General features: G+C 44.1%; 2 protein-coding genes across 2 annotated transcripts; both read right to left on the bottom strand.

The window, feature by feature from the left end:
• Nucleotides 1-1,884: 1,884 nt before the first annotated feature.
• Nucleotides 1,885-20,697, bottom strand: SLC22A7 (solute carrier family 22 (organic anion transporter), member 7). Its single transcript, XM_009894862.1, has 10 exons — nucleotides 20,239-20,697; nucleotides 18,245-18,348; nucleotides 13,497-13,651; nucleotides 11,898-12,066; nucleotides 8,761-8,878; nucleotides 4,527-4,636; nucleotides 4,224-4,438; nucleotides 3,613-3,721; nucleotides 2,056-2,262; nucleotides 1,885-1,948 (listed from the first exon to the last, which is right to left on the bottom strand). The coding sequence occupies exons 1-10, from the start codon at nucleotides 20,614-20,616 to the stop codon at nucleotides 1,885-1,887; spliced, it is 1,629 nt and encodes a 542-aa protein (XP_009893164.1). The 5' UTR covers nucleotides 20,617-20,697.
• A 17,095-nt stretch (nucleotides 20,698-37,792) lies between these two features.
• Nucleotides 37,793-128,092, bottom strand: TTBK1 (tau tubulin kinase 1). Its single transcript, XM_009894837.1, has 16 exons — nucleotides 128,049-128,092; nucleotides 127,755-127,913; nucleotides 118,844-118,991; nucleotides 104,390-104,463; nucleotides 100,766-100,906; nucleotides 99,397-99,501; nucleotides 84,109-84,174; nucleotides 82,483-82,575; nucleotides 81,641-81,766; nucleotides 74,252-74,406; nucleotides 72,843-73,062; nucleotides 68,969-69,144; nucleotides 65,664-66,222; nucleotides 57,344-57,367; nucleotides 39,359-40,944; nucleotides 37,793-38,219 (listed from the first exon to the last, which is right to left on the bottom strand). Exons 1-16 carry the CDS (start codon nucleotides 128,076-128,078, stop codon nucleotides 37,793-37,795), a joined length of 4,089 nt encoding a protein of 1,362 aa, XP_009893139.1. The 5' UTR covers nucleotides 128,079-128,092.
• Between the last annotated feature and the right edge of the window lie 16,087 nt (nucleotides 128,093-144,179).

Here is a 144,179-nt window from a genome sequence, read left to right as displayed (position 1 = left end):
CGCTCCTGCGTGGGCAGAGTGGGAATGAGAACTGTCGGACCCCAACATCATTAATTTGGGACCCCATCTGTTGTCCTTTTGATAAGACTAAAGAGGCGGGGAAGAAATCAGGACATTAAATCTCACCTTTCTCCTGCTCTGGAGCGAAACTTTACCTTCTTTATTGACAGTTTTCCTGGACTGGCACTTGCCAGGTTGCGACAAAGTGAATTTCACAGCTTGTCTTGCCTCCTGTCCTGGATGGCTCAGAAGAAGCTGCTGCAGCGTTGGCCTGCTCAGACTCCTAGCAGGGTAGCCAAAATAAGGTGAAGCTGTACTGCTCCCAGGTCAGAAACTGATGACAGGATTACAAATATAGTTTATTCTACTTGCAGGCATATAGAGATGATGTGAAAACTCCTGCAGTTACTAAATGTCAACTAATGAAACATACCAGGCTTGTCCAAACCCAGAAATTTCTATTAATTTCTACTCCTTGGGGCAGTTTGCGTGCTGCCTCGTGGCACGAGCACCTTGGGGTGTCTCCACTACGTATTTGCTGTAGGTAGGGGAATGCCCTGGGCAGGTGCCCAAACAAGTGTGCTGCACATGGCACTTTTGAAGGTGTATTGTGCTCTATTATTAATGTTGGCATGCTGGGGCTAGCTGATGATCAGCATCATTCTGCCGCTGATGAACCCAAAGCAGAGCACAGGCAGATGCTCTTTTCCCAGGGATTTTGGCAGATTATTTGACCCAAAGAAATAACACGCAAAATTATCTCAGCCTTAGGGCGGTTCTGAGGAGTTTGCTTTCCTTTTGTTGCCTTAAAGCGAAAAAGGTGATGTATAAAATTTTGCCAGGCGGCATATTTCTACTAGGAGGCGCTCTTGGACCTGGGATTGGATGTGCCTCTCCACCTGCGTTCAGATGCATCCTCAGTTTGGGTTGTCCTCACAGGGCTGTGCCTGGCTTAACTTAAAACACCCCACAGCCCCGGGAATCACGGCGCCTGGGGCTCAGATGCTGAGGTTGTTCCCTCTTCCCAATTTAGGAAAGCTGCTGTTTGTCAGGGTTCCAAAATTTGTAGATAATTGGGTGGCTCATCCCTGTTGTTTGCAGAAGTAAGAGCAAGATGCAAAGGCACTCCCTAAATTTCAGATCAATGTGTTACACCAATAAGCAGAATGAAATCAAATAATGAATTACTCAATATTCCATGGAAAAGTTCCTGTAGCGAGGTGGTGGCTTTTTGTTAAAAATAATGTGTAATAATCTGCAAAATTAAATAAAACAATAATTTGCAATGATCTGCAAAAGCTTTTTTTCTTCTTTGTGTGTGGGACAAATGCTTGCAGTTGTCCCACTCTCAGTGGGATTCCTGCTGGCTTTGAGCTTTGCTGTGAAAAATGCCCAGACCATTTCCAAATCCAAGAAATATTTGTAGCTACACTTTGTGGCTTATCCACCATCCAGCGGGATTTATTTGAGATTAATAACAGGTTTCGCAAAATTCGCACTTAGTTATTTTTTATTGCTCCGTTGTGCTTTTTATGGTGTGTAAGCCAATGGATTGTAGTTTCTGGAAGGCTCTGCAGTGATCTGAAAGGTGCCGCTTGTCCAACAAGGCCAAAGACTGGAAGAGCTTAGCGTGGGGTTTTATTTCCTTTATTTATTTCCTTAATTTCCAGACCCTGTTAGACCTCTGTGTTCTTGCTCCTGGCCACGCTACAGAGTGGGGTTAGCTCCTTCCAGCTGGTTTCGTGATCTGCCTCCTTCCTCCAATGTCCTCAGCCCCACTTCCCTGCAGAGAGAGACTAGGTGGACAGTAAAGGCTCTTTTATTGACAGGTCAGAGCACGGCTCAGTTTTGCAGTCCTACATAGTGGCTGTCCCACGGAGTCCCTCACTTCGGCAGAGACTGTAGCGGCGTGCCCTCGGGAGCGCTGATTTGTGGTGGCCCTTTCGCTCTGGAAGAAAAGAAGGCACATTTGGGCTGATGGTCAGAGGAGCAGGAAGCCTGACAGCCCCGATCCCAAGCAGACTCCGTGTGCAGGGCAGGATGGAGCTGACTCACTCTGCCTTCTCGATGTCCTCGATGCCCTCGGGCAGGCGCACGTTGAGCGTCTCCGGGAGCAGGAAGGCCACCGAGCCGCAGCACACTGCTACCCCACAGTAGGTCACCTCGGGCAGAGACCTCCACACCTCGTCCAGCAGAAACACAAGTGGGGCCAAAGCCCCTCCAAGGCGTGCCACGAAGGAGGTGTACCCCATCCCATTCTGCCTGGAAAGGTAGGGCACCGTGGTGATGCAGACCACCACGAGAAGGAGATAGATACTTCTTTCATGTCAGACCTTGGCAAAAAGCGCAGATTCTTTGCCCCTTCCCCCTATTTTTCTGTAAGTTCTGAGGCTTTCCTCCCTCCAGGTTTTTCCTCTGCCGGGCTTTTTCTAACTTGTTTTTTTCTTTCTTCGTATCTTCCTACAATGATAATATTTCCCAGAGAGCAACTGTAGCTGCTGTGATAAATAGATTTCTGTCTGAGAAGGAAGCTCCCCACTAAAAATACCTGCTCTAAAGTGGTTTCTGCTTTAAATGTCTAAAACCCTGAGTGCATTTTCTACCCATCCTCCTAGTAAGTCCTCTGATCTGCTGAGAGCAAACCTGTGAGCACCTTTGGTTGTGCTGTAGCTATAAGCCCAGGAGAGCTTGGAGAGGAGGCCAAAAATAAGACCTGGGACCTGTTCCACTTACTAATTTTCAGGGGATGGGTGACATTTCACATTGACGACAGGCGTGCCCGGACCTACTCGTGCATATGCAGAATAACCACTGCAGAAGGAACCAAGGCTTTTGTCTTTACCTGTCAATGTCTTTAAGCATGTAAAAATACAAACCAGCCTGAGAAGAAAAGTAGCAGATCAGTGCGCTCGCTCCAGTTTAAATACGCATCGTTCCCCACACATGACAGACCAGTGAAAGTTAAAGGACTGTATGGCAGAGAAGGGTACTCTGGGTGGGGAGGGACGGGGGTGACATAATCCACAAGCCCTGCTGTAATCATGAGGGTTTTTTCAGACTTTCACAAAGAAACTGGTGAGGCGATTCCCTCCACCAGTCTCAGGTGTATCCCAAACTATGCTGATGCTAAATCTGGTTTTATGTCACCATTACCCAGGTATTTCAAATAAGCTCTCTTTTTCCTCCTGAAAGGCTAGTTAATCCCTGCTTTAATATCATCTGATGTCCAGAAGACTGTCAAACGTGGTAGTATGTCTCCCTTATAAAACTTGATAGTTCAAATGACTATTTTCAGGGTCTTATAACAGTTATTGGCAGATTATCAGAGGGAACTAAGACTTTACTAAGCACAGATGCCTTATGGAGCTCAAAAATCTTCCCACACAGAATACTCCTCACCTTTCGCCACATCCTTCTATCAACATAACCTAACGACACATAACCCAGGTGAAAAAAAAGGGTGGCTTTCTGCCCCTCTCTCGTGAGTACGTGTAATCCCTAGAACCTGCTACTTCTAGAGGCAAGGTGCTGATGTGGTGCTGATGTGGAAGACCTGAGGGCGACATCTTGCCGAGGCTCTGGTGGTACACTCAGGCAAGTGGCATCTCTTACCTTAGTACGGTGGGGTAGAGCTCAGAGGTGTACAAGAAGACAGTAGTGAATGCAGCTTCTGAGAAACCTTTGCCTGTAATGGCTACTACAGAGCGCAAGGAGGTGAAGGCTAGGAGGAAAGAAAAGACATTTATGACAATGGTCAAAGCGCAGCCTCTAGGAAGAAGCTTCTTTTGTGGCTTCAGGTACAAGAAGGAAGGGGGTTCAATGCTCCGGCAGACAAAACAGGGGGCTTCATAGCCCTGGAGCTGCTGCCTCCAAATTCTGGTTCAGTAAGTTTGGTAACTATTAGCCCCAGTGGGAGCTGAACTGATGAAAGGATGGGTCCTGACATTTCCCATTGGACAATGTCTGTAGTGATGATAGGCACTTCACCTTGCCATCACTGGACACTTACTAACCACTTCACAGTGACTGGAGAACATCTGTTGCTGTCAGATGTTGGGGTTAGCCCACATTAGCAACCTTGTCCCACAGTTGCTGTTCTAGGAGGACGACATCTCCATACAGAGTTGCCTGTGGGCAAAATCTGCCATTCCTCTTCTATAGCACTGCATGGAATTGAAACCTCCCCTTTAGCCAGTACTGCATATAGCAGAAGAGTGTCTCACGCTTGGGAATGATGATGTTGGCTCCTATGCATAGTCCGGTCAGGATGAGTGCCCACGCCTGACTCTGCCGTCGTCCAACCCGATTCACCACCACATACATGATTATCTTGGCTGGAATCTCAATGATGCCAAAGACAAACTGGGAGAGGTACATGTTGAGCCCAAAGCCAGTTAGGTTCATGCTCATGCCGTAATAGGAGAAGGCAACACCAAACCTGTGAGGAGTGCGTGGAAGATGGGGATTAGGGAAATCCAACCGGGGAACGGCAGGCCAAATTTCCTGTGCAAAGTGACACTGCTTACCACACAGCGCCAGAACACAGAGAGATCTTCCGCAAGACTGGTGTCCTGAATAAGCTGATGTAGGAGTAGCTCTCTCCTGGCTTTTTGTCTGTTGCCATCCTTCTGAGGGCCTGGGAGAGGTGGAAAGAAGAAAATAGCTCAGCTGCTGTACATTTAAGATCGAGACGTGAAACTTTAGATGGGCTGGAGCCTGTGCCCTTCCCAGTGCCAGCTCCACCTTGCGTTTTCCGTACGTTCCCATTGCAGAACAGTTCTCTGGGCATACATTATCAGAGACATGTCTTCCTACAACTTTATAGATTGCTTACCATTTTAGAGCTTTTTTTCTTCCCATGGCTCCTTCTCCCCTCTTACCTACATACCCCAGGTGGCAGAAAGGATTGCAGAAAAATGGCAAATCATGGTGGTAGCGAAGTCAGCATTGGCCAGTTCCACCCTCTTCCCCACAGGGTTGCCTGAAGTTGTGTCAGGTCTCAGGCAGAAGCTAACAGCGAGCTGCATGCTTTATTCTCATGAGCACATTTATATAAAGTGTGATTATTTATACATCTGTTTGTATAAATACAGAATATATAAAAAAGTCAGGCACTGAGAAGTGAGCCCTGCCCATAAGGAAGAAGAGAGTGCTTATTCACAAAGTCTTTTAACAATTGGATGAGGGGTAAGTACCAGGAAAGTTGGTAAGTTCTACTCGCTGGCTGAGATGCAAGAGATTCACACAATTCTGCAATGCAGGCAGCTATACCTAAGCTAGTTGCCGTGGGCTCCCTGTGCAGTTAATGGAGATCTCCAGTAGAATTGGTGGAGTCATTTTATCCTGCAGCAAACAACTGCGTTTGGTCAGAAGAACCACGTGCTAACCTCCATCGGCTATTCATTAGATCGCAGACTGTAAAGGAGACTGCAGACAGTGAAGATGTTGGGAGAGATGAATTCCTCACAGGACAGCCTTGCTTCACCATGTCCAAAAATCATCGGGGTAGGACAGTTACAACTGATTCGGCTATGAATCACAGGAAACCTTGAGGAGAGAGTCTGCTTAACTCATTACATGTGTTCTGAAACTAATATCCTCTTCAGAGAAAGCAAAGCCTTTGCCAAAGCTTTTGCACAAATACTTAATACCAGGCACAGAGCCGCACAGGGAACCTACAACTTAGACAGATGAAGAGGGCCTGCTGCATCTTGGACCAGAGGATCATCTTCTCCAGTGCCTTGTCTCCAACAGCATCCTGCAGTGGAGCCTACAGAAGAGCTGGGCAAGCACGTAGAGATATTCCCCTAGAAATGTCACCGCCTCCAGCCGTTCAGGGGCTTTCTGAACCAGACAGGGTGTCTGTCTGTTTAGCACCTTGATGATCCTTTCCCATGTTATCTAGGGGTTTGCTGAGCCCATGTTTTTCTTTTATTTTTGTACACCCATCTCTGGATCTGGTAACTTTTGTTAATACTGCATGTATGGCAAGTTAGTTATTTTTTTAAACTTTTACCTTTTTTTTTTTTTTTACCTTTTTCACAGACAAATAGTAAGTCTTTTCATCCAAATGCGTAGGATGAATCATAGCACTGATAACACACTACTTCTGCAGTGCTGAGAATTTCAGTATTAGATTCAAGTTACCCTGTTGGCATTCTGTCCTCTCTTTAAGTTGCATTATTTGCTATTAAAATGGGTAATATAAGACATTAACATGGAAAACATCTTCCAGTATGTATTGTTAGCCAGATTTCTTGGCATGTGGAAGGAGAGAGAGAGAGAGACAGAATGGCGAGAGGCTGAGGAAACTTAAAATGCACATAATTCAGTGATGGCTGGGGAGGGAAGAGGGTGAGGGAATCTACTAGTCTACAGCATCACCTACAATTAAGATGGTGCTGAACAGTTATGGGGGCTGGGGACTTGCTGAAATATCTAATAAAAAAGAAATCCCAGCCCAAGGAGCTCTCTGGTTAAAAGAACTGAACAAATGAAAGAAAGCATTAGGAAAGGGAAGAGGATAGCTATAAGTAAGAGTATGTTTCACTAGGGAAGAGCTAAGATTTTATTTCTAATTGTGTACTATTCTTTGTAGATTTTGGATGAGTGACAAAGCTCTTCATACTGAAAAAAGAATTTCACACTGGGAAATCCCTTAATCAGTTCTGTAAGTCAATGCTATTAAACCTGAGAGTACGTCAGTAATGTGCTGTGCAATTATCCAGAGATTATACGTGTTTCAAAGTTCAGTCTTCTGAAATGAGGAAAATCAGTTGTTACCTTAATAAGCCATCAAAACACACCAATGCACGGTCAAGTCAATTAAGCAAACTAGAATCGGGCGGTTCTGTGTTGCCTGTGTGTGTGGATATGGACAAGAAAAAACAAGTATGTGCCTATAAATGTCATGAATCCAGGAAGGTGTCACAACTGCAAGCCTTCCTTGATTGTGGCCCAGTGGTCACAGCATGGTGTGACTCGGTGCAAGGCTGTGACAGTGGGGAAGCCCCAGGTGCATTTCCTAACCCTCAGAATGGTGTGAGGGTGCAAGCCCATGCCCTTCCTGGTGAAAAACTGCACTCTGAAATACAGTCATCAGTCAAGGCTAAATGAAAGAGGTTATAATCAGTTATTTTTACATATTTGGTCAGAGCTACTGGCTTGATTAAAGGCAACGGAGAGTCACACTCAACTGCTGTCTGCCACAACCAGTAAATTCGTAATTTCTCATATGATTAAACAACATGTTTCTGTTGTAAATCGGAAGGGCTGAACACCTCTTCAGCAGATATTAAGAAGCTGCTTTAAAAAATGGCATGCTGGGCAGGATAAGACAGTGGTGTGGATGCAGAAGCACCGGCTGCACACAGAGATGCAGCTGGACCATGACAGCAGAGCACAAGGCTCCTGTGCTGGTGCCAGGGGTTTCCCATCTTCCTCTTTTGGTAAGAGGAAAACCAATGGACATGAAAGGAAAGATTGATGTTTAATGAACCACAGACTTCCGTACCTGCTGGATTTCACAGCTGAGCTTTGTTGCTCTTGAGAAAGCCGAGACAAATCACGTGGACCAAATTAGTCAGAAGTGACAGGCGTGCAGCCATACAAGCCTGGCTGTGAAGGGCTGTTGTGAGCACTGACTATGCGCTGGTGTCTCTCCAAAGGGAGAGACCAGCTTCTCCCTGGCCCTTGAGTCCTCCCTAGAGCTGGGATATTACTTGAGCTTATCACCATCCCCTGGAGCCACCAGCGTGTCCTTAAGTAAGCATCATGGACCAAGGTCTCAACATTTGTGAGTCTGAATGCAGAAATATGTTTTAAGATAGAACTCAGCACAAGACGAAGATCTCCAGATCAGCTTCATACTTTGAGCTTTGTAGTTGAAAATAGGCAGCTATTTTTTAGCGTTTTCCTTCCCCTTTATTTGTTCAGTCACTTAGCTGAGCAACTTTGCTCCATCCTTTACAACTCTAGGGTCAAGCAAAAATGGATTCAAACCAGTGGGTAGGTGCCTACTTTGCCCAACGCCTCACCCTTGCTACATTCCTTTAAAATTGCTGGCGGAGCCATGACTGACTTGAGAGCAGAGCTTTAGCCAGGGGAAAAAGTTGATTATGCCAAATGTTCTTTACACCCATGTTTCCCCCTGGGGCACTATGGCTGACAGTCTTCCAGTTTCGCACGTACGCTAAAGGCAGCCTGAGGTGGACTAGCCTTTACATTCTTGGATAACACTACATGTAGTATCTCAAGTGCAGTATGAGAGAAAAAAATATGGTAACTACGTGCTAGTCGTATGTGTCTGCTTTCTGCTAGCGCTGTACCAACACTTGGCAAACACTACGGGCAACCAAGGAGGCAAACACTGAGCTGCGCAAATTGCTTATGCACCTGCACACTCTTCTCTCTGTTATGGGAGCGATGCCTCTGCCTTATTTTTTCAGGCTGTGCTTCTCTCTCGCTGCGTATTTAGTGCCGTGTCCTCCAGGGCATTGGGGCTTCTTGTCGTGGCAATAATGGATGGAAACACACTCCACCTATTGAAGGGGATTTCTGGCCTTATGGGAGCTGAGCTGCTGCTTTACCTTTAGGAGTGGATGTGGCTACTTCCTAGAGTAAAATGGTCCACCCTGTGGACCACAGTGCCCCACAGACCACACTGCAGGCTGAACATCGTTTCAGGTATCGAATAGAAGTAAAATATAGAGAGAGAAAATGGGAGAGGAAGAACGAGTGTCTGGATCTTCAGTTTCTCACCTCTGGTGAGACAGCGAAGTCCTTCCTTCCGTTCATTCTTGCACATCTAAGCAGATGCCTGTGAGCTTGTTTCACTTGGCCATTGGCTATGAGCCACCGGGCAGACTCTGGGACCCACCTGGTGTGAGGAGAGAAGACAGTGTTCCTGTTGGCGCTCCATGTTTTCCACCACACACACATGGCCCTGGCCAAAGAGAGGGGGTCTTCTCCATGGGACTTCAACCTCAGCTAAAAATAGCAACTGCAGTGCGTAAGAATAAGAGTCATGGGACACCCTTGTTACGCATACATGCTGTTCCACCCTTAAAGGAGTACAGTCTGCTAACTGAAGTATGTCAAGCCAAAATTTTTATCATGTGATCTTTGATCAAATCTTGAATTTTTTGAGCTGGAGTTTCAAACTCCTATCAATTAAAACTGGCCCAGAGAGTTTATATTTACAGATTCATGCTTTTTGAGACTCTTTAAACTTTGAAATTGTAGGATATAAAAAATAACAATATAGAAAAGAGTTAGCAGGCTCTACACTTACTCTGTTAATTACTAAAATAGTGTGTTTTTCACAATAATCAAAGCCTTCTGCACAAGAGTGTCAACTGTGGTCTAAATCATTGCGGCTACAGCCCCCAGTTAAGTATCCATGCTAGACGAGTGACAAGGGATGCTCTACTGCTGTAGGGCTAATTAGCAACTCTGAGAGGTCTGCTTAGCAGACCTGTGTAGGGTGGGAGTCCTGTGACTCTTATTTTTCTGTCTGTTCCAGAAAAAGATCCAGCACTTGTCATAAACTAGCATCCACGACTCCCTCTTCTTGGGCTTCTCTCTGATCTTGCATCTTGTTGCAGTGCATGGTTACGTGGCCCTGTTCGGCCCAGAGCTTCCCAGACCACAGTGCAGCCCATCTGGCATGGAGGGTACATGGTGTTTTGTGGGTCTGCATAGCGGTCAGGGTCCAGAAGACATTGGAAATACCCCACAGTGGCTACACTCTGCTAGACGAGCTAACACCTTCCTCCTGCTACCCAAATCTGTCCCCTGAGAGAAGCAGAAAACAGAATGTGCTGTTCTCACGGAGGCTTTCAGCTGAGCATCCTGTGCAGTCAGTGGGAAGACTTACAACCTTGAAGAAGTACGTGGGTATGAAGTCTACTGAGGTCACGCAGTTGTCAAAAATCTCTCACCGGAGTCTCCCACTGGAGCGGACCGAGACCAGTTCCCTGTAAGCTGTTGGTGATTAATGTGCCCTAAACCAGGTTACAAAAAAACTAATGAACGACTGCTGTCACTATTCAAGCGGTAGCCAAAAAGGTTGTGTAGAGCAAAAACCTTTGCAGAACTAGTCTTCTGGAGGGTTTTCAATTCCTTCCCATAAGCTTATAACCCAATGCACCTTAAGAAATACAGGGTGAAAGATGGCATTTTGCACTCATTGCCACCATTTCCAGAGTATAATATTACGCCTTTTGATTGTCTAATGTCTCAACTGAGTTCTGACATTGTGGCAACACTATCTACAGAGTGTGCTAAATTAGATTTTGATTCTGTACTTCAAGGGCTTTTGATTATCCAACAATCACTGACCGCTTGGGTGCTTGAATTTTGATCAGACTGCAGTATATTTTGTTGGAGAACTAATCCCCATAAAAGGCACTAACATACAAGAAAAAAAAAATCAGCTATCATGGAAAGGGTGAGTCCAAATATATCTGTAAATTTCAGCACTTCCCAGGACTCATTTTTTTATGGCTGGTTGTCCTAGAGAAAGAGCAAACCAACTCAAACTAAAAAAGCTAGCAGAACACATATTTCAGTTGTGTTGGACTTGATCGGCCAAATATCAGCTGTTACTCTTTGCCAGAAAACCCTCATGGGCAGCGAAACAATACTTCTTTTTTGAGCCATTGATTAACAACAGCATGAGTTTATATCCCATTTTTCATAAGTATTATTTGAGATTTTTCTGCTAGGTCTGTGCAGCTATTTAATTGACAACTTCATGCTGATGGACAGATATAGCAAGCAAGAAAACCGTAATCTCTAGAAGCCTCTTTGATGGCAGCTGAAAGGCAGTTTCAGCATTTGGATATCACTCCTCCTCCTCAGCGATTATGCTTATAATTTTGGGGTGCAAGTGTCTAACAATCAGAGCTTATTCTGCACGGTTTCCAGCTAGGGCTCCCCATTGCCCTGAGAGACATGTCTGCGATTTCTGCAGTGTGGTCCAGCCCCGCACCGATGTCCAAGGAGAAACAAACAACCACCCTAAGGTGGAGGAGACCCAGACCCCCATTTCTGAATGTTGTCAGTGGGGCAGTTGTGGGAATACCTGCTTGCTTATTTCAACACGGGACTTTTGTCCAGCCAGGAAATGGAGCTGCTTATTCAAAGGACTGTTTTGGATCATCAAATAAGTTGAACTGATACACTTCACATTACAGTCACAGTATCGGGGAATCATGTAGACTGTGTTACTACATGAAAAAAAGAAGAAGGAAAATGACTTACTTTAATTAAATGGACTGTCTCCCATTTTAAGGCTTAAGGGATGTCAGGTATTTCTTAAATAAGGCTACAGGAGGGAAATAGCCCACAGAAAGCGGATGTATTTGACCCATCAGGATGGTTACACAGCTGAGAAAGGCTGTGGGAAGTTGTCGTGGTTTATAATATAAATGCAGCTGACCTAGCCTGCAGATGCCATTGGGTATACGGAAAAAATGGTACCAGAGGTATCCTCCCCAGTGAGGTGGGGACAGAGGATGGATAAATTATTTATCCTGAATCTACCAGGGATGCGTCCTGGCCCTGCCTCCCTTTTGCTTGCTCTGATCACCACTGACAGTGCTTGGAGCACCAAATCCTGCTCCTTCGCGCTGCAACCGGTCCCCCAAATGCCTGTCCTCAGCCCCAGTCTGGCCTTGTTGGAGGTGAGGAGAGCTGAAACCCAGTTTTCAAGAGCTGCCGAGCCTGGGCGATCCGAGTGCAGGACACAGGTGGGTCCTGCTCCTCTTTGGGTTGCTGGAGCCAATCTCCTAGGATCAGCGTTGCGACGTTTGCCAGGCTCGCAGAGCGGAGGAGGCAGATCACAGCCCGCTCCCATCCCCACCCACCGTCCGGCTGCAGGTGGCTGCACTCACCACAGGCAGACAATGCTCAGAAGACAAGGTCCTGTTACGGCTACCAACAGCCAGTGCCATTCCCGCACCAAGTACGCTACCATGGCCAGCAGCATGTTCCCGATGCTCCAGAAGATGCTAGTCAGGATCCCGGAGAAGGTGCGGTGCTGGATGTCCACCCACTCCATGCCTGCAAGGAAGTAACGTTCAGCTGGGACACACAGGACTTCTCCAGGAAGGGGTCTGCAAGGCTTTTTAACAAGGGCAAAGTGGGGTAATGTCCCTGATCTTCTCCTCCAGGAGAGTGCCGCTGTTTGGCCAACATCTGGCACATTTAAAATGTTCATCCACAGTGCTTAATCTCTTGCAAATCTGCAAGCAACTAAACCACAACACCTTAAAAGAAGAAATACTGGACATACAGTAAGAAACAGTGCTAAAAACAGCTTAGGTGATACTTTTTTTTTATCCCTTTCAATAGCATTCTGATGGTTGTCTTCATCAAATAGATAATTTTTTTTTTCCCTAACCATCTTGCCTGCACAGTTTCCCATTTCTCTGCCCACTCATTATTCCAGATGAAAGTGATATATTAAGATGAATTGTCGTTTATGTGGAATCTACCCGAAGTACATCCTAATGCACATGTAAAGCCAGAACAGATGGTGGTCTCCTTGTTTGTGTGTGAACTAAAAGCCAATTTTCCTCCAAAGATCTGGACATCTTGCAACAACCTCTAACAATTAGAAATGTCTCTCCCAAGCTCTACTTTGCCTTGCAGGCATCAACCTTTATAACAATAAAAATACGTAGCAGGTCTTGGGATTTGTCAGGTCTTGTGTGGACTTTTTCAGTATTGAAGCCTTTTTAGCTTGATTTTGGCTGTATCTGCAAATATCAGGAAATTTTTGCTGCACCTGTAACTTGTTCTTAGGTACAATGAATCTTGCCTAGTATGTCCCAACTGTATCTACAAAATCATCCAGTGCGCTGTTGGGTTCCCTGAAGTTTGGCGCTTGTTTTTATTATGTAATTACCTAAATTCTTCAGCTTCAGTTTTGCCTAGCTCTGTATGATTATTTTTTTCCTGTGGTTCTTTTCCCCTACCTCTTTCTAAAAATACAGGCTGGGAACTTATGAAGACTGTGAGCAAACTCAAGTCTGGGGAGGTAGAAACACCCCGCGAATGACACACTGTCCTCCTCCTGCTGAGAACACGGCAACGCGGATGAATTGTGTGTTTGAAGGGTGAGAACTCAGCATCAGAGGAAAGGGGCAGATACTTTGGTTTATGGTGTTATTGTACTACTGATGATCCCTAACAGGAATTGGGTAGCACGGATTGCAAGTGTTAATGTTGCAACAGAAGTGCTAATAGGTGGTTGTTGTGTTTTGAGTAGACTGTTAAAGCATTAATTAGACTAACAGAAAATTGTAATTACTGGATCCTCCAAGAGGGATGTTCTTTTGGCTGCCTGTAGTGAAACTGCACACATGACGATTTCCAAATCCCTGTTCCTACTACCTCTGCTCTCTCCGGTAGACAAGTCCCTACCTACCTGCTGCCTGCCAGAAGCCCCCCGTACAACCGGCCACCCACAAACCCCCACAGACACTTACCCAAAGGCAACACGATAAGGGAGACACCGCTCAGGGCCACCCCGGTGAGGGTCCGCGTGATGGACAGCATGGTGTAGGAGACGGAGGCGGCGCTCAGCATCCCAAATATGAGAGAGCACACAAGCGACAGCAGGAGCATGGCTTTCCGTCCGAACCTGCCACAAGCACAGGCTGGGTTACCGTGGCTGGAAACCTGTCCCAGGAGTAGGGTTTGAAATGGGGCAAGCCAGAGACTCAAGAAGGAAAATGAAAATGTTGCCCGCTCTGCAAAAAGCCCAAGATGCGACGCCCCAGGGAGGAGGAAACAGCTCTGGATGTAGCCGGTGCCACAGTGGTGCAATCATCCCATGCAAAGGACCAGCCTGATCCATGAGCATCAGAAAGAAGGGTCTCCAATAGAAAGAGCAGCCCTGATCAAAACAATATATGGGGCTCCCCTGTTCGACACCATCATCAAAAGCAGTGAGCGATGTCAGCTTGAAATCCCGTGCTGCTGGGACACCCTGCTCCCTCCAACGGCTGTCCCCATGCCTGGCTCAGCATGTTCTCCTCCCCTGGCTCACTCAGGACCAGCTACTGCCACCACTCTCGAGGATGAGAGAGACCTGTGATGCTTTTACCCTGATCCTTGGAAAGAAAACAAAGAATCCAAAAGAAAATAAAATTAATCCAATTGTCATCCCACATGTGCAAATAGACCTGATGTCCTAAGGGGTCTGTGGGGAATCTTCTAGGAGATTGTTCTCTAAGGGTTTTGGAAGTTGTAGGACCATCTTATCCCTGGTGCAGAGCACTGTGTGGAGAAATACAGAATATCAAATACACGCAAATGCACATGTATACATATAGAGAGAGGGACAGCGAAATATCTCTGTATGTATGTCTACACAACCTATGAAAATCTAAAAATCAAAATGGAGCACAAGGCATCAGTCTTCTGGTGAACACCAGCACTGCATATGATGAAAGCTTAGGTTCAAACTGGAGTAGTAAATCAACCCTGTCAACAGGTGATGTTAGTCTATAGGCACTGAAATCCTGGTCTGATTTTGCCTTTAGGGCTCTCTTAGTGGCCTGAGAAGGATGATGGCAAGAATAATTGCACCAGGGGAAAAAGTGATGTGCCAGGACATAGTGCCACAATAACATTCCTAAAAATGATCATAAATGCAGCAGCTAGTTAGTGAATCTACTGGAGAAAAAAACCAGCTCCTGGCTTGGGCTTAGGCAGTTTGCTGGATCTGCTTTGAAATTTAGGCAGAGCCAGTTTGCAAAAGTCATTGCAATGCCCCTGGCTCGGAGCAGCAAACACCCAGAAACACACCAGAGCTCGATCCAGTTTCCAATAGGGTGACTGCCTACGAAAGAAGATACATTCTTTAAATGAGTATTTTTTCTTGAAAATATAGTAGGAAGGATATAAAGCCCTAAGATTCCCTGCAGTGCGCAAGGCAGCTATTTATGGACCCATTACTAGATTCTCTCAGCAAATGCATGCCACCTGCTAGGGAACCAGAGGCGAGCTGGCAGGATTGAACTGCAGGCTACAGGGAGGCTGCTAGAAATAATGCTTTTAAAATTGTCTTCAAAGGGAGAGGTAGGAAAGCACAATCTCTGAAGGATTAAACGCAGAAAATACAACAAAAGGAGCAAACTGCACAAGCATAAGAATTAATAAAAAAGCCATTTTCATGAATATCCCAATCTGGAAGTCGGCCAAAACATCATACAGCTAATTCAGTACAAGGACAAGGTATAAAAGGAGTGTTTGGAAAAGAGCAGACAATAACAGAAATTATATATATATATGTATATGTATTTGCGTGTAACCGTTCACAGTGAAGGTTGTTGGAGGGTTTACCAGGGTAAAATTTGTCAGTAGAGATGTTCTCAACTCCAAATGTCTGTAGAGGCTTAAAACAAAACCAACCCGAACTGTAGCAAAATGCCAGGACCAGATGGTTTTCACCCTGGAGCACTAGAGATGAAATCTCTGCATTACGCTTACCACAAAGAAGTGGGACCGCTTCTCTGCTAGAGAAAAGGAAGGTTGCTAATGGGGTTGCTTTTAAGGGGTATTAGGGGAGATGGGGAGGGCAAGACACCTGAGGTTTAATAAATTTACTGCAGATTTACTGGATGCGCTGCCCCCACTGCGATTACAGGGGCTGCAAGCCTTTCCTGACGTGACCTGTGGGCCCTGTGGCCAGGTAGCTCAGGTGGGCAGTGCACGGTCAGCTTGAGGGCACAGCTGGCTGTCAAACCCTCGTTAGCCACCACTTTAGCAGACTGAAGGGTCCCGCTCTGGCTAATTGGAAGTCAAGCCATAACTTGGTCTTTTTTTGTTAGTTGCTCTGAGTTTTCTCTACTTCTTTCTGTATCCTTTGGAGGTGGGGAAGGAGGGTGAAGGGAAATCAAAACTGCACACAGTATTCAAGATGTGGGGCCACCATGCATTTACATGTTCCTGCATAGTGATATTCTCTTTAATTTTTTATTCCTTTCCTAACGATTCTTAATTTTCCATTTGCTTTCCCAGGCACTACTTATTGCTGAGTGGATATTTGCCTAGAGCTGTCTGTCATAACCCCAAAGTCTTGATCCTGAGCAGCTACGGTCAGCTCAGGAGTCTCAATTTTAAGTGAGAAGTTAGAGTTGTTTCTCTCCCTATTGTAGGTTAATCTACCCTGAAATTTTGTGTTCTGATGTTCCTGTCCAGTCACAGAGCTCTTTAAGCTCCTTCTGCAGTTCTCCACACTCAGATCTTGCCTCTGGTCACTCAGCATCAGCTCCCCACTCGCTCCTTTTCCAGACAATTTACAAATGTGCTGAAAAGCACACAAATCCAAGCTCACGTCCCCACAGGTCTCCCTCCATTGTCACGACTGATCAGTTACATCTCCCCTCTCCTTCCTGGCGTTTAATCAATTATTTAGTCATGCAGAGACCTTCCTTCTTATGCTAGGGCAGCTCAGTTTCTTTAGGAGCCTTTTGTGAGGAAACTTCTTGAAATCCGTGGAGATGGTATCTCCCCTGTTCACATGCCTGCGAGCACATTCAAAGAAATCCAGTATGTTTGTAAGGCATGAATCTTTTGCAAAAACCCTGCTGATTCTTCACTAGTACGTCATATCTACCCATGTGGCCTCCGACTCAATCTTTCAGAATAGTTCCTACTCATTTGGCCGGTACAGATAGACGTCAGGCTACCTGGCATGTGGTTCCTGAGGTCTTTTTTGGACACCAGTTTACAACCGATTTGATACATGATACCTTCCCAGCTCCCTGCTGGGGAGGGGGGGTCACACAATGCCAACAGAGTTCCAGCTTTTTCATCCCGAAGGTCCTGTAGGGCTCCAGGATGGGCACTCCCTGCTCCTGGCAGTTTACTGGCACTCGCCTGGTGTATTTCTCCATGCCTTCTTCTATCATCTTATTTCAAAGCTCCAGCCCCAACACCTGCCCCTACACGTTCTCCCTCTGAGCACAAACTCATTTATGTCTCACACTACATCCTTTTTATTTCCAGATGCTGCTTTTACTCCTTGTTCTTCTTCTGACTCTTCCCCCTCACAATCCATTTGAAAAACAAATTATTCTTCATTTTGCTCTAGCAGAGACTTTCTCTTCTGCCTTATTTTGCCCTGCTCCTTTTCGTGATTCTGAATTTCTTTCCCTCCAACTGCGCTATAACACCATTTTAGATACAAAGCCAAGACACACAGTTTGAAGAGCAGCCAGGTGTCTTGGGTCCTTGTAAAAGTATACTGATACACTCCTGTGCAAAGGTAGGGATGTAAAAATGCCCATCCTCAGCACTAAGGCTCTGGGCGCTTCATACTGTGCAGCTGGTTCCCCTCTGCCGTGCAGTGATTTCGTAGCCTGCTGTACGCTAATGCTCGTTTGCTCCCAGAGGACGGAAGTCGGGAAGCGGTTTCCTGCGCAGGAAACTCGGACATTAAATAATGAATAGCGTACAGTGGATAGCACATCCTCATCGCATGCCTGTACTACGTGTTCTCTGGCAGGTTTCCTGGTTCTGCTGTTCACAAAAATATTTAATTTCTTAATTGATGCCCTTTCGAGGTTATTACTCAGACTTTTTTCAGGTTTACATTATCACATTCCAACATTTAGCCAGAGATTTGTTCCTGTTTTCCTCATTGCCTCAGCCCTTGCTTGCGGAATGCCTCCCTGCTTCTAAGAACCTCCTTGACCCTGCCTTTCAGTAATGACAGTCAGTTTTTGCTTTCTGGAGATTCTTTTTTTTTTTTTTTCAGATATGGAATGCGTTTGGTCTGAGCCCCTCACTTGGGTGTCCTTAACCAATTTCCATATTACTTGAAAGGAGTTAACCCTTTTAGACTCTTGTTTTGGCTTTCTCTTTTTTTTAGACTGTTGTCTTTTCTGAAATTGGTCTCACAGACAGGGGATTTTTTCAGTTTTTACTGTTCCTGTAGCAGTGCTGACCACAGCATTGTGGTCACCGTTGCAGTGCATCTACCTCCTAAACCAAGGCCAGAGCTACTTCTCTGGTGGGCTGTTAACTGCCTGTTCCATTAATTTAGGCAATGCATTGCTTCCCAGTATGACTTTAACCCACTTATCCTGTGAGAGGCTGGATTCTCCCTTTAGGATTGCGTTTTCTCCATTTTCTGCCCCTCTGATTCCCTTTTGCAGGTCACAGGTTTGTGAAGTTCTCGTCATGAAACTGCAGCCCTGGAGGAACAGCCTGAAAGGGGTCAAACCTGTCTGAGAGGTATCCAAATACCACGGCCCCCATCGTAACGCCGATGAAGAAGAAGGTTGCAGTCGCCTGGTTCAGTCCGCGCTGCTCGCACACCAGGTCCCACTGAAACACAAGGCCAAAATGACACTTAGTGCCCAGTTCAGTCTCTGTTGCCTTTTCACACCCCCTTCCCTCCAGCGGTCAGCTGTCGTGTCTTGTAATTTATATTGGCCAAATCTGATGGAGGGGTAGAATCCTGCACTACACTGCACATAGGGCAGTGCCGGAGTCCTGAAAAATGTAAAGTTGCATCTCACAAATCTCAAAGGCCTCCTGGTTATCTATCCCCACTGTGACAGCCTCTCTGTGGACACTTGTTGGGCATCAGAAAGCTTTCCTGGGTACAACTCATGATGGAGAGACCCCCTTTTTCCTCTGCTATGATAGCTGCTCTCAACCTGCCCGGGTGGACGTCTCCCCTGGCTCCCTCTGTCATGCTCCTGGGACTGCCCTGGTGAGATTTGCAGGGTGCCACACTGCGGTGAGCTCTAAGACGTGTCTCAGCCTTCGTTAGGGAATGTGGCGTTGATATCCAGTTGCTGTTGCCCTGACCAGTTTCCTTTGAAGTTCTCTGCGGAGGGAGGAAGGAGGGCAGAGGGGGAGTCAGGCCAAATACTTGCTCCTAATGCTAACTTACCGATTTCTTACTGAGAAGTTGGTCTAGACATTCTTCCTAATTAAGTTAATGAGCATCATTTTACTTTCTCGGAGGTGCAAATGTCGCTTAATCATTACAGAGTGCTGTGGCCAATCTGCAGAGTTAATTTTCTGTATGTGCAAACTTGGCAAAACTTAATTTAATCATCAACCCAGCCTTGCAGCCCCTCTGACGAGGCCAGCCAGACCTTGAGCAACCTTTCTTGCTGCAGGTGCAAAAGACTCCAGAGAAAGCCCTGGCCCCTTGAATGTGTCCCGAGGCCTCTGCACCATGGGTGCAGCACCACGAAGGTCCATGCTCAGTATCCGTGCTGCAGAACACCTCCCCTGCCTTCTCCCCCCGGGGTGATTTACACCTTTCTCCCTGAAACAGTGCAGAAATCAGGTACAGCCCTGGTGCGCATCAGATCCTCACCTCCATGCCTGCCAAAAGAAAGGGTGGTTGGGAGGAGGCACCAGCTCTAGGCTAAGACTTGGCCCTGCTCTCACTGAGACAGTCAGCTGCTGTCATATCCAGCCCAGCCATGTCCCTTTCATCTGACCAAATTGTCCCGTTCCCTAAGACCTCTTGTGATTTGGGCTGTTTTTCAAGGAAGGTAAAGCATTAACACCCAGAGGTATCACTGTCAGCCCTAGCAAAGTGTTTCAGGAGGTGAGTGGTTAATGTTTGATGGGCAGGGACCTTGGGCAGGCTCAAGGTTATGGCTGACCATCATGCTGTATCTCAGCAGGAGGCCCTTGGAGAACACATTTGGCTTGACAGCAAGAGGCACTGGTGGTAAGAGGAGAGAGGCAGCACGATCCTGGGGTACCCTGAGGAGGGGTAGCCAAAGGAATAGAAGTTGCAAAGTGTTTGGAAAATTAAGAAAGCAAGTCATGGGCTCATATGAAGTCCTGGCAGGGTGTAATCCTGTGCAAATGCCATGTGGCCCAAGCAGAGAAAATCCTGTATGTGTGTCTTCACCCCCTACCCCCAATCTCTCAATCACCTGGAGAAATGAAGATGCTTATAAGGAGAAATGTTGGCTTCTAACTATCAATCTAAGCAAGATGCCCGTAATAACAATAACAATAAATGTTGGCTTCTAACTCTGAGCTTCAGAGAGCTTCCCCATTCCCATTAGAAATTAGGAATTCCCCATTCCCCATTAGGAAATCTTCTCTAAACAAGTAATTTCCCCTGGTTAAAATGCAAAGATTCCCCTCTGATTCTGTACACCCAGTGACTACCTCTCCATCTACTCCTCAAAACACTGAGCTGATTTAATTTTCGGCTAGATCACAGCCAGGCATTACCTGGGTGGAGATGGTGGAGGTGAACTGCGAGTGGTCATAGACCCATCCGTGCTGGCAGTGCTGGATGATGGAGCTGTTTTCTGGTTGCAGAGAAGAATTGAGCAGCAGGTGAAACTGGGGCTGCGAGAACATCTCACAGGACCTGAAAGTGCCGTCAGGCTCCCGGGGGATGCTGATGAGCAGAACTTCCTCCATGGTGAGGTTCACAAATGCCTCTTGGTGTGGAATTGCACAGTGATGAGGGGGGGTAGCAGCAAGAAAATTGTGCAGCAGAAAATGCATGGGAAGGTTGATTCTTGGGAGGCAGAGGATAAACAAAATCAAAATCTGGAATCTGCCAAAGCCTCCAATTTCCAGCAAGAGATCCTCAAACTTCATCTTTTCTGTGGAGTTTGCTCATTCAGAGCAGCTATGTACCAAGGAGCAGCAACATGAGCTTGAAAAGTGGTCTCTGTCCTTGGAGCTCAACTTCCCATGGCTTTTCATACAGCCACATTGTTGGACTTTGAGACCTTGCTGAAAGTTTGTCAAAAGTCACAGTGAAACTCTCCATTTGGGGTAGAGCCAAAGAAACGATCCTGTGTGCGCACAACATATCCATTTCAAGTGGACCCAGCACAAGGTGCTTTTCCTCCTGTTGGAGGAAAGAACAAGAGTCCTTCCCTCCTGTTGTAGTTTTTGATAGGGAGATCCACATTGGGAAAGGGGGCTGTGGGAAGCGTGCTGTGAAAGTACTCTCATTTCTGGTGTGGGGGTACCATGCAGCATCTCGGGTGCTGCAACACACTCTGTCTAGTGTGAGCTGATCACCAACCAGTCCAGTTGGACCATAAAACAGGCCCCCAGGAGAGCAATGGTGAGCCACTTTGTAGGGATGCCCATGAACACCAAATCCCGGCTGCTGTGCATCAGCTAAGTGTTTTTCAGTATGGCTTGGGCCAAGTCGTGACCTGGGAGCAGGGAGTATGGAGAGGGGGAGAAGGTGCCCAGAAGAGAAGAGAGATGAGTCTCTGGATGGATGCAAACAGGGAGGTGAGCACTCTAGGGAGAAAGGGTGGGCTGTGGGCGAGGGCCACCTGCTCACCACTGTCCTCCAAAGGCTGGAAAAAGTGAAAATGTTTCCCCACAAAGTCCCTTTTCTCCACCTGCGAAAGTGCTTTCCCAGAACATGTGCAAGGAAGCAGTGAGAGCTGCTGTGCTGGCACGCAGAGAGGCTGTGCCTGCCATTTGAGGGACCATGATATACTCCTGCAAGGTCACAGCCTTGTGCTGGTGTGCTCTGAGGACCAATGTGACAGCCATACGAGTGAGTGTGCAGCCCCTGCCAGGGCCACTGGTGCCACCACAGCATGGGCCTTCCACCATGGTTCTTCCATTGCCTGCTTCAGGGAATGGTTTCCTGGAAGAGGTGGGTCTTTAATGTGGCTTTCCACTCTTCTTATGCTCTTAACCAAGAAAATGAGCTCTTTACCCAGCTCTTACCCCACTGCAGAAGAACAACAACTAAACGGTGCATCTGAGAGGCTGAAAGGTGGCTGGTCATCAAAGGTGCGCAATACACAGTTGTGTATCACGCAGCTGCTGGGCAAAAGCTTTGACCCCAGGGTGGCAGGGAGCAGAAAACTTGCTGAATTTTTGTAACAGTTATAGAAACAACGCCTGGAAAATGCAGGAACTGGGGAGGTGTGGCATCAGAGCTGGCACAGTTTGGTTCACACAACCAACATGGTTAGAAGAAAAGCCCCTAGTCCATGAGCCAGGAACAAAAAAAATCCAGCAGCAGTGGCAGCTCCAGGTACCCCAGGCCTGCTAAAAATTACCTGAAGGTGTACAACCTCTTCCACGGCTAGCAGAGACCTGGCCGAAGGATGGCTGCCACTTCAAGACAAAATAGACACAACTCCCTGCAAGCTTAAGAAAAAGGATGAGATTAGGGTAGTTAAACTGGGAGAAGTGGGAGAAAGGGCTCTACCGTGACTCTGGAGAGTCTGTAGGAGTCTCTCTGTCTGGAGACCCGGCAGGACCCTTTCTTGCAAGTCCCTTAACGTGCTTGCCACATCTGGGTACAAGACGTGGGCATGCTTCCCTTGTAGGGAGTGCTCTGGACAGGCTGGACCCGTGGGGCAGCCCCTGGAGATAACGCATCCTGTGCGGTCGCATCCCAACAGGTTCAGGGAGTAGTGAGTGCATCATCCATCAAGCAGGGGCAGCACCCCCTTTGCCCGTTCAAAGGCTACAACCCCTTTGTGGGGTGCACGTGGGGTGGCACAATTCCTGACAGCTTGTCATAGGTTATCTCCTGCTGCATCTTCATACTCTGTACCTCTCTCCTCACAGCCTTCATCCCCCCTCCTCCCCCAACCCTGCCGCATTGAGCGTTTTTTGAATGCTGATGCGTCACCCTGAACCTTTCTCCAAGCTATTGCCCTGGGCCACGGACGGGACATTTTAAGGTGTTCTTTAAAGCAGCTCTGGTTTGGCCATTCACCTCGAAAGTGGTGATGTTTGGTGTTGGGATGCGGGCATGTCAAGGGGCCAGGCACAGATAAAATGCAAGTGCTGCTGCAAGGCGCTGCCCAGAGCTGCCTGTCCGCACAGCCTTGGCCGGTCCCTGCTGCAGAGGGAGAGCATGGAAGGGCTGTAGAGCAGCAGGTAGAGCTTTCTGTAGGGCCTCCTGCAGCGGCTGAATGCCCGGGCTGAGCATCACCCAGGTATTAAACGCTGCAAGGGCATGAAGCACACCGAGCGGGATAACACCATGGGCTCACACTTACAACGCAAAGGGTGCCATGCTGTGACCTTAGGAGATCTTTGCTCTTTTCAGCAGCATTCCTGGCTGTCCTTGTTTAACTGATGCGCTGCCCCAGTCATCGCGACGAACGATTTCGGTGCTCATCCTGGGATGAACGTGAAGAAAGCATGCAGAGTGAAGCAGGGACATCTGACGATGCTGTGCCTCCAGAGTTACAGTTTAAGCTGAAGTTGAACTACAGGACAAGTTGTTTTTCTTCACCACTGGTCTTCTAAGAGCAAGGAACAGAAACTCTCATTGACATGCTGTTGCATATTTAAACTGCAAAGCAGCTCCAGTTTCCCCATCAGAAGAGAGGTTATGGGTCATTGCTCTGCAACTCCAGGCTCAGCTGTTCACACTGCAGCTGCTTAAAAGGCACATCAGTTGATTGCTGCATTTCTCTAACCCAAATGTGTTCATTTAACCAGTCACCAGATTAGTTAATGACCACCATGTGTGCAAACGCTGTGACTGACTATACCCTACCACTTGGTTAATTAGACTCAGGACCTGACTCAAACAGCTTGGGCTTGCCCGGCAGCGCTGAGTGGGTGGACTCCTCTGCTGCTGCTTTCACGTATAAAGCTGGAAAGAAGACTTTACCTTTTACTTCACATGTGTACAATTTTCTTCTGCAATCTTTCTTCCTTCTCCCTGTCGGGATGCCAAATACTCATGGAGAGGGAAGATTAGTAAACGACTTAGTCACTAATGTGCTGGCTTTTCTGTTTCCAGCAGTAATTTCATAACATCTGTGGAGCTGTAGTAGGCTGGGTGGTGAAAGCAGTGAGGGAGCTGATTTGCTCGTGTAGCAATTAGAGCCACCCCATGGGTATCTCAACCGCTGCAGAGCAGCTGGAGATCTGATCGGTTGGTGCTTAAATGGTGTTTTTCTCCTATGGGAAAGCTGCAGATCTTGAAATCCTCCCTTCTCTCCGAGTTATGCCTGACTGCCATGAAAATACGTGTCCATCAGAGCCAATGAGCTAAACTAGATGTGCTCTCAGAGGTGTCCCCCATCTAACTGCAGCTCGTCGCAGGCTGGGATGCCTGCAGGAGGGAGATGTGCCACAGGCAGGGAGTCTCCATTTTTTCTAGCATTTGAAGAGGCTGTTTGGACAGTGTGGTCCTGCAAAGTTGGCCAAAGTCAGCTGAGGATGCCCACAGTATCAATCTAAGGTTCACCCTACTGCAGCGGTGTGTCCAAACGCTCTCAACTGCACATGTGCACACCAGATTTTGTAGCTCAGTTGGAGACAGCTGAGGAGTGGCCAACAAAGAGGTCCTGGGGCTCCTGAAAAATCTTTTTTTGGTGTGAAAAGAAAGTGGCTTTGTGCCATTCTGACTTGGTGCCACATGAACAAGACTAAACTTTCCATTACTTGCAGCTGTGTTGTGTGCTGACGTTTTACTCAGTTACACAAACAAATAACAACTATTTTGTAAATAAACTGGTTCTGGCCAAAGCCTCTTTTCTTGCCTGTCAGAAATGTATGAACATTGATCCTGGTTTAATGTGAAACCACATGAGCCACTTTCACATCTTCTGCCACGTGTGATCATGGGTCCACAGTCCCTGCTCACCTCCTGTCTGCTCCATAGCCAGACCACACAGACCTGTCTCATGTCCCTTCCTACGGTCATCTTATGGAACTATTTTCCTTACATTTTCATCTCACCAGCATTGTTAGGAAACTGTGGCAGGGCAGAGATTCGGCCCAAATTATTAGGCTGGGTTTTACTGAGGAAAGGGCAAACCCAAACTACTCCTTCAGCCGGGGAAAGAAAGACACAGGGTGAGATACCATCTGATTAAATCACTGCCACTTGCAGAGGATAATCCTGTGTAAAGTGAAACGTTGGCAGGGAGCTCAAGACGTGGAGCCACTGGTTCAGGGAGCAGCGCCAGGAGGGGCTGAGCCAGGAGCCAAGGGGGTCTCAGCCCTGGCCATGCCCTCACCAACAGGGCACAGTCCCATGGGGGTCTCAGCGTAGCTGGGACAGGGTCCATCAACAGCCCCAGGCACAGCAAGGGGATGAACCGGGACCAGGGTCCCTCCAGGGAGCCGGGTGTGGAGCAGGAGATGGGGTAGGAGACAAGGCTACAAGGCAGGTCCAAAGTCCATGCAGCAGCCAGGGCTGGAGATAGGGACACATCTAACACAGCTCATACAGGGACAGGGGACCAAGGCCTGAGCTTAAATGAGGTCCTGGGCCATAAGCAGAAGGTGCATGGGTGGCAGGTGCAGGGCAGTTAACACTCGTTAGTGCCCTCCGGGCCCCGACATGCTGCATCTTAAACGAAGTGCCAGGGTTTTACATCAGGAAGTACCACAATGCTGCCTGGGGAGCTTGGAACAGGCTTTAGCACTGGCTGGAGCGCTATTTTTGGAAAGCCTGTGCAGACAGTAAAGGTGTGGGAGTGAAAGTACGCACAGTCACACACTTTCTTTCACGGAAAGAGGAGATGGGGCGACTGGATGCCGAGAGTGATTTGTAGATAATTACTGAGTGGGCGAAGCGAGGTCTAACACTCTGCCGTACCTGCCGGTGTTTCTCTGCCCACGTGGCTGTGTGCTCATCATGTCCCGGCAGCTCCGCTGCTCCGCCCTGCCCTCCCTCCTCCTCCCAGGCCATTCCCAACAGGTACCTCCCCAAAAGGAGTAAAGAAAAGCGGCAGAGTGTCCAGGGGACCTGCCCTCACCATACAGCACCAGACCTCCAGCGGGGTGAGCTGCTCCGCCTTCCTGCACTGATCACGTCCTCCGCTAATTTCCTTCCTTCCACCAGCTTTCCCATTAAGGCTTCAGTTTTCATTTTTCTGCCCTGTGTTTGAGAAGGGATCCTCTGCACTTCTCAGTTTCAGCAATACGGGAACTGACTCAGGCTTCGACCCCTCGAATCAATGCAAAACTCTCCCAATAGTCCACCTCCAACACTAGCAAGAAGCCTAGGAGAGAGTGTAGAAACAGGGCAATTATCTAGTATTTCTTTCCAGATGGTCTTCTTGCCTCCAGCCTATTCCTTGTTTGAGGATGCAGTTTTTGTGGACTCCTCCTATTAGATGTGTTGTCCCAAACTGGACGCTTATTGACAGCTTTCAATTTACATCTATGCTTTGGGTTAAAATTCCAACATGATTCTATTTTTAGTCAATTTTATGTGCCTGCAGACAGGTTGTATTGTCATGTATGTAATTGCTCAGGGTAATGTCAGGTATGTAATTACTGACATGCAGTTCATGTCTTTATATCGGTTCATCCCAGCACACAAGCTTCCAAAGTTCCTTAATTCATCTCTTTTTGCTCTGTGTCTTCTGAGCCATGCACAAAAACTTTGCACCCCCTGTCAATCCGCCTGTCCGTCTGTCCTGCATGTGGCATTGAGAGTATGTCCGAGAATGTGGCTGTAGGGAGCAATTCGGTAGCAAGCCACCCTGTGGCCCTTCCTTGGCAACGTTGGCTGTTTCAAAATGTTCTTCCTGCCCTCACCAGCTCGGTGTCCCCCTGTTCACAAGGTGTCCCCTTAACCAGTCATGGGGGTTGCAGAGGTGGTGGCTGAGCAGGGAAGGTTATGAGCTGCCTGCACCGTGCTCAGCCCATCCGTCGCAGACGTGCTCACCATCGGCAGCTCTTGCTGGACTTCTTCCCATCATCAGCCTGACCCGAGCAGCGAGATGTTGCTCTGGTCTGCACATCATGCAGCTGAGCTCTTTTTTTGGTCATTTGTTGCTGCAATTAGAGCTTGGTGGCCTCTTGACACCACAGACAAGCTTCCCTGGGCCTCATCGGTCCATGCATTTATGGGACTCGTGGTGATGCCAAGTCTGGTCTGCAGTGATGGCTCCATTTCAGCCAGCGTCCCCCACGGGCAGCTGTGGGACGGGACCTAGGAGGGTGGTTTGGTTGGTTTGCTTTGAGTGTAGGATGAACTCCTCAGCTGCTGTCGTGCTCTGCACCTCCAGCCCAGCCTCCAGGGCTGGGGCTTACGGGCGCAGCCTCCCCTCAGTCTACTGGGCAACCTGGTGGGACCCCGGCACTGACCCTGCTCTGAGCAGGGGGTTGGACTGAGACCTCCCGGTATCTCTCCCAGCCTGAATTATCCTGTGAGCCTATGAACACTATACTGCAAGGTTTGGGACTGGTTTAGCCTGTTATTTTAAATCTGAGGCTTTACTTCGTGTTTTAAATATGAATTAGTGAATTTAAACAACTGGACTCAATTGTGTTCTTTTCATTAATTGTCTTTGAGCTTTGTCGTAAGTAATGAAATCTGTGTAGCTGCTTTAAGTTTTTGTCTCCAGGTGCTCTCTGCAACCGGACACATGGGCCTGAAGGGCCCGTTCTCACGTCAGTGGTCCTTGGGTATAGCTGACTGCAGAACCCCACTTTTTGAGCCCATCATAGCCACCCCCTGACATCAGAGGGTAGATGAAAGCAAAGCCAGGAATAACAAGCGGGAGCTGTGTTTCCTTGCAGTGCAGGCTTCCCCTGCAGCGGTGGGGCACTTCTGTGGCTGGCCTTGACCGTGCTGGGGCTCTTCTTGCCTTGAAAAATCTCAAGGTGGCTACGTCAGCTTGGCAGAAGAAATACCTCTGTGCCCAAAAGCCTCTTTGGTTTTTCCAGCTATGTCAGCTGGTCCCAGAAAAGATACCTCCTCCTCCTCCAAACCTGTCTTTTCATATTTCCTGAAACTGTTCCAGTGAGATCAGCCAGTTTTAGTTTCTTTCTCCACTTGCCTTCTCGCCTGACAAAGGCAGAGTGCCTCAGCCAACGCTGTACCCGGCACCTTGCATCTGACAAACATGTCTTCCAGAGGACACCTCATTTCACCATTTAGGGGTGGGTGATGAAGCCCCTCCAGCAACCCCTCCTGCTGGCAGCCGGTCCACGCGGTTCTGAAATATTTCTGAATTTCCCAGTTGATGCTGCTCAGCTTTAATTTTTGTCTGCCTGTTCCTGACATGGACTTTAAGGAGCTTCTTCGATCCCAGTGTTTCTTTCTATGGATTTAGATTCTGCTCTAGAGTCAACTGTGTTTTGGCTATAGCAGAAAGAATAAAATCTGTCATCACAGGAACATCTTTCCAAGGGAGCACTTATTTTTTAGTCTTTTCTTCACTCTCACCGATTTTTCACAGCTCTTCAAAGCTGAGAGGAGCTGACAGTGTTCTGTCAGAGTACGCGGTGTACCCAAAGGAGACTAAGCTTTCTGCTGCTCCTCATTGCTCCTTAAGTGGATTGCCATGGGCTACTTTCTCCCATCTTGGCTTAGTTTTGTGCTGGGGCTCGGGGGGGGGTTGGCAGCTCTCACCTGTGCGCTATGCAGCGCAGTGTATAAATGTGGGATTAGATTACTGTGTTTTGGGGTGTTTAGTCAAATGCTGTATATGATTAGCCGTGCAATGTAAAAAAAAGAAGTCACCATATTTGCCTATCAAAGCCAACTTCCAGAAAATCACATTGACTGCTACTAATGCTGTTCTTACCCTGTAGGTTTTTTACCATCAAAAATCTTAGACAAAGCACTTAATTGGTGTGTTAGATCATGACGATGATAGTTGAGGTATTTTACCATACACTCAAATGTTTCAAATAGGTATTCCAGTCATAACCAGTCATGAAACGAGGACAAAGTGAATTTGTATTTCATGTCCTCCCCATCTGCTGCTGCTGCCTGGGAGCATTAATGCCTCCTAAACACTATTTTAGCCGGTGATTTGAGCCACATTAGATTATTTTTGATACCTAATCATCTTCACTGGCTAGTGGCCACACTTATTCCTGCCTTCTTATGAATGTTTAGCCAAGTAACATGTTTGAGCCCTGTACTACCTGCGTCAGGCTACAAAGGATGGCTGTCTGCTTGTAAGCTGTGTCTAACCCCGCCTGCAGTCTCCTGTGCTCAGCAAAGGTGCTCAAGTCAGGGTGGTGAAGGGGTACGAACTTACCAATTGATGAAAATGATCCTTCATAGCTGCCGTGTTCCCTCTTACACCACTCCTTCCCAAACCTAGGTAAGAAACTCTACTTACACGTACCTGGATGTGGTCTGCACACGATAGCCAGTAGGCAACTTGCACGTGGTGAAATGATGGCCGCAGGAGCTCTCCTCAGCTTAAATGTCAGAGAGTATTAAAAGTCAAACCGTGCCAAGTTACCGGTTTGCTTCCGCTCCGCTTTCCAGCACATCAATGTGCGGGTCCAACTGCAGCCCCAGCTGGCTGGTCTCAGCGCAGAGTACAGACGGGGCCAGGGAAATGCTGTCATGCTCCCAGTGGTGCTCAAATTGGGAAGACCATATAAAGCAGAAGAGCAAGAGTCCAGTTGTGCAAAACACTGGCTCTGGCCAGCTCTGGAGTTCAGTGGAGATCCTCCAGGCAGGTCCCAGATGAACTGCATGGATCAGCCAGGCATGGGTCCCACAAACTGCACAGTTACTTAGCTGTGGCGTCTAGGCTTCTACCCTAAAAGCATCTATTTTTTTTGTTAAAAAAACAGGCTTTGCTCTCTGACAGATGCTGTTTTGGATGTGGCTAGCTGAGCCTGCTGCCTGCAGCGTGGTTGTGAACAAGATTCACCATGAAGGAACATGCCTGTGGTGCAGAAACACTTGCATGAATACCAACAGCCCTGCTCTGGTGCGTTCTTCCAAGCCGTTCCTCTGACCTCGCCTGCTTACCAGATCACTGGCCACCAGAGAAGAAAGAGCCCACATTACCACTGTGGCACAGGAAAAGGCTACCAGCAAACTGGACAGCTCTGGGCTTTTGCATACCTGTTTACACGCACGAGGCAGGAGCCGCATCATTGATGCTCGTATTAAAACAAAGGGATGCTCCTGGTCCCTGCCAGCATGTGTTTTGGGGTTGGCCACAGCCAACCGAGTTGTCATAATGTAGGAAAATGTAATGTACCTTGTGGGGAGTTTTTATGGCAATCGGGGGCACTGCTCTGCAGCAGGTGCCAGAGGAGGAATGGGGGCCACAGCTGCCACACAGCTGGAATGAAACCCAGGCACAATCATAGCCACGGTCCCTTGACAACAATTCAGGTGGTATTTCTGCTTCACATGGCAACACCAATAAATGGGAGAAGACACCAATGAAAAGGTAGACAGGCTTTTAATGGCATGATCAAGAATCCCCTGTTAATAACAAATCTAATGACAACTGTGTCTGGTATGAACAAGAAATGGCATCATCATTTATTTATTTGTTTTTTTAAAGACGTGTTCTGAAGTTATGAGAAATGCCAGGTGGATCTGTACACAGACAGGGCCTCTGTGATGCATGCCAGATTTTATGGCCAAGAAATTTGCCATGCAGTTGAACCGGATTGTGGTTCGTCGGTCGGAGTCGTACATTCTGTTTGCAGTGTGTAAACATTCTCCAGCTGCTTTCCTAAAGAATGCAAAGAAGATATGTAGAGAGATTTAGCCTTGGGACCCAGTCGCATTTCCAGGCAGGCAGTACCAAGGAGCAGAAGTCCTGTCTCCAGGCCAAAAGACTTTGTCAGACTGTGCCAGAGGCGAAGGAAAACAATGTCGGTGTGCCAGATACAATATCTGAGTGTAGAGTCACATGCTATCATCGTGTTAAAAGGAGATATACAAAATTATCTGTGTTTCCAGTTCCAATTCCTGTCCGGAGAAGAAGCAGCCCAAATCCCATAGCACAGCAGTGTCGCGGACACCGGTTGTCACACACAGTGTTACGCCTGGACTCCTTGCCTAAACCCCCGTGTCCTGCAGAGCTCGTCTTGCAGGTGACGGTTCAAGAGCCTCTGCCTCGCACCCTGGCAGCCATTTACCCAAGTGCTGAGCAAAGGTCAGCCCCTGCCTCCTCCAGCCACCCCGCGTCCGACCTCCTTGCGCTCAGGGCAGGGGCCATACGAGGCAAGCCAGAGGCAGAGCAGCTACTGGCAAAGCCCCACGCAGATACCAGCCCAGCAGTACCCTCGCCAAAGCAGACCTCTCACCCCGGCAGCACACTCTGGTTTCGGAGCCAAGAGCAGGAGTTCTCACCTACCTGGAACCCACCTCTGGATTTGCTGCGGTAGCTCCCTTCCTCCTTTTAGCACAGAGGGCATCAATGCATACTTTAAACCTGCTTTCCAGACGTTTGCAGCTCCAGAAATAAAAGGGATAATGTTCTTCCTCATAACCCAGAGCACCAGCCTGCATGGTGCAGGGCCTGCTGCATAGGTTGATGGCCAAATCTGCCTCAAGCTTTGCAGAAATCCAGGAGGGCTTCAAGCCCCCAGCCAGAGAGGGACTGAGCTGCAGGGAGTACACGGTGACTTTGAAGACAAGATTTGCTAGAGGAGGTAAATTAAGAACGAGGGGACAGGAGAGTTATGGTATACAAATCACTGTCATCTCATGGGATCCTGGCTGCACTCGGGATTGCGGCTCACCACAGCCTGCAACCGGGGCTGTCCTCTGGCCTCACAAAGATACCAACCCCAACGCTCATGGAGATGCTGTCAACCTGTCTTAACATCAGCTGGCTCTGCTGTTACCATCAGCATGGTCCCAGACCCTTGGAGCACAGCAACAGCCTGAGGAAGAGCCAAACAACCGTTCACGGTTCTGCAGGGGACCTCAGGAGCCCATGGGCACCCAGCCAGGACCAGTGGTACAGGCACACACCACAAGAGGAAAGGGCCCAAACAGGAGCCCAGGCTCTCTCCCTTGCATGCAGCTGTTGGAGTAACTGTCAAACAGATGGAATCAACGGTGGTTGCAAAACTCCCAAGTGGTCCCCGTGTGCTTTGTGAAACCAGCCTAGCGATGCTGGAGCACGGGCACGTTTCAGTAAAGCCAGAAGAAACTCGTTTGAAACCAAACTCATGATGTCCACAACAGGACCTTTACTGTGTTCACAAGATTAATTTAACTGCAGTTGATTGCAAGGCCTTAGGTGGGCATTGGTGTCTGTGCACATGGAATAGTGGTGGGATCATGCCATGGGTCAGTAAACTATACAGAGTAAAGAAAGAAGTGTGCTAAGGGACCATTGAGCTGCTACTGGAGCTGGTCACGCTATCAATAGATACTTAGCCATCTTCTTACAGAGGATCTACACTGTGAAAATACCTCTATGTTGGAAAGGAGAAACATCAAAGATTTTCTTGCCCCAACACAACTTGCTTTGGATTCAAGCGTTTCACCAGCAAACAAACCATGCTTGTGTTAGTCACGGGCAGCCATGTGAGCGGTGACTCTCCACACCATGATCCACACCGCACAAAGATATGTGGCAGTCCACCAGTTATTACAGCTCTGATGGCAAGCACGATGGCCGCCCACCATCCAAGCTGGGGTGTTCTACCCCTGGGTTCATGCTCTGGCAAGTGGAGCCTCACAGCTCACAGGTGCCTTGGTTGAGTGGTACCCTGGTCCTCCATCCACATCCACTGCACACAGCAGTCAGTCCTGCACACATCAGAAGTCACATACCATCAGGGCACGTCTTTGAACATAGCAGGATCCTTTTCAACCTTTAGCCACTATATATAATGGGCACTACTTATATTATATTGTTATAATAATATATATTATAATATTCTTTACTTAGAAAGGGCAAGCAAAGTCTCCTGCCTCTCACAGATTCCAAGCACAACTGACTCAGAGGTGTCTGCTACTGAAACACCTTTTGTACCAAGACAAACAGAAGCTTTCGTGCTGCCAACCAGACGAATCAGTTAAGCAGCTCCATCCATGTGTTCAAGCCCTTCCATGGCATTAGTCTGACTGGTGCCATTGGTCCTTTTGCCTCCTCTGCTCACACAACCTGTCATCACACTGGCTTGGTGCTGAGAACCGCCTTTCAGATTTGCTACTTGGCACGTCTTCCCCTGTATCCCTGTTTCTTTGCAAACATCTTCTGCCAGACAGCAGCCATCGACCCATTTTTACCAACCAACATGCCATCTTCTCAGCTGGCAGATAAGAAAGCAGGTGAGACCTTCGCAGACCCCAGCAAAGCGAAGACTCTCAGCAGAGCATTTACTGTATCTCATGATACCAGGCGGTCCCAAAGACACTTATGCTCCCAACACACACAGGACCCCACAATGGTCCTCTGAACAAATCCTATACATTCCTACCACCCATGCACATGAACACACAGATGCAGGCAGGGTGGCAGCCTGTCCCAGGAGTCCCCTCAAAACACACATGGGCACAACCATCTGCAGCTGGCCAGGACAGACCCTGCAGCAAACATACTGGTGGGGAACCAGGCAGTGTCAGGCTGTTCCCAGAAATTCCTCCAAACATGGAAAAGTGCTGAGAAGACTGCTTCTCCTCCCCTGCCCCCAAACAGTTTTCTTTATTTTTCCTGGCCATTTCCTCTGCTCTAGTCAGCTCAATCTTCTCTTCGATCTTCTCTTCTTTGCAGTGAAGCAAGGACGCAGCTGCAGACCAACAGCAGTGTTTGAGCAGCCCTGTGTGTCCTCAAGGCTTGACAGAGCTTGCACACCATGTTTCATTGCAAAGAAGAGCAGGGTCTTGCGTCTTCTGCCTTTCTGGGATGTGACAACCCACCATGTCCTGTGATGCTGGACTGGATCATCTTGCATCCCTCAACCACCTAACTTCTCCCTAACATCACAGACCTCATCCCCTTCTGCCTCCAGACATGATCTCATGTGTTTGCTCCAACTATGGCAGGTGCCCTTCCAGCCTCCCTGAGGTGTGGAGGAAGAAGAGAGGGTGAGACGACCCAGAGGAGTTGTTGACAATTTTTCAGGGCTGTCTTCACAGTGACACTAGCAGAGAGCATCACTGCTGGTCCGCCTGCCTGCCAGAAAATCCCTCCAGAGAGACACACAAGAGGAATGGGAACTTCTGCAAGCAGGGTGTGCTGAGCACCCCGGTGATGGGAGTACTCTGGGGTCACACTCACCACTGAGCAACTGAAGGGCAGAACCTTGAAAATCAGAGCCAGAGAGGAGATCCAGAGCAGCACCCACATAGCAGGGGCTTTCTCAAGTCCCTCTGCTGACACCTGAAAGAGGCATCAAGCCATCACTTCCTGAGGCACGCAGGCTGCTAACGGGGCTTACGAGCATGCCTGGGCCAGGCAGCGCCCTGCGACCGGCTCTGCCAGCTAAACACAGCTCTGTGGACCGCTTCTTGTTAGCAAATTCTTGATATCCACTTAACCGGAAAAGCCCAGCACCAAAGCTTCTGTAAAAATAACGTCAGTGAAGGAATGAAAGAGGCAATGTGACATCCAGCCAGGATCACAGCATCTCTTGCCGCTAGGAAGAGGAGCAGGTCTGGAGACCCAAACCTGAGGGATAGATGGGGACAGTCAGGCCTCGCAGGAATGATCACCTTTCAGTGACACTGCCCGGCAGCTCCTGCTCAGGCTCTCTGGGGAGAAACCATTGCTGCAGTCAGCCATCTCTCACTGCTGTCACACCTGATGGCACAGCCCTCTCTCATCCAAAACGACCAGGTGTGCACCACGGTGTTGAGGCGTGCTCCTGCTCCCTTCCATACCAAGGAGAGCCAGGAAGCAGGGCTGCGCTGGGGCAGGGAGGCTGGTAGCACAACCACAAGGAGAGATGACTCATGCCAGCCCCAGATCTCTGTGGACTCAGCTGCACCCTCAGCCCAGCCCTGTCAAACAACATGGGGAACGGCTGTCATTTTCTGTGCTGGAAGTCTTCCACTGGCTTTCTCAAAGTGGCGGGACCTGTCTGGTGGCTCTCCAACATGTGACAGCTTTGGGATGTGTCCAGCAGGACCACCAACCTACTGCACCACAAAGAGAGATGATACCTTGGTGTCACCAGCATCCTGCCTGCTACCTGTGGTTGGGTCATGGTAGGAAGACCTCTTAGAAGACAGTAGGTTTCTGAGGAAACCTTTTAATAAGAAAAACTCCCCACATTCCTGTGAAAGATTTCACTGGACAGTCACTTCACAACTAAAAGCCTGCCCGATTTCTTCATCCGCCATTCCTGGCTACTCCGTCTTCCCTGCTTTCATGTGCCAGATGGAAGATCTCTGCCCTGGAGCTTTCTTCCTGACGTGGGTATAGCTGGGGCACGGAAAACTCTCCTTTAAACTTTCTCTTGAACAAGTACGTTGATTGTGCTTTATTGGCCTCCCACGATAAGGCAGGTTTTCTAACCCTGTTAATAGCCCTGTAGCCCTCTTTCCAAGTTCTTTTTATGTCATTTTTGGCAGGTGTATCTAAGACCTGGATGGAGCATCTGGTAAAGGCTTCACAACAAAGTCTTACCATCTGAGCACTCTAAAATGAACAGACCCCAAACAAATTAATAGGAGTGCCATTACAGTTTATATTTCTGGAAAGAATCTGTGTTTGGGTTTATTCTGTTTTCTAGTTTCTAAACATGCAGGGCATATTTATGTTGTAGTTTGACCCATACTTCAAACTCAAATGAAATTACAGTGCCACCAGAAGAACTGGTCACACTCTCTGTCCTCTTCTTCCCCTACTTCTGTTGTGTGACCAAATGATGAACTGAACCAGATGAAAACCAACCCAGCAAACCAGTGCGTTTGGTGTCATGCTGGATCAGTATTTCCAGCCACTTCACCAAATAGCTTCCCCAGTGTAGGGGGGTGGTACAGTGCAATGAAGCAACTGGAACCTGGAAGGGCCATTGTTGTCGGTGGCAACACCAGCTCAGTCCATCAAACCACAACCTGACCTTGAAGTTCCCAACACTTCTCTGCAGAGATGAGGGCATGTTTTTAGATTAGAAGCTGTGCTTCTTACTTTACCGGGGTGAACATCAATGATGTTCAACATCACTGAAAATGTTCATCATTTCACGATGAAAATGTTTCACCGTGAAATGATGAAAGAGCAAACACTTTGAGATAGATGAAATAAGTTCTTAGCATTGGCAACACTGAGACTGTCATATAAAGAGGTAATTCCTGTCACCTACTTCTAGACATTTCCCTGTTCAGATGTCAAAGGAGTACCCTGTTCTCCCTGCCACCCCATCACAGCTCTCATGCTCCTTTCCAGAACAGTTCCTGTAGATGTGAACAACTTCAGGATTCCTCAGACTCGATGGCCATCAGTGTGACTGTATCTATGTTCAAACGAATCAAGGTTATTACTGCCCAGATTCCTCTATCAAGCTTCATTGTCTGCAAATAGTAAATATTTGCAGCTAGTTGCAGCTGTGGGAATGGGTGTACAGAGCAGCCGCATTTTTGTTCTGCCTCAAGCAAAACCTCTTTTAGGCATAACGACGGTGTGGAGCCCAAAGTATTTGGGTCTGGAGTGTTTTCCCCTGTGAGGTGTGGGGAAAATTTTGTGACTACTTCAAGATCTCACCAAGCTCAGATCGGTATCAGTCCTCCTGGCTTTCATTTTCAAACCTCCCTAATTAGTCTGGGGGCTAAAAAGCTGGTTGATTTAGTACTAGCTGAGCGCTAAGCTTCTGCTCTGATAATATTACTTGAAGAGCACAGCCCTTGCTTTTACATTCACCTTGTTAGTTCTCACACAACGTGTGGAAGAGCTGAGCACCGAGAAAGAGAAAGACATAAACTCGACCTCTGCAACTCAACCTGCTGTGCTCTCGGATAGAAACGCACAAGGTACCCACAGTGTGCCAGCAAACCTCTCCTCGCAAAGCAGCAGCTTTTGAGTATACTACAGGATAATAATTTCCCACCCTGCTGTGTAGGGGAACTTTCAACCACAGTGCCAAAATTCACAAACACCAAGAGCGTGACAATAAAGCACAAGGAATTTAGGTGCAAGGGGCACCCAAGCTAAAGGCATCCAGTGACTATTCACATCTTCAGGGTGGAGCTGTGTTTGGTGGACTATGGGTCTGTGGCACCAACCCCACTCAGGTCGAGAGGAACCACCCACGCTGGGAGATGTGGTCTCCACAGATCACAGTTTGGTATTTGAGACAGAAGCGGCTGCAGTGTGCTCCCTTCTACATCAATTAGCAAGCGCTCTTGATTTCCTAGCAAGCTACCAATACACCCCTACTTCCATCTAAATACCCACCACTGCTGAAACAGCAGCAGTGTCGCTGAGCAGCAATGCCGGACGGCCTCCTCTGTGGGACATACTGGAGCAGGTAGGAGCATCCAGCGAGACCTGCCTGTCTCCCATTCCCACCTGCAGAGGCATCTCTGGAAAGGAGAGAAGAGCCCTCTCCACTCTGCCCCTGCTCTTATCTCAGCACACAAGGATGCATCCATCCCTCTTGGCTACGCTGGTGACAACCCCTTGCTAACACAGGTGGCAGGAGGCGAGCCAACACTCAGGTAGATGGTGGTGGCCAAGGCTGGCTTTTTCCCAGCAAGGAGAGAAGAGGGAGCTGCCTGCAGGACAGGAGCCTTCCTCTCCAGCAGGCCTCACTCTCGTCACCTCTGCTCCTCTTTCCAAAGCCAGGATCAGCGTTGGCGACTGGTATTGCTAACAGAGAGAGGGGAATGCCCGGGGAGGGAGGAGGGTCAGGCACTAGGCAGGCTGCCTGGGTCGCTGCTTGGTGCTGTGCGTTAGCAAGCGTGAGCTGCGGGCTGGATGTCTCCCTTGAAGAAGGCTCCGTGGCTCAGAGGGTCTCAGGCCCGTGGGAGCTGATCGCGACGGTGTGGGGTGAGAGTGAGTGAAGCATTGAAGTACAGCTACTGCTATACACTCGTGGGTCCAGCATGGAAGGCTGTGCTGCAGCATCTCAAGTGTATACTATATGCAGAAGTTACCCAGTCTGTTGGGCTGGCAGAAGAAGATCATTATCTGGCAGCTGCCTTACTTTCCAGGGACACCTGCTTTCCTTTGGTTGCTGGACTCTGAGTCTGGGTTTTTCCTCTTTGTCGTTTTTTGGCCACACCAGGAGAGGGCAAGGAATCTCCTGTCGGCCCCAGGGCCTGAGCTGGGGGCTGAGGTCGGGGGGAAGAAGGAACTCGCTGAAGAGCAGTCCCTGGCTTATGCTGTCGGCAGGGAGAAGGACTTTCCCTCCGAGGCGGCAGCTGGCTTCTGGGGGAAGCACTGGGGTTTCTTGAAGGAAGGACAGGGCTCCGAGGGGATGCACAGCTGGATCTCCGTGAGCTGCTCCGTGGAGGAAGAGAAGTGGAGCTCGGCGAAGGAGGAAGCCGACTTTGTATCTGTGTTGTCCGGCACTCATTTGGGACACTTCCAGCTGGTCTCTGTGCCTGAAGCCTGCAAGGGATAAGAAGAGAGAGGATTAAGAGAAATTTCTGCAAGGGGCTCGGGGCTTCTGGCAGGTTTGGCACGAATGTTGCTGGGCAATTACAAAGAGTCTCCAGCATCAGGACGACAGGAGCTATGCTGCGAACAAGATGGGGCACTGGTTTGAACACCATCTTGTAACTCTCAATGCTGTTAACTAGTAAGTCTTTGCCCTGATCCTCCAGCACCCTCTGGGACACCACGCAGGCATGGTTTGGCCAATAGCACAAATCTGGGACTCCTCTTAACATGCCGCATGGATGCAGAACCTCTTTCAAGGCAAGAGATACAATCTGGGAACATGGGCATGAGCTGGATTGCACCAGTTGGCCTCTGATGGTAACTGTGCTGGAAGATAAACCAACCCACAGGGATCCCCTCCTTTCACCCCACGTCTCTGAAAGGGCAGAATTTGCTGGACCTGTAGCAGAGCCACCTCAGCAGCTCTGCTCCTCGGCTGGACTTCCCGCCCTGAGACCAGGCAGAAAAGCCAAACACTGGTGAATTCAGAAGGTCCACCTCTACTTACATCTCCTGCTTGTTTGATAGAGAGCCAGGCACCTCCAAAAAAACCAAGTCACAGGGTCGTGGAGGGAATTCAGACCACGTGGAGGTGGCCCGTGCTGTTCCAGGTCACTGCAAAAGCCCATGCGTGTGCACCTCCCTCTCTCCAGCTCTTTGCGTGCTGGCCATCTTCTGAGGCGATCACAACTGGCAACCTCACAGCCCTTGCAGCTTTAATCGCAACAGCCAGGCCAGGTCTCCCTGCAGAGTCATGGCTGTGCCGAGTATGCTGCAAAACTGAGAGCTCAACACCAGAAGGATCTGCTATTAGCAGGATCAGACCAAATGAAAGCTCGTGGAAGGGAAGAAGGCCTCCAAGCCAGGGCAAGTGAAGAAGGGCTTGGCCCTTTGGCCAGTCTGACCCAAAGAAGACAGAGAGGTAGGAATTTCACACACCAGTGAGCTGAAATGACTGTAGGAAACAGTGATGGACTGTTCCACATTGAAGCCAAGTGGAAAGGTAAAGCAGTGGGAGTGGAGCGAAGCCCTGGCTACGCCTCCTTAACAAGTCCAACATTTTGCATCGCTCACCGTTTTGGTCTTACCTATGGGCAACAGCTGCATCCTGGGGGGAGCTACATAACACTGCCATCGCAACAGCCGTGGAGCTCTCAGACTTGGCCATCTCTAGCGGCGTTTTCACTGGTGTGATGGGCCTAGGAATTCTGCTCTTTGTGCTTATGGGTCTCTCTTCTTTCCCCAGGAGGGCAGCCTTCTCCTTCCCTGCCTTCCTTGGGATGGAGTCATCAGAGTCATGAGTGTCCTCCTCAGAACCAGTGGCTGACAGGGTTTCTGAGGCCCGTCGCCTCTCATCGCTGGAGGATGCTGAGGAGGAGGCCCCTGAGGCCAGCCGAAGGAGGCGGTTTTGCCTCTTCTCCATCACTAGGCGAGCCAAGTCAGGTTGCTTTGCCCTCTTATAAAGCCTCTCTTTGGCCGAGAGTGAAGTTGAAAGGTCTGAGCCGGTGTCCTCCTCAGAGAACAAAATGGGTATCCGACTTCTATACCTGGAGCCCAGAGGTCTCCTGGGGCCTTGTGATGTGTCGAGGAGGGTCTCTGCTCGCTTCAGGTGTTCTGTCACCGATGCTGACTTCGCAAGGTCAGGCTCCCTCATAGCCATCTTGCCAGGCTCTTCCAAATCCAGTGAGAGCACCACTTTGTTGGCGAGCTCTGGCTTGTCCTCAGGAGGCTTTGCTACGCCATTGGGAAGTGCCAGCTGCTCCCCCACTGCCTCTGAGGTGGTTTCAATGTGATTAGCTGAAAGTGCACAGCTCTCCGTCTCTGCCCCTTCCAGTCCCGAATGTATGCTTCCATTCTCTACCAGCACCAGGTTGTCCTCCAGCTCTTCTTCAATAATGACCTCCTCAAACTGCCCCGGAGGGCAGTATTCCTCATGCCTCATCAGCTGGCCGCTGGAAGACATGACATTTAAGTGGGTCTTTTCAGCAATATGAACAAATGTGCGCTCAACTTTGGTAAAGGGGGAGGAAGCTGTAGCCACTGCCACGGGAGGCTTTGGTTCAGATTTAAGGACTGAGGACAGGGTCCCTGGCTCAGATACATCCAGTTGGCTACCCATAGGCTGTGGCCGCTCACTCTGAGGTGTCAGTGCAGCAAGAGTGCCCAGATCAACTTCTGGAGCCAAGTCTGTGGTCACCGGAGACTTTTTCAGATCACCTGGTGAAAACAGCACTAGTGTTTTTGAGCCTTCCTCCAGCTCCAGGTCCCCGTCAGCAGTGGACGCTCGACCTTTGGATCCCTTCTGGTCATCAGCCAGGAGCGTGGATGGTGCGCACTCCTGGCTGCGCTCTGTGCTTTTTTGACTCAGGTCGCTGCTGGAACCACTGTGCATGTCAATTTCATCCCCTTCCTCCTCCACCTCTTCCTCCTCCTCCTCCTCGTCTTCCTCCTCCTCATCTTCTTCCTGGTCTTCTTCCTCCTCCTCTTTTCCATTCATTTCCAGATAATGTTCCAGAGGTTTGCAAGGAGCAGTCAAGACAACATTTGAGAAATCAACTTTCTTTATACGCTGGGATACCTTAGGCCTTTCCCAGTAGTCTGACACATCTTTTCTGAAGTCTTGATAAGGCAAACTTAAAGGCACCGCCTTGGGCAGACCATTCATTTCAAATGACTTCAGCATATATGCCTGCAAGAAGACAGATGTGACAAAAAAAAAGGGTTAGTATTCAGACATAGCATTGGCACAGAAGACATCAGGATGAACAGCAGTGGGAAGCATCGGTGGAAAGCATCTAGTCCATCATGATTCCAAAACACATGCCTGAGCAGTGATCACTTGATCATTCAATCTGTACAAACCTTAGAAAGAAGAGATTCACAGTTACTTATCAATGAAGGCAAAATAAATGTGCCAAAGGACTTCCTTTGTTAGCAGTCTTTAACCCGGACCTAAAAGAGCTGTTTGCAAGCAATTCCTCAGGATTTTTTTCACCTTTGTTTGAGGGCAATAACCCTTGTAGTGCTCCTTGTGCTCCCCTGCTGGGTTATTTGTCCCTCCCTTCTGCTCCCGCATCCCTTCAGCAACTCCTAATTCTTTCTTCTACAGGCTTCTGCAAGTAAGTCATGAACGCTGACAAATAAAGTATCATTATTAGACTCTGGGGTGTCCAACTATTAAAAGCAACAGGAGGACAGGACAGTTGGTGGAGGCAGTGTTTCTCGAGCAGCAGTCTCTGGTGGGGAGACAGCCTGTAAAGTGCCAGGAGTAGGCTGTGAAATGATTGCAAATAACACTAACAGAAAAGCAGCAGCTCACACACACATGCATGCACTTGACCAAACAAGCAAAAAAGGGCAAAATAAATAGGAAATGCCCATCGATGTTTGGCCTAATTAGCAATTGGTTATAAATTAAAAACCACAGCAGCACCACTCTGCAAAATGGATTTAAAAAAAACCAAACCAACACATTTAGGTCACCCTTCTATTAAGAGGGCTGGAAAACAAAAGCCTCTCCATAAAGTCAACCAGTCAATAACACATCACATGTTACCCTTGAAAAGTCCTAATCGTGAACAGAAGGACTGCAAACATCTGCGTTTTCAAGCAGCATTTGACAGCGTCAGAGGATATTTAGGCTACGTGACCAAACAAGCACCCATTTAACTATGTGGGGGTACAGAGCTGCCAACAGCTAGCACCTTCCCCTGGCTAGGGGAACAGATCTTCTTGTCTCGGGCCGGGGGGCAGAAAGCCCTCAATAGCTTTTCACTCCAATGACACCATTTCAAATTGTGCTGAAAATCTGCCTGTTGTTCTGTGCAGAGCAACTGCCCTATTGGTACGCCTGAAAAATGTAAGATCTCTATGTTCATGTACAACAGGGACATTTCAAACAGATTGGTGGGCAGCATCAAGCTGTTATGCATGGTGATAAGTTGCTATCCATTTAATATTTATTTTTATATCTTATAATTAAAACACAGGCTGGGTTTGGCAATGCCTCTGGAGTCCAAAGCTGCTTCTCTTCTTTCATTAAAGCTGAAGCCTGGTCCTGAAGGTGGGCCAGTATTAGCCTGATTTAGGCTTTCACTGACCCACTCTACCTTTTGTATCATGATGGCAGACATGGAACTTGGACTTAAGAGGGACTTACCACCCTCTGCAAAGGGAATTACCCACTTGGTTTCCTCCCTCAGACATTTCTTGGAAATGAATCCATTCAGCAGCCAAAGACTGGATGCTGCCTGTTGGCTGGATTTGGTTTTCCCAAGAAATACACCCACAGTGCTATCCCTGGAGTTCTGATCAAACAGACGCGCTTCCCCAGTGAGACTGGGACCTGATAAAGAAGCCCTGACCAACACCTTGCCTTGGGCTGAGCCTCCCACTGGAAAGAGTACCCCATCCCCAACAACCTGTTCACCTGCTGCTCTACTTCACCCCATTTTCTAGATGCTGTTGTTGATGGTACGGTTGGAGGATCGCTGGTTTCTCTCTGCATATGTAAACCTTCAAATCTCCTCTCAGCTCTTAGGCACTTGTGGCATCTCATCTGCTTTTTGATCAAGGAGAACAGAATCCAGCCCTGCAGTGCACATCCTATACAGGCCAGAGATACGGTTTCAGTGCCCTGCAGTCTGTACCACCAGCAGCCCTGTCTCCAGCAACCCCTCTTTCCTCAACAGCTCTTCCCATTGCAAGACATCAGAAGTTTTTCTGAGATGAGATCGCACTAAGCGATAAGGTATGACATGGAGCTGGACCCTCCGTCATTGCTGTAATAAAAACAATGGTTCTTTCCTTCTTCTGCTCTGGTTCTCCTTTGCTGTCATTGAGTTGTGCTGTAGATGGTTTTCTAACCTCCACGTACTTCTACCTCTGGCTGTTCAAATTCCTTGCTGTATTTAGCAAACAGACTGCCTTCCTGCCTGTCATTTCATTTTCCCTGTGTGTTTTATATTTCCCTGCATGGACATTGCACCCTAAGCACGACAGTCATTGCTTGACTTCCACCTACCTTTGGGAGACGGGGACTCCTTAACCTGTTGCATATGGGCAGCAGTGAAGTTCCTACATCCCAGTGATGCTGCAAATACTGCAAAAATCAACAAAGATGCAGTCTCCACTTTGCTACAGCCAGTTTATAACCATGCATTAGAAGTTCCCAGGTCTCCTTGTAACCAGGAACATAGCCAGACAAGATCTTGTCAGACAGCAGCATGGAGCAGACTCATGCTGGTGGGTTCAGGAGCAGTACCGGCATCCAGCTGGTTAATGTGCTCATCTGTGTCCTGCCCCATGCTAAGTCATGCACACTCTGCTCAGGTCCCTACAGCAATGGAGAGTGACGACAGACCTGCTCTGCCTGTATGGCTTTCTGGCGATGTCACGACTCATGAGGACATAGAGAAGACCTACAGCTGGCCTGTGCCTATGGCCTCGCAAAAGAGCAGTTTGCGGCACGGCACAGAGCAGGCGCAGGGTCTACCAGAAAAGCTCTTCTCTTGAGCAGCTCTGCACTGACGTGGCAAAAAGGGAACAGTTCCCCGTGTGAGCCTAATCACTTAAACTGTAGGATTTATTTGGGTTTTTTTTTTGTTTTTTTTTTTTTTAAATCTCCCATCTCTTGGGTTTTAAACAGTTCAAATGCATTAATTTGTACAAAACCCCAAAACAGTTACAGCGAAAAAAAATGGCAATATTTGCCTAACTCATAAACCCAGAAAATGCCGCATCTCTTCTATCTACCGTTCTGTTTCAGACCGTGCTCTAAACCATGTCTCAGATAGACCACTATGGCATCGCTGCGTCCTTCTGCAGCGTTTGACGGACGTACACGCCTGCCACATACCAACAGCCTTACAAAGGCAAACCAACACAGACTTTGAGGCGTTCAGCATGGAGCAGGCAGGCTTCGGACCCTGCTAGATGCAGACTCAGCAGAAGCCTGACCCTCCAGTACAATTCCCAGGAGGGAAAAAGGACTCGCACGTTGTACAACCCCGTGAGTCAGAGACCACAGCCTAACCCTAGCTCTTCCTCCCAGACCGTCACCTGCCTGTACAAACTGCTGTCTGCCTTTCAGGAGTTGGGGTCCTGTGCTTCTCGGGCAGGGGGGGGAAAGTTTCCACCACCCCTTCCACAGGTACCACAGCCTTTGCATGCACCTCCTGCCTGCAGCCTCGCTCCCCAGCAACTTTCAGGAAAACATTGAATTAGTAACTGTGCACTTCACACCAAAGCAGACAGGGTCTATCGGCGTGTTTCCTCTTCCGACCTGATCCCAGACAGACCGACAGCAATTGAGGTTGAACCTCATGCCGCTCTACAGCAGAGACTGCTTTCAAATAGGAGTCACGATGAAAGGCAGAGCACGGTCGGATCCATTGAGCGGCCCAGGCAGGAGTATGTTACTTGCAGGACAGCTACAGTTTTGCATCCATCTCCCTGGGGTTTGGGGGAGTGGAGGGGCTGGAAGTTTACCAGATGTTCTTAAAGACCTTGTCAAATGTCTAATGGGAGAGAGCCATCCACCCACCCTATGCACACCGCGCTGCCAGCCAGGGGAAGATGCCCAGTGTGAGAAACCAAGAGAAATGGGATAAACTGTTTCTCCTGTGTTCACAGATGTTGAATTGTACTAGCTTAAGTTTAGACAGTTTGGATGCTGGTAACCATCAAGTCAGAGCTCTAAAAACTTAGATAAGTTGGGGCTAGTTGTAACCCACTGCTGTGATATGACTGGATTCAAGTCAGTGAAATTGGTACTAGCCTAAATTTACCTAAATTGAATTCACAGCGTGGCCTTCCCAAAGTGCATCAAACTTGTCTCCAACAGTCACGGAACTTTGTTTCTATTCCCAGATCTGTCTTAACTGCAAGTTTTCAGTGATCACATTGGTAAACGATAATTAAATGCTCCCTGTTCTACCAGAACTCCTTCATCTCCCTGCCCAATGCTCCCATGTACCCAAGGATGAGCAAAGGACACCTTCCCAGAGCTGGAAAGCAAAGGGAGTAGAAAAACAAAGCAAGAAAGCAAACAAAAAACCCAGCCATCACCAAGGTGCTGCCTTCGATTCTTTAATAAGGTTTTGGTAGTATACAAGCTTTTTTTTTTTTTTCTTTTTTTTCCCGATTGTCTGGATTAACATACATGGATTTAAAAAAGGCACAAAATCCATTGCACAGCTTCTGTTTTGTTTGTTTTTGATGACATTGCCTGTTCATTGTGGTTTCAAGTGTAGGATTTTACAGTACTCTGCAGCATTTACAGCATGGTCTACATACAGGTAATCAATGCATGCTTTTATACAGGAGACAGAATTCAAATTCTCTCTCAGTATTTCTATATACACAATAATACAGTGTTTTTCTTCTGAAAAAAGCTTTAAATTGGTCTTGCATGCTCGGTGTGCCAGAAGAATTAGTGCAAGCATATATTACAGTGTTATTGCAGTACAAAAAGGGGTTGACCTTAGGCTCTAAAGGGATTAGATACAGGAAGAATAAAAAGACTCAAGGAAAACAAGCTTTGGATCCCTTTAGTCAACTACGTCCTTCCAAACGGATCCCTACTCAGTACCGCCTTTAAAGCTACAGCGGGCTGCTTCCCCTCTGTCTCCCTGCTGCCCTCCCCCTGAGACGAACTTCCACAGCTTCTTCAAACCTTCTGTCCCTAGCCATCGATAAGGACTTCTGGCAATTCCAGGAAGCCCTTCTGCTGTGCCTCCTAATGATGGAGATCTGCTTGAAGGGGACTTTCCTGAGATCCACTGCTTCAAGCAAACTCAAGTCCTAGCAGATGAAGTTTATCGAGCAAACCAGGAAGTACAACAGGTCACCTACAGCTATTGTCTCCTCTCAGTGGAACTGACTGCAGAAACCCACATTCACCTCCTACTTGAATAGCAGTTGGTTAAATAAGGTTTGGACTCTCTCCTACTTAGCAGCAACAGAAGTCTAACAGGTGACACAAGGTAATGCAAAGGAAGGATATGCTGGTCCCTGAGATTCTTCATGGGAGCTGGAAAGTCCAAGAAGCAGAAATCAAGTTTCCAACATGACGTTAATTGCTCCATTGGGAATGGGAAGAGGCCTTAGTCCTGAGAGATGCAGATGGCACACAGACAGCAAGAGCCGTAGTCCAGTCTTCCCTGTAACAGCTTTTATTTGGATACTATCAGGACCTTAGCATATCCTGGAAGTGACATTATCCTCTGCCAACATAGACTAAAGCTTGTTTGGGACTGGGAGATCTGGCAGGATTGACAACAGCGAGTGGAAAAAACCCTAGAATCTGAGTTTCTGAAGTAGCTCTTTCTTCAAACCGGCATCAGATGAGGTAAAAGTAGCAGGGGTTTCAGAGCTGCCAGGCTTCCTTGCAGGATCTCCGTGTTCCAAGAATCAGCACCATAAATGTCAGAGAGATGTTCTTCTTTCCAGCATCTTACCATCAAATGCTCCACACTCTTTTTTTCTTTTTTTTTTTTTTTTTTACCGAGGTGAATAGGACAGTCCAGTCCTATGCTGGATAAGTGCTCTGCTCCTCCCTATTTGTGCTTTCATGTGTTGTTAGGTTTGTGCCAGTTTTCCTAGCGTCTTGGACGGAAGCAATAGCTCTGTAAAGGTGGTACGCCTGCCACTTAGCTTCCCACCTCTGCACCCACCAGTGTCTCCAGCAAGAGTCAACGCAGAACTCCCTGTCTGAGCAGACACGGGGACCACCTCATTTTTATCACTCATAAGAGACTTGGGAAATGGCGAGCAAAGTGGAAGGAAATGATAATTCAAAAATTGTTCTAGTCCCTAATTGTAAAGGCAACTTAATAGCAGCAAGAAAGAAGAAGAAGAAGGAGATTCTGAAAGCTAAACATCTTCCTTAGTCATAAAAATAACCAGAAGTCAGTAGTGCTGAATAAGAACCAGATCTGGCTTTTTTTTTTCAGGAAGGACCAAGCTGAAGGGGCGAGTCCCACGGAAATCCTCCTTATCTGACTTGTTCAGAGGAAATTTGTCATTACTGTGTTTCACATTGCCAGATCAATTAATTGCACTCATAATTAAACTGAAAAACTTGTTGGAGTTGTTGGAGGAAGCCCTGGGGATTCTTATGAGGCAAGTGCACTAGATGAGGTAACCAACTCGAAACACTTTGCATATGAAAAAATAAAACCTCCAAACATAAAGCAATTTTCTTTTCAAACACTAAAAGACATGCAAGTGAATGTAAAATGGGGATCGCTTCCAATCCCCAGGTTACACGTTAGCAGCTTGTTTAAAATGTACATTCATTGTAACATCATTTTTTCAATGGCAGGTGTAATACAAAGGAGTTGCAATACATCAAATAATACTTAGAAACATTTCCCAGAAAGTAATCTTTGCGCTTTCTCACAGAACTGCAAATGCAGATCTGTGCGTTACAGCGACCCAAACACAAACCACATGGTATAAAAATGCAACAAAAAGGAAGGTAGTACCGCAATGACCAGCCTTTACACGTTTTATTTAATGTTTTAACATTACCCCAAAATAGGTGTTTGCATACTAATAAATTACATCCCAAGTGGCAGCACCGTTCCTATCGCTAGAATACTCTGCCACCAGCTGATGGCGAATGGAGGGATATGTATGCTACAAGACACTGAATTAAGAAAACTGGGCTGGGCCAGGTTGCCGAAATCAGATCTGCAACATGCAAAGGAGGCCAGGTGTGCCGTCTGAACCAGACACCACCAGGAGACTTGCTGTAACTGATTGAGATTCGTTCTTTGCAACAGCCTTTTGAGCACTTGGATGTGTGCGAAGTGGCCCCGTTACCGGCACAGAAATGCTTCTGTAAGGCATGACCATGCGTGGCCGTTCACACTCCACATGTGGGTCACGAACACGTAGAAATAGACATACAATCAGAAATGGAAGCTCCAGCAAAAAGCATCCCAACACCACCCTGGGGGCGAGAGTGAGATCAGGAAGCACATCTGGCTTACTTTGGTCAGCCTCTCCAGAAGCTGTAATCTCCTCCAGTCACCCTGGGGAGGGCTGGCAACTACAGGGGAAGCAGATCAAAAAGAAAAGCACCCCATGTTCTCCAGCTGAGAAATATCTGGGGCAATTTATTGACTATAAACACTAACAACAGTTTAGGCGTTTGCAAATTGTCCACAATTTTCAAGGCTTCAAACCTCGCCTGCTAGGAAATACAATTTCCTTTGCTTCAGCTAGCCTCTTGAAGCCCATCTGTTACTGCCAAGCAGAACTAGACAAATAAACGATAGCTATCTCCAAATAGTTGTTTCCCATTTGTCACCAAAGGCAAAACAGAAAAGGAAAAATAAAAATAAAAGCTTCTCTTTTGAATAGGTTGGGATTAAAGAGCCCTTTCTTATTCAATGTGAAAGTCGCAAAATGCTCTCAGTTCCAGGTAAAATTCTGAGTGGCATGAATAAATCTCCACTGACAACCATTAATAAAATGTGTCATTCATCTAACCCAGCATTTTACAATAAAAATAAATTAAGTCATTGACGCAGCAGTATGAGGCTGTAATATGAACATGACTGGATACCAACAGAGACTCCACCTAGCCTAAGGAAGAGCTGGAAGACCCACTGGACAAACACGGTTGCTATCTGTCACCAGGTCCCTCCAGATGAGCAGTAGAAAATTTCCTCATGTTTTCAAGAATAATCCTGTGCCACTGTCAGGCACTTGAAGTTCCACATATATACATTGTGGAAGATGAATTGATGGAGGCGTGAGAGGAAGGACACTAGAAAACAGGAAAAGGACTGAACACATCTTTCCATGCTTTCTGATCTCCAGTCTCACGGTGTATCCTATTGTTGAGCTATTTTACAATACAGGACGAAACTAGCAATGGTTATATTTTCTGGCCTTAATTTATTTACATAGGAACACAGCACCAGACTTAAATAGTGCATTTTTACAAGAGAGAGCAAGTGAAGTTCCTGGTGATTTGCAGTCAAAGAAATGCCTCAATGATACTCTTTGTATTTGGTATATAGGTCCCACCCACTGTCCTGACAATTTCCAGATCATGAAATAATATTCTGCCTCCTGAAATTCTCTCTGTGCAATCAAACTCTCTTCATCCTGACACGTTCTGAAAAGGCTTTACTTGCTGCTGACTTCCTTCAGCGGTCCCGCATGTCAAACAGCAGGGAAGTGACTCAAAAGAGAAACGAAGCACTTGGGGATTTTTGGGTTAAGAGGCCACAGGAAGGTACGAGTACTGGGACTATTAGTATTGTTTCTGAATAAACTCTGGAAAGGCCAAATCAAGGTGTTTGCCCTGGTTTCCCATCTGACTGTAGAAGGCTTCTACTACAAAACAAATTATCAAGTCTCTCAGAAGAGGCTGTACACTTTGGGGCAGTGTAATCAATGATAAAGATGGTGCCAAAGCCTGGCGATGTTACTGAAACAAAAGACAAATGAGGTAGTTAAACACTCCAAAGTGAACCCTTTGGAAGACATGTTTGAAGCACAGAGCAGAGCGATCATCCCAAGGACATGTTTTGTTTCTCATCTTGAAGTGCTCACAGCCTTGAGGAGTTAGACAAGAAGGTGGATGTTAACTGGCTTTAGTCACCTTTGGAAAAGAAAGACAGCCCAACTGTTGAAGAGTCACTCAACCTCTCTGCCTCACGGGCAGGCTAGGGGAGCTGCTGAGGACACCCTTCTTTATTATCGCTGATCAGTTTGAAACAATAAGCCTCTTTCCAGAAGTCCTATATGCAAAAAAATACATCAATATTTGATTTTTTTTCCACCTCAAAAAGGAAAAAAAAAGGATTGTTGACTGGTTCTTAAAGGCATGCTGCCTCCTCATACAACACCCGGGTTTGACAGCCGCAGGAGCAGCTGGGTAGAGCTAGCTGCCAAATGGGATGGCAGAAGAAACATGCAGCTTGTTTAAAACAACAAGATACTTGGATGGCCTAATGCCAGTGGCACAGGTTAGGTAAGGGAAGAACTGGCATTATATGTGTCCAAGTGAGGAACACCGATCCTCCAGGAAAAAATCCACCACCCTGTGATAACTCCAGATAAGACAGGCAACGCGAGGGAACACCAGTGAGTTAAAGTGTAGAATTAATGAACAAAGCGTCAGCTCTGTTGCACAGCCCTGTCCTGTCTGTTTGGAATGCCCTATTTATTTTATTTTTATTTGGATCCCCCCATCCCCCAGCAACTCCCAGGCTGGAGAATGGGAACAGCTGCTTTTGCCAACCCAGAAGACATCCAGTTGGAAGAGCCTGTACTATTTGCAAGTGGAGTTGAGACATTTTCTCACTCAGAGAGACCAGGCACCAATTTAAAAGGAACTTAGAGACAAGCTCACAACAATAGAAGTAGCGTTTAGCCAGCTATTTACACGGTTTGCAATCACAGATGGTAGCTGTGTCTTAAGGGAACGAGCATTGCCAGCTCTCTAAATTTAGCTGCTCACGTACACAGTAATTTTGGGGAGTCCTAAGGATTCCAGGATTTGAAACTTCTGAAAATGGAGGGTATCTTTCATTATCATCTTTGAAATCAAACTGCCTTTAAACAACATAACCACTGTTCCTCCCACAGACTCCATGCAGAGCTGAGACTGTTCCAAGTGCCAAAATGTGCCATTTTTCACTGTTTCCTCCAGGGAAATCAGACGGAGGGAAGGCAAAAGGCTGATCAAAGTGCTGCAGGGACGGTGTGGTGCAACATCGGATACGCAATGCGTAGGGAACTGGTGCAGGAGGCAAGCCTCACATATTCTTGGGAATGGCAAAGGCAGGAGGTAGGGACCCAGGGACGCAGTAAGGGTAGGCGGGATGAAATATCACAAACGGAAACGGAGGTAAACCACAGGGGCAGGTCAATGTGTGGAGTGGGACACGTACTGGCAACTGGGGTGGAGTTAAAAGAGTTGGGATAGGCAAAGGGGAACAAAGAGGCAACCAGATCGAAGAGAGCTGCTCAAGCAGCGAGGTGAAGATGAGGGGGTTCTGCCTCTTCACCACATTGTATGTGAAGCCTACCAAGAGCTCAGGGCTACAGCCAACTGCTGGTGTTCTTGCATCCAGATTCGGATTTAAACATAAGCTAACTGGGTGGCAGCTGACCAGCAGTATCTCTGCTTATGGAGAAATGGATGAGATCCCAGAGGAGAACGTCAGCCAGTCCTGGAGTCAGCTGCCTTATGTCAATCCAGTCTGGAGGCCAACTGTCTGAGTACAGCTTCTTCATCCTGGGCTGGGGAGCTGGCAACCACCAAGACCCTCCACAGCTCAGGTGCTGCCTGCTGCCTCCCAGCGTGGGAAGGGAGAAGGTGCACTCAAAACTTTCACCCTCAGCTGAGGACCTAGTAACTGACAGGCAGCTAGAGCAGCTTCCTATACACACTTCAAAAGTCATTTGGACACAGGATTTGAGAGGTGGGCTGATCCTCCTCTGTTCTTGAAGACCCTTAAAGAATCTCCACATGAACTACAGGAAAGGTCTTGGAGTCAACCCCTGTGATGTGGAAAGGAAAGCATCAGACCAGGTTGGAAGCCTCTAGGAACTACAAAGACACTTAGCTCAACAAATGCAACTTTTGGACCGAGCAACAGTCTTGCAGCAGCCTGGACCACAACAATGTCCAGGTTCAGACAAAGAGAAGGAGTGGAAGAGCAAGAGATACTTTTCATCATGAAGAGGTAGCATAGGGATGGGATTCTGTCACCCATATGGCTGTCTTACAGGGCATTTGTATCTTACATTCTGTCATCACTGTACCAAAAGAGACTTTAAATAGTGAAAGAGGTGACGCAACATAACTCTTCCACTTACCTGCCCCTCAACACTGGCAAAAAAATATTAGGAATGGTGGACAAAGTGAAGTTCACACCAGGGGCTTTGTCAACATGGGTATATCAACAGGATACTCCTAACGCAGATGCACTGGCATCTGCAAAATTGCACCCTTGTCAGAATAGCTTATCTTCAGCCAACCCCCTCCCACCAAAACCTTCTCTGCTGAAAGTGAATGTGTGCCGGCATAACTACATTTGCTCAATTCATGCTAGCTTAACCCAAGTATTTACAGTAACATTTTCACAGAAATCACATCTCATTAGCTCCTTCCTGTGGGAAGGAGGCTGGGGAGAGAGTAATAAATTGGAAACATCTCCCATTCTGCATAGAAAGAAAGTGAAAGGAGCCAAGAGACCAAGATATAAAAAGATGGCTTTTGTATGTATATACAATTGATGTGCATTTGCTCACTGAAGTAGAACATGAGAACCTAGCAACAGCTACCTGTCCTTCTGATGCTAATGATCTCTGTATCGTAAAGGAGTGGCAAATGCTCATTTTGATCCTCATTTTGGATTCTGAGGAGAACAAGTGCTATGTACAATGGGAAGTAAAACCAAGAACAACTCTTTCAGGACACAAACCCTGTTCTTGGACCCTTCTGATGAGCACAATTTGCCTAAGAGTCTGAAGCCGAAAGGGAATTTTATTTCACTAGTATTGATTTACACTGACTTACCCCAGCTGAAGAATTTAAGGAACCTTATAAAACATAAAAGGAAAAATAACTAGGGCAACTAATTTTTCAACCCATAGCCCCATGATCACTTTTTGTGTTGACAGCCCTCCATCAGTTGGTTTTTTTCCCTGCTGATGGTGGCTTGCCAGTGCTGTCAGTTGTGCAAATGGACAGTGAACCAAAGCAGCAAATGAACCGATGCTGAAAAATTTCCTTCTCCCCATGCAGGTCCATGCAGCTACATGGACACTGGCCCAGGAGAAAGGGCTGGATGGGATGGGGTGGGGGTAGGAGGGTATCTCTTAGAGAATCGGTACTTCTGTTCCCCTAACTCGACCATGAAAGTGCAGCCTTCAATGGGAAATGACTGCTTGCCACTTCCTTTGAGCTTTCTAGCTGGGTTTTTTTTTTTTTTTTGAGAACTGATTTTGGACATATTTACATTTATAATTGCAGTCATTATAAATGAAACACAATGGATAAATGCAATATAAATGTAATCTACAGAGTTTTTTTTAGAATTGCACTGTAACTAGTTTTAATATTAATTTATTACATTTTCATCGATATAAAAAGAAAGCTATTTTCACATTTCTTTAATTTGCCAACTGTTCCTCAACAATATGTGGATTCCACAGTAATTATTACAGCATTAGATGAAGATGTTAAAAAAATCTGCAAATTGACTATTTTTAATATTCTTTGCATACTACTGTAACATCAGGATTCCAGCCATTAGCACCAATTAATTTGTTCAGAGTTAGATTTTAAAAGCCATATTGATAATGAAATAAAACTTCCCATAAAACCCAGGCAACAGCAACATGTCCAGCAGCAACATTCTGGTATAGAGCCCAAATTTGATGGTTTAACAGGATTGGTTTAGAAATCAATATTCCACCTTACAGAATCTGAACAGCAAAGAATTCAGTGTCTTTTAATAATGTATTTCAGCGGTTTACCACCCACCTATGTTGTTAAAATGAGCATCTTGGTTCTAGTTTGACCTGTGTTACTTTATCTTCCAGTACCAAGACCCATGTCTTTGTCTGGCAGATTAAAAACCCATCTTAGTGTCTTCTGGGATGCACTCCTAACAGCAACCATGTCACTTTTTAGTTTCGTCTTTTAATGACAGACTGAATTTCTTCAAGCTCATTCTACAAGGCAGGTTTTACAGAATCGAACAATTCTTGTTTCACTTCTCCTTTTATAGGTTTTGAAAATCTTTTAAAAATATTTCCATACAAGACTTGGATACGATGTCTGGTAGTGATCTCACCAGTACAAAAGATCTCCCCTCTGCTCACATCTTCATTTTTCTGCTGATACAAAGAAGATTTTTTTTTTTTTTTTTTTTTGCTATGGCAGCATAATGAGAACTTACGTGCAGCTAATTATTTCCCCTAACTCCCACCTCATTTTGGGAGACAGCACCTCCCAGTGCACAGTTTCTTCTACTCTGTGCCTGTGACCTATATTCTTTGTACTCAAAACATGACCTTGTCCCTGGCTGAATGGAATAATTAGTTTGAAAGCAAGCAACTTATCAAGCGATCCAGATCTTTCTGCAGAGCTGGCCTGCCAGCGTTACTCTATCAAGCCACCCATCTTCCTGTCACTGCAAACTTTCTCCTCAGTGGTTTATTTTTTCTTCTTGACAGGCATTAAAGGAATGGAACAGTGCTGAACTAAGGGCGGGAGATCAGGAGTCGTAATGAGAAATGTCCCCACTTGTAAGAGATACCAACATATAAACATATTTTGTTTGGTTAGCTGTTTTTCAATTTATTAATAATTTTAACTAGAAGAAAGTCTTGCTGAAGTCTATATGAATCAACCATCTTTACCAATCAGACTTTTGAACTTCGAAGAAGAACAGTATCAAGTTTACTTGGAAAGAACAGTTCTATGTATAACCACGATAAGTAGCATCAGACAGATTACTGCTTGTTACATTTCATGGATGGAGCTACTTATTGGTTAGTCATTGTTTTTGCCTGAAATGGGCAGGTTAAAGTTTATAAATACCCAGTTATCATGTTTGTTCCCTTTTCTCACTGGCAAAACTAAAAATTATTTTTTTAAAAATAGAACAATAGAAATCTTCGTTCCTAAAATTGATCTTGAAAAGTGAACATCAGTGTTTTGGAGACTATGAACTATTAAAAGCCACTGATTTTAAGTCTACTTCTTTCACAAATTCCATTTTCTCTGGAATCTGCTGTTCTATTAAAGTCTCTACTAAATATGGGAAAAATAATATCAGAGCAGAGTCTACTTAAGGAAATCATCCCTTCTCATGTCACTTTGAGAAAACCAACATCTTGCTCTTTCTGGTTTCTGCGTTTGACAAGAGAAGAACTGCCAAATAGGATTAGGCTACTAGTTAATGCAGTCTAAGCATTTCTGGAAAGGACCAGTGCCTTTTTTAAAAATAAATCTTATCAACAAATTGCAGATACAAATTTTGGGTTGGCTGTAAAGTGTCCTGTTCACTCATGTTCTTGGGGCAAATAAAAAGAAATTGATGTCAGTGATTCAAGAATGACTGTTGGAAGAGACTGGTCATGCCTATGCTGAATCTTCTCAAGTAGGGTGTGTTGCCCCCTGCATCTCCATCCCTGCACCCACCGGGATGCTCTGTGGGCAGGCAGGAGGCAGTGCAGGCCCAGCCTGCCTGAGCATGTCCTGCGGCATGCAGTCCCACCAGGCCAGGTCCTACAAGCTTCAGAAAGCACCACCCACCCCATCTGGGGTTGTGCTGTCTGAGGTTGCTTATAGAAGGCTGAATCTGATATTAAGGGAGCCTCAGGCAGGCCAGATATACCTACAGAGATCAGTATTTGGAAGGAAGCATTCATTGCAACTCCACTGGAAACACCATACCTATGCAGTAATACCACGACGTCACAACTTTCTTCCAACACTCATACTTATCCCAAGCTGTTTTCACATCTGCCTGAGCTTCGTATTACATGTTTTATTGTCTGCATCCTGTGCGTATATACTTTCTGCAGAGTATTTTACTTTGGACTCGCACTTTCCTAAAGCCCTTGAGCACCAGCAATGACCCCATCTTTAGCCTTAACATCCATACTGCCTCTTCTCTCAGAAGACCAAACCAAAGGCTCATTTCAATTGAAGACAGATACTACATTCACTTAACTAGGGAAGGTCTTCATACAGCCTGGTGTTTTACACTGCAGCTATATTGAGAAGGGCAATGTATCCCTGCAAACCCAGGAAATAAAGATTCTTATGACAATTTAAATTAACTTTGATCTCCCTTTTCCTCTGAGATTCAAGTCAGTTTTAGACAAGGGCTCCAGGGCTCTGTATACCAAGTGCTGAGGCCAGTTTATTTCTCAAATGAGATCTGTTACCACAGGCATTTCCAAGCAAGGCCAAGAAGTGGGGCTGCTCTGCCACCGCAAAGCTGCAGGTGCCTAAATTTTCTGGAATTTGGAAACAGCACGATATACAGCTGGATCAGTAAGAAAAGCCTCGCCATCCAGCTCTTGACAGTCAGCACCTCTGGTGGAAGGCAGGTAGATTTGGAGCAGCTTAGGAGTGGAGAGCAGACAAACAGGTCCGCTGTCGCATAACGGAGGCAAAGCCAGAGAGACAGAAATATGTGGTCACTGTGTGGAAACCAAACCGCAACAAAAGCAAGGGGATTTCCAAAGCCAAAGCAACAAAGAGATACATGATCGTAACTCCACAAGAGGGACAAATCCTGAGGTCCTGCCTCAGGTGAGCTTCCAGTGGGAGTCTGCCTATATCTAGATGGAGTAAAACCGCCTACAGATTTGGCCCAGTGTAAGATACCAACGAAGACGCTTGAACCGATTTGCCCGGGGAAGGTAACGCTTGCTGATACCTCCACGGTCTCTCCACTCCAGTCATAATTTGACAATGTTTGTGGCTTGATTGCACGTGTTCAGTGAGGCAGCCCTGCACTTCCTACCCCGAGGCTGCAGGACGCGCGAGCGAGTCTCTGAGATGAGCCCTGGCATCCACCTCTTTCACACATCACACGTTCACCATCTGCGTTCTCATCTTCGGCCATGCTGCCGCCCCTCGCCCAGGTTGCTGGGAGGTTTAGAAAGGCAGATGTTTTCAGTCTCTGTGGGGTCTGGTTGCAGGGGCTTTGGAAGTTACAGTACCTTAGGCCAGTGTTGTCTGGGATTCAATATTGCATTAAGTGGTGACACATTGTGGGCAGGTGGGATCTATTATTGCATTATGGAGGCTGCTGCTTCCCTGAACAGGCTATGTTTTGTGTGTGAAGCGGGCCCACACCTGCTGGAGCTGGGACCTGGAAATGCGGAGGACGGAAGGCATGAGTCTGTGGTTTCCTGCCGTGAGGGGCATGTGCCTGCGGTGGGGCATGCGCACGGGGCTGCTCTCCGCTGAACGGCTGCGCTGTATGAAAGTGCCACCAACGTGAGGGTAGTGTTCTGTCTCCAGGGTTGAGGAGGAGAAAACGGAGGACGCCAGTCTTCTCAGGGGGCTGTACCTCGGGAGGGAGTGCTGAGAAGGCCTGTCCTCCTCCAACTGAAAAAGACCAAGAAGAGTGGAGGAAAAGGTGTCAGGCAAAGACTTGACTCGCCCCTGGTTTGTGATGCGCATGCTGCAGACATCTTCGCCGGCGGATGAAAAATGCTTTTGCTCTACGCGGGGCTTACTTACTGCTCTGTGTCTATAAATTCCCAGGGATCCTACGGGCACTGTGGGGCACCTGCCATTACAGGGGGCCTGCCATGCTCTCCCCAGCCACACGCGGACACGAGCGACACCAGCAGCGTCAGGCTCTGCTACGTCAGTCCCCTCCTCTGGCTCTTCAGGCCACGCGCCTCACCTCTCTGTTCCTCTGGCATCACTCATCTTGACATGTCATTACGCTAGGCATACATCTTGCATATAGGTAACAGTCAAATTCTGAACACAGTTGGAAACCACGTCTACAAGAAAAGGTGAAACACCTGGTGCTAAAATGATTATATGTATGCAAAAGCAGGGGATTCTCAGGGAGTCTTTCAATGAGTCTTTTTAAAACTCGCTCCAGGGATTCGCAAAGGCAACTCTGGGGGCTGTTAGCGGACTTTCCTTTTCTCACACTTACACTGCTGGCCTCCTGATACACTTTTATATTGAGTACCTGCAGGGGGAGTGTTAATGCTTCCAGTTTTGGTAAGAGGAGGACAGGCAGCAGCTGGAAAGGCAGGCAGAGTTTAATTCTCCTTTCAGTGAGAAATTCAAAACACAGAGCCATGGGAGGACAGGAGAAGATGCACTCTTAGGTCCCTTTTCTGTTTCTGTGATCCTGGGATGGCCAGGAGAGGGAGGAAAGTATACTCACAGAGGACAGCTTGTGCCAGAATGAGATCGCAGTCCCTACCTTCCCTTTATGCACTGAATGGAAGAGAGAGGCATTACAGGAATGACTTCAGATTCTTCACCCTGAAAATGCTAAGCCCTTCCTCCCCTTTCTACCTCTGCTATGAAACCAGTGCTTTCACAGGGGTCAGCAACCTCAATTTCCAAAACCAGACCATTTTTTTCTGGAATTACATTTTTCTTTTCAAATCCATTCCCTTCCTTGTGCTGAATTTCTTTTCAGGAAGTCTCTGCAGGTTTCAAAATGTAATTTGGAAATGTGAAAAGGCAATACTGAATTTCTTAATTCAACACTGCTCTCCTTACCTTCCTAGAGATGTTGCCCTTGCAAATGATATGAGAAAAAGAGCTGAACTTCATCCAACCTCATCTCTTTCCTGTCACCTTCAATATCTTTGCAGTGCTTTGAGGCAGGTAACTTATATTCCTAAGCATCTGAGAACTACTCAGCTTGTGGTGGGCATTAAATGTGAAAAGCAATTATTCACAGTCCTAAATGTACGGCATGTCACTGCATAGATCAGACTCTCAAATGATAATAATGTAACGCTGTCGTACAGGGTATTTGAGAGAGACAAAGAAATTCTAGACAGCAGCTCTAATTTCTCATAAAGACAACCATCTCTTCTTTGTGTAGATGGAGTAGAAATTCAGTCCTGGGTGTACTGTTTGTAAGCTGCACAACTAAGTATACTGGAATTATTATTATTACTTTTTGCTCCATGTTTGGGCTCAGCATATTATATGATTTCCAATGTATATATCATCCCAACATGGTAAAGACTTCTCAGATGAAAAAGGATCACTCCAACTACCCAGATGGACCTCCTTTACAGCACAGGATCAAGGACCTTGCCCAGTCATTGAAGGGGCAAATGGTAACACCCCACCAGCAAATGCACTTAAGTATTGCTGCCTCCTGGCTGAAGCTGAGGTTACAGACACACTACTTTCCTTCACTGATGTTCTAATGCTTAAATTACACAGTCAACGCTGGAGGTGCTGCCCTCTTTTATCCCTTTGCCCTTGGCAGCAATCAGGCTGGACCACCTTCCGTCAGGCCTGTTTGGAGAGTAGCAGTATGACACCTCTCACATGAAGTTCCAGAAAAATGTGATGTTGATAGAGCTCAATGTATTCTAAGGAATACAAAATGTAATTAGGAATTTCTACTGAGCTTAAAGTTTTGGTTGTTATGACCTGTATATATATAACAAGCATACACGAGCATTTCTTCTCTTATAGTATCACCCTTTTGTCGATCCTTTATTCCTAACACCTGGAAGGACAGGGATCCTGAATCCAAAGAGCATAAAGGACAGAGGCCAACTCTACATACATCCTTCTCCATCAGCTGGCAAGTTCTTCTCACATGGAGGGAAGCTGGAGGAGTTGAATGTCAAAGAAGCGCATCATCTACAACAGGCACTACACGCGGTTCAACAGGAATTACACTGAGAGAGGGGCAATGAGAGTCTGCCCCTCTTCTGCAAATGCCCGTTTCTCACCACTGAGAAATGGTCTCTCACGTCCCCTCAGAGCAGCCCACAGACAGTGCTGTAGAAGGGAAAGGAAACCAAGACACACAGCACCTTTTCATATCTCATTTTCCCTGCCACCTTGTTCCCACAGCCTACCTCTTCTGCCCAGGGTTACAGACCTGACAGCCTGCTGTGTTTTGCTTCTACCCGTTGCTCGATTATTTCAGCCCAGCTTTTCTTCTTTCTGCCTCGGAGCCAGTGAAGTTGTAGTTTCCATCCTCTCTTCCTGCTGTCTGTAGGCACTCTGGGAGTGCCAAGGGTTTCCCTCATCACTGTGCCAGGGTCTAGGGCCACAGAGGCCACCAGGCCCAAAATATAATCCAAAGGAAGCCCTGCTCAGCTGCGTTCTCAGTGAAAATCAGAGTTCCTCCAGATAACAGATCTGGGACAACTTAGGTCTCTACACCACATGAACCAAAGAGGCACTACAGATCACCCAAACCGCTAGAACCCTGTCCTTGCTGTGAGGCAGCCTTCTCCTGTGTCTCCATGTCCCTTCCCGAGGATAATCATCACAAACTCAAATCAATGGAGGAAGAGAACAGCATAGTGGGGTCGCTGAAGTAGTCATCCCCTGACCAGCTGCGCTGGTTCCAAGGGTATCAGGCAACATCACAACTATAGCATCCCTCAGATGAGGCAATGAAGTAGTTCAGGAGCATGGGGGCCCCTGTGGGCTCAGCACCAGAACAGAGAAGTTTTTCTTGGCTCAGTGAGGGTCCCAGAACAGGGTTTCTTTACAAAAAAACCCCAGTGATTATAGATAAAGTTGAACTCACAGGTGAAGCTGGCCCAGGCAGCCTGGGCAATGTGCTTCTGACTGCTTCCTGTCTTACCTACGGTATTACCAACACAGGTCTACACGCTGAGCATCCTTGTGTGATGTCCCAGCAAAGATGCCAATGGTGGGGTATGACTGGGAAGGGCTCATAAGCTTCACAGCTGCTGCCCTCTCAGGGTCATGGACAACTTTAAATAAGTCCATCTGTGGCATTCTCCTGGCTGTGGGAGAAAAGAGGTGCTTAATAGCACCAAGGGAGGGTTATTTTTAAGAGTGATTCTAACTACACAGCTAAGTTGGTGAGGAAATACACCAGAGCCTCTTCACATGGGGACCTTTTCTAAAAGATGAACTCTTGGCTCTGGGAGACGGGACTGTAAGACATAGTGTAAGCAAAAGGCTCCCTGAACACTGTAGAATATATCCAAGAATAGGTAAGGAAGAGTTAATATGAACTCCCACTATTGCTTCACTTTTCTTGTGTTTTTTAGATGCGATATCATTTGGATAAGCTTGTTTTAGGCAGGCAAGTATCAAAACATTTTATACAATGCCAATTGCCCTAGCAGCAAGGGAGATTCAGAGTCAAGAAATACCTATCTGCACAGACCTAAAGTCAGAAGTAATTGCTAAAACTCATAAATGTATGAACATTTGTATTTCTTTCCAACACAGAAGGCGGCTGTATGTTGCCATCTCTGTCAAGTGTCAGTGAATTTATTCAGCATATTTAAGAATTTGACAGATTTTTAAATTATATTGCTAGGTGAGGATATAAATGATTTCCAACAATAACAGTAATCCTATGCCAGGATTAATACGTAAACAGAAATGCAGGTTCAATCTTTTTTTCCAATCATTTTTAGCTATTTCTATAGCTTTATCTGCCCATTAGTGCATAAACATAAGCAGAGATTTATTAGTACTTTATTGAAATGCATGCATTAAAGTAAACCCTAAGAGCTCCATTAAAACAGCTTGCTGGGTGCTCATTGCTGCACTCAGCGGTGCAGACAGAAGGGCTTGAACAGGACATAGCACGACAGACCTGTTGTCCCTCTGTACCAGGGCTTCCCATGAGGTCTATGCTCTACTGCAGCTGTCTTCTTGTCAGCTGAAACTGGAAGATATCTAATATGTGAATATTTGGGTCAGAAATTCCCCCAGGCTATTCAGAGCCTCCTCTGTACTTGACTTTTCCTACAGCAGCTTCTGCTCATGCTGTTCTCTCTCTTACACCCACACAGTTTCACGAGGACACAACCATCCCTCACACTTGCACTACAACATCTTTCTTCCAAGAGACTCATACATTTGAACAAACATCTGAGTTCTAAATGAGGATAACTTGAGGAACTACAGACTGGTCAGCCTGGAAAGGGCATGGATCACATCCTCCTGGAAGCCATTTCCAAACATATGAAAGAGAAGAAGGTGACTGAGAGCAGTCAGCATGGATATATGAAGGGGAAGTCACGCCTGATGAACTTGAGAGCTTTCTGTGACGAGATGACTGGATGGGAGGTTGTTTACCTCAGCTTTAGTAAGGTTTTTGACACTGTCTCCCATCACACCCTCATAGACAAAATGATGAAATACGGACTAAGTAAGTAGACAGCGAGTTGGACTGAAAACTGGCTGAGCTGCTGGGCTCAAGCGTTGTGCTTAGGGAAACAAAGTCCATCTGGAGGCCAGTCACTAGTGGTGTAGCCAGGGGTTGATACTGGGGCCACTACTGTTTAACAACTTCACAAATGACCTGGATAATGGGATAGAGCGTACCCTCAGCAGGTTCACGGATGATACAAAACTGGGAGGAGTGGCTGACACACCAGAAGGTTGTGCTGATATTCAGAGGTGCCTGGATAGGCTGGTGAAATGGGCAAAAGGGAATTTAATGAAGTTCAACCAAGGGAAGTGCAAAGTCCTGCACCTGGGGAGGAACAGTATATGCTGGGGGCCAACTGTCTGGAAAGTGGTTTGACAGAGAAGTACCTGGAGGTCCTGGTGGAGACTAAGCTGAACACAAGCCAGCAAAGCACTTTTGTGGCAAAAAGGGCCAACAGCCTCGTGGGCTGCATTAGGAGGAGTGTTGCCAGCAGGTTGAGGGAGGTGGTCCTTCCCCTCTGCTCAGCACTGGCAAGGCCACACTTGGAATGCTGTGTTCCAGTTCTGGGCTGCCCAGTACAAGAGAGACATGGACATACTGGAGATAGTTCAGTGAAGGGTCACAAAGATGATGAAGGCACTAGGGCATCTCTCATTTGAGGAAAAGCTCAGAGAGCTGGGACTGTTTAGTCTGGAGAAGAGAGGCTCAGGGGGGATCTTATCAACATTTAGAAATACCTGATGGGAAAAAGAAGATGGATACAGACTCTTCTCAGTGGTGCCCAGTAAAAGGACAAGAAGAAATGGGCAGAAATTGAAATATAGGAAATTCCATTTAAACACAAGTAAAAGTTTTTTTACCGTAAGGGTAATTGAACACTGGAACAGATTGCCCAGAGAGGTTTTGGAGTCTCCATCCTCAAAGATATTCTGATTGGATGCTGTCCTGAGCAACCTGCTCTAGTTAATCCATCTTGGAGCAGAGGGTGGGACGAGATGATCTCCAGAGGTCCCTTCCAACCTCAGCCATGCTGTGATTCTATAATAATCCAGAAGTTACTGCCTTTTTGCCAGTAACAAGTAATGGCTTATATATTGGAGCCAGAGAATGGAGGAACAGAAGAAAGCATTAGAGCAGGGGTTACCCATTTGCTCTTAGTTAGTACTCTACAGACACCAATGGATGATCATCAGTTTTTGGGAGAACAGAATAAGGTCCCAAACAAGGCTTATGACCTTCGTGTCATGGTAGTTCTGCATTTAGTGACATTTTTACCTATCTTAAAGACTCGGTTCATATTCAAAGATAAGGAAGATATAGTCACACACACACTATCTAATCACAGTTTCAATCAAACCCAGAGGAAGCCAAAGCCTGAGCTACAGGAAACATCTGTAATAGCTAGTGAGGCCTTCAGTATTTTCATTACTTAAGTCCTTGGTCGACTTCTTATTAGCATCCCAACCAACTGTCCTTCCATCTCTGCTGTACCTGAATGGCTTCTGCTTTCCTTTAGGCACCACGTCATTTTTCCTTTGAGAGTTAGCAGTTGGTTTTGTGAAAGCAAATGGAAAAATATGAATGTCACTGCAAAGCTGTGTATACAGAGGCAATTGAAGGATCCAGACATGAAAGGAAGCACAACTAAATACCGTCCAGCCAAAGAAGTCCAGTCTGTATGTACAAAGCTAGACCCAGAAGCAACTAGAGGGTATTTCAGAACACAGGAGCAAAAAAATGTGCAGTATGCTGGAGAAGCAAGGCTGTTTAATACATTAGCAGTGATGACCCACAATCCCATTAATTTACCTCTTTTGCCTGTGTTTTAAGTATCACTGTGCAGTGATAAGCAGCCTTCATACTGCCTCATACCCAACTCCACCAGTAATTTCACATAGGAGTATTACGTGTTATGGCCAAGAAGGCATCTGTGGCCTCTTTAGCTACGCTACATGTCAGTGAAGTGTCCCTGCTGGTTCTTACAGCAGGTTCTTACCAGCTGGCTCTTGCCATGTTCAATGCATCTTGCACATCTTGAACTGACCAGCCTAATAAGTGTACAGACAGAGCAAATTCAGACACAGACCCTTCCAACTCCGCTGATCTTGCCTATACAATCTCTAGATATCTGAGGCACTTAACATATTGGCTTTACACAGCAAACAACTCCACCTTGCAATTGGATGCAGTCTCCATGAGAAGCGTGTACTGCTACTATTCCATGGACAGTTCCCCTAGTGCCTGCTGTCAATATTTCTACCCTTCCTGTAAATGCTGCAGCCTCATACACCTTAGCAAGGAACACCTTGCCTGGCAGACAAGGATTTGGTTTGATTATTTTAATATAGTTTCTTGTATCATTCATGTTTTGCTGCCAAAACCAAGTTCTTTTTTTCTTGTACCTCTCCAGGACCCAGAGAAGAGAAGAATGTGGGCAAGGCCTGAATGGAAGGATGTTCTTTTAACATGCTCCAGTCTATTGAACACTCCCTTACAGCATAAGATCAAGAGGGAACAGGAGATGGAGTTAGCATCTTCCAGAAGGCAACAAGCAGACTGCACAAATGCCTGCTGTAGGAGGGTACCACTGTGTACATGACCTAAGACTCGCCTGTTCTTTGCTGTACTTATGGATCCCACGCGCATGAGAGATCTTCATTAACATACAAATACAAAAAGCCCTCAGGAGAACAATTTTATTGTTTCTTGCAGTGAACATCCTGGGACAGCCTTCTTCTGAATGTCTGAAGATTAGATATGACAGAGGAACTCTGAGCCTAACAGTATATCATGTTTTCCCAGGTAATCTAATAAATGCCTCCCACTAAAACCTGAACTTTTCTATACCTTCAGAGGACCACAGAAAAAAGCAAAACTGAAAGAAAAAAGCACTCTACTATCTGGAAAAAACACAGTAGGTAAAGAACATTTCTGTGAGTAAATACCTGGTAACAATGATACCAGTCACTGAAGTAAGGTCGACGGGACGTATGTGCTGGTTACTCTGAGCTTTTTATTAGGTATGTAGAAGAAAGTTTAATTTCAGGGAATTATTTTATGATTTGCATTGCTGCAGGCCTGCCCAGTGCTGATGTGCGATTAGATTAGAGGGCATTCTCTTGCCATACACTGCTGTTGCTGCTGCAAAACTATGTAGAGAAGATTTGCTAGCAACACCCCCATACAACTAAGCGGTTATTAACAAAACACCATGGGAAAGCAATAAGACAACTGGTTAAAGATACACACAACCACAATTGTGCTCTCCTCTTGTCCCTGTGCCAAAATGGCAGAAAGATCTTGATAACAGTGTGTCCTTAGTAGGGGACAAAAATTACTAGCTATAGGGAGCACTTCTAAGGTGTTCACAACATTTGCAAGCAGTGTCAGAAAGAGTTTCACAAGAGCATCCATGCTTGGAATCTCAGACTTCTCCAGCACAGCTGAGGTTTCCTAAGACGATGACTTTGCTATGCTAGGCAACAAGATACAGACCCGGGGATCTTACCTGTCTCTGAGGACCAGTAGGTTCAGATTCTCGTCTCCTTTGTCGGATAGCTGGTGCTGAATGTAGGGGGGAGTGGGCTGGACTTCCTGTCTGCTGTTCGTGTTTACTGTCAGATACTGTTTGAGAAGGTCCTTCATGTCTGTGGGAACTGTCCTCCTCAGTCACAGGCTGCATACCTCGACTTCGGCCATCGTGCGTCTTCGGCCTGACTGCAGCATCTGCCCCCAAGCGCCTTCTCTCCTCACCTTCTTCAATAGGTCTTAGTTCCTCAGGCTCCTCATCTGTGGTTCCAGAGGTGCTTGGCTCAGCACCTGGGTGAAAGTCCTTCAGCTCTGTCTCCTTATCAATGATAACCCACTCCTTGCTATCAAAGTCCTCCTCCTCTGCGAGTGGCACTGAGCGGAAAGCATTGCTGAGGGCTTCATGTTCCACCGAAGCAGACACATCCATCCTACCACTTGCCTGCCGGTCAGCCTGGCCAGTATCAATGGACAGCATCTGGGCTGGCTGGGAGGAGCATACAAGCCGTGATGGAGAGCCAGGTAAATCCATTCGAGATCTAAAGACAGAACGTGAAGCCATTATAAATACATCAGGTTTGTAGTTAAAGTTAGGGAATCATAAGAGTTGAGAGGAAACCTGTAAAGTCCTTCTCACTCATTTCTTGGTACACTTCAGAAAGACAGGCTTAAGCAAAAATATTTCTCTAGAACCTACAATGGCATAAAGATGTTCCCCCTGAAGTGCTTCAGTACGATCACCAATTCAGCATCTCTCTTCCTTGTAGATGACAGGATGATAACCAGCTTCCCCCAACAACCCTAATATACCCTTTCCCCTTTGGTAAATTCTACTGGTTTGTGGAAAAAAAAAACCAAAACCAAAACAAAACCAACCCAAAACACCCCTAAATCCCAAGTGTACTGTCTAACTTAACAGTGTCCCTGCTGGGCTCCTATAACCTCTTCAGCTGCACTGTGCTATCTCTGTGGTGGCCACTGAAGCCTCTAAGGCAGACACGAGTTTTTCGAAGACATCAAGAATCTCTGAACCCACTGTGCATAGATGACCCCAAAATACTTTTGGGGAGCAGGAAGGAAACATGGTAAGTATCCTTTTACAAGGGGTAGCATAATGTTCAGTGGCTCACAGTCTAAATAGCAGCAGCTTCTGCAGCCATGCAGAAGTACCTTTCAAAGAGGCCCTGGAAGCTCCCTGTGCCCCAACGGCCCTGGCAGCATCTCAGCCGGAAAAGCCAGTGGCACTTCTGTCTTTCTGCTCCCCAGTGTTATGATCCATGCTTCTCACTCAGCCTGCACCTGCTGCTTGCTTTGCTTCCCTGTCTATCAGAGAGGCTAGCAGCTTGCTGCACAAAGCAAGAGTGTCTGCTGCCCAGAAAAAGACAGCTGCAGTGTGTTTTACAAAAGGATTACAACAGGGACCATACAGGAGCCTTGCAGACTCTTCTGGGACAAGCCTTCCACGTGTGAGAAAGCATGAGGGGAAACAGAAGTGACTGACTATTGGGTGAGGGTTGCTGAGCAAAACTAGGTATCCTTAACACAGTGGAAGGTCAGAGCTCAGACGGAAAGAATTACAAGCAAAAATGAAAAAACTTTGATGAACAAAGGGGAATTAGAGGAGGAGGTGAATCAAAGGTTGATGTAGAGAAAGTTGTGAGCGAAAACAAAGATCTAAGCAAAAGCCATCTGATGGATCTGAAAAAAGCAAAGCTGTACTTCTTAAAGTCTTAAAAATATATTATTGTGGATAGGGAACACTAAGTATGCAAAAGAAGAATGAAAAATGGCCTATACTGTGTGTGTGAAGAAGAACAAGATTTTAAAGAGCTGTTGCTAAAAAAATAAAAGAAACTCTGGATTTAACCAATGTCTTCATCCAATCCCCTGCAGAGGAGAGACTCCTGGAGTAGAAGAATTTACTCTAGAAAGCCAGAAGAATTTCCCAGTGCTGGGAGTCAGGTCTGTGTTGGGAAAAGATGAAAACAGAATAAAGAGAAGACTGAGTGGCAGAGAGGGATTGTATTTGCACCATACTTGCTGCAGGCTACTTTGAAGATGAAAAAAGACCTTGATTTTAAAAACAGGAGCTGAGGGAAGAAGGCAGGAGAAAGGGATGTGTTTTGGATAATACATATTTTCTATATTAAGTCAGCATGATGCTGAGTAGACAAGGAACAGTGGGAGAAATAAAGGAAGGAGTTAAAAGCATTCAGTGAACATACAGAACTAGTGTTGCTGACTATTATAAATGGTCCATTCCTAATTTAAAGAACCTTTCTTCTGAGCAAGAAAAAGAAGAGGTAGCAAGACCCAAGGTATGTTACTCAAACCCTAAATTATTCATGGCACCACAATCTCTCCTGATTTACAGAGAAGCATTACAGCTTCCCTCAGCCACCCAGAATGACACAGTACCTAACAAACTTGGGGCAGTGCTGGGGGCTCATCCTCTAGTTCTGTTTGATCCTCCTTCATTTCCAGCTACCGTCTCCTTGTGACTGTTCTCTTGGCTGAAGTCTGTCAGATTTTCTCTGAGAAGGCCTGTCTCTCCCCTGCCTCTTTTAGAGCGGCTATTTCATCAGTACATCCTGCAAACACAGTCCATGCCCTGACTTTCAATGGGAAGAGGAAGGCAGAGTAACAAAGGATGTGAAATGGGTTACCAGCACCAAGGGCTTATGTCTTGTAACACATGTTCTCCAGCACACAATACTTTAAAAAACTTCTTTTCATTATTTGTATTATTCTTGCTTTTTTGTTTCTTCTCTGTGGATCTGAGAGAAGGTATTCCTACTACCTTCAAAATCAGGGTGCAACATGTACTTTTCACATGCATTCTATATGCTGAAAAATGAATACTATTATTCCTATTAATGAAAAATAATGAAATAATGAAAGATCAGGACTTGCCAGCTAGCTCCCAGAATACATGCATCCCTGTATGTATCCTAACAAGATCCACTCTTCCCTCCTACCTCAGGCCAGCCAAAAGATTTGTGGCTGTTCACATTATCTCTGATCTGATGCTTTGCCTTCCCTCTGAAAAACGTCCTTCCTTCCATCTGCGGAGTTCTTCCCATCCAGGGACAGGATGAAAATCATTCCCACTAACTCAGCTTTTTAACAGACATGAGTGTCTCATCAGAAAGATTATAAAGCCCATGAACACCTCCACCCAGAAATGAACTTCCAGTGCCTGCTGATCTAATGATCATGTTGGTCTCAACAATCAATCTTCAAGACACTCCTAAAAGCAGTAGGAGGCTACAAGGGTGAGCAAACCTTCTTTCATGTAGATCTGCTTTGCCATCAGCAGTGGAGAGGCGTTCTGACTCAGGGCTGTTCACACGGCGGTATCTTAGGGAGCGCACTTGTGCGGTAGGGGACTCCGGAGGCACTCGGACAGGGGAACTGGGGCAGACGCCATTTCTCTGCTCCTCTTCCACCATGCACTGAGTCTGTAGGGGGTAAACACAGAGAACCTCAAAATCTGATCAAAGAAAGACATTGATTTCCCATGCTTCACTGTTGCTCTGTGCTTTCTTCCAGGGTACAGTTTCAACTGCATTTTCACAATCTACACAAGCGATGTTTGAAAGAATGGAAGGGCCCATATGCCCCGGCAGTTATCTAGTATTAAAACAAGGTATGGATTTTAAATCAATGCAAATATTTAAATGTCTTTACAAGGTGGCCTTTGCATTTCAATAGTTGATCCAAAGGAGTTATCATGGGCTAACCTACCGCATACACAAACCCTAACTGCTTATGCAAGATGTCTAAGAGACTTTGTTTGTCAATACTCATCTATGCAGCATCAATGCATTATATTGCAATGTACATACTTTTATTTCTCATGAACTTGATATGACTAAGCCATCCCAGGGTGGCTTTTGGCTTTTTTTGGTTTGGTTTGTTTTTTGGATTATTTTTAAAAAAAAAAAAAAAAAAAAATCTTGGTCCTGTAAACGAAGTCCTCCAGGACATATACTCAACCACAACATCTCTAAGAGCTTTCCACAGACCCAAGGTCATGCAGGGACGCGAGCATGCTCATGGATACTTGTGAGCATTGACTGTGCATATTCTACCAGTACATATTTTATGTTTTAAAATGGCCCTAGTGAATTTGGTTTTGGGGTTTTTTTTTTTGTTTGTTTGGTTGTTTTTTTTTAATTTAGCAGCAGACAAACAAGCAAAAGTAGGTGACTGTAATACAGCTGCCTTCTGCCTTCCACTGTTCTGCTTCCCCTTGGAAAAGACAACCTGCTTAGGCAAAAGCATAGAGGCAAAATGGTCCAAGGGATACAGCAGCAGTCTAGGATTTGCATTCAACCATATTGTGCTGCTAGCCATGCAACATCAGCTGCTACGCACTGCTTCTGTACGGGGATGTGCATTGAGATGCCAGTGCAAGTTGCTAGTATGGAGAGTGTTTACCCTTCTCTGCAGCATGCCCTACATTCACTTCTCCTCTATTAATGCTAAAGGCTCTGAATGTAAGCACACTGCTCAGTAAAATGCTGCTGATCAAGACAGTTGCCTTTGTGTGTACTGTGTGTACGGCAACTCAGTCAGTGTCCATAAATTAGCAGATCTAAACCATCCAGACTGGGTTTGGAATGCATAATTGAGGAGCCTTTGCAGCTAGGGAGAGTGGAGGAAAACTTGCAGGCATTACAGGAAATGCAGAATAGATGATAATGATTTAATCTGTAATCCATTCAGGCCAGAAGGTTAGTGACAAAGGAAGGTCAAATGTGTTTGTGAAAGGAGCAAAGTGCTGATGTAACCGTAGGGTAACAGGCAGCTTGGTAAGATCCAAGAGCAGAGAATTTGGGGGAAGGTGTGAGAGAGAAGGAAGAGGCTTCTCAAAAACACACAGAATGAGAACTCTGATCCAGTGGAGGAAGGAGAACCAGAAGGAGGATTTACAAAGGTCAGTGACAGTAAGCAAGGAAACTGTTCTTAGCACAGAAATGGGAGAAGTGGGACAGAAGGAGATGTGAACTGCGAACAGCAAAATAAGGATGACCTTAGGGAGGCACTGGGGAGAAAAAACATGGTAAGATCTACTCATCACTCAAGTACAAAGAGCAAGACAGGGAAAGCCAGAGTTACTTCCAGTGCTGCAAGACTGGAAGATGAAGGATGGTGAAGCTCTGAATAGCAGAAGGGTGTTTTACACACCAGCTGCCCTTGCAGTTCTGGAAGACACAAGGGAAGTCTGAGATTGCATGTAGAGGTGAAGCTGTGCCCTTACATATCAAATCTGCAGCCCCCTTTTTTCCTCCGTGTGGTGACTATGACTTAAATAAAAAATGATTTTCTCTCAGAGAACAGTCAGACTGCAGATAATAAGCCTAGCAGAGCGAAAGGACAGGCAAGAGTCAGACTAAGGATAACAACCCTCACAGAAAGAAAGGACAGACTTCTTTAGCTTTGGAGAGCATGATGCCCTGGGCTCCATTTCATAGACTGCTGCATAGCTACAGAGCTTGTCAGAACTAAGTGCTCATTGCCACGCTGACTAACTCTCTAAGCTTCTTTGCCAGTAAACTGAGAAGAAATAGCATATCCCTTGGCAGGAGAGTCACCTGGTCATGCTGCGGATCTTGTAGAAACCTCTCCTGCCTCTCTAGCTGCTGTTATGACAGGGCTTGTGAATGACAGCACTGGTTACCTAAGATATGACATACAACTAACACGCAGAAAGGAGATTTAGGACTCCCTTGTGCACATCTCAGTCTGACTGTAGAGCATCAAGGCACCTGGTGGTTCAAAGGAACAGAAAAACACATAGTAGTTACCAGGATTTTTCTGTAATACTCTTTTTTTTTTTGTATGTTGTGGTAACAGAACTGTCCCACTCTACCAGGCTTTTCTTATTTCATATGCCTTCAAGTAAGAACTTCTGGGAATGCACACAGTTTACCAGTGAGAGATGAAGAACTTAATTTATAATTCTCGGTACTGGGGAATGCCACTGGTAATGTTCCATACAAATACCATGTTGATCCAAATTATTTGCACTGAAGAATTTTATGCAAGTTAGATGAGATTATTTCTTGTCCATGAATAATGCTTTCTAATAAGTCTAAGGATAGTGGAGATATCTGAAGAGCTGAAAGAAGGACTAACTCCATGCCAGTAGAGACTGAAGTGAATTCTGATCAGACCCAGAAGACTGGTAGATTTAACATGCTAGTCCACAAGTGTCCATTAAAGACAGGCTTGTGAAGTGAATCTGATATGCCGTGATAATATTTTAAGTCTGTTTTATGAAGGTTTCTCTGCTAACAGATTCGATATGTCACGCCATGTGACATTCTGATTTTTAAGTAAGAATTGAAATCAACATAGCAAATACTGACTTACTTAGAACACGTAAGTTGATCTAATAAATAAACTAACTGGTAAATTCTCATACTTAACATTTACTATGGAATCATCATTCAGTGGGGACGCCTCCAAGAAATTAGGTAACATTTACAAGAAAGGACTGAGAAACAGCTTAGGGATTATGAGGAAAACCAATTGAAGTATACATTTGATACAAGCTAAAAAGTCTAATATGATCTTGGAATGCAGAAATAAGAGAATATTAAGTGATAGTTTCTCTCACTATTCAGAGGGGTGAAACCATCATTAGATGCTCTTTATAGATTGTGCTGTTAGAAAGTTAAGAAATGGGAAGAGAAAAATTAGTGATGATTCAAGATGTAAAAAAATATGGCTTATGAAGAAATCTCTGAAGAAATTCAGTTACTCAAGAGGTTAGGACACAATAAAATTTTGGTTTATAGTTTCCAAACCTGGGATATTTCTGATATTGTATCAGCTATGCAAGGACTAGAATTCCATTGCTTGAAGTATCAAGATCCTAGATAATGACAGAACGATTGTACGAAAGAGTCACTCTAGCATAATTTGCCCCAAAAATGTCACTTGTATAAACATCCAAATTAATCCCAATGGCTTCTACTCTGTGACAAAATTGTTTGTAATTTCCCATTTCCACAGGGAAATTCCACAGTGCTTTTTGGACTGCACTATGCACTATGATGCTACATCAGTGGATCTGGGTGGCTTCTAGCAATCTATGAATCCATTGCTCTAAATCCAACAGGCATAGGTGTAAATAAGTGTTCTTTACTTTGCTGATGCTGATCCTGAGTTTGTTGCGATTCACATCTGTCTCTTCCCAAACTTCAGCCTCATTGAAAGCTGTGTTTGGAGCCTGGCCAAGACCTTCCGCTGGCCGACCTGACAGGATGGGAGGAGCATTCTCTTGGTCACTCAGATGTTCACCCTGTAGGACATCCTCAGTGTTCTCACGAAGCAAGTCCCCAGGTACCGGAGTGACATTAACCACCCTATAGAAGAGACAAGAAGAAAGGTAAAATTATTAGTACTTAAAGAAGGAGGCCTATCACACTGCCCCACAGAAATTCCTCAGCAGCTTTTAGGGTATTACCAGGTTGAAAAAACAAGCAATCTAGCATTATCCCAGATAGGACGACCTGAAACGGAACAGGAGGATTCCACCTAACATATAGTCACAAAGACAGGTGTGACGGATCAGTGAAAGCATCTTGGGACCCTTGATATGCAGGCTGCAAACTTTGTTAGAAGTGCCCGTTACACAATATTTAGCTTAGAAGAAACTTCCCCTCTTTGCATGAGCAAACGAGGCTTAATAGGCCTTATAGCTTTTATCTTCTATAATTATAGAATCACAGAATGGGTTAGGTTGGAAGGGACCTTGAAGATCACCTAGTTCCACCCCCTGCCATGGCAGGGGCATCTCCCACTAGACCAGGTTGCTCAAATCCCCATCCAACCTGACCTTGAACACCTCCAGGGATGGGGCATCCGCAGCTTCTCTGGGCAGCCTGTTCCAGTGCCTCACCACCCCCACAGTGAAATAATATTACACTTTTATCTTCTATAATATTACTAAGGATTATTTTTATCCCTTAATGTCAGCCCCCTCAAAAGCACCAAGACAGACCACTGAACTAAGCCTTATCAACTTTTGTCTGGACTCATTTCCATCTCTGAGTACCAAGCTCTGTATTGTTGCACCAGTGCATGAAACACCCTGTAAAGGTTGAGGAGCTGCGCTCGAGGCGTGACCAGTGCATGCACTCTGCTGTGTTCAGCTCACTATCAATCACAAACCCACCCCACAGCAAGGCAACAACTGCCTCACAGCAGGTGCTCTCACAGAAGCTCCAGCCATGTGTGCTATATAATATGCCAAATATACAAGCATATGGGCTCCATCAATCCTGGCCAAAAGTCTGCAGACATCCCTTAATGTGACTCCAACCCACACACTCAGCCCCAGTAGAAAATGTGTTTTCATCACAACAAGGGTCTGAAACTGGGTTCCACCACCTTAGATATGTGTTTATATATAAAGCCAAATCAAGTGGTGGCTGCCATGCAGCTCCAACTTCCCAGGTTCATAACAGCTTTGAAATCTTTCAAAAATGAACTCGTAACTGAGCTTGTTATTGAGGACGTCCATAGTCTGACTGGCGCAACTGCAATACTCACCCAAACATGGCTGCTGTTTGCCTAGTGTTTTGCTGTGGTGGAGTAGAGGTGCTAGTGGACAACAAGATATCTGTACCAGCCTTCTCCCAGTCAAAGGCTTCATTTTCAGTGATGCCTCTTTCTTTCATGCTGTTCTCGAAAACGGACATGATTAGCTGGAATAAATTTACAAAACCAAGTTATGTTAAGTAACCGCAGGTGGCTCTCAAAAAATCTGAAGTATGAGCACGAGGACCAAGTGCAGCTTATAATCTCCATCTTGCTTACAAAAGGTACCAAGAAATGAAAGCAAATGTCATAAAATTGTATCAGTTGTTTCTCAGGCTGGTTTTGGCTTGGTAATGGAAATGTCTTTAAATCTACAGAAGAAGCGCATGCAACATTTCGACACTGATTTGATGAAATCTTGCAGTTGGCTTGTTACTCGAAAACAAAAGCCTTAACTTCAGCTAAGCTTTCCTGTAGATTAGACATATGCAGAATAGTACATTTAATATGTCGAGTTCAAGGGCTGCCAGAAGACATAAACACAACAGGAAAACACAGTCCGAGGATGCAGATTCGTTGCAGTATCTGGCTCAAACACAGCTTGGTCAGGAGCCCTACATACACTTATGCACAACGTGGCCTGCCACATTTGGCTGCAGAAGAAAATAAAACCATAAAAGGGATGATAAAATTTTCTTTATAAGATGGCAGGTACAAATGCTCATGCTGACATGGTTTATGCTGGTTGCTTTCTAAGAACTGACATTCTTTAGGAGAGAATGAAACTATCGGCAACAGCGCTCCGTGCCTGAATGCATTATCCAGGGAAATCTGATGTTCTGCTGTCAAAGGGAAACTGGATGCTATAGGCCAACGCAGGCGTATGTGAGGTTCTGCATTTCTAAGAAATTTATTCAGCTAAATAATGCAGAACTGAGAGGAATGAGCCTAAAGTCTATACGAAGAGAGAATATGATGACAAATACATTTGGCTTATGGCACAGAATTAGCGCTAAGTTATGAATAAGAATTACCAGGAACAACCCCCCTATTTGCATTTATATTCTGGTTCTGTTTATCAGCATGATCAGAAGGCCAGGAGAGCCTGCCATTGCCTACCACCTTCCACCAAACTACAGTAAAACACCTATTTGCAGCTTTCAGTTGAGACATCTTTTTCCTCTTTTTTGTGACCTAGAATGCTAGAATTAGGTGGTCCACTCCTGCAGCGGCACTATGCTTGATTAAAAAAATTGATTGTTGATTAGGCCAAGTAACAGGTAACGCCTCTCCAGAGAGTGGACGTGACAAGGCAGTGGTAGCAGCTTCTTTGATTTGAGAGGGATTTTACTGTCGTGACAGTTTAATATGATAGGATTGTGTTTCTGCTTGTTAGCCTCATGTGACGATGCCCCCTTTCACCTTTGATGGAAACGGGAGTTGTGCTGCTGCTGTTGGCAGGGAATTTCTTGTTCAAAACTGAATTGTGAGTAACTAAAAGGTCACAGTCTTGCTTTCAGCAAATGCATTTCTGGTATCTAGTAACCTTAGATGGATGTTTTCTCGTGAATTTACCTAATTACTTATTGAATACACAAGCTTTTGGACTACACCAATCTTATGGCAAAGAATGCATCAATTATGTGAACTATCTTCTTTGCTCATTCAAACCTGGCACCTGCTAATTTCATTTTGTAGTTCCTCATTTTCATATCCGAAGAAGCAGAAAACAATCATTCTCCACTCACTCCTTGCCATTCTGCCTTTCATTTTAAAGATTTCATGTACATGTCAGTTCTCTCTTTTTTTCCAAAGTGTACTGTCCTAGTCTAATTAGTCTTCCCATATCTGGAAGTAAATCTATCTCTTTCCTCCTTGCTACCCTTCCTTACTTCTCTGATTTCAAGATACCCTTTTTGAGATGTGGGAATGGAACTACACACCATATTGAAGAGTATGCTTCACAGATTTACGTGGTAGTCTAAAAGTAGTATTAGAAGGTAAACAGAAAATATCCTAATTATTCTTAGGATATTTGCTTTCTGACTGCTACTTTGGCAAAGATTACTGTCAAATGTCTTTTAGAAATTAATACCCTACATCCTCAAAGACTCCTTCCAAGAACTCCATGCATTTGTAGACAGATGCCCTTACAAAAGCCATACTGACTGCTGCTTATCAGATCATCCTCACCCATCTGTCCACTAATCCCAGTCTTTATCACGGTTTCTGATTCTTTGTGATGTACATGTCAGTGTCAGGGACTGGTATCTTCTGAAGCCATTTACAAATTGGTACTGCTTCTGTCACCTTCCATTCCTTTGATACCTACCAAAGCAGTCTGAAGTAAGAAACCACATGCTAAAATTAGAAGTTCAGCTGCCTTATTCTTAGCATTCCTTCCTGCTGTCAAGGACCCACTCAGTCAAACCAACTTTTGTTACTTTCTGCTATAACTTTTCTTCTGTAATGCTTGCATTTGACTTTGCAGGCCATTTGGGATTTTACAGACCTCTATTGTATTCCCTGTAGGGTCTTTTTTCACAGGCTGAAGGATACTAGTGTCTTCAGCTGCCATTATCAAGCTCTACCACGGTCTTATTGAGCCTTGTCAGCTTTCTCTGAACCCTTTGTACTTCTGATGAAAAGTCAAAGCTTTACAAGGAGGAAAGTGGAATGGGAAACTGCACAGAACAGTCGCAACAACCACCACCGCTCCCAGAAGTCATGCAAAGAGTCACTGGATCCTGTCTAGGGATCTTCTGCCTGCAGACACATATTACTAGGGACCAGAAAAGTTTCCACAGTCACTGCAGACTTCCCATATTGAGTTGCCTTCTGCTGGGCCCAAGAACAGCTAACTTGGCAGAGCCAGGAGGAAGATGACAGGAGATCCCTCAGTTACATAGGATGTCAGATAAGGAGCACAGCAAAGTAGCACCTTGGCTGGTGGTGCTACAGATGCAGAGGACTGGAACTCAGAAGATCTTTAAGTTTTAAGGGAACTCAGGCAATCACCTAGTCCACCTCCTACCCAAACCAGGGCTTACCTTCAAAGCTTGCTCACTGTGCGGTCAAGTTATGTTCTGACCCGTGGTGGGATAAAGAAGAGGCCCAACATATTTCTCTATTAAAGATGTTCATGCCCATGAGGACGTAAAGCTTAATTGCACACTTTGTAGTAGCATACCATGTTTTGGGCTGATGCCTTATAGAATTAGAGAGAAGCAGCCAATTGTGCAGAGATTACCCATTAAACTGTTATGAAACGTCTTATCAAGTGCCTTCTCCCAGCCAAGGTTCAGGACATGAATCACAGTCAATCCTGAAATATCTGGTGAAAAAGGTCCCAAAACAGTAATGGATTGTCCAGATGGTCCAGCTTTGAATTCTTCAGGGCGTATCTAGAAAGATGGAATCTTTCAGCACAAACCTCAGGTATGGCAACTTGCTCTTTATCAGGTTTCTAATCTGCACTGTAATCTCCAACATAGTATTGAAGAATAAATATTAGGCACACCTCTTAAGTGGCAGGGGTTACTTTTTGACAAGGTAATGCTCCTGATACGTGTTTGTAAGCCCTAGAGGGATGCCTGGGGAGAAAACACTAAGCCTATGATGGAAGGCTTCCAATAACTTGGCCAGCATGAAAGAGCTCAAACTGGCACGGGTTGTCCACAGTGAGTCTTTCCCAAATGCTCTGAAAATATCTGGTACTGACTGGATCTGAAAGGAAGAGCTCCATGTACAAAGCTCTCACCTTCCCACACTTGCTCTGGATGTGTACAGGACAGCCATTCTCTTATACAATCACAGGTGATGCGATCACTTTTTCTTGGGACAAATGCAATTCACAGTCCACCAGCTGAGGGAATCTGATGGACTCCCAAGCAAAGGCACCCCAATTTCTGTAATCTTCCAGGACCAAAGGTCACCATTCCTTTTCTGATACTCATTGCAAAAAGATGGATCGTTGGGGAGAGAAGCCAGCCACCTCCCCAGCCATACGTGAAACCATCCGTCTACCAGTCAGACCCAGAATGCAACTGTAGTAGAAAAGATTTTCATGCATCTTTCTTGCATGCTGTCTTCACTATGCCAGGGAAAAGGCATGTTTCTCTTGCTGTCAAATGAGTCAGAAACCCCCAAAATGTTGGTCTAACGCTCACATCCTCCTGCTGTGAAAGTGCTAAAGTTTGATCCTAACCATGAACCAATACTGACAATGATTCATTAAAGGGATAGACCCGATGAGCCCAAGAAGTGCAAAAACACAAGGTGTATGTAAGGTCCATCATGTGACAGCTCAACTCTATTTTATTTTACCATCATTTTCTTCACCTATGCCTGGGCAAACTTGTGCCATCTATCCATCAGAGATCATTGCTCTGCAGTCATGACTGAATGGCTTCAAACTGGAAGAAAGTAGATTTAGATTAGATATTAGGAAGAAAATGTTCACTTTGAGGGTGGTAAGGCACTGGAACAGGTTGCCCAGAGAATGTGTGGAAGCTCCATCCCTGGAGGTGTTCAAGGCCAGGCTGGATGGGGCTTTAAGCAACCTGGTCTAGTGGGAGGTGTCCCTGCCCATGGCAGGGGGGTTGGAACTTCATGATCTTCAAGGTCCCTTCCAACCTAAATCGTTCTATGATTCTATGATAATCATGGTTGCTCACCAATGAATGCATCATTCCCCACTTCAAAATGATGGAAGTAGGAGAGGAAGGATTTTACCAAAACTTCATGCTACTGTAAACAAAGCGAAAGCTTTACTTGGTACATGGAGATGGGAGCAATTAAAACTGCCTTGCCACTAGATAAAACAGATGGAATATTAGAAAGTCTTAGGAATGGAACAGAACATCCTAACTGCAGTTTATCACTTCATGGGCTACATACATCTTGAACATGCGATGCTGGCAAGTCCCCACCTCACAAGGTTCAGAGAAGGACACAAACCAAAGGTGTGAAAAGGTTTCCTTCTGGGCAAAAAGCAAGTAAGAAGACTAGGATCCTTCAGTCTAGGCAAAAGAGTAACTGAAGAGCAACGCCATGGAGGTCTGTAAGATTCTGTGTGGCTGGGAAGCGGAGAGAGGCTAGGGACCAGTGTTCACAGTCACATCCAAGACGTAGGGGGCATTAAATAAGGCTGGTAGGTGGCAAGTTTGGAACAAACAGAAGAAAGTAGTTCTTCTCACAGTAAGCACTTAAGCTGTGGTGCCTCCCTGTCACATGGTGGATGCTAAAGGTTTCCATGAATTCAGGAGGAGACTGGTCAAGTTCATAGAAGACAAATTCATTGAAGGCTATGAAATACAGATATATTTTTGCTTTAGGAGATTCCTGAGCCTCAAGGATCCTTGATCCTTGAGCTTTGAGAGTTTTCTGGGGAAATGATACTGAATGCTCATTCTTTTCTAATCTTCCTACAGCGAACACTGTTGGAGACATGCTACTAGGCCAGCCAAACCTTTTCTCCAGCCCAGTGAAGCTGCCCTTTCATCATAATTTCTCTCAAAGAGAAGAACTCGGAGGTCGACTAGAGCTGGGTAGCTATACGGAACACCAACCCTCTCCAGCTACAGGACAGCACTCAGAGTCATAATCCTCACCTGATGATTAGCATACATCTTAAATTGAAAGATATTAAAGAGCTAAGCAGGCAAATGGTGTACTGTAACTTCAAACTATATTCATGTATGTTTTATTGTTTCCTTATTTCTAATCTTGTCATTCTAACTTTTAAATAAACCATGACTTTATATATTAGTAGACATACTTCCTCAATTTCCTTTATTTCCCTGAGGGTCTGGTACTGGTGAAAAATTCAGATACCATCTGATATACTTTTTAATCTTTCACCGCAATAAATCCAGATAAATCAATATAAAGACATCTCTGGAGCTGAGATGTTTGAAGAATTTGCTGGCTGGAATAGGCCTCCAAGTCAAGCTAGAAGAATCAGTGTTTGGTGGCAAGCTGCAGGTGCCAGGCTTTTGTGGGGAGTTCCCTTTTGGAGACTTCTTCCCAGAGCTGCACCTGCAAGAAACTGAAGGCAAAGATGCATTTCACAGCTTCAGAAAAACTCCCTACTGTGAAAGAGCTGTTTGTGATTTGTACTGCACTAAAATTGTCTGGAAATATCTCCTTCCATTTCCATCTCAAGGATGGCTTTTCAGTACCATTAAGACACAATTATTTTAAACTGGAATAGAAAATAGGAGGATGTACGTTCAAAAGGAGCTTTGGAGACCTCTCATCTAACCATCTGCTCAAACCAGGGCTAACTGCAAAGTCAGATCAGGTTTTTCATCCACTCAGTTTTTGGAAATCCACAAGGATGGAAATTCCACAGCTTCTCTAGGTACCTGTTCCATACTTAAGAACCCACATTCTGATTTTTTTCCTCTTGAGTCACAATTTCCCTTGCTGCCTCTGAGAAAAGTCTGCCTCTGTTCTCCCCACAACCGTCCTTGAGGCAGTGGAAGACAGCAATCAGATCCCCTCTTTAACTTTTCTTCTCCAGCCTAAACAAATCCAGTTCCCTCAGCATCTCCTCAGTCCACCTCTACCCCTCTATAGCCCTCCATCTTAGTGGCAAATGTTATTTTTCCACAGTACTATCCAGAAAATATTTGCCCCCCCCCTTTTTTTTTTTTCTTCTTTTTTAAAATGTTGTGGTTGCTATGCTGCAACACAAAATACAAAAGCACTGTTGGAGAGAGTTTGCTGGAACACCCTCCCACCATTTTCCCACTCATTTGATGCACTATCAACAGGAGCAGGCACTCATAAGACTGCACAGATTTGCTAATAAAGTGTTGTTTTCATCACTCTGGCTTAACGTAAAGAGAAAACCACTGACAAAAAAGGGACACAGAATCAAGTTGCCTCAGTTATATTGTGTTAGTTGAGCTACAGTAACTTATCACATATATGCTGATAGCAAATAGTGAATGGGAGAAAAAAAAAGTTAAGATGAATATTAAAGAAAGAAATGATAATAGCTAAGGCCCATATGAGTCTGCAAGAAAACAGAGGGGTTGGTGTGCACTGTTGAGCTGTTGTCATAGGCTCTTTGCAGACTTTGGCAAGCTCTGCTAAAATCCTGTCACATCTGGAATATCTCAAAACTTTTGTGTTTTAATGAAAGCTAGAAGCACTCTGTTGCTTGAGAAGAGCTTTCTGATCTGGAGTACAGGATTATTTTGGACAGGGTGGTGGAAAGAGAAGAAAAAAAGCTTTTGAGATGTTGAAGAAATGTATAGTCCAACCTTTTTCTCCTGGTCCTAGGAAAGGTATTCCTCAGCCAGATATGAACATGTGCATGGAAATGATAGAAAATCCAAATACCAATCCAGAGTGCCAAGCATCAGATTGGTAACAAAGAAAGGCTCCTACCTGATAGTCTGGCTTGGTGAAGTAGTCTAGGCTTGCAATATGATCCAGAAAAAGATGGAACTCTGAAGGCATGTGTTTTAGCAGCATTCGGTGTTCATACTTTTCTTTTATCATGCCAACCTGCTCCTGGAAAAAAGAAAATATCTCAGAGCCAAGAATCTCTTCTATTGCTTCATATTCCTACAGTCTTATCATTCCTGGAATACCATCTAGTCTTAACTTTCCTGGAACACAGCCTCTTCTTAGACCCAGCAGTGTCCACATACTTGTCCTAGCAAAGTGAGGTTGATCGCTGCAGGCAAAGGTCAAAGGGGAATCCCGAATCAGAAACACTCTTCAGAAGCTGTCCCTTTAGCAGAGCTTTCCGCACAGGTGACCTATTTCTTTCCAGTGATTTTATTCGCCAGCACGAAGTATTTCCAAGACAACATGAACAGTTATCTTTATTCTGTTTAACTTTTCAGTTGCGATTCCCATTTGGCTTGTTTGGCATGGCAAAGCATTATCCTACCCCCTTTCCAAAGGCTCTGTTTATTTGTCAAAAGGACAGCTCGGCCTTTACACGTTTTTTGTTTGCTCTGCAAGAATAAATTCAGAGTCAATTGATCAAATATGATTAACAATGTGCATAAGAAAATGTCTAGCTACTCCAAGTAAGACAAGCTCCACACTGTGTGTCAGAACACACAAAAGCAGGTTAGCATCTTGCAGCAAGATGTGATGAAAAGCAGGCTCTGGCTTTACTTCAGCAAAAAGCTGCAAAGAATGGCAGGAGGAATAATAAGAGTCATAATAATAAAAATGTAGCACCCTATCTTAAGCACAGACATTAGGTTTCCTACCTTATCTTTGATCTTTCGCCATGGAAGCTGACCAACCGCAAACTCCACCAACATGTAAAAGAGGGACCACAGATCATCATGTCTACCCATCTCCTGGAGAAAAGAGAGACGAAGACTGAGGAGCAAAGTTCCATGCTGCTCAGTAGTCCAGGTGTGCTCTCCAGATGAGCTACCTCATTTTAAAAAGCAGGAAGAGAAGTCATACTTCCCGTTTAATGCTTAAAGAAACCAGATTAAAAACTAAAGATGCAAAATCAAGCATTTCTTAAACTTGGCAATGTCAATACAGTCACGTGAATAACCTCATTTTTCCCCTTTTTGTGAATATATTAGGAAAGATTTTATCTATACAACAAAGCACAAATTTTCTATTCACTGAGTAGACAGGAGCGCAATATTTATTAATGGGATGTGGAATAACCTCGATTAAGAAGAAAAACCCCCAAACTGTGTGTAGAAAGTCTTTGTTATTATTGTTTTTAAGCTAAATATCATTCAAACTCTTTTCACAAGACAGCATTTAGTCAAGGACTTTTGCAAAACACTCATCATCAAGCACCACAACAATTTACAGATTTATAACATTTCATTTTATAACTCTCCTCCTGGTCTAGCAAATGGGAAACTGAAACATGGGGATTAAGGCTGAAACTGTCAAAGCACATGAAGCCATTTTTGATGCTCAACATCCAATGTCTAGAACATGATTTCTCAGAATAGCATGCATTATACAGCAATTTTGTGTCTAAATATACCTTCAGCTGATGCCAGCTACTGCTGGCACTATTCAGCTCTTCCAAAAATTGTACCTCAGGTTTCTCAGTCTTTGCCAGCAAATAGTATGAATTCATGATGGCATTCAACTGCCCTCCCCATATCACACTTTCCGCATTCTGCAGACAATAACTTCCTTCCCTAAAAAAAACTTGAAACTTCTTCATATGTCACAGGTCATTCTACAGACTCATCCCAAATAAGTCCAGAAACCTGGAGGCAATGCAAGAGGGCTGAGAGTTTCCATCTGGCAAGCACTTAGCAGCAGAACCAGAGGACTTAGTTCACTGTCTACAAAGGAACATTACTGAAATAGGACAAACGAGTGTTTTGAGAAGAACGTTGGATGAGATTTCTGGAAGCATTTAGAATGAAACAAGCCAGACACTATGTAAATAATGGCCCTTTTCAGGGAAAGATAAACCTAGCTTTCACTAGGTGGCTCTTTGCCTCACAGCATGATGTTAATATTAAAAATTCCAGGTGGAGAATGGATTTGGGAACCTGGAACTTGGTAATTCACAGCCAAGTTCTGCTAGAAACTAGTAGCAAGCAGCCTAGCACCTAACCCGATTTCCACTTTAGTGTGTGGTGGTTTTTTTTTTATTAAAAAGTGTCTGATAATGCAATAATTACAATTATTGAGGCTGCCAACTAGAGAGGATCCATTAACTAAATCATAATTTTGATTTTACAGTCAACAGCCTTGACTACCTAATGGAATTCATCTAATATACTAAGTTCTGTAGGTAACAAACCAGAACTCACGCCTCTTACTCCTCTGCTCCTGAAAACAGGTTTCCAAGGAGAAATCACCTTGCTGATAACTCCTTATAACCAAAAAATACTCACTCGGTTTTTGTGTGCATTCACCGAAGCGTAGCGGACCGTTCCTCGAAAACCAGCAACATTGCGAGGCTGAAGGGAGACAACAGAAAATCTCAGAGACAGAGCAGATTACTAAATCCCCAGTGCAGCTAACACATGAGAACTTCCCATCTATACTGTTATTTCATATGTGCCCAAGGGACACAAAGCTGTTACTGCCTTCATCTGCTCTAGCAGCCAGCTAAACAGACAGCATTCTCCAATTCTGCATTTCTAGAAAAGCTTATTTTACGGAGAGGGCAAGGTGGTTACAGTGATAGGTTAGAAGAGTAATAGTCTAGGCATAGAGCTAAGAAATTTATCCAAGATCTTATTTTCCTTTTTAAACTCCAGGTCAAGGGAAAAGCTAGTAAAGAAGTGCAAGTGCAAAACTGAGTCATGAATAACATGAGCTAAGCAAAGCCTGAGGGCAGCCTGGTCAGGACAAGAACGGGGATCCCCTACTCTGACACAGGGCAGCTGACCATAGGTGTTTGCTGACACTGCTTGTCAACATCCTCTGTAAGACTCAAACAAAGTAAGAATCTCTGACTTTCAGAGTTCTTGCTTTTTTCCCAGATTCTTCCCAGTATATCCTGAACCATGCATCTTTATTTTCTCTTTCTCTGATTCTCTTGTTCTTTATGTCCTCGGGAAGCGAAGGCTTGATACAGAGGCCTTGGGAAGAAAGCGGTCCTCCTGTGACTATTCCTCCAAGCTGGAGGCTTTGCCTGTTCTGGGGGCTGAGCAACATTTCCAACTCTTTCCACTGCCGCCTCCACAAGAACATTAGACCATGTGAGTTCACTTACTGAAGATGTCATTGTTCTGAAAAAAAATACATTTAAATAATGACATCCACCAAATCCTTTCAGCTTAGCTAGAAGCACCAGAGCTAACAGCAGTGCTTTCAAAATTTGTGTGGCAAAACCAGGTTCAGGTGAGACATCTTCCATAATAAAGCTAAGCTTGGGCAAAGAACTAAACATACTCATAATTAAGATCCTACTTCTGCAGAAATCTGAGCAACAACTCTAATTGGGTAACTTGTCCCACTTAGGCCAGCTGATTCATGTTTGTTCTTTCAGCTGTGCCTGTGCTTTCAGAACTAAGCCTAAAACTCTGGAGTTTTATTCTAGGGCACCTTTCTGTCAGTTTAAATACATACAATTCAGTTGCTTCCTTTTAGGTACCGGGAAGTTGCTCTGAATTTCAATACTCTCAGAAAGAATAAAACTTCAAACATTTTTTTAACAAGTTCACCAACACACACCTGAATGGTGTATAATGCAGCTCTTAAGTTACAGTGACTCCAAGCAAAAAAAGCCACAAGTCTGTCTTATAACTCCTTTACGTTAATCAAATACTCCACCAGGAGAACCCATATGCATAGCCAATGCACTTCATACAGCATTTAATCTTGCAGTACACGAGCTTAAGCTATAAGCTATTTATTTAGCAGCAGGTAATAGTCGAGATATTATATTCATGACCATTTACCTCATTCCTCCTGGAGCATACATTTAGGATTCCCACTGACAAATGACTGCAAAATATTTTTCAGAATTCCAGTGAATTCACTCAAGTGATTTCCTGAAAAGCATGATACTGGCCACTGGAATACATCTGTTGGAATCGGCCATCACCGAAATGTCCTCTACACATTCTAAAGTGAGAGGATATTCCTCTCTTTCCGTACGAGTGGAAGCTAGCATGTTTGGATACTTTTAATGAGCCATAAAAAAAACCACCCTAGTGTATTGGAACAACTCTAGTGTGTAAACCATAATGTTTTCAGAACAAACATTGTTCAATGTTTGCAGTCCATGGGAGCTTGTCTTTCATGTTCCTTCCCTACTTCAATGTCTTCAGTTATCAACCATGTATGTACTGAACCAAGTACCACATGTGCTGGTTTCAGTATGGTTGACAATGTCTCTGAAAATCTTTTTAGATCAATACTTACTATTTCTGGCAGACAGGCTATCTTTGCAGCCTTTGGTTAGATCTATTCTGAAACCAACTCTAGGCAGTTCGCAAATGTATTCCCCTTCTCTTTCAGAAGCCAACCAAAACCCCACCCATCTTTTTAACTGTGCATTTGCCCCACAGCCAACATGAAACAGTTCCCCAAGTTGGTCCTGCAGCTGAACCCAAAGGGCTCTCTCTCCCGTCCTCTCATGTGGTACCTCAGCAAAGGGAGAGCACTGCAACTGAGCAAGACTTTGCAATTGTTGTGACAGGACATTTAGAGCTTTGAACAAAATACGCAGATGCTAACTGTTAACGGCATCTTTTTCTCATAAAGGTTTGACCTCTTTTAACCATATTTGACTGCCCTGCCAGTCACACGGCAATTAGTCATGCCTTTTGACTGCGTCACTAATCACTGCAATCAAATATTTCCATGGCTGTGGGGAGACCTTGTTTTGCATCCAAACAAACAGTCCCTGCCTGAGCATTTATTGTAGCACATGCTGTATACCCAACTGTTATTGACTTTTCTTCTGAACTCATCAACATTAATTTTCCAGATGATTTCTTTACACACTTCCATTTCTTCCAGTTAACAAATTTCACCCCACCACTGCGTTGCCCAGCAGTGGAAAAGAGCCTGGATAAAGCATCCTTGCTGTCCAGACCGGTCCATATTTGACACAGAACTAAATTGTAACAGTTAGGAGCTTCGGACTACAGAATCATGTATAACCCAACTGATTTGAATCCCCAAAATGACACAAAGGTAATAAGCTATCAAGCTGAAATGTAATTTTAAACCATACATGATTTATTTTTTAATTTTTCCACATCAGTATTACTATCAAAAATGTTACTCAGGATAAAGTATATCTCTTCCTGCATTCAGATTGTGTCTAGCACAAAGCTAAAGTAATTTATTACACAGAGCTGTCAGGGAGATGACAGAGATATGAAGTATATTGCATTGTGTTATAAGATTGGTTTAAAATGAGTTTTAGCTTGGGAGAACGTGTTAGATCACTACCACAGAGCAAAAATTATACTCTGTGTTCCTTTCAATATATTAGCAATGTACACTACCTCACAAAGACAAGGATGAGGTAACAAAATCCTGTACGAAGTAGATGCATTGTTCCAAACTGCTCTTTTGCACCCATCAGCTTTTCATCATTCTCCAGTTCAAACACTCATGATCATTTGTATTTTAAGTGCCAACAGTGTCTCCTTTATGATTCACATGAAGTCTGTCTTTCCTGTATATGTTTCCTTTATTTCAGAGGTGCTCGTATTTCCTCATTTCACTGAATCCCTGCTCCTTACACCACATTCATACATAGAGATTAAAATTTTTCCTCTTGCCTCACTGGTCCCTAGATTGATATTTTGAATGTCCCAGTTTCTGTCTTCTTCCTAAAAACTTATATTTGGATGCCAGTGCTTTCTTCCTGCTGGTCTTACGCCTGTGGTGCTCTCATGGAACATGACCGCTGGTTCCTCCCCAGCTTTCTGGCAGCCTGTGTGAACAACTCATGAGATCCACCACCTTTGCCCCTGGCAGACCTGTTGTCATCTAGGATCATTAACCCACCTCTCCTGGAAACGGGAAAAGGATTTCCAGCAGTAAGAAAATGAAAAGAAAGTTAGCGCAGATTGAAGAGAAGATGGTAAGGGGAGAGAGGAAATGCCACAGATCATGGGAAGCATTTGGAGATATATCTTGGATTGAAATGACTTGTTGGAAGAGTTGTGATAAGAAGGAAAAGTGAAAGGAAGCTATAACTGAACCAAAAGGAAGTATCTCTGACTTCTAGGAATCTCCTGCTTCCATCAGTTACGCTTATGGGGGAGATGCAGCGATATGCATCTCCACCTCTCCTGTGGAGACAAATTCTGCATCTCTTACATGCGTTTTGACTTGCTAAATTAAACAGCAGCACTTTGTAGATTCATTAATGACAGCAGCATATTTTATCCCAATGGGGAGTCAGAAATGAATACAGGAAGCTGGAGCCAAAAATGTAAGATGAGAAAACTCCCCTCCCCTTGCCTCTGAAATTACAGAAGTGACAAAATCACAGTCTCTGGCACCACCCAAATGTCTGCCAGGCCCTCAGGCAGAATCCCAAGTGTTCTAGGCCTCTGCATCACATTTAGGTAGCTGTCACGATCAGATATCATGAGGGAAAAAAGAAAACCAGGTGTAATTCGGACTTCCATATATAACAAAAGCACAAAACAAAATGAAAACCCAGAAGCATGGTGATGGCTCACTCACAACTCATAGCAGAGATGGTTACGAGCAGCGGATGGGAAGCCAACGCATCAAACACAGCCTCAAAAGAAGAGCCCAAAAGAACTGTAAAACAGAGAGAAACCCAAAGAAAAACATGATAAAAAACAACAAAATGAGAAAAAAATTAAACAGAAATGAATTAAAAAACAATTTCATATTGTATCCCTCCAGAAACCTGGGTCTCTTGTTTAGCTGTTGCCATCTCCGAGCATCCTTCCCAGGGCTGTTGGCCCACGCTGTATTTAGTTTCATTTCGACACAAAGCATTGAGTGAGCCTGTGTGGTTTGTGAGTGCTCTGTAAAGTGGTGAGAGGGGTCCCTCTAGAGACTAACTTCCCCCTGCTCACATATCACACTTAATAACATAAAAAACAAAGTTGAGAGCAGAGATGCACACAGCCTAACCACAGGTCAGTTGTATGGTTCTACCGTGACTCCACTCCCTAAAATTATCTGATACCTACACCTCCCTTCCTCCCCCAGTCAAACTGATCTGATAGAGCAAATCTCCCTGCTGGTTTTCTCATCTCTTGCCCTTTTCCCCCAGAGCAAGTTCTAACATTAGTGAATAAGTTCTAAAAATGAAGTGATGTCCCCTTCTCCATTTGAATTGTCACGGGTTCCCACCAAGATATTTGGCTTGTTTCTGCACCCACCACCTTGCTTTCTCACCAGCAATCTCCAGACAATCACTGGCTTGCCAACTTTACAGGCTTCACTGCTGCCAACTTCATCTCCCCCTTCCTTGATGACTCTGCAGTGCTTCACCCAGAGACAGTGGGGTCTCCACTGTCTGTGGTGGGATGCAGCATAGTTGTTGGAATGAAAGTCAGTGCTGCTTTTGGGTCATGTAACCAGCCACTGTATCTTAAGATGTGAATTGCATAGTATGGAAACACGAGGGCCACCCTGATCAGAGGGAAGAGCTAATATTATAATATATTATATATATAAATATCATATATATGTGTATATATATATATATATATATAAACTGAGGAGAGACCTCAGCTGAAAGATACTTATTCCAACAGAAATCAACTAATCAAAAGCAATCAACCCAATGGAGTTTCTTATTTGAGCCTCAGTATTCCTCTTCCCTAAAAATGTGCAAGTCCTAAGAATTGCGTAGATTTTGCACAAAATTTAATTTTGAGAAAGCTACTAAATAGCTTCCTACTATTCTTTCCAAAGCAAAAGATGCAGAGGAGATGAGTTAAAATGCTATCTTTCCTTCTTTACTTTAGGGTAATTCAAAATTTCCATTAGATTTTAACATCAGAAAAGACCAAGGTAATAATTTTGTCTTTCTGAATAGCGTGCGCCAGCAATTCCTCAATTCTCATCAAGCAATTCCTGCACCAGAACTTGTGCTGGAGTTGAGGATGCCTTTCTCACATTAGAAACAGGGCTAAGAATGAGCATTTTTAACAAAAGCTTATTCCAGCTGTAATCCTATTATTCAATTATTGTTTGATTTTTTAACAAGAGAATTTTGGCCTCAGAGCCGCACTTGTTTCTTGCATGCATGGTCCCATAAGGGAACAAGTAGCACAGAATGTCCCCACAGAAAACATGGGGAGTGCTAAGTAAGAAAAATAAATTTTTCATGTGCTGTAACACAGAGCAGGAGAAGCACTGAAATTGAAATGTTTTGGAGTGTGTTGTAGAGGGTTAGTCACGTCTCATTTGGGATTTACAGCTCATAATGCTTTCCTGGAGTCAGATGGAGAAGACGGTCCTTTACAACCAAAAGGAAGACGACAAAAGACAGTTGTGGCAATCCCTGAGATGCAGCAGAGCTAAATTCAAATCTCTCCACTCCTTGGACAGACATGAACACTGCACCTCCCTCCTTCCAGAGTACATCCTCACCCCTAAGCCACAGGGTGCTTTGAGATGCAAGTCTAAGAACATCCATGTTGGAAAGGATCCCTTTTGCACAGAATAATTGAATATTTATTACCAAGAGAAAGTATATGATGGGCACTCTGTAACCTGGCAGCAAACGCACTTACCTGATCGAGGGGAGACTTGACCTGCAATCCAACTCAACATGCACTTGCCCAGGGAGTGAAGCCCCTGTTCCCTCACCACTGGACACAGCAATGGTTTTCTGTTTCTCTCTCTGTAGTCCAGCGGGAAGAATAATCAGAGCTTCAGGTGGAACAGCATTGACCAGAAGGAATGACACACTCAGACGCACCGTATCCCCCCCTGCAGCTTGGCAGTAAAGGTACTCGGAAATGGAAAATGGGATCTCAGTTCCCTGCAGGCACATACGGGATTTGAGCTTGAGTTGTCCTTCCTTTCTCCCTCACCCCTGTAGCACAAGAGCTCTTACCAGAGAGCTGCTACATAAAATAAAACCACCAACAACCTGATGTAGATGATCTGAGGTTATCCTCACTGAACCAGGGCTTCCAGGGGAGGAATGCAGAGAAACAGCTAGTTATAACAAGATACAAGAGTTCCTGCTCACTAATAGATTTTCAAATCCACCAGCTAGTGTGCTTTTCATACATTTAGTTTCAACTGCACTAGCATTCTGTAGTTGCAATGTTTTAAACCAGAGCATGAACTCCAATCTCAAGTCCAAATTTGCTAATCCAACAATGAAAGTAACAAGAACCTTTAGGTAATTTTCACAATGATCTGTTTTATAACAAGCTCATTCCCACAGAAACGGCATTTTTATAATACAGTAGATGTGCAATACTTTTTAAAGACATAGGTCCATTTTTCTTCCTTTTCCCAACCTCTGTCTGAAGCAATGCGACTATGCTGTGCTTTCAGCCTTTTCTCCAATTACCTTTTTACAATACAAAGTTCAAGACAAAACTTATATCCCTTCCTAAGCTAATATAGTACTCCGAGTATTACAGCTCCACAAATCTGTTTATTCTACTGCAAAATGTTCATCTCCTATATAACATTACAACTTTTCATATATTTCAAGTACAAAGTAAATATAAAAGCTTCTGGGCTTCTATGTTTGAATATTTGGGGTCTTAGGATGTAGGAGTTAACATCCTTTGTGTTATTTTACAGCTCATTTTCCAGTGGAGGGAAAACCACTTAGTAGAAAAACATACCATAGTCTCCTGTTCTAATATCTTGTTCACTGCAGCAAAGTTTATTTTTAACACTATGAGCAGACATTTAGAAAATAAATACCTTTTTCTCAATTAGCTGACACATTTCTGCAGCCTTCATCATGCTCGTCTAAACAGGCTATGCACTGTCCTGCCTACAACATCTTCTTTCTGCCCACTGACTCACAGAACCGCCCTCGCACATGCACAGTTATCTTCAGCAAGGCACTGCAAACTACTGCAGTGCAGTCTGAGCCACGAGGAGACCGAGATCTAATCAATGGGCTGCAGCTGACTAAGCTAAAAAAATGCTTGCTGAGCATAACAGCCCAGCGGCAGATCCTGCAACGGGAGACAGACTCCAGGAAAAACACAGCCTCTCCTCTATTTTCAAATAAATAATTAAGACCAAGCTGCTAAACCCCTGACCACTTTCGATTCATATTTGTGGAGCCACAGGGCTCTGATGTTTCTGAAGGCAAGGTGACACAGACTGAGGAAAAGCGTAATGCTTTCTGTACTGCACGTCAGTGACAAAACTAGCAGACCTGAACAAAGACCAGTAATGGTCAAGGAGTTATTGTCCAAAACCTGACCTACATTAGCACAGAAGACCTTCATGACTCAGAACACCTCCACTATACAAGCATATGCTGTTCATCATATTATCTAGATAACAACATTTATGTCTATTTTCCCCTCCAAGTTCCAATTTTCTGCTCTGCCTTAGTTTTCCATGTCAAACACGTTCTACTTGTCCTGCTCTCTGCTATAAAAATTAATGCAAGATGAAAATTTTAACTTGTGTGCTTTCTATAACAGATACTTCCACAAATTTAAAATAAAACAATTCATAAAACTCTTCATAAAATAAAACTCTTCAATTCATTCCCCAGTTGCTTAGCTCTGTTGTTTTAAGATGTCCATCAACACCGACTCCTTATACTGCTGCATGGCAAAAGTGGGTTGTACAACCAGGGCATCATAGCAAATAAAAATGCTCATATCTCTATCTGAACCATGGCAGAAGGTTGCATCTAGAGGAAATAATAGTTAAATCCGTAAAAAAGCCCTCTGCATCCTGTAATACCAAATATGTTACAGGAGGTCTTGGGATTCACCCCAAAACGAACTTTGTAATGGGGGGCGGAGATCACAAAGAGAAAACTAGACTTGTTTCTCAGATCAGTACTCTCTGCATCTGACAGCCTTATTAACTAGAGCTGAACTAACAGATACCCTCCATAAGCCATCTCTTAAGCAGATCTCCACGCCTTCCATGACTGAGAAACACACGGCTTAAACTACTGCCCACTTTAAACCCACGTGGATGGGATCCCTTGTGCTGATAACAAAGTATATAACACATCGGCATAACCATATTAAAAAAAACAAACTATGCTTCCTTGCCACTAAATACAATAGCACAAATCCTGTGAAGATCCCCTGGAGAAAATGGTATTGTGGGGTTTGGGAGGGTGCAGAACATAAGCTTGAAAAACAAGGATAGCGGCCTTGGATGAGGTAATGGGATCGCTTTAGGGAAAGGGAAAGAAATACTGCTTCCTATATATCAGTAGCCTGGCCAAAGGTTAGATTGGTCCAAGACAACACTGCCCCCAGGGTACTTATATTTCCCAATTTTCTTCTCCAACAAAGCAAAACCAGGGTGCAAAGGTTCTGCAAGAAGACCACTGATATGGAAGAGAACAACAATTCTTTCTTTTACCTTATTTTTTTAAATGTTTCTAAACAGATTTTATATTTACCTGTTTTCCTGCTGCTGGGCTAGTTTGCCCGCATGCAACCACAAAGTGAAGCCACTGCAAAAATCTCAGAGAGGGGTTAAAAAGTAAAGGACCCTAAAGCAAGCTCTTTTAAGAGTAGATGGCAGAGATGACCTGTATCCACAACTGCTGCTAGCATCACTATGACCAACACAAAGAGAAAGGCTCTTGGCACGAACAAGGCCAACAGATACTCAGTCTGCCTAAGATCGGTCTAAAGTTTTCTCTCAGGTACGCTATGAGAACTCTGAAAAGACATCCCCATCTCATCAACGGTCAAAACAGTGATCTCTGATTTGTGCTGAATTCCTTTCCCTTCTTGAAAGCTGTTGAGTATCAAACCCATGTTTTCATGAAGCTTATTCCGCAACAGCAAGGTGTCGCTTATCAGTGATACCCATCAGCTCAGAGGCCACAATCATACATGCGAAATTAGAACTGTTCTCCCCCCACCCCAACACACAACACGAGCATCACCTTTTATCTACATAGAATTTCACCTGCCATTCCAAATACACCCCTCCCCCCCCAATTTTCTATAGCTGGCCCCTACCTTTACCGCAGCACACTCTGTCCCATGGCTGCTATTTAGACCAGTCTCTGACCTGCACGCACGTGCTGTATTACTGTTCCCAATGCACACTTACTACCTGTGGCAGCAAGTGGTGCCTCATGAATAAACACATCCCTTTATTTGTTTAAATTTATCACCTCTTTCACTGCATATCTTGTTCCTGTGTAACCAAAGGGAACAGAGGCGCTCTCATTCACTTCTCAAGACTTTATAGTATTTTACAGACCTTTACAGAATTCCTTTTATTCATCTTCTTGCCCAGATTATAATCACAAGCTTTTTCATCCCTCTTCATGCAAGTTTGTCATTACTGTCTTCTGAATACTGTTTAGAGCTGCAATACCTTCTTTGAAACTGGATGGGTGGTATCTTATGCATCATCAATATTATCTCATCTAGATTTGTATAAAGGCACCAAAAAAAAGCTTTCTTCGTCCTATTCAATATGGACCATTACAATTGCAACACTCTCTTGATGCATCTTGTCTGATAACCTGCCTCCAGTCCTAAGGAAGGTGCTTCTGCATATCCTGCAGGTAGGGTACATGTAGTTGGGCAGATGAAGTCCCCTTGCATTCTGTTTAATCTGGCACGTGCAATACTAATTTTTAAAAGGTATAATGTTGGTTCAGACCCTATGCACCAGACTGAATACTCAAAACCCTGCTAAAAAACATTATCAGTAGAAATGTGGGTAGCTGGGATGTAATTAGGGAAAGTCTGTATGGACCACATGATACATGTGCTATTGCAAAACTATGATCTCACTGAGATTAGAGACGTGGTGGGACAGCTCTCATGGCTTGAGGGCTGCAATGAATGGAAAGGAGGACTGGGAAGGCAAGGATATGCATTTATGCAGGCGTGGCTTGAACGTGTAAAGCTCTCCTTGGAGCAGGTGATGAGATAGCCACTACTGATGGACAAGTGATCAGCAGCAACTAACACAGGTAATGTAATGGTGAGCATCTGCTCCTGAGTGCCTTATCAAAAAGAAAAAGTAGATGAAGCCTTCTTTAGACAACTGAAGGAAAGCCTTGCAATTGCAAGCCCTGATACTCATAGGGAGCTTGATTAACTCTTGTATCTCCCTGGAGAGGCAAGACGGCAGGGTGAAGCAACCCAGGAGTCTTCTGGTGAGCATTGAACAGAACCAGGAAAACAAGAAATGAAGGTTCAGAGTCACAACTAAAGGACAAGACAAAACAGGAGCGGTTTCTTCTTGCCAGCATTACATCATTCACCCAAAGTCTGGAAGTCTCAGGTTCAATAACCTCTTCTTCTACAGGTGTTCCTGCATTCACACCTGCCAGCAGAGTACCACAAACATCATGTATTTAAGCCACAGGCAGAATGGGAGCAGGCGTATTGCGATCTCTGTCACTGAAGCTTCACAGCTTTGCACCTAATTAAGACATATTCCTTAGAAAAGGGACCTCAGGAGTCTCACAGCCCTGGAGATGGCCCTGTTTATTGTGACTAAGTAATTTTTCCATTCTCTATTTCTGTAAATATGTACGTATTGAGCATCAAAAGATGTTACTAAGGGTAATGGACCAGGAATATTTTGTGAATTATAACTTTAGAAATGGGAAATCCGAGGTCAAACATACCCTGCTGAATGCAGATCACAGACCTTAACCAGTATGTGCCACCTTTCAAACAGGAGAGAGTGGGGCTTGGAGGGGCAGGGAAGAGCAGTAAAGAAGTGAGCATCTCCTCTAGCAGTTTTGTCAAGCTGCCTGTCTTTTCTTTCATTTCCCTGTCCTCACAAGTGTTTGAAAACAAAACCCTCTCAAAAGATTAATTTTTTTTTGCGCTAGCAGTCTGTCCTGTTTATCGTAATAGCCAGAGTCCCTCCTGCTGGCCAGGATGTTGACTGATCAAAATGATAGAAACGCTGACAGTAGCCAAAGTAAGAGCCTTCAGCCAGGCCCTTAAGCAGTTCTCAACACACAATGGACACCAAATGGCTAGGTAAGTGATCCACATCTGCTCTACCTGTCTGAAGGAGTAACCATCAGAGACTGACTTCTACAACCTCAGAGAAATACCAAGTAATGAGACTGTTGAGAACAGCCAAGTTCCCTCGATTTCTAACAGAGGGAAAATTGTTGCTGACGCTTCCTTACACACCTCCTGGCTCCAAACATCTTCTGTCTTTATTGTGCAATATGAGTTCCTACAGACTGTTATCCAGGAGATTTTGCAACATCTGGCAAGGGGCAAGCGGTAGACAGGTGAGACCGTTCCCATGAAAGCAAATCTGTGCAACAACAGTTTTTCTCCAAAGAGTAGCATTTGTGCTAATATTAGCATCCCAGATAAGGTAGATCAGTTTTGTTTTCCTAGAAGCACAGAATAAATTCCGATTCAGAATAAATTTGGATTTAGTTCAGCCAAGTGGCCCATAACTTTACAAATGCCGAGCAACTGTCAAGTGGCTATCCTCTGTAAAAACATACAAACCAAATACATCGCATTCATCAGAAGCTTAGCAGAGTAACAGCTCCCTAGGTAAGAGCTACTATGGTAGCCCTTGAAAGAGGGTCTGGAAAGCCAGAGTGGTAACAGCTGAGGATGGAGGAACTAATGCTCAGTGAAGACCACAGACAGTAGAAATGATCCCACCTCAAAGCTTTAATCAATCTCTAGAAAATCAGAATGAGGCCTTTTTGGTGATGGCCTATCCTATCTACCTACTAAGGAGCTCCTTGTCTTTTCAAATAAAAATAAAATAAAAAAACCCCAAACCAACCACCACACTGTTTGGCATCAGTGAATTACACATAAAAAATATACATAAAATCAGTGCCAACAGCCTTCTAGAGGATTTTGCTCCACAGAATTATTGTCTTTTCCCTTTTTCAAAATCAAAGGTGTTTTCAAAATGGAAAAGTGACCAAAAATTAGAAGGAAAAGGTAAGCTAAGCAAAACAAAGCCACAGCATCCTAAAGGCCAGGCCCATTATCTGTATTACTAGCAACTCATTCAGAACCTTTCTGAAAAGCTGACAAGCACGATTGAGGTTATGAATTTCAAAGGATGTGAAAACAGAAAATACTTTTTATGGTATTATTCATAAAGCATGACAATGGTTCTGAAACTGTAGGAAGCCGCACAGAAGCTACTTGAGCAGAAAGCATCTGTAAATAAATGAATATGACTGAAAGCAAAATTCAGACATGCTTCCAGAAAAAGAGAAAGCGAGCTCCTTCCCCTACCTATCTTGTGTATTGTACCTCAGAACCAAATCACAAAAAAACTAGGCTCAGGATGATCACGTTATAAATCTGGGAATTGTATTCTTCATAGATAAAGGTACTGAAAGAGAATGGAGAAAGAAGAATCTACCTTAATGGCTTGAAACAATCTCTTTGGTGAAATAAAAGATAAAGTTCTTAATTAAAAGAAGAAAAAAAAAAACTACAAAAATAAAAATCTTATTTCACTTGTCTTCATACCGCCCTTCAGCCCCATCTCCTTCCTAAAGCTCAGTGCATTATTTGGGCAGCAATCACACCATGCTTCTCCAGGGAAATTTCTCAGTCCGGTAAGTGGGACTCAACAGTGGTATCAGGCAGCAGGGACAAAAAAGGATCAAACAGCCCAGTGACTACAACATAACGTTAAAAGGAACTGAAACAAATATTTATGTATTTTTTATTGTATCATTTTTGTCAAAAAGCTTCACCACCTGAAGTGTTGCATGGGAGAATAGGTACACTAGGTATATGAGACGTATTTACCCCATATGATCCTCCCACATCCCAAACAAACCAAGACTTTTTACCACTTTCAGCAGCGCATACTCCCACCTCTCTGAGGGTCCCCGTGTCTTTTTTCAGGGGGAAAAAAAAAAAGTGTCCTTAGTCCTTCTATGAAACCAATCTATGGCAAGCAAGCAAACAACCACCAGAATGACCAGAATTAAGACAAACCTTCTCAGAGTCTTGTGTCCTAACAAAGCCCCACCTCACCCACACCAACCCAAGCAGGACACAGTTTGTGATGCACAGCTGAATAATCTTTTGCTCTAAAAAATGTCAAGGCTGGATGTACTGCTGTTTCCAAAACCGAGCCTGGGAGTACTCTCTAAGGATGTAGCAAAATAAAAGCAAAGTAATTTTAAATTAGTGGGAGAAAGGAAGAAAAGAGATGATCCAAAAGAGACATCTGGAAAGAGTAGTTTCTTTAACTGTAAAGAACGAACAGTGTTCAAACAATGGTACTTGAAATACAGATATAAAACATAGGTGCTTCACTGTGGCAATGAAGAAATTTTGCAGAAAACCAAATAGCCAGTTTAAATCCATAATGAGTTTGAATTCTGACTGCTCAAAGAGGAAAGGAGTGGGGCTGTATTTTGAAAAGGGCAATATGGAGAAGGGTTATCCCCAAACTAAACAGCATTGACAAGAAAGACCACTAGTACATAGTGTGTCTCCAAGAATAACATTCAGACACAACCTCTGGAGCTGCTCCCATCTACAGCTAAAAAGAAAGGCCTTGCAACGTCCAGCTGAAAAGACGTATAAAAAAGAAGAAAAAGTAGGAGAAAAATCCTCCAGCTCTGTTCATCTGCTAAAGACAAAATCTGCTCACTGGTCTTTGCTTTCTTCCTACTTCCCTTACCATATCCTGCACTACAGAGTCTCTGAACTTAGCTCTCACATTGTCAACATTTTCCAGAACAACAATTATCTTGCAGATGGAAAAGATGTGCAGACCAAAAGGTCCTAAGCCTAGGATGATAAAAAGAGAGATTGTCTGAGCCCTCCCTGCTTGTGCCGTTTTCCAGAATAAATCTAGGAATGCTCTGACTGATACCTAGAGCATCTGAAGCTTAATGCATCCTCATAAGCGACCTCAGATAACACAGTGCTGGTAAAAGGACTGAAGATAACACACATGTCACGTGGCGCAAGTTATGTCCCCTGCCCTTACCTCCCCTCCCAGCACGCGTGCTGAAATACTCCTGCTAAGAAATCTGGACAGGAGGCAATATACATAAAACTAAAGCCAAGCAAGGGTGAGAACAGCATTACAGGTTGCAGTTCACAGTAAGCTCAGCCTCAGAGATCAGGTCATCCTCTCACTTCTAGCATTTTTTTCATGAACAGCTTTAAGAACGCACCGACCTGGTTCCCCAGATCACACAGAACTGAACTAGACCAGTCCTCTGGGAGTACAGAAGTTACATGGCCAGCATTGGGCTCACCCTCTTTGCTTGGCCATAATGTACTCAGTAAGTATTCCAAGCCTGCGGAAAACATGATTATCCTAAAGGAAAAAAAAAAAAAAAAAAAAAAAAAAAAAAAAAAAAAAGAAATAAAAAAAGCCACACACCTTGTAAGACAAAAAGCAAGCATCCTTTCTTAGATTCTCAACTCAGTTGAAGTCACCTGTTGCTTCTCACCTTGCAGAAAATGCAGTCCAATATAATGACCAAGCATAACAACCACAAAACAAACAAAATCACAAAACCTTTCCATGCCTAAGCAGTTGCAAAAGTGGAAAAAAATTACTTAAAATCTACTTACTGGCCGGACTTCACCAGTAGTGTTGGTATACTGACGGGCCAGACCAAAGTCTAACATGTAGCACTTCCTGTATGTTGAAGGTAAGCGGCCCATGGCAAAATTGGACTAGACAAAGAAAGAAAAAAAATCAATTTGATACCAGCAACTTGGGTAAGAGCAGCCATTTGTTAACAAAACTTTGCCATAGAGACCCACATGCCTCTGGTGGAAATATAAGTCAAAGAGAAGAATTTTAAGATGCATCTTAAACATCATGATTAAAGAATCACTGCAATGTTAAGAAGTTCACTTTGCAGATAAGTGACTGTGGAGTCTCAAAACAACTAAAATTCACATTAGCTTAGCTAAATTTCAGCTGCTATGAGAAAGACCTACATTTAACACCACTAGCTCTGCAGTGAGAGCTCCATCACTTGCATAACAGGCTGGAGTTATTGTAGGCAAATGCGTCTGTTTGTGGTTCATCTGTTAGCATGCATTATTCTGCCCTAACTCCCAGAATGTCCATCCACTGTATTGCATTACCTAAATTTATATGAACATTCAGACACCTGAAAAACACTGGGTTTGGCTCTTAATAAATAAACTGACAACAAGCAAATGGAGCAGCTCTTTTGTAACCCCTATCTTAAAGTTATATCCTTTACCATAATGGATGGCTGCTAAAGGATTTGTGGGCAGTCACATTAGTGACTGATTTGCAGCTGAATCTGATAGCCAAAACCAGCTGATTTTAAAAGCAGCAAATGATTTTGCTGGAAGGAAGATGGTCTCAGGGATGGTGTACAAACAAGTGCCCAGGTCAAGTAGTGAAAAGCTTCATGAAAAAAGACTGGCTTCTTCAGGGAGACTTGGAATTATTGTATCTCTCCTAGGCAGATGACCAACACTGTGACTTTGTTTCTGACACTGGAAACTGTGCTCCAGTATTTTTGGCAATTGCTCAGAAAAGATTAAAAGGATTATTTAGCTAAGTCAAAGCATGAAATAGCATTTATTCAAGTAACGGGTCATAGAGCAAGACATACTTTCTGAACCCCTTTTACAGTAATAATTGGTTGGACTCCAAATGGCTCAGAATTAGATTGCTTTGTCAAATGATCTTGACTGGTACAAGTATGACTGGCAGCTGCTAACCCACCATGAAGCAGCCTCTGCCAATAAAAACTAGTTCGCTGTGCCCTTAAAGGAATGACAATACTGTATTAATATTCTGTACTATAGAAAATAGCCAATGTGCAAGACACTAGGAGTGTGCAAGGAGGCCTAAATGCCTCTACTAAGATCTGCCCGTATTCAGACTGTCTTTATTGACTCAAGCAGAACAGACAGACATACAACCAAAAGAAAAAATTCCAGAACAACATACAGGCTTGATGTCACGATGCAGAAATCCCACAGAGTGAATGGCTTCTATTGATTCCAAAATTTGTTTGCCTAATCGCAGCGTTGTGCTCAGCGTGAAAGTCCCTCGAGGTTGACTCCTTCTGAGATCTGCCAGATTTCGGCCCTGAAACAATCAATAAAACACTTAAGCCATCACACTAAAGCATAGCGTTTCACAGCTGCAAGTTCTAACATGCGTCCCCAAAAAAGCAGAAATGCTAATCAGCATAAGGTGCTCACCTTATGTCTGTTTTATTTCTTGTATTTGATTTTCCAATACTTCATTTTAACTTTTAAGTGATGTACGTGCCAATAAGAAGATACCAGACCGTTATCTTGGGAAGTGAACTGATGTACTATTTGGGAAACAGGCATGGCATGGACAGCAGTGCCTCAGACTCCATGAGCCCAGCGTTCCTCTACTGTTAAAACCAGACCAACCTTTGACTGTTCTCTGAGCCATCTAAAGATTAAAGCAGTGCAAGTATGATAAGCAGGTCATGAAGCCACTATCTGTTACAGCTCATAGAAGCAGTTTCATTAGAAACTCCCTAGCTCACAACTGTCTGGCTCAAGCTCAAGTCAGCATCGTTGTGGCAACACTAAAGTGGGGAAAGTTGACTATCAAGAGAGTCATACCCAAAATCATGAGAGGAGGATTTTTCCACCAGCTTAAAAAAATACTTATTAAAAAAATTGGTAATTTACCTCCAGCTAATCAAATTTCTAGGGCAAAAATGTCTACCAGCTGTATGTGAAAATAAAGACAATTTAGGGGGAAAAAAAAAAAAGGACAGACAGACTAAATACCAAGAGAATCACAGTGTTCTTTGATCTCTGCCATCTCAACTTTGTCTATACCTCTTTAGATTTCTAAAGAGAAAGAAGGTAAGAAGGTGTTAAAATGATTACATTCTGTGGCAGTGTGCCCCTCTAATCCTCAGAACTAATGCATTTATCAACTGATTAGAAAGATTATGAATAAGAGTCAGAGGACATGCATCAAGAACAAAAGTTATAGGAACATGCTGATTATCACTATAATACTGAATCTCTTGATTCTGCTTCTGCAAATACATACAAGTCCAGATGTATTAAAACAAAATTTACAACAGAAGATATATAAAAGATTCCGAACATTTGATGAGAAAACACAGATCGCTCTCCAAACCAGTGAAATGCCATCTATTCATCCACCCATTTCCAGTTCTCAAGTTATTTACAGACATTAAGGGGCCAGTTGCAACTGTCTCTTTTAGCGTGTGACTAGTCTCTCAAATTGGTTTGACCCATGTTTCACTCCAGGGCTCCGGTCCCTTGAACAACCACAGCTGATACAAGTCAGCTAATACAGATAGAGCCAAACCACAGCAACCGGCGCAGGTTTTCTCCTTAGCATGAACAAAATAACATTAAGCTACCTCTCTAGTGCTTATCTTTTTTAATTTCTGTGACAGTTTACTAGAGGAAGCACAGATTTGCCATGGATATGCTGAAAGATCCGGGTTACTGAATTGACAGCAGATCTTTCTTTCCACTGTAAAGCGGTTCCTTGGACACTTGATCTCTTATCCAATGGTAACAGGGAAAGGCAGATTTCTTCCAGAGCCACACACTGAAATGTGCCATAATTTCTCCCAGCTGGTTTGGGATACAGTCTCAGACACCTGCTCTCCAGAAACAACTCAAGGCAAGTGACTATACAATACTGCTACCAGGAAAAGACAGAAAATAAGCATTATTTTCCAAATAAACACCATCAGGCTGCCTAAGAAACAGAGCAGATGCAATGAGTTGCAAAGCTTAGAGTGGAAGCTTCTGTCCCAGAGACTGAAGAGAAAGGGAGAACTGCAGTACACAACAGGCAGGGACACACGATAAACCATGTCTCAGCAGACCTTGAAGCTGAAGGACAATTTTAGCCTGAAGAGTGATGGTACAAAACTAGCTAATGCTTTAAGTATCAAAGTCCTCATTTGCAAATAATGAAATGATTTTTAGCTCTGCCTACTCTACGAGCTCAGCTACATAGTCAAGAACAGGCTAGAAAGTAGGAGATTCTGTGCAGAGAAATTTTTTTCCAAGATATAGTCATCTTCATCAGGCTTGTTAAGGACAGGATTGTGGGGTTAGAAGCCTTGTTGTTCCATGAGCTCCAGATGAGCCCTTTCAAGAATCATGTTCACACTCACACTGCAGCAGCAGTGATAGCCAGGGCTGGTTAGAAAGCAAAAGGTTTTTTCTATCCATAACAGCAGCTGGGATGCCAATGCGTGTAAAAGGCAAACCCAAGCACCAGGAATTTACTGGTTTTATACATCTACCCTGCAAATTAGAACTACGCTTCAAAATCAGAAGTTTATTTTAAAGAAGTACTGGGGTCTGCTGGTGTCTATTTTACTTCATTCACCATTTGCTAATTAAAAATAACCTTCCAGTTGATGCAGCAGCTTACTTCTCATTACTTAGGGCTTCAACCTTCTCACTTTCCTTCAGCACGTTCTATGACCCAAGTTATACATAAAGAAACATGACATGGGCTGCAAGCTCTTCAGGGGAAGGGTAGGCTTGTACTGTATAATCATACAGTGCTTTGCAAGCCCTGATCATATAAACTGCAAGAGAGAGAGAGAGGACAAGCTCCCTGTCAACTGTTATGTCAGCTGCTGAAACAGGCCAGCTTCAAAGGCAGAAAGAAGCATCTTTAGTTTGAAAGTATCTCCCTGTCCTTAAAGGCCTTTCTTCCATGTGTTTTTGACTCAGCCATCTCTTCCCACTTGCTCCCCTCCAACTCTTTCTCCTGTGACTGTATGCTGTAAAAGAAAGCTGCTTTAGTCAAGAAGAAAGCTGTTTTCGTGACAGTACCACCACATTTGGGCTCTGAAGTTCTAACTATATATGTTTTCTTGGTGAAGTTTCATGCTGAACTATGCAGAGGTCCCTGCAGCTCCTGCTGTTACTGTGGCTTGCGTGGACACCTATGTAAGACTTCAGCTGGCTAACTCTGATAGAAGTAGCTGGCTGTCAAGCAGTGCAGTCGCCATGTGCTTGCTACCCAAGCATTTACTCATATTGACTTAAGATCAGCAGTATTCAAACAGGAGAAAACACTTTCACAGCAGAAGCAAAGCTACTGCTGAGCTTGGTAGAGACAGGGGAGCCAGAGATCATTCCCCTTCATAGAGAAGACTCTGCTGGTGATGTGACACCACTGGCTCCCACCACACTCTGAGCTCTGATACAAGACACATATTTTGAACGCTGCATCACAGAGCTCAGCAGGAGCTATTTCAAACAGCTGCCACCGCTGCACGATATTGTGGGTAGCTCTTGTGAGCATTCTGAATTGAGTGCTTTTCCCAGAAAATTGACAGAAAGCCATCTTAAACAGAAAAGCAGAGCTATGAAATATCTTAGTGCATCTTGACAACTGGAGCTGCCCCAAGGGATATCACAGAAACATCACCACTTCTCACTGTCTCCCGTTCCACCCACTTTATATGTACAAAGTCTCTTTAGGGGGGCTTGGCCTTATTCTCTCACATTCTCTCTTCCCTGTGATGCCATCTCCATGGGACAGGGGGGAGAGCAGAAGCACAGAACTCACCTGAAGTTGCATGACGACATAATTAAATTTTTCATTCCTTCCACACCCAATAAATCTGCAAACATGATCCTTCCCTGAAAAGAAACAGAAACATACAGAATGGAACATAAGATAACCCCATGATCATGATTTTTAGAAAAGCTTTCTGATCAAGGGCTTGTAACCGTAAGTGGCATCAGGCAGGGAGTTTTGCAGAACAGACGGATTTTGTTTCAACTTCCCAGTCGTGTAGCTCAGGAGAATACTGACATTCAACAAGAAAACTGACTGTGAAATAGCCACGAGTGCAAATCAGTGTCAGGGAACCTCAAATCCTGAAACTGACACAGGGCACAAGCGAGAGTGAGACAAACTGCAGTTTATACCACCACCACGTGCGTGCAACACCACCACAGCCGCCACCATCCCTGAACTAAACCATGGGTAGCACACATGACCACATGGTTTCACAGGTTCACTGGCAGCACACTTAAGCTCAGCACACCAATTTTACTCAGTAAATGCTGACTTTCACATGCCATCGCTACACTTTCCTGTCAGCAATGCTTACCCTGAAACAGCTAAACTAATGCTACTTCAACACAGACAAACTCTGATTTTAATAGTCAGAAACATATGGAAAAGAAAGATGCTTATGGAAAAACTCCATTGAAACACTGAAACAATTTCATAACAAAAGATGGAAATAAACCCGAGCAATTTCCTGTTGAGTTCTGGCATGGTATTAGAAGTACAAATTACATCTATTCAGGCAAAATCAAAACCAACCAGCCACTCTGCAACACTCAGCTAGTCCTCTAGGTTCGTTCTCTGTAGTACAAAAGTACTGCTGCAATGTCTACATTTTATTACGTGGCACCAGGCAGGACCTATATTCAAAAGATAACCCCAAATGAAAACCAAACCACCTCACAACAAAAAAAAAACAAAAAACAACACACCAACAAATCCAAAAAAAAAAAAAAAAAAAAAAAAAAACCAAAAAAAACAAAAAAAAAAAAAAAAAAAAAAAGAGAACCCAAACCATCCCAGAGGGAGTGAAGGTTGACCTGTAATAGATTTGTGATGGTGTGCTCTCTCTATATTAGCAAAAGGGGAAGTATGATGCATATGTTCCTCTAATAGCAGACTACTGATAACAGAGAAAAGGTTCATGCACACTGCAATGGTGAACATTTGGTTCCTGGTGGGATTTCTAAGCAGGGAAGAGGGTGAGCACCATTGCATAGCTTTGCCCTGTATTTCTTTGTAGCACTTGAACAATGGTGATTTTAATTATTTTTAAACCAAAGCTTATTGTTTGATACTTCCCAGTTTTAAAATAAAAAAAAATATATATACCCTATATATTAGGGCAATCAAGATGATTGAGGGATTGGAGCATCTCCCTTATGAGGAAAGGCAGAGAGAGCTGGGACTCTTTAGCCTGGAGAAAAGAAGGCTGAGGGGAGACCTTATTATTGCTTATAAATATCTAAAGGGTGGGTTGAAGGAGGATGGAGCCAGACTCTTCTCGGTGGTTTGCAGTGACAAGACGAGGAGCAATGGGTGTAAGCTGGAACATAGGAAGTTCTGTTCCAACACACGGAAAAACTTCTTTACAGTTCGGGTGACAGAGCACTGGCACAGGCTGCCCAGGGAGGTTGTGGAGTCCCCTTCTCTGGAGATCTTCAAAACCCGCCTGGATGCAGTCCTGAGTAATGTGCTCTGGGCAATCCTGCTTTAGAGGGGAGTTGGACTAGATGATCTCTAGAGGTCCCTTCCGACTCTAAAGATTCTGTGATATACAGTAAACAGTATGTAACACCCTTGGAATCCTGCTATTGCTCTCATTTTGCGCACCATAGGCCTGGGACATCAAAAACTGTTGGGGACAGCAAGATGTGACAGAATAGGGACCTGGAGCACAGCAGGAGACAAAAAAGCAGTTTTCTCACTGGAGAACCAGAGCAACACATTGAGCTGTGGAACATGGAGCTCCATCCCAGGGATCCTGGTAAGAGCATGAAGAGCCCTCCCTCCAGGGTCCAGCAGCATCCCACAGCAGAACACCCACACTCTCTCTCCTACCACAAGGAGACAGCAAAGCTGCTGGCAACCACAACTGGAGGGACAGAGGCCTTGGCTACTCCTTACACCCTTTGGAAGAACAGGCTTAAAACAAACAAGCCAATCAATCCTAGTATCCGCCTGTATCTGGTTAGATAAGCAGGGAGGTTATGTGGCAGCAGATCCTTCATGTCTCTGTCACAGACTTAAGGACATCATCCAGTTTCAGGTCTGAGTGTGCAAAACCATGCTGAAACCATCAAGGAACGTCACAAGCCACCATATTTAGAGATCAGGAAAGTACGCTCTTCAGCGTACATCAGGGCAGCCTGCACACTCTTCCTCGATCCTCTCTCTCACATATCAAGCCCATGTCCTGTGCGTGCCCATGACTACTGGGTGCCACTGGTTTCCTACTATCTGCAAATTCATTGCAAGTCCAGTGTTGAATTTTACATACAGGTTTTTGGTTTCCTGAGGGAACTCCGTGAGACGCTGCCTGGATGTAGCACATGTCCTGGCCTGGGCATTACCAAGAAGGGACTGCCAGCAAGCCTCAACCGTCCCACACATCTCCTTGCCGTGGGTCCCAATACTGATGGCCACGCTGCCTGCCAATTGATGTGAAGGCAGCCTCAAACCCAGATTTGTTACCAGGTCAACATATCTGGACAATCTCAGCAAGAATTAGTTATGTTTCTTTAGGAGCTTATGATACCTATGCGCTTTAGCAAACTGGCAATCTACAGAGGTCTCAGAGAGGATGGACAGGCCAGTGTCCACGCTTATCCCAGACCTGACTCCTTTAAGTCTGTACAGATTCACACAGACCAGCCTGGCTTACTCACAGACACACTGCGAGTCCCACTTTGCTTTGTTTTGCCTTTCAGAGCACCAGGAGATGGATATTGAGGTAACAGCCAAAACAATGACTATTTCTACTGGCTATGAAGCTACTGTATGGTAAAATGGGTAAATCACTCCAATTTTTACTAGCTTTTATTGTTTTAAATAATTGCAAAGCACTGATAGGCATGTAACCTGGTTTGAGCAACAGGATTAATTTCTCTTTCAGTAATTTTACTTTTCAGTGAGGTCTCTTCTAATGCTTGGGAAAACTGCATTTTTAGAAGACTCTAGTGTCTGAATTTGTGAAAGTATTTAGTTTATACCCAGCTGTGGTGTGTGGGTTTCAAAGTCTTAGTGTTTTTGAGCCTTGCCAGGTGCAGGGATGAGGAGGAGCAAGACCTGGGCACTTCACCCAAGCTGGATTATTTCATACCATGAACATCACATTCAATATAAATTAAGAAGTTTGATGCAGAGTTTCTCTCTCCCTTGATGGCTGTGATCCTCCAAACCTCTTGCCCCGGTGCTGGACCCCTGAGCCTTTTCCTTCCTCCCAAAGCCATAGCACTGCCAGTGTCCAACATTTGCTGTCCCCTGCTGGGAGTGCACAGCTTCCGACTGATATTGGCCAAGTCATAATCCTTGTATATTTTATACTAGCATATCGGGATCAATATTGGTTCTTTAGTGTTATTACTGTTAATTATTTAGTCTTATTCTATTAAATCTGTTTAGTTTTCAACACCTGGGTTTCCTTGTTTTTTCCTCAATTCCCCTTCATCAGGTGATAGAATAACTGTCTGAACAACAATAAATTGTTATGAGTACTTCAAACCATAACACCAGGACACTATGTGCTTTTTATTGCTGTAAAACTATGGACAAGAACATTAAAAACCAATCCTCTGACAGGGGGGACCCTGGCCAGCTAAATCAATCATTTTAGCGAAACAAGACTGGTAATGTCCAATATACTTCATTGCGACTTAAGACACATCCCTGCTAATTTGGTACCGCCTCTTCTGATTTTGAGTATATTCTTAAGACCTTATTTAAAAAAAAAAAAAATTAAAAAAAAATCAGTTTCCTCCATAACATTATTGTTTTCTGGATCACAAAATTTTACAGAAAGAAAAAGCATTTAATTTTTAAATTTATTATATTTGAGAATTGTATGCATGTTGAGGTAGACAACGTTACATGTTCTGCTTGCTGTAACTTTTGAAAATGAACTGACTGACAGTTCTTGGCGACCTACACGATGACCCACATCCCCAAACTGACTTGATTTTATACTGAATCCTCCTTTCCAGCCTAAAATAGACTCCTATCTGACCTGTTGGTCTTAGGAATTTAGGCTCTCCTTGGAACAGCTCTCCCATGCACTACTCTGCAACACAAGTAACACCAGGAAAAGAAGAAGAAAGGGAGGAGGGAAGATTGTGCCAATTCTTGCATGAAACAAAAGGAATATAACAGAGTGTAGAGAAAGCAGGCCACATTTAGAGGTGGAGTATGTACAGCCAGCTAGTAATATAGATGGGATAAATGCTTGCAGCATCAACCCCTCTAGGTTTCTGAGGCTTTTACTCATTTTTCAACTCAAGGAGGCACCAGGTTACAACTGTTTGCTTTCTCGGAGGAGTTCATGCCATGCTGAAGTAGCAGATGGAGACTGACAGTCAGGCGTGACTACGGGATTCCTGCAGACCAGTCCTGAGGCTGATCAGAATTATGAAGCCCGTAAGAACAATCATGTTAATAACCTCCTGTGCAGACAGGATGATGGGAGTGTCATACTTTCCTTTAAGGCAGAAGAAAATAGCTCTCTTTCCTCACATATGCCCTCCTCAGGCATGAAGATCATAGCAGAAAGAGCAGCAAAGTGTATTTTAATCCAAAAATGTAAAAAAAGGTTAAAAGAAGTTTTTTCAAGGTATAGTATGGGGAGTCTCACAACCATTCTACTGCACTAACTGCCAGCTCACACTTGCTCCTTTGCTAGACTGTTCCACTGAATAGCCTCTCTGATATTACAGAAGATCACAAGTTCATACTTTAGAAAATAAGTCCTATATCTGTATTTGTTTATTACTAAAACAAAGCAGTTATATTTGAACAAAGTAAAGGAACAGAGTAAGAGATTATAAAGAGTTTTGGCCTGTTAACTAACTAACTAACATAGGTTGGAGGAATAAGTCAGCCTGATGTTCCTAAACTCTGACCTGAGAAAAGTTTCAGAGAACATGTGGTTTATTTTCTCACATGCATTCATTTTTCCAAGTATTTAGTTAAGGCAATGTTTTAACATTCACCCATAGACGAATATTCTTTCTACTGCTGCCTTTAAACTAAAGTGAACATAATAATCTCCCATATAATACTGGGTAAGAGATACAAATATTTCAGTTACCGAGTCTTCACTATCCTTTTTCTGAAGGAATTTAAAAATTGCAGTCAATAACCATGTCCTCATGCACAAAAATACCTTCAAGTATCTGGAAGACCCTTCCAGCCCAGGATAGAGATTCATCACCTTGTAGAGATCTAATTAAAAACCCCATGTTCATACTGAAAAACTTTCATTACATGAAAAGCTTTCATTACACAGCACTTAAAAAAATAAATTATGATCCTTTTTTGAGTGTATTTTTCCACATGGATCAATTTCAAACTGCTGGAAACCAATATTCTTGCCAATCTTCTCCTTTAAGTTCTTAAATATTCCTAATGTATTTTCAATACAGCAATGCAACTAATTAAATAGTAAGAAACAAACTGTGACAATATTGTTGCAATTTGAAGTGTCTTTTTTTTTTTTTTGGTAACAGACTCCGTGTTTCCTGCATTTTCACCTGCAGAAAATAAATAACCACTCTTCTCCCCAAAGGAGTTCAAGAATTTAATATTGTAAATTTATGTTAAAATCATTTTGTGATTCATTTCCATAGATGAGCTGTCTTGTTGCTAACAGTCCACCCAAAACACTGAAGAAACTTCTACTGCATAGATTATCATAAATCTCACGGCAATTCTTGTTACTCTTATCACTGCTACCTTACCAATTCTTGCATTTCCTCTGCAGTACAAGACCAATACTGACATAACAGCTTGAGTACGGCAGCGGCCACCAGGATGGCTGCAGGAAAAGGAAAACGTGGCATTCACAAAAAGCGTCAGAGAACTGGGTTTGTTCAGCCTTAGGAAGGCAGCAGAGGGGGATCTAACTGCTGGTTGGAGTCACCGAACAGAATAGGGCCAAGAATTTGTCAGAGGTGCACAGAGAGACATTGGACATGAGCTGCAACGTGGGAAGTTCCCATCACGTGTAATTTCTTTTTCACCACGACGGTGGTCAAACCCTGGAACAGGGGCCCAGAGATGCCGTGGGATCTCCATCTTTGGAGATCATTCAGAACTTCACTGGAAAAGGCCCAGAGCAACCTGATCTATTTCTTTCTGCTTGGAGCAGGAGGTTGTATTAGAGATTTCCAGAGGTGCTCCCCACCAGCCTAAATTATCCTCTGGATCGATCTATGTCAAACACTTATTTTTCTTTAAGGCCTGCCTCTCACATCAGCAGCGACCTCTGACCTCTCTAATCACAAACTCAGCTTAACTGCAGAATCATCAGCCAAGGTTCTTTTTATCCAGGTAATACATGAAGTATCAACACCAATAATGGTACGCTGCTGGCCAAAAATAACCAGCACGGCACAGCCATCCAGCAGCTGAACCCTAAAGACAACCACATAGGAAAAGCCCAAGTGCTTAGTGACATAACTTGCTTGAGCACTTGGCACTGCCAGGGTCTCAATTATATGCACAGTTGTGGACATCTAGTTATACAATTGCTCTCACCAGCATTTGGAAAGCTGCAGCTATTTCTCATGCTCTACATTATAGCTATAATATACATTTTACAGCTATCCTCTTTTTTTATTCACCTGTCAACATCAGTATCAGGTTTATCAGCTTATCACAGGTTTTGTATTGTGGGGGTATTGAATTCACGTCTGTACAAATATTCTTAAGAAATGGAGGATCCATCAGGACTAGAAAATGAAATGAGAGATATTTTCGTCATCTTCTAACTTTACTTGGAAATGGTGTCTGTATCTTGGCAAAGCTGACTAGCATACAGTTTTCTTTCCTTCGCAGTTAGCAAGTTTCATTTCTGGTCAGACAAACTAGCTGACTTCAGGGACTTGTCAACTCAGCTGGAAACAAGGAGTTTTGAACACGAAAGAGAACAAATTCTATGCTGGAAGTAAGGCTTAAATAACTACATTATTCAATAGTAACCAACTAGGATTTAATCAATTGGGTTAACCTTGCTAGTGCTTCCATAATAAATGAATGAACTAATGGATATAAAAACAAAAAGCTGGTTATCATCTTCTAATTGAACAGTAAAAGGTAAAACTGCCTGACCTTGAATGGCATAATTTCCTCTATTTGTTTCTCAAGACCACTGAAAACTTTAAGATGAGCAATTGATACTAGATCCCCCATAGGGCAAGGCAGAATAGCAAAGGAGCAAGAATTCAACACAGTCTCAAAAAAAGTATGTTTTAAATCCTCTTTCATCCATCCCATGTCTTTCCCCCCATCCCGTGACACCATGGTTGACACAGAAAACATGTGGCGCAAACACCAGCTCACTCAAACACCCTTAGGACTCTTTCCACATGGAAAAATGCAGTGCTGGGCAAAGAGGCTTGAACTACATCACGTGTCTGAATCTGCCACCCTGCAATAGCCTAAAAGCCCACCAAGGGTAATTTACCCCACTTTCCAGCCTTTACAGATAGCTTAGTTACATCAACCTAGCAAAATACTGCAGAAACATATAAATCATGTCTACAAGAGTAAAAGAAACTGAATCGCAGAGAGTTAAGGCACCACTTCAACATGAAAAACTCACATATGCAAAAAGAAAAGGCTAGGACTGGCAAATGAGAAAAAACAAGCAAGATCCCCTTTCTTCCCTTATATTGTTAGGAAACCCTTACCTGTCCAACCCCTGGCAGTAAACAGGGAACAAGCAACACAGACCTCCTTCACTATCTGCTGTAATAAAACTAGGTACTCAAAAACTACAATGTCTGTGACCAGGCTGCATCTTGCACAACTACTCAATATGCAGAAGATCTCTGCACTGCAGAATAAAATTAATCAGAGTCCTACGCAATGAGATCGGTCACACTGAAAAGAAGGCATTTACAAAGAAAATGACACACTGAAGAGAACTTAGGAATATCTGGCTGCCGAGCGAGGTCAGAGGCAAGTACACGGGGCCTCGTAGCCTCACACCAGGGCAAAATTGCCCCCACGGATGAACAGAAAACAGTGCTCAGCACCAGAACAATCTGGCCATTTTAACTGACAACTGACTGTTACGCTACTCCAAGGAGAATCCCAGCAAAGGAAACGGAATGCTGTGGCCACATCCATATTTTCAGGAGCCTGTGGACCAGAAGGCATCTGAAGTGCATGCCTCGTGAGAGATCCTTTTGCACCATCCTCGTCCCGCAAGCCCTCCGAGTGCTCCCAGAGAGACCTATCAAGAAGTGGGTAAGGACAGAGAGAATACTTTTAAATTCAAAGCATCTGCTGCTGGGCCTCCCACAGCCCCAGCTGAGCATCTAGAAAAGACACAGTGCCTGGTTTGGCACATAAAGATGGTTTCCACACCCCTCTCCACAGAGGCCTGAAAGCTAGAGAAAATAATCCACTGGATTTCATCAGGGATACTGGTTTACTATTTCTGCAATTAAGGCTGCTGTTGGAAAGGCAGACTGATACTTAGATAGCCCAAGCCAAGTACCTCAAAAGCTGTGCAAGAGCTGTTCTAACAGAGCCATTGCGTTTTGATTAACCTTAAAGACCTCAGAAATGAGAAGCAGAGGCTGGATAGTATTTCCCTGATGCTCCTTTGCCACCTGAATGTTGCTCCACAGCAAATCCAGGGTGGGAATAAAATCCAGGGAGAGCGGGCAGATTTGTTTTCTGTCTGTATTTCAAAGGGTTAGAAAAGCATTGAAGATATGGAAAAACATCTGCTCATCTAGAAGCAACAGGACTCTTCCTGTGACATGTTCAATGACAGGAGACCACCCCATTTTTTCTCCCCATGATTCCGAAGAACAGGAGTCTCAGAGTCCCAGTTTATAATAGCAATGAGGTTTTAAGCAAGCCCCTATACTGCCTTAAATCATTGCAACTACCATGTGCCAGTGTTGTTCACAGAGTGGCTTTGGTCATATAAACTTTTCCAAGCAAACAGCCCCAGAAGCCCCATTTCAGGTGCACACCAAATAGTCCCCGAATCCTGAAGGAGGTAGTCCAAACCAACAACTGGTCCCTCAGACAGGGGGACCGGATTAAAACTAACCCAAAGGAAAATCCCTAAAACACATGCTATTTATAGTATAAAATCCCTAAGCCATATATGCTGGGGGCATACAGGCCTGAGCAACTGCTTCTATCCACTGATCTGCTGGTACTATACTGCTTGCTAATGTAGACATAGCTTAAGAGAGCTTTATTACTTCTCTGGATAATTAAGTTGCTAGTTCACTTAGCCATTCAGATCTTATTTCCATTTGCTTTTTAACCTACGTGATCAAAAGGCTTGTCTACACAGCAAAACACTTACAGATACAACTAAACCAGCATCCTTCTCCAGCATCCTTCTCTGCTGGAGACAAGTTGTATCTGCAAGAACTATTTTGCCAATGCAGCTTAGGCTTGGTTTCAAAATGCTTGACTGCAAAGCAGAAAAGTCCCAGTAGTTTAAAATTATGTGCAAATGGTACGATCATATACAATTATCTCACTAAAGATAATTTTACAGTCGTGATTAAGGCAATAAAATGAGGGCTTGGCACTAAAACAGTATTCTTCTGACAGAGAAGCTGTATTCATGTAGAAGTTCCCTGTGCAGATGTGCCAAACTATCTCTGAAACAGTTTCTGAATTTGTTATAGGTAAGATTTATCCCTAGTAGGGTAATTCTCTATTAGCTGTTCATAAAATAATTTTACTTATTATCTCTTTTCATACTATTACTTTGATTTATTATCCCTACGCTTCCCAACTACATACACACATTTCTTACTGCTGTACACTATGAATTTTTCATATTATTTCCATATTGCTTGTTACTTATTGCACATTTTAGAGAGAAGTATGTATATAAGAATCTACTATTGCGAAAGTCTACTTTCTGATGTGGTTCCTTGGACTCTCCATGATACCCAGTAGCTGGGAACTGCACAGCAGCCTTTTTCAAGGAAAGAAAATTTTCTGATCCTCCAGGTCAACATAGTCCTGCTTACTCCTTCATCCACGGAAGGGACAGATACGCCAGAGATAATCAAGTCTGGCAGAAGTGGTGAGCAACTCCTGTAGTCAGGCCAACAGGGTTGCTCAGGCTGATGTTGATAAATAGCAGAGGACTTCATCCACAGCAGACAGTGGGTGAACACATGGTACGATCTCAAGTAAAAGAGAGGTCTAAGGTTATAATCTCTAGTGGCCGCTGGTTCAGCAACAAGGTATAGTTGCCTGAATGCCACCACATGGTGAGGATTTGGAAAGACAGACTTGTTTTCAAATGGCGACTCCTCATGGAAGAGGCCTGGCATCATGGATGATCCCATGTGCTCATGCTGCAATGACGATACGGGTAAAAATCAGGTACTGTGGAGGGCTCCTTGACCAGCAAGGACAGTAATACACATTGTGATACTGAGGTCAACATTCCTAACGGTACCAAAAAGAGCTCCCCAAGCAAGCCTACCAATACACACTGAGAAAACAGCTTTGGTTCAACAGTGCCACGACCCTGTCAGAATAGGGGAGCAACAGGACAACATAAGCCAAACAGTGCTTGACAAAGATGAAAAAAAAAAAAAATGTTATCTTGTGGTGCTCTGATTAGAATTGGCCAGATATAGTAGCACCAGACAGAACGTCCTAAGCCCTGCAAGCCCAGCCTGAACAAGGAAATACTCTACAGCAACTCTGTGGGACCAAGAGATTTTGATTTTCACTAAAATAGTCCATGGAAGGCAAGAAACAGACAGAAATTTTGCTGGAAACATTCTGAGTTAATGGGCAACAACAGCGTAACTGAGAGCATCAGCTCATCGCCTGCTCGAGCAAGAAGCTTGGTAAACTCACCTCTCGATTCTGTTTCACCCAAAGCCTAAAAGGGCACCATTGCTGGTGCTTCCCAGCCCCAAGACAGCATAAAGATTTGGAAGGTTGGTCACAAGATGATCTACAATCCTTGCAAGTAACAGTACAAGTCAGAAAGAACTTTGCCTTTGGCAAACACATTAATATCTAAATAGATAAAGAAAAAGCACTATACAGCTAGAAAAATCAAATCAAGTAAGAGCAGAAGAGAACAGGCAGTTGAGAGATACTGAAGTGGCAGTGATCTCACATAGCCAAGCACAAGTATCACACAATCATTTATGTTGGAAGTGAGCTCATCTAGTCCCACTGTTCAAGCACAGACAGCTCAAGCAGGTTGTCCAGAGCCACATAGAGTTGGATTTTGAGTATCTCCAAGAATGGAGACTCCACAACCTTTCTGGACAACCTGTTCCAGCGTTTGACCACCTACACACAGTGTTTATTAGAAGGTATAGAGACTATCTAGAAGAGTCATTAATTGGTTAGTTCCCCAGTTGTTTTGTGTGGACTGCCAGTGCAGAAAGCACATGGTGAGGGACCTGTGGCTGTGTTTGTTACGTGGCTATTCCAGAAATTCTGACTGTTGGCAACAGCCTGCAGTCCAAACCGATCTACTGCACCGAGAGGTCAGGCTGCACCCAAATCAGGTCTGAATTAGGTCTGCATAGGGGCTAATGGCCAGCCTTCTCTATCCCAAACTTTGTGAAGCTCTAGCAACTTGCAAGATACCGATCACAAGCTCCAAAAAGAGCAGCAGCTCAGTCATTTAATATTGGTGTGATACCTAAACAGAAAACAATAAAGCTGTACTATTTAAGAGGGACTGTAATGTTAAATTCTACCACAGAAGTACAGAGGAATTTTAGATTACACTGTTCCCTTACTTTTCACCTGGAAAAACATGAGCTGGCTATATCACCTATGGTAATACCACTAACTTCCCTCCATCCACCAACTGTTTGGATAAAGTCAGCATGTCCCTTTCTGAGATGTTTCTCACCTCTTCGCAACAGCTCACAGTGAAAACATACACAATACACGATTCCCAACTCTCTCAACCTTATTTCTTATTTTAACTTTATCATTTATTTCAGTAAGGCATTTGGGGATTAACCTTGAACCAAAAAAAGCTAAATTTTTCACAGAACAGCTTGATTTATAAAAATATGGCTGAAGTAATTTGTCATTCTTAAATGCAGGATAGCTGATGCATAGCCAATTCTGCTTCAGTCTTTTCTGTCCCTTAATATTTACTAACCGCTTTGCCAAGGCACTCTCTTAATTCCACACACCACCACTCCCTCTCCCCAGTTACCAGGATCATGCTGTGTACAACTGTGGGTGTTTTTTCAAACATTTGGTATTCCCAACTATTTTCCAGAAATAAACATTGATGGCAAAGCATAAATATTAGTCAACTCCTTGCACATTTTCTGATGCTAGTTCTGATTTGGTGACTTCAGGTCTTGCTTTTCAAGCACTCCCAGCCCTGGATGTAACACATTGTCTCTAGCCAGCACGACAGCATTGTCTCTTGGTATTCTCATAATCCACCATTCTACACAGTCACACCCTCACTCAATTCAGAGCATTTCCAAGTGTACAACCAAATGCAAAAATCCAGATCTCTGCCTAGCTTGCCCTCACTGCATTGCTTTCAGACCTTATCCACCTGCTCTGCTGTTCTCCAGGAGCTCTCCATATCCAGGCCTTTCACAGATCAACAGCAAGCTTCTTCCTAATGATCTGGGTTGATTTCTCCTTTGTTTTGGTTCTCTTTACACAGCTCAGCTGCATCTATTACAATACGGTGTATTCAAAAAAGGCCTTATCAGTCCTCCTTTTAGAAGAGCTGAACTGTGTAAAACTATTTGACCTTCAAAAATGATTCACTGACTTCTACCTAGAGGCTATATGTCACAAGCATCGAGCAAACCCTGTTTCACAAGACCCGCAACAGTCTCACCCTCTAATTCAATCATATCTCTGGAGGTTTTGTCTAAGGGCAGAGGTATAGACACTGACACAGGGCCACAATGCTACCTCTGAAGCATGAGCCCTGGTGATAGGGATACTACCCACTGCTTCATGGAAAAGTGTTTCCTGAGCCCAAGTGTGAATCCTGCAAAAAGGAACATCCCTTCAAAGGCGTATTATACCAGAACACGTAAACTGTACCTATCAATAGCTGGCCTTGCCTTTACAAGGAAATCCATGCACAATGCACTTCAACAAACAGCAGTTCTCAGTACCTCAAAGGCAGATTTGGAAATTTCTTGTCTACATTCTCCCTTAGCAAGGGGTTTTTAGCAGAAGCCCCCTCACTGTTCCTTCAGCCAGGAGCAACTGCAGCAAGACTGCTCCCTTGCACCCTTTGGTGTTAAACTGCATCTCATCCGCATTGCAAAAGCCTTTGGGATACTGGCTGGCTTCTTTCAGCCTGTTCTACTAGTTCACTCCCCAGAATGACTGTGACTTAAAAGACTTTAAAGATCAGCACAGCAAATTTTAAATTTTAGCCTTATTTATAGTTTCATCTGAGCAAACAGAAAACAGCATCCTGGCATAAGGCAAGTCCCCCTTCTGTGTAATTTCTTAAGTGGAAGCAGGGTTGGACATGAGCCAAGGAAGGCTCCCATTTTGCTGCTTCCCAGTCAGTTTGAAACCTGCTTATAAGCTTTGCCAGGGTCAACTACAGAAATCGATGGTCCCAGGGCTGACTTCCACATCCAAACTAATATAACGCTGTGTTAGGAAAAATTAAAAATAGGCATATCATTGAAATTAACGTAATTCAAAACCACCACTCCCAAAACTAAAAGACTTAAAATCTTTCATACTTTACCTTCAGGACAGTCAGGTACGTGAAAAATTACTAATTGCCAGTTTTCCTATACTTTATGTTATCCACTTTTTGCACTCATCTACTAGTCAACCATTTTACTTGGAGACTCCGTCATGCTCACAGTGCTATAGTCACAAACATCGTCCTGGGCCTCTGGGAGGCAATCAGCTAACTTCATTTCTTAGTCCAACGCTGCTTGCTCTGTTCCTCATCATCTCATCACTATCACTAGACTGCACAGCCCAGTGTACCAATAGTTTTCAGTTTAAGTGTCCTCCCTGTTCTGATAGCCTGGCAGACAAAAACAGTCCCTGTAGTCAGAACTCACTTGAGTAGAATGCTTTAAAGAACGTAGTAACTTTCTGAGCTGAATGACTTAATGTAACTTCACATATAGGTAGAATCTGAAGAGAAAGTTATAAAGAACATTTGCAACTTTGGATTCCAATTGTTAACATGCACAGTGACCTTTAGCACTTCCAAAGAGCTTTCTGCCTTACCTTGCAGCTTTTTCAGGACAGCCACTTCCATCTTGAGAACTTGCTTGGGCTGCTGGGCTGATTCCACCTTCAAGGCCACATTCTCACGGGTCAGTAGATCCATTGCCTCATAGATCTCCCCAAAGCCACCGCCACCAATCTTTTTCAACTAGAAAAGTACAAAGAGGTTTGGTACAATGTACATGAGAACATCAAATTGGCTCTCACAGAGCCAGGCACTAGCTTCTTTACTGCAATAAGGAGAACAAATTCAGCTCCCAATCTGTGCTGTGCCTGAATCCCTTCACTGCACAGCTAGGCAAAAGTCCAGCTACCCACTTGACTGTGCTATGTATAAATTCTTTGCTGTAACAACAAAGAACAAGCCTAGCAAGTGATGACATGTGATACATTTAAAAGCAAATGATAACGCCTATTACCTCAATAACGTTCTTGCCAAAATTCAAGGAAAGACCCTTCAAGGAGATAGTAGAACCACTATCCAGACCATGGTAGATAAAAACTGTCATTCCCTCTCAACAAACACATCTCTGCAGTAAAACACAACCATGGTAGCTGGAACTAATGCTTTCAACAACTAAGTTAAATGAAGTTTACATCTCATTCACAGGATTTTAAACACAGAACAAAACATCCACTGGAATATTTTATAAGATGCTTCACCTGCTCTGCTAGGGAGGTTACTTCAGTGCCACATTTCAGAGAACTGCCACCTGCATTACCACAAAACAGTTGTGTAAAAGTACAAGTACAGCTCCATTGTTTCTCATTCTCTCTTTCTCTCTTTTTTTTTTCCTTTTTAGTTTTAAACCACACCAAATGATGCTTTTTGTGTCTCTCAGCAAAATTAAAGACTGTTTCACAATAGAAGAATATCACTGCTTGGAAATCGAAACAATTTAAATTGACATAAACTCAAGGTTAAAGATGTCTAAGTTTCAGCATATTTGATATGCACCTACTAGAGAGAGATTGCCTGCCTGTTCTAGAGTAGCCACCCACTCAGAGAGCAAGCTGGGATCCTCTGCCTTTCCTGGAAGGTGATTCCTTGATTCTCCTTCTGCTGAGCCTTGACAGCATATGCACATATAGTTATACATATGCACACGTAAGACAGACTCCTAATGTGTTGCAAGTGTCAATGTCTACGCTAGGAAAATTATTTTATATTTGTTTCTCTTAGATATATTTAAAGCATACTATGCTGCGCAGGAACAAATTCATGTTTACAGCAGAGCTAGATCAGGGCTCCTTTGATCTGCTTAGCACTTGCTCATTGAACATAGCTGCAGCCCTTCCCTTCAGCATTTTGTGTTCCCTCTGTTCACAACTGCTCAGGAGGCCCCGAGCATTGCTTCTTTCCAACAGCAGCAATGACACTTGAAGAGAAAAAGAAGTTTAGATAAGGAAGACAGTCAAACACGTATCTTATACAACGTTTAACGAGGTTTAGATGATATTTTAGTACCTTCTACACCACAGAAGGCTTGTCCTGTGCATCTGCCCAGTTTGCTGAACAAAGGGCCCTGCCACTCAAAGACTGGTTGTTGGTTTTTTTTAAGGTGACCCAAACCATTTGCTTTTCTGGCTTCCAGGTCAAGAACAACAGCTCTGCATGAAGAAGTAGTACTTTCCATATTAACGGCCTGACTATTGTCTCTGAAGCTATTTCTTGAAAACCTTTTGAGAGCTGCTTCCCAGAGCCATTCTTCTCCTTTAACTTGCTATTTTTCCTCACAACCTTCCACTGGGCTAAACAGGCATATTCATACAGTAAACATTGCAATAACTAGGTCACCACATATTATTAATAAATTATTACAGTGCAGCCCTATTTCAACTTGGAAATTCACACTAAGTGAGCTGGCTATTAAAAAAAAAAAAATATCTTTCTATCAAAACAACGCCACTTTCAGCATAGCAACAACATGCCAGCTAATACCTCAGGATTCAGCACACAGGATTTTCTGTTGCCTGACGTATTGATGACACAGAAAGAAAAGGGAGAGGGACAGTAAAAGCTGCAGAAGGCAAAAAGTTTAGCTGGGATCTGGAAGGACTCAAAGGAAAATTTAAAAAGTCTCAGTGGGAAACAGGGTAACATAATAAGCAAAAGTTAACAGTAATAAACATAACACAACATAGTTGGGATGGAGAAGAAACATAGGCTACCCAAATACCTCACTGGGTTGCAAATTCAAGAAATGGATCTGGGGAGAAATATTACTGAGCCAGCACAGACATACAGAACGATCCTTTTCCATTCACTGGCCTTAACTGGGCCAGCTCCTACTTGCAACACAGTTGTCAAAATGCAAAGCTACTACAATGTAAGTGGAACAACACAGTAATATGATTAGGATAGCAGCAATACAGGGATCTGTAGGAAGGTCTAGTCATGTGCAATGCACAATATTGACCACCTTGGTGCTAGAGGCTCTCCCCGAGTGGTTCATTTCAGGATGAAGAGAATGACCAGAAAGCCAACCACATCCTGGGCTGCATCAAAAGAAGTGTGGCCAGCAGGTTGAGGGAGGCAATTCTGCCCCTCTACTCCGCTCTTGTGAGACCCCACCTGGAGTACTGCGTCCAGTTCTGGGGCCCCCAACGTAAGACGGACATGGACCTGTTGGAGGGAGTCCAGAGGAGGGCCAGGAAGATGGTCAGATGGCTGGAGGATCTCTCTTATGAAGACAGGCTGAGAGAGTTGGGGTTGTTCAGCCTGGAGAAGAGAAGGCTCCGGGGAGACCTTACAGCAGCCTTCCAGTACCTAAAGGGGGCCTACAGGAAAGATGGGGAAGGGACTCTTTATCAGGGAGTGCAGTGATGGGATGAGGGGTAACAGTTTGAAACTGAAAGAGGGTAGATTTAGATTAGATATTAGGAAGAAATTCTTTACTCTGAGGGTGGTGATGATCTGGAAGATCTTTAAGGTCCCTGCCAACCCAAACCATTCTATGATTCTGAAACTGATTTTATACACACCTTCCAGCCAACAATGCACCTTACTGTCAAAGAGCCCTCAAGCTGCCTCTGCTTCCTCACATCCTTTCTCACCCTCTTATGGAAATTATTCTCTGGCATACTTTTCCCAGCACACCAGATGATCCTATTCATCATTAATAGCACTGCCATCCTTCTTGATTTTTCAGCAACATCCAGAGGCCATCAGCAGCCATTTCCTTTTCTTTGTTGCAGAGCAAGTTGTTATCTTGCAACTCAAGGTCTTGGCTGAGGTCAGGGGCTTACCACATATGCTTTCCTCATTGCTTGGGTACTCTGGAAGTTTACTGTTTTAAGGTGAACTCAGCACATCCTTCTGCTGGACACAAGTGAGTGATGGGCATATACCACTCAAGAAAATAACTGAATAATGAAATCATTAAACACAAAGTCAAGAAAGAGAAGGGAACATCTCACGAGAATCACTTAACTGGTAATCATGGGTCACCAGCCCATGCTAAACCTCACTGCTCTGGGAATATTTTCTTCTCATTCCGTTTCCTACCTTCCACCAGACCATTTACTGTTAAGACTGGGATACAGGCTGAAAATACCAGCAGGATTCATTCTACCTAAATGCATGAGCCTATATGCAAGTTGGGTGTCCACATTTCCATTACAGCCTCTGGAGTCATGTGAACAATTCATCTGATAACACACAGGTATGTATTTGGACTTGCACATAGACAACTAAAATTAAGCAAGCTACATCTCACACATTACTTCAGTCCTTTCAGCATCCCACTAATGGCCACACGACCATGCAGCTCATTGCAGTGCTTCTTCCACATTCTAAGAGGTTTCATGCCACATTAGGCCCTTGGAGTCAACTGTTACTGAAAAGCCACTCTACTTGACCCCTCAGTGTGACAGTCTCCAGCTAGGAGATTCCAGTAATTCCCCAAACTGAACTGTCCCTCAGGACCACCAACTCAAACCAGCGATGTCCTGAAGGGAGAAGCCACTCTGAAAAGGCCCCTTGGATATATCAGTAGTTACACAGGACCCAGATGGCTCCCTTTGAAGTCTCATTTAATCCTGAAATATTTTGGATTTATCCTGAAAAGACTCTTGCAGCACAATCCTCCAGAGCCTATAAAAAAAAACCCCCAAAACCCCACGCCAAACCCCAAAAAAACACAACAACACACAGACCACTAAACCGAAATCAGTACTCAAAGAGGGCCAGCTCAAAAAAACAAAGCCAGCATGCCCCACCCCCCAAAAAAAACCCAAAATAGCCTTTAATTACAAATTCAGTCTTTTATTCAGCAAACGTGTAAGACACCGCTGCTCTAAACAAAATTTGCCTTCCAAGGATACGATATAAAGACTAGACCTGCCCAGGAAAATGCTCCAGAACCAAGGCATGAGTGGTTCAGACTCAGGATCAGTGGCAAGGTCAGGAACAAGTACATGTGCTCTGAATCCAGAGCAAAGGACCAAACTGAGAGCCAGCGACCTACAGTGAACTCAGCCAGGGTCAAGGCTGTCACCCACAGGCCTCAAATGTTGACAAGGTCAAACAGTGACTACTGTGACTGACTTTTAGGAGCACGTGTATAGTCAAGCCTGCAACTCCTGCAGCCCAACTCAATGGGCTACTTGATCCATAAATGGCTATCAGGCCTCATCTGACTTAACAGGTAAGGAAGATGGGACCTACATTCACCAAACTTTCAGAGGCCACTCAACTTGCTTAGGAGGACTGGAGTTATACTCATCTTAAAGGAAAACTAACATATATAAAACAGACATGAACTGAGAAGCCAATCAAGGAGAAGTCAAACAGCCCCATTCTAAATCATCTGAAGACCTGCCAAAGCCCACTTAAAGCAATTCTACACAAAGTGAGACCAAAACAGGCCCCAAGACCGACAAAGCACCTTCCTTGTCCCAAGTTCCCTCTTGGAACCATAAATAGCCTTTGTGACCAAGACAAGGTGAAGAGTCCACAAAAGTTTGTGTGGCTTCCAGGAAGGTTTCCAAAATAAAACCAAAGTGTTTACCAAACTTTACTTCAAGAACCTCAGAAATGTGAAAGAAACCAAAGCTTGGATTGTACCTGGCAAAACAGCATACATGTGTACAATAGTCACCATTTGTACTCAAAGTACAGTGCAGAAGCTGTCACCATTGTCTTGCTAATAACTCTCAGTTGTGAATCCCTGATGCAACACATTTAGGTGCAATGAAGAGATATATCCATTCAGCCTTAATATCTATAGCTAGTTCAAAGCAAGTACAATTTATGTTTGACTTTGTTGCCTCCCCTGAGCAAAGCAGTTCACATCACTCAGAGCATGTGTGGATCAAGTCACCCTCTGGGGTCTCAGCAAAAGCCACATGGTTCCAGCACTGTCCAAATTTCATCCAGTCAAAGCATCAAAAATATCTGCAAGTAAAGAATGATGACTCAAAAGAATACTTCTTCATGTCCAAAAGTTTTGATAAAAAGCATAAGCACTCCCTGTCCATGCCTTTCTCCAAAAGCAGGAACTAAAATATCATTGCTGTCAGACAGCCAAAATTTGCCAACTTGGAGCGACAGGAAAACGAAGTACAACAGGCTAACTGCAGAGAACTAAAATCTTCATTTGTCAAAACTTTGTCAGCCAGCATATAGGAGGAGAGGAGAAAAGGAATTCAAGGAATACATTACACTGATCTAAAATTAGAAATTGGCTCAATACTGGAAGTATGCCAGCACTGAGAACTACAAGGTTCAAGCAAATGCCCAGCCAGAGACAGTCACAATGGGAGGACAAATTACACAAAAAACCTTCTGGCAGATGAACCCCAGGATCACATAAATATGCCACACACCTGCTGGAGCAGGATCGATCACTCACAGCAAAGTTTGCACTGTCCAGCTTGCACGCTGTGGGTTAGATTCAGAAAGGTCTATGATAAAGAAAAAATGCTACTACCGATGTTACAGCTGTATGCTCACTTTAAGGTACACTACCTTTTTCATCTCTCATTTGATCCTATGCTATCCATTTCCTTGGACCAACAGAGGTAGTTTTATATTTTTACCAGATTACTTCGAGCCTGATCAGGCTCACAGTTCTGACTGGTCCACACCAACATCAAGCACAGCAAGGAGACAGCACAGAAGGCCTGCCTAAAGGGTGTGCACTTTTCAGGGGGACAGAAATGACTGTTCAATGAAGTCTCACAACACACAGCTGAGCTAGTACAAGGCTAAAGTCCCAGCTCCGCTCAGAGCTGAGAATCAGAATTTCTCATTGCTATTTACGCCCTTTAGCAAGCCATGTAATTTCTCAGGGCCTTCAAGTGGGGTAATGACCTCACTGCAGTATTGAAGACTACTGTGAGCCAACATTATAAAACATAAAAGGTTATTTCTCTAGTTGGAGGTAGTTGTTGACAATATACCTACACATTTCTACATTTTCTACACAGAGTTAGTGGGTAGAGCTTTTAGCAGTCCCCAATCACAGATTCATGCAACAATGAAGTCACTGAATCCCACATTTAGTGCCTCTACCAAATTTAAAATGAGTTTGAAGTGTTCCCCTGTGAGCATAACTGAGCATATTTTAGGCCTTATTTAGGCTTTTTGGTGCTTTTAAGAGTTCTGCTGTTTCCAAGATCAAAATTACTTTGTTTAGACTGTGTTAAAAAAATACTCCCATAATTTACAGAAGTTTTAGCACTCCTGTCTACGAAAGACAAACTCAAAGTTTGATGAACAGTAGGAACAGTACAAGCCAAAGCTAGCTAGGGTAAAGGAGAATGGAGAAGAATGAGCAACAGTGCATTTGAAGCAATGGCTTAGCATCAAGAGAGTGTCTAGATTCAGCTTTGCAATGAACACGCACCAATCTGACCAAATTGTAGGCTCTAAGGAAATTTCCATTTATGCAGGGAGGGTCAGATAAAAGCTGCAAGCAGTATTTTCTAAGAAGTCCATAAAGACAGAGCATGTTTCAAGTCCTACATGTCAGCTAACCTGCACACGTATCATCCTGCCAAACCAAGTATGTGTGCTCCAGCCCAGAGAGCTGCAAAAGCACAGCAAGACTTTCCTTCAGCTGTGCCAGAAAGCTTTGAGAGAGAGGGATAGGGGTTGTCTCCATTTTGGTATCTAATCACAGAGAAAATTGAGATTCTCCATCTGCTCTCAGGAAGCATAGAGAATGAAGAGCAGTTTGAACTGCTCAAATATAAATAGGCTGTTTGGGGATAGGCCACACAAAAAAGCAAAGGCTGTGGAGAAAGCAGGAGGAAATAGCTAGGATGGAGAGGCAGGGAATGGGGGCATGACAAGAACAGAGCAAGGGGGAACTGCCCAGGGCAAAAGAGATACAGGCACGAGACAAGTCTAATGAAAGGATAATACGTTGTCTAAAGCGGCTGTTGAAAGCAACCTACCCACAGCCTGGAACTGAAGCGAGCTCAGAGCCCTGAGTGTCTTTATAGTCCTCTGCTCTTCACAGCCCACTGCAAAACTCACAGGGCAGCTGTACCATAGGTAGTTAGCACACAGAAACGACTGAGTGCTACTATGACAAATCACTTGTAGTTCAAACTAGCAAAGCTTCTGCTGCGAGTTTAATGGTTCAGACACTGCTGGTAATCCAAGTTAAAATGGACACAACGGCACAGATGGGATTTAATTTTTTTTTCCCAGCTTTTTAAAAGCAAAGCTTTTAAAGCCAGAAAACAAAAACTCTCAGAAAACACATACAGAATTTCAAGAAGTATAAAGGTACATGATCCTTTCAGGTATTATATTCTAGTTTCTTTAACTGAGGAGAGGATATAATGCCACTTCCCCCACAATCCCAGAGACCTCACTTTATGACTAAAGAGAAAGTCTTACACATAAGAGGAACTGCATCCTCTGAACAAATATGGTGGCAATGAAACACATATCTGGAGGATGAGATTCTCCCCATGTCTCTACCAGAGCATTCTTGCATGATTCTGGTCAAGCTGCTGAAGTATTTGCTCACGAGCCATCACCAATCACACACTCATCTGCTGGGTGCCTAAGGCAAGACAGACAGGTCCAATCTGTAGAAGTGATGAGCAGACCTAGATGCCCATGATGCCTAGCGAAATTGTGCTTTGGTCATAAATATTAAGCAGTCTGTAAAAAATAATATAAATGAAAATCTAACTAAATCCGAAACCCTACCTGTAAAAGTAAGCTAATAGTTCTCTCTTGATCACCTGGTAAAAGCATGAATAAAACAAAAATAAATATACCTGACACAGATACTACAGCAATAAGAAACAAAGAGCCGAATCTGAATGGCAAGCTCATGCCATGAATTTAAATGGATAGTGAGATCTGCAGCCATACAAAGAGTACATAAAAGATGAAATGGCTACTAATTCAGTGTACTCCATCCAGCTTGCACAACAGATGAGACGGTTGTCCCATGAAGAACTACAACTTTTAACATGTGATGATATAATTTTAGAATGTATCCTAATAAATTTACACACAAGTTGTACCAACAAGCTAATTATGGAATTTCTGACTTTTGCATTAGCTGACATTCCAACCTGTAACATTTGCTTTTACAGTATTTTATTGTAACGCAATTTATTTATCAGCACATCTGTACTATTGTTTGCGCGAGTAACTCAAAATCTAAGTTTCTTACTAAAACATGACTCAGCCTGCTGCGACAGTCCAATCTTACTTAAGAATCCTTGGCAGGTTTAGTCTTCTAAAAACACCAGACAGTCTAAAAAACACTAGAGCAATATTAACCATCTTTTTGCAGTATCTTACTAACATGCCAAAACATACCACTCCACTGTTGCTTGCCGGACCCCAGGATTAACTAGACAAGTATCTATACTACTACAGGAGAAGGAGATCTGTTTGGGCCACCAAAGGAAGCGCAAAGCCAGAGCTACTCACCACTTTCCAGCGATCTTTGACCACATAATTGGCCGGAAGAATGTCGACCTGTTCCCCTCCTCCACTCATGTTTGGTTCGTCCTTGATGACTGCTGCTAGGCACTGCATTTGCCAGCCAGAGAGTATTTTAGTAGCTCCCAATTTAAATGAGCCATTTATCTGAGGAAAAAAAGGGGTGGGGGGGAAGGAATGACAAAATTAGTACAGGTCACGGCAGAAGTTAATGTTACATTTCCACAGGTTTTGCTTATGACTAAATCAGAACCGCTGCCTTAGGAAAGAAGGCAAACTCACCTTGCAAACACCTGAGCTCACTCCATGCATAACTTGGCAGACGCAACCATGCTTCAAGTCAGCAGCACAAACTAAAAGGGTGACAATTACCAGGTATACCATGCAGGAGTCCAGTGCTCTTGGGCCTGACAGCCAACAAGTCAAAGAGAATCTAATGCCAAATGCTGCAAGAGTTGTTATTGTTACCAGGCAAAAAGGTCTTGCTTTAACAGAGCAGCTGCTACATAGGCAGTTTTTACAGTTTTCACTGGACGACATCCAACACAAATCAGAAAGGTTTGCCAGGTATTGCATTCAATAAGCCTAAAAGCATCTGAATAGGGCAGAAGGGCCTTTACAGAGCCAGGATTACAGACACTATCACTGTGACGAACAGCCAAGCAAAGAAGATGGGGATGGTTAGAAAGGGCTTCAGCCATGTATAAATTAGTCCTCCTCATAGCATATACACAGTGCTAAAAATGATCAAATTAAAATACAGAGAGATATCTTGTTCCTATGGTGTTTGCATTCTACCTCATGACCCTTCTTCCTGCTTTTATAGGGAGCTCCAGATAGCCTACACCAAAATTAATTTTGTTTTGAGGTTTTTTGGTTATAATTCTATAAAAATTACTTTCAGATACACATTAACTCCACTTTCCTAGGAGAAAATTAATTGAAACAGGACTAATAAAAGATCTTCCTATTGCATTTTGTCTCTTCCAGTTAGATATTTTTCTGGCTTTAGTAGTAGGCCGGGTCTTTTATTAAGCATGGAGCTTTTATTAAGCTTTCTTGGCAGTTCTATCGTCCTTCCCCCAAAATATGAAATATTTTCCTTCCTAAAACTGAGTGTTACTGTAGCACTCTGACTGTAGACTTAAATAAGATTAACATAAATACCAAATTAGGAAAAATTACTAGAGCTGGTCATTTGACCATCACACTTCTTCAGGCCCCAAAAAAGGAAAAAAAGTCACCAGTGAATTATAAGCTCAAGCAAAGAAAAAAAATCTCATTCCCTAGCAATAAAAGGACTGAGAAGGAAGGATAGGAAGTGACCAGCAGGTAGTGTGCACAAGGAAGCAGCAGACAGAAGTATGTCAAAGTGCAAGACATAGAAGATGATCAAACAAAATATGAACAAAAGATCTTAAAGAAATCTTCTCAAGAGATCTTCACAAAAGAAAATTTCATTCCAGATATAGAAGATAACTACGTGGAAAAAAGGAGCAGCAGACTAATACAGTAAGAGGGCTGCTAAGGAATGTTCATACAATCAAACATCTGCTAAAGTACAATCAAAATGACAGAAGAGAAATAAGAAGAGAGTGGATATTAAAGAAATTCAGAAGAAAGGTGCTGCAAAATGCTCCAAATTCTCATAGGAAGAGTCCTGCATCTGTATAGGGTAGCAGCCCTTTCAGTCGTCAGGTATTGAAGTAAGAAACTGGCAAGCTTTCCAATGAGAAAGTACATGCTGTGTTTGGCAGCACCACATTTGTCCTTCTTCCTAATGAGCAAGCCTAATGCTGTTTCCAGGCTCCTTTACGCTCACCAGAACATCTGAACTGACCATCCCCAAGCTACCAGCGAGCTCTGCATATGCTGTGTACCCAGCCTCCCTGCACATCACCGCAGACTGCACAGGAGAGAGAATCCCAGCAAAAATCTCTTCTAAGGCTGGCTTTTCTTCTGTTATTCAAAGGAAAGTAATTTAGTTACAGACTGTCCCAAACCCTCAACATTACAAAAAATGGAAAAAACCCAACATTAAGACACAGGTACAAACACAGGTATCCCCTCTCGCCTCTTGAAGGTCTCTTGGCAACACAGGGGATAAAAAGGCAGCTAGAGATCCAAGATGGGGTGGTAGTAGCAACAAACACAGGTAGAAAGAAGTTTAGGAGTTTTCCAGAAAAAGTCAGCCACGCACTATTTTTCACTTCAAAGCAAAACACCTTAGAAGTATGGTACATGATGTATGTATTAGCGATGCACATGCATAGTAAGATTTCAGTCTAGTGACTAGTGGTGGAAAGTAATCCCAAGGAATAACTTTCAAGGAGAGACAGCATGGAAGTCTATGAGCTCTTAAAGCGAGGCAAGGTAGAACTGCTTTCCCTAGTGCACAATTCCACTTTTCCGTATTAATGTTGTAATACATGAGTACAAAGATAACACATTTGTTATTTAAAGGAGTTGCATAAATCTTCATTGGCTTTGAAACAGAACAAAATCCTTCTGGGCATTACCATGAATAGCAGCCATTTGGCAATACAAAATTACAGAACTAAGTTTATGGATACGGTCTGGTACAGCCAGAGTGATGCAGCCAAACCAAAAGCCAATTTAATTACAGCCTGAGACAAATTTCAAGCTGTTTTAGATCACAGTAACAGCACAAAGCAGTGTTAACATATCAAAAAATTGTTCCTGAGGCAGTACTAATACTGCAGAAACATGCTCAGGCCTATGGACCAAGTGTTTGCCAGAGTAATGCTGAAGCATTGCCTACACCCATGGCAAAATGTAAGAGGTGTTAACCTACATCTCCAGAAGCATCACAAAAAGAGGGCAAAAGAAGGGACGAAGGGATGAAGTTACCTTTGTGCAAAAAACAAAAGCATCATGTGAATGTGCTTATAACTTATGCGTTATTGCAATTCCTTCTAAATCAATAAAACACAGTGTCAATATTGTTTAAATAGCATCAAAGCCTGCAGCCAGCCCCCCCCACTAGAGCTGAATTTGCTCATGTAGCTACAGAAGAGAGGTGGTAAAAGATGGTCAGCAAGGGAGAGGTAAGGCACTACCGTCTCTTCCCCAACACACAGCAGAGCACATCATTTCTGCATGTTAAATGTTAAGTGGTGTTAAGGGGAACTGGAGGAGAGATGGAAGGATTATATCTCTTTTGAACTCCAGTAAAGCTGTTCCCTATTCAAAGGGTGACCAAGCGTATGAAGTTTGACATATCTGCATCACTTTTAGCTGTAAAGTGTACAGACCATAGAATGTAAAGATACATAATTTTGAAGATAGTAACTGAGTAGACAAGAACTTTCAGACTCTTTTCCTGTGAGAAATGTACAGGTTGTCAAGAAATGATTGTACCCTTCTCCCATGAAGACAGGCAAGAGAGCTGAGCAATCCTAAGATACTCAGAAGGTTTCCTAGAAATAGGAAGTGAAGCAGAAATGAAAGCAGCTGTGAGAAAGAAACAGTGACAGCAACAAGACCGAATCTCATCTCTTGGCCAACCTCTGCATGAAGAAGTGTGAAATCAGCTCTTACATACTGCTATCTCTTCCAGCCCATACCAGAGAAACTTTATAAAATGTAGTCTTGGCCTTTAAAAAAAAAGAATTCCAAAAAAAACATGTTTAAAGCTGCTAATAAGCCCCACTATATATTCTGACACACTGCTCTGCTAGCTGTTCCTTCTATTTGGCATCAAGACAGTTCCAGTCAATAACACTCATGGACAAATGGTCTTCTTATTTTTAAGGCAGTTTACAAAAAAACTGATGCACTATTGCAGCAATTATTCAGCCGACATGAAAATCAAGACTCGGCAAGGAAGCATGACTGGTATAGGCAACAGTAACAAAATTAGGAAGAAAGTCAGCAAGAATTTCAGTGCAAGGCCTGATGTTGCAATTAGTGTGGCAGAGTCTTACATCAAATGCATCTGCCTTGTTCACACGTGTGTTCATCAGGAGGCAAACTAGACCAAGCACAAGTAACTTCATACAAGTTGTTAAGCTGAAGAAATCTTCGCTGCAGATGCTAAAAGCTTACATAGATTCAAAAAGTGACTTGACAAATTCACTAAAAATAATAATAAAAAAATCCATTAAACAGTTACATACAAATATTCCATCTTTAGCTTAGGAAGCCTTTGATTCACAAATCACTGAAGGTGGCAAGGGCATTCTGCGGAGTCATTTTATATGGTTTCCTGCTTTTATTCTCTACCCTAGATATTCACTCTTGGCCAACTTAGGACAGGATACTAGCCAAGATGACCTGTGATATGACTCAGTATGGCCAGGCTTGTGTTTTTATCAGTTACTTTCAGAGGAAGTAGTGTATATACAATGTCTCCTTTATCCTTTCAAGGAGGTCAGAGACCAAAAAAATAATCAATCAAAAAGTCTCATATACATAACCCAACTACCTATCTTACAGTGTTCTCATTCATGCAAGCAACATTTTAAACAACTTTACGGGAAAAAAATATTCTCTAATTTTACAGGATCATAACACTCTTAAAATTAAACTTAAATATGGAGCATTCCCTGAGGAAATTCCTAACGTATATATGAGATCTTTCCTATGTTAGCTTACTTCAGTCTCCATATACTGTGGTAGCAGTGCTCAAAATACAGCCAAACTCAAACAAACATCAAGTTGAAAACTCATCAGACCCAAGGTGGTTATTAAACAGCAGAACAAAGCTATGGAGGTCTGTCTCTCACCATCTTACTAAAGGTCCTGGATAATCTTAAGTGTCTTAATCTCACTGTGGAGGAATTGCAACATCCCACTTTATTTCAGGACACATCCTCACCTCTGGAAGCCTACAAATTAGAACAATTAGAACAAGTGAAGTTTATTTAGACTGCTGTAGCCCGTGACCCTCTTTACTTGATCAAATTCCCCACCACAAACACGGGATCTGCCTTAAGAGCAGATCCCAATGGTGTTTCAGAAAGGCGATGCAAACTACCGTTTTTTAGGTGAGACAAAGCTGAATATCTGCAAAACCAAAAGAAGTAACCCCAGTAAACTGCAGTCTAGAAATCACATCAATCTCCCTGTCCAATACTTGGATGGGAGGAACAAACAAAAAACAGTTGTAAATAGAATTTAAGCATGAGAAATCCCTCACATGAAAACAAACAAAAACCCCCTTAAATTTTTATATAAATAAGTTGTTCCATGCACTAGCATTCTGTTATTAGGGTAGAAATGCACATGACAGTATAGGAAACATGTTGATTAAAAAAAAAATACAGTGCACAGGACTAACAGCCCCTCAGCCCTGGAATACATCATACCTCGTGCTGAACTTGAAACAGCAATTAAAAACAAGTCATACGCTGTTAGGGTAGGTCTGACAGCAGGAGCTCGAAAGGTTCTGAATTGTTCCTTGAAGACACATATCTTCCTTCATTGCCTGCCTCTGCTGTAGCAAACCCTGCTTAGAGAGCAGGCTCAACTCCTAGCTGCTGCGGCTTAAAGGCTCCTCTGTGACATGTTCTTCTCATAGGCATGCAAGGGCACCAGCCTTAGAAATTCTGGGTTTGCTATTCACAGCATTTCGTTTCTGGAAAAAACAAAACATCTGAAGGTGAGGTTGCAAGATATGGGGACTGTTCTCCACCTTTGGAAGGTTTATGGCCATTAAGGAGAGATGTAGCTATGACTAGGAAAAACAAAAAACCCAAACCAATCAAACAAAAAACCACCCCCCCAAAAAAAGCTGCGCTCAAGACAGACAGGTCCAGACTCCTGCTAACACGAGGCTGCACTGAACAGAACATACATAAACATTAAATACAACAGATGCACCTTGACAGCATTACTATGGCTACCTGGTTGCACAGCCAACTGAATGCAGTATTGCCTGCGCAGTGATTTACAAGTAACAGCGTACGACCTAAGCAAAAACAGACAAAACCCCCAAACACATAATTTCATACTGCCAGAGACTGTATTCACATACATCACAGAGCAGTCAGACACAAAGATTTCTGTGCCAAACCCACCTATCTACAGGGAGAATCAGCACAGTTAATTATGACAACAAATCATTAGGAACGCACACCAGATAAGCACGCCTGCACTACTGGCAGTTTATGTGATCCTAATCCTCTCCAACTACATCTCCGCAGCAAAGCTAAAAAAATTGGGAGCAGGAGAGTTTGAGAGGAAAGTCTATTACCTTCCACCAATCTCCCTGACAGAGTTGCTTCAATTTTTGACCCAAGGAAAAACTTAAATCCAACACCAGGAAATCCCGCTAATGTCATAACCAGCTTAACCTCTACTGATTTAACAGGCAAACACCATGGTCTGCTTACAATAAACATTTAACTGCAGCTTACGTAGATCTACCTGCAAAGTCAATATGGATCACTACTTGCAAAGCTTGAGCAGTCTGCTGGTAGTCAACCCAAATATACCTGAATAAAAGCAAGAACTAAGCAGAGGTTATACTTATGGTATCAGACTTAACCTACACCTGACACCACCAGAAACACCACACAGAGGTATGTTTTCATCACCTGATCTTGGACCAGTTTGTTTAATTGATCCTTCGGTAATGCAAAGTGTCACTCTTAGGCAAGTCCTCTCCTTTCTCCTTGCAGAGTGTTTTTGGGGGGAGCCTGTTGTTCATCTTCCTTCAAATGTCACTACTCCAAGTCGCTTTTCATAGCTGGGGTGAACAGTACCTTCCTTGAGTCCTTATTCTTGGAGAACAGTATTTTACCTTGAAAAATCGACTCAGCCACACAGAAAACTGGTAACATCTGTTGCTCAATGGTCTTGTATATAATCTATTATATTAGGTTATTAAAAAGCCCACAGCCTGAGATCAATCATTTTAAGCCTCCATTCCGGGGAAAATGGTGCTCATCTTACCCATTCAAATCATTTTATGATAGACACAGTTACCAGAATTATCAAGGATTAAATAAACTTGTCAAAATTCAGAGTTTAGGAACATAACAGGAAGTTCCTGAGCAGAGTTTTGGTATTTTCATTCAAATTCCGGAAGACAGGGTATTTTGCAGGGAAAAAAAAAAAATCATGTATTTCTAGATTTGCTACATAGACTTCATGTTACCAAGCACCTTCTGAAATTCAATACAAATTAGCATAAATGGAGCAACTGCTACTTGCTGCACTGATACATCATATCCAACTAACTGAGACTGAGAGGGACAAAAATTTTGCAAGTTTGAAGCCCACTGCTGATCACAGCAGAGATTGTTTGTAATTACACAGAAGACATTTCCTGGGACTGACAAAAACATTTTATCATGCCAACTGTTAGTCACTTAAATCATCTCTCTACAGCCCTTCTGTAACCACTTTTCCCATTTTTTTAAGGAACTCCCCCCGCTAGTTGCACCATGCCCAGGGGAGCATGTTCAACCTTCCTCTGCCCCTGCAAATCTAAAGTTTCATTCTCTGATCTGCAGCCTCACCATTTTTTAGTTTTCAGACAGCTGGTGATTTGCCCGAAGGTGATGTCCTCATGGCTGACCCACTTTTTCTTCTACCCTTGGGAAATCCCAGTGCATTCTCAACCATATTCAACGATTCCCTGAGGTTTTTTCTCAAAGACAAAAGTCCCCAGAGGTGTGAAACTTGGGTTTAGATTGGAAGCTCAAATTTCAGTTCTAGAGGAATTTGTTTCCTTTGTAATGAATATCTAAAGGTAATATTAACAAATAAAACAGTAACATCGAAGCAGATAATGGCTATGGATGAACATCTTAGAAAGATATATGAAAACTCTTGTATATGCAAGCATGGTCTGTTTAATTTCTTTCTGCACTGCTGTGTCAGTTTCCAAGGGAAAATGGTGTTGCTAAGAATATGGAAGAGTTTTACAAGATAGTTTGGCCTGCCTCTATATAAGCCACTTCCACACGTGTCAACGATGCCATCTAGTCCATAACTGTCAGCATCTGCTTGCATTCTCCCATCCATAAGTCTTCTTATCTGTTGAGTTAAGCAGTTCTACGACTTAGGCATGCGTCTCCTCATTCTTCTATCAGACCTTACACCCGTTCATTGTGCTTGACAGAAAAATCCCTTGAATATTATTCTCACGGAAGGAAAAAATTCTTCCAAATGTATTCTTCAGGGCAGATTCATTGTAATAAGCCATATTTGTTCTCTGATCCTTAATTTGCCAGTGCTATGCCAGGTAACTGGATCCTGAGAATTTCCTATTACAGAACACAGATGGTCAGAATTTGTTTCTATAAAAAAGCATCATAAACCTTATGTCATATTTGAATGTAAAAATAATTTCAATTCTATTCATAGCTGTAATACAGTAACGGAAAACTAAATTTTGTATCTGAGCTGGCCAAAGCTCATAACAATTTTTCAAACTCATCTCAACCTGAAATGTGTAATTGTGCATTCTGTGCTCAACTTGCCAGAGTAAGCTGGCTACCGGCAAATGCTTCTAATAATACTCCACAGACAGAACAATTACTGGTTCAAGTCCAGCCAAGGATGTTTGAAGTGGGGAAAAAGATGTATATCATTTCATCACAATCGGAAACACAGGTAGCAAGGTTAAATAAAATCTGTTTCACAAAAGAAGCAATAGCCACCCTAAAAAATACTAGCTTCTGCATTTCCATGAACTTGAAAATAGGCTGCAAAGACTTATGCGACCAGATAGCCCTGAGCCCTAGAACCCAAATGCCTCCTGCCTTTTCCCCCACATCAACTGTCACAAGAGTGAGAAAATACCTGACTACCTGCCCTTTGCTTTTGCACCTTTTACATTTCCTTTTTTTCCTGTTAGCTCAATGGACAAAGCACCTCAAGCCTCATCTCTGCTTGATAAGCAACCATTCCCAAGTCTTTCTAGACATGGAGAACAGCAGAAAGAAAAAGTGCATCTTCCACAAAATGCTTCTAAATACAACAAACGCGTGCTCAGACATCTATGAATAAGTTATACAGGGCCAGCATCCGTGCCCCAAGGTCACTAAAAAAGCTAGAGCTGAAAAAAGGCTGAAAGATACCTTCAAGCCACCTGAAAACAAAACTCTTTAAAATGCATGTATTTTATCCAAAAGGCACACTGAAAAGTAAATTAATGTAGTGTAGAAGTATCTCCCTATGATGAAAATTTAAGCAACTGAAAGGCTCTCCCATTCTAGCTCATCTTCTGCTACAAGCTGAAGCCTGACAACTGCAAATTAGTTTTTCATGGGAGTTTCCTTAAGGACAGGACCTAGAACAAGGGAGGATGGTGGATTCTAGGTCTCTTGCTCTTTTCAGATCAAGGCTTGGCACCTTTAAAAAGACATGCTTTAGCCACTGCAAATTTTACTAAAACCAAAAACAACAACAAAAAAAAAACAAAAATCACATTTTTGGGTGCTTAGACACTAATGAATTAAAGTTGAGAATCAATATGGAAGCACTGTTACACTGAATTACCTACATTCCCTCCTCCATAAAGCCTACAAACAGATGCTGGTCCTGGATCCACAGCTTCAGGTTCCTGGTTAGCCAATCCAAAAACCTACCTGCAATGAAGAGAAACAGTTCCCCTCTCTCCTGCCAGCTCTGAACTCCTGCACACAGGATTCCACCACGGGCCAAGTTCAGTGATTGGACCAGCAGAAAAACTAGTCTTCTTCCTCATAAATAAAGTTGTTTCCTTGGCTTAGGGCTCCTTGAACTGGTTCATTGTCAAATGCAAGAGCCAGCACAATGGAGGAGCGGTACCTCACATCCATTTCAGCTTCAGTCAAGCTGCGCTCCGTGTTCATCTCCACAGCAGGAAGCCCTCGGCTTTCTGTAAGATCACAGGATTCAACCACTTCTGCTTAAAAGCAGTGGAGTTAACTCTGCCTGAGGCCAACTTTTTTTTTTTTTTCCCAAGGAAAGCAAAATTTAAAGAAAACAGTTAGCTTTGATAACATACTTGCATAACCCCTAAACTAGTAAATATTAGAGTCTAATGCAGCTAGATTCTGTTTAAATAATTCAAGACATTATTGAACCACTAAAGCTCCAAGTCTCCTAACACAATGTCACCACTAAGGTGACTTCTATTCTCTGACAGAGGTACTTCAGCAGGCAACACACACCTTTCTCTTCTTCTTGAAATGAGGGAAGCAAAACACACAATTTAATGGAGTGTCCAATCAAAAGGAGCATTGCACTGATGCCTATATGAAGGCAAAAGTGTAAGACAGCTACACCGTCCCCCTGTTTGAGTGAGCAGAACGTGTATCAAGAATTTAAGCTATACGTCAAGAAGACTATGAAGTTCCCAGTCCCTAACTGTAGAAGCGAAATAAAGAAAAAAGTTATGCTAAAAGAAGAGGGAAACAACAGAACTACCTACTGACTGCTCTCCACTACCTCTAAAAAGGCTGGAAGCCGGGAAGCAGGCAGCAGAACGGTGAGACTGCTATAGTCTGCTTCAAGCACTGCAGGTACAGCTACCTACCTCTGACCAGATGTATGCACACCTCATGCTCCTCAGAAGCAATGTATTGCTTTTTCACCTTAGGGATGGATGGATGGGGCTTGGGGAGGGGGAAGAGAAGAACTTCAGTTACATTCCTACCTTCAGACTATGCTCCTACCAAGGAGGGGAAAACACCTCGTGGCAACAGGTCTCAGGGCGACTAGCCAAGATCCTGTTGGTGAAACCTCCTCACCAGATGGTGGTACCCCATCCTCTTACACCAGGAACACCCACCCGTTAGGCAGAGGAAAAGGAAGGCTGCAGAGGCAACTCAGATACCTGGCAGGCAGACAGCTGAATTTGTGAGGTGAAAGGACAGCGCGGTGACCTGCCCGTCAGGCGCAGAGAGTGACACACCAGGTGCTGGGAGGCAGATTCTCATGAAGAACAACAAGTTGAGGTGTGGTATGACTGAGGTCTACACAACCAAGTCCCGCATGGAGAAGGTGAACAAGAAATGACTGCTCACCGCTTCTTCCAATGCGTTAAGGAAGCAGCAGTAGGCAACTCTAGCAGGTGGCATGTTTGGAACAAATGCAAAGCAGAGGAGTTGTGCAACGCTCTGCTGCAAGACACAGTGGAGGTTAGCATTTACACCGAGTCCAAAGAACTGGACAAATTCACAGAAAAAAACAACTACGAAACACAAAACCAAAAACAGCCACAAAAACCAGGCAGCAGCGGACAACTGAATATGATGACAAAAATCTTTGACCAAAAAAATAATCACTGAATTGAAAGCAACTGAGCGCTGAGAGCAATCTGGGAAAGTGGCACTGCCCACCAGCCCCAACCTCCAGCTCCCCTGTGGGCATTCAGCGTTGGTCACAGTCACAGGTAACACACCGGGTGGTCTAATCCAGAACAGCCATTTCTATACCACCCCAGGAAGAAGCTGGCAAGCATGATCCTCATGGCTTTCAATGGTACGAAGGCCAAGAATGATAGCCTGGATGAAATCCCAAGTTCTGTAACTTCTGATGCAGGGTAGGGAAAAAAAAATGGGCAGAATTTTAGGAGAAACAACCCCCCTCACAAAGAGCAGTTTGAAGGTATGTGATATTTAAATGGGACTCAAAAAAACAAACAGATGAAATAGGTCTCAGAAATAAGGTGGAGACCTAGGATGTATGGATTCAAGGGAGAACATGGAGGTAACGTACCCCAGGAACCTGTTAACAGGGTGGTATTCTCTGGCACTCCAGGGAACAAGGTACAGAGAAAAAGGCATGCCGCTCAAGGGGAGGAATGGTACTACATACTAAAGAAAAGAAATAGACTCAAAGGAGACAGAGAAATTAATTGTACCAAGCCTAAATGGAAGAAATGTAGTAGTAAAACTACCCCATTGGACCAGAATAAAGCAGCAACGGTGATATGCCATGGGAGAACAGAAAGGCTGTGCCTTTAGGAAACAAGCAGCAATCATAGAATCACAGAATGGTTTAGGTTGGATGGGACCTTAAAGATCATCGAGTTCCAACCACCCTGCCACGAGCAGGGACACCTCCCACTAGACCAGGTTGCTTAAAGCCCCATCCAGCCTGGCCTTGAACACCTCCAAGGATGGAGCTTCCACACCTTCTCTGGGCAACCTGTTCCAGTGCCTCACCATCCTCACAGTAAGGAATTTCTTCCTAATATCTAATCTAATGGGAAACTTCAGTTTCCTCATGAATACCAGGACACGTCACCAAGATGAAATTCTTAATAGTAACTTTGTAACTCTACAGTAACTCAACTTTCTTGAGTAAGAACAGAAATATATCACTTTTAAGGGAAAAAAAAAAAAAAAAATCTTTGGCCAGTGCAACTTCTGCTTGGTCCTTCAAATTGCCTGATTTTAATTCTAATTGACTTATTGTACAAACAAAAAGCCTTTAAAAATAGAAGACATGTGGAAAATGTGCACAAAATAAGAAAACTGGACAAATTCTTCCAAGTTTTTTCTTGATGATTTGAAAGAGATGAAGCAAATTTCTACAGATAGAAGCTACATATTTTCCACACATACCTGACCAGAGGCCAGCCAACCAGTCTGCTGGATGACAGACAGACAAGAAATAGAAAGGCTGAATAAAGATAAGAAAGAAGATGTCCAAGGTTTTGGGGTTGCTGTTTATTTTAAAGAGCTCTGCAGAGGATATGGAAAATCAGAGTCTTACTTCCACATCAGACGTGTTCAGAAAACTGAAAATGAAAAATAAAACTAACTGGCAGGCAGAGGGGAGAAGTCATGATTTATAGACCTATTAGGAAAGGCGAGGTGCTTTTAGGAAGACTCAACAAGCACACAGATAGGGCCATCTCACTAATAACAATGTCTCTGGATAGTCAAAACCTTCTGGCGTGGTATCAGACCAAAGGCCTTAAAAAATTAAGGTGTCCCAGCATAAAACTAAAGTTTCTTTAAAACTAATAACTGGCTAAAAGAGAGGAAAACATGCAGGAATGCAAAGCTAGGTTTCATAACAGAGTGCAGTTACCACTGGAATGACACACCTTGTGTACATACAAAATCATTCAGGCTAACAAATAAAAAGGCTCAAAAACTGTAGACCACAACACCAAGAAGGGTGTAACTAGGGCAAGCCTGTTATACGTGTCCTCTTAGCCTTTCCTGGCTGGTCACCGGTAGAAGAAAAAGACAGGAGCAATCTGGGGTTTTGGCCTGAGCAGTTGGGTTTATAATCCTATAATCAAAGCCTTTTCACTAGACATCAACTTCTCCTTATCCCTTTTGCAATCTTTTCATAACGGAATGGTAGGCCACCAAAGCTTTCTATGCATACAGCCTCCGGTCTCCGGGCTGACGGTGAGCCTCCCAATATTTACTGTCGCATGGACAGCGAGAAATCTACTTCCATCTGTCACAGCTGACACTAAATCTCTTTCTTAAGGCTAGGCTGCCCCGTTTGTCCAGAGAAGAGGAAATCTGCATCCATAAGCATTTTCTCTGCTCCCCGTTGCACCTATATGGCTGGAGTCAGCCCATGATCTGCAGTTTGCTCCTTTCATATTGTTCACCAAATTAAAGATGACATGGCTCGACACCAAAAAGAAAGGGTTTCCAAGCACATCGTATTCGATTACATCTACAGTCCATCACGCTGTCAACATCTTCCTTCTCAACTACAAAAAAAGACCCTTTCCCATGTAAGCAGTTCTTGAGTAGCGAAGACTTAATGGAAAACAGTGTGGAATTGGGTAAGACCAAAAGGGATTATGAGCCTAATGAAAAAAAGCTAGTGTGGCAATTCCCTCCCGCCCCCACATCAAGTCCAATACATTGATGTATCTGCTGGTCTCCAAAAACCAGAAAAGTTCATGTGAAAAAACACTTGATTCATTGACTTCCAAGTCACATTGCTATTGCTAGATCATTTCCCATATTTTCTGGGATAACTGTTGTGGGTTGCAACAGTGCGATAATACAGGCTGTGTGTGAGCACTGTTGTGGAGAAGACCAAGAGTTGGTCCTGCATGACACAGAGGACTGCCATTGCCCAGTTTGTAGCTGGTGCGACTCTTAATGGCAAGGAAGTCTCAATTCGGGTTCAGATGCAGGATGTAAAAATCACATCATCTCCCTCACCTCCCACCTTTTCTTCCTAACACTTCAATAAATGTCCAACAGATTCTCCCATTCTTCCTCTGCCCTAAGGAGGGAGGCCTCACAGCTGGCCTTCCTTATTCCTCTCTCCCAAAGAAATCTTAACGTTTATTCCAACTGGACAGTGTCCCACAATGACATTTAAGGGCACTTCATGATGTTTCAGGGGAATACCCACTTTTTAGTTATTTTTGATGAAAGAAGGGGAGGGAAGCACTAGACATGCCCATTCTGTATCTTATTCAGTAAACTAGCAAAGCTTAAACACCCTTTTAGCAAATGCTTCTGCAGTCACTCCAGCAAATATTGGGCTGTGGCTTGCAACAATCAAAGGAGAAGACACTAACAAAGCAAACAAACCCTTAAAAATGAGGGAACAGTTTACAAAGCCCTTGGGGTGTTTAGAGAAACATATTCCTCTATAAGGCCCTATTTCCTGTCTTCTGCTCTGTTTTCAAAGTGAATCAATGTTACTGGGAGGTCATTATGAAGCTCTAGCAAATGAATCTAATCTAGGCCCTTCCCAGGATGGGGAGCCTTCCTGCAGTTTATTTGGACCCTGCACATTGATACATGCATAAATAAGACCAAGGCAGAAAACTGACAGGACACAACTGAAGAGGTGAGCCCTCAGCAAGACCCATGAGACAGTAATGGGCTATCTAATAAGCTATAAAGTGATGTGGCAATCTTTCTGTAAGAGAGGGCAAGAAACAGCATGAAGGGATCCTAGCACTAAAGATAAAGAAGAACAAGGGATTTGGCTCTTTCTGGATCTGTCTGATCACTCCTGCTTTGGAAAAGAACGAGTACCAACTGTTTCCATCGGCGGAGGGCTCCATGCTGCCTGTCATGGTGTAGAGATACACTTGCCTTTGCCAGCAAACATTGGGGTTGGGATGGAGAGGGAAGGGGAAGGAAATCCACACATGGGCCACCAGCATCACTGCATTAGCATGAACCCTGTGAGCTGGTGAAATAGATTTCCTAACACCAGAGACACTCCTTTCTGGAAGACCAAGAGCATTGATGGGGATCCGACTTTCCTCTTGCTAACTATTCCAAGAAAAATAGGTTAGGCAGGTATCCCCAAGACTGATCCCGATCAAATTGTCCTACAAGGGAATGAGAATTCCAGTGGTTTTCTTTGCCAGTCAGAAAAGAGGAACTTTGCTCATTCCTGAAGGAATAAGATTATCATAAAGCATACAAATGCACACAGAACACAAAAGAAACGGCAGTGGACACCACACAGACCACTCATGAGCATCGCATCTCAAAAGTTTCTGATAACACATACATCAGCATAAGAATGCTTGTTATGAGCTGGATGATCACTGGCATACAAAGGGGAAAAAAAAAAAAAAGTCAAAACATTAACACGTAATTCCTAACCTGCTCTTCTTATACTGAGAGATAGTCTTAAAAGAAGCTAATACACTGAAATGTGGTGAGTAACTACTAGTGAGACAGTACTGATGCACACTGCCCTTTAGTCATAGTACCTTTACAGGCACAACACCTGTAAGCATTAGCGTTGAGGGAGCATTAGCACACCCTATCTCACACACAACATGAGGTTAAATTTCACTCATACAAAGAAAAAGTTCTCTGGCTGAAAATCTCTGTTGTGACTCACTGAGAAGTCTGTTGCTAAAAGGTAGGATTTTCAGTATCAGTACAAGGAATATAAAGAAATTTGCGTGCAATGGTAAAATTAGGAAAGCTTTCCTCCTATCAGTCAAATTGTCTATAGTTCCTCCTTGCAAGCCTAAGGAAATTGAAAAATGTAGAAGAAACATTTTAATATACAGCTCTTTTGGACCGCTCAGAAACACGATACCAACAGGTATTGAAATCCCCACGCCCTAAAAAACACAGGGGGTCTTGAACTAGGCATGCAAGTAGTTCAGCAACACTGATGGAGGGGTAGCACCACTCCGGCGCTTCACATAGCATACCGGTTCCTCGTCAAATACAAAATGCACTTCAAGGTCATGGTGTTCATCTTGCGAGTTCTCAGTGGGTCAGACCCACCTTACTGGATACCTCCTCTCCGGCTGGGCAGGGAAAGCACAATGACCAACAGTCACATTCACCAACGCAAACGTGGGCGCCACGAGCAATAGGGACACAACGGCAAGAGACTTCCAAGCCAGAACGCTGCAGAAGACACGGCAACGCACACAGGAGCGCAGTCCACCGCCCCGCGGAAGCTAACGAGGAGAAACTCTCAGCCTCCGGCCCCCAACCTGAGCACCAAAGCTGCACCACCAAATAACAC

This window comes from Charadrius vociferus, unplaced genomic scaffold (genome assembly GCF_000708025.1).
Source record: "Charadrius vociferus isolate BGI_N301 unplaced genomic scaffold, ASM70802v2 scaffold411, whole genome shotgun sequence".
NCBI classification, from domain to species: Eukaryota; Metazoa; Chordata; class Aves; order Charadriiformes; family Charadriidae; genus Charadrius; species Charadrius vociferus.
Note: the sequence above shows the minus strand (reverse complement) of the source record. Positions and strands in the feature narration are given on the sequence as shown.

What these genes read in the sequence shown, in the direction of transcription:
- SLC22A7 (XM_009894862.1), bottom strand. Translation starts at nt 20,616, where the DNA reads ATGAAGTTTGAGGATCTCTTGCTGGAAATTGGAGGCTTTGGCAGATTC. An exon ending in CAACATCATCATTCCCAAGC is followed by an intron (nt 3,722 to 4,223) that starts GTGAGACACTCT and finishes CTTTCCTCCTAG; the next exon opens with CCTTCACCTCCTTGCGCTCT. An exon ending in CTCTACCCCACCGTACTAAG is followed by an intron (nt 2,263 to 3,612) that starts GTAAGAGATGCC and finishes CTACCTTTCCAG; the next exon opens with GCAGAATGGGATGGGGTACA.
- TTBK1 (XM_009894837.1), bottom strand. Translation starts at nt 128,078, where the DNA reads ATGCATGGAGTGAGCTCAGGTGTTTGCAAG. An exon ending in GGCGAAAGATCAAAGATAAG is followed by an intron (nt 81,767 to 82,482) that starts GTAGGAAACCTA and finishes TCTTTTTTCCAG; the next exon opens with GAGCAGGTTGGCATGATAAA. An exon ending in TCTCAGCACTCCCTCCCGAG is followed by an intron (nt 40,945 to 57,343) that starts GTACAGCCCCCT and finishes TATATGCTGAAG; the next exon opens with TCATTTGAAATGAATGGTCT.